This window comes from Thermobia domestica, chromosome 8 (genome assembly GCF_964235325.1).
Source record: "Thermobia domestica chromosome 8, izTheDome1.hap1.1, whole genome shotgun sequence".
Classification (NCBI taxonomy): Eukaryota; Metazoa; Arthropoda; class Insecta; order Zygentoma; family Lepismatidae; genus Thermobia; species Thermobia domestica.
The window spans coordinates 197,780,598-197,923,280 of NC_137461.1; the positions used below are offsets into that span (position 1 = coordinate 197,780,598).

The following is a 142,683-nucleotide window of genomic DNA, read 5'->3' on the forward strand; positions in this document are numbered from 1 at the left end:
ATTATTATTATTATTATTATTCTGAGACACTAAAGCGATTGCTAAATCCAATTTGTTGTTATCTATTACCGTTTTTGTTCTATCATAAACAATATAGAAACTGAAAATAGTGGATTACTACAACCTCCGGTTTAAATAGAAGATTGGCGGAAGAGATGGAATCTATTTTTGGGACGTGATGCACGTAAATCAATTTGATACCGGAATTACTAGTAAATTTCAACCACTTGAGGTTTCGATCAGGGTGTTGCGAGTTGTGACAATACGCTCCCTTTAGACAGTGACTCGATTTTGCAGAACAAAAAACTTGTCACTATATAATACATTTTTTGTTACACAGCGATAAACGTTGAAACTGGAAATGGTTAATTTGTATTACTCCCAGTTTGAATAGAAAGTTAATATAGGAGATGAAACATATTCCTAGGACGCTGAATCGTTTGCAAAGAACCACCTCTTAATATATCCTATTTTTTTTCTCTGATACCTATCGAGAGACGGCCGGACATAACCGTTCTATAAAACTTCCGAAATATATGCAGCGCATAGTTAGGAAGTTTATTAGAAAAAGTTCCAGAACACGAAGTTATGAAAGACCAGAACGCAGCGAAACCAGATAAGATTTAGATTATTATTATTATTATTATTATTATTATTATTATTATTATTATTATTATTATTATTATTATTATTATTATTATTACACTGGACAACAAATTTTAACTTTTTACATGCTTCGGAAATGAAAAGTGCATTTTCTTATATAAATGAGGATGCTGAATACGAAAATAAAAATAAAAACGCTGAATCGGTTCGAGTTTAAGTGTAATCGACAGAAATATGTGTTATGTTGTGTTGACACTTGCATTTTCTACTTGACCTTTCACTTAAGTAGCTATTGATTCATTTTTGTTCATCCGAGTATCGTGGTTTATATGCCATTCATTTCAGAAGAAACGGGATAATAAGGATCTCCTACCTGATTTTAGTTTCAGCAATTTGTGAAAGTTGTCGCAGAACATATTTGAAGAATAGTTTTGATGCGTCTATGAATAGCCGCCATTCATCGGGATTATATTCTATATAAAGTTTACTCATAAGACCAGTTACATTGTTACGAAATACAACGTCACTTTCCACTGAAAACACTGTTCCAGGGGATTCTGACGTGTTTAAAACACGGACTTCAGAATAAACTCCCCAGTTCTTGAGTCTTGATGCCAGTAGTTCTGCGCCACGTTCAGACAATCCCAGGTAATTTAATTCGGGTTGAGTATCATATGACGAGGAGATAATGATATGTTGGTTTTGTGAAGTCAGGATCGGTGGAACACGATGAATCTGGAACAGAATTTAGCAACCTGGGTCGACTTTGTCCGCCTTTTGCTATTCATTGGATGAAACACTGGAGAAAGATACGGGAGGATGTGGAACCTACAGCTCTCCAGAATGTGATAAAATGACGAACATTTCAAGGAATATTTGAATAGGTAGTAGTCCGCTTTTCTCATGGCTCTCTCTATATCATCGTAACTGCAAATGGCATGCATGGCCTTTTTCCATGTAGCCAGTCCCGCAAGTTTGTAGAACAAGTATTAGAAGAAATATGTGATGCCCACTCTTGTCCATATCTCCCACTTTGCAGCCAAAGTACAAGTGATAGGCTTTCTTTATGATAGGCGTGAAATTCCACTTTTCGTGTCACTTTGTTAAATACAATAATTTGCTCTGTACTGTAAACACACTTACGCGACATGTTTTTGCTCAGCACATTCATAGAAAGATAATAATAATAATAATAATAATAATAATAATAATAATAATAATAATAATAATAATAATAATAATAATAAATAACAGCACATACTCACGCAAGACCTCATAATGACCACGTCCGGGGTGGCAAATTGTAACTACAAAAAAACCTTGTACAACACGTTTACTCTGGCGAACTCTTTAATACAAACTAAACCGTGATGTGGTTGATGTTTCTTTGTCAGCGATGAAGTGCGAGCAATAAGGATAACCAGAGACGTACGCAGGAATTTATTACGGGAGGGGTCCTAAGCTTTCTGGGGGGGTCAAAATGCAATGTGATGCTAAATTATATTAAAATTTGTTAAATTGGACCTGAATTAGGCTAAATTTTCAAAAAAAAAAAAACTGGAAATTTCGAGGGTCACGAGTAGCAGACCAACCCGCTGCGTACGTCTCTGAGGATAGCAATGAAACTAACCGTCAAACAATGGAAGTTTATTGAATAAGCAGACATCATCTGTTGCCACGAACCCTTAGTATACCTAATGGAGCACATTCGGTGATAACGTATTTCTTTGCCAATCTTCAAAAAGTAATTTCATATTCGTTATTAGCACCCTAAAATTAGTAAGAATTGGTTACTTTTATCTCCGAAGCATTTTCACAGTTGACCAGTGTCAATAATAATAATAATAATAATAATAATAATAATAATAATAATAATAATAATAATAATAATAATAATAATAATAATAATAATAATAATAATAATAATATTCAGCGAGGTTGCATCTCTGGTCACTAAATAAATATTTGTACTCGTATATTGAAGTACTCTCAATACTGATTGGTGATAGCCATGATTAAACTTCGATGTGACCAATTCTAATTACTTGTTGTTTAATAGTTTTTGGCTAACGGACTGCACTGAAACGTAAGAAATGTAATCCCGCACACATTTGAACTTTGTTGTTTAATTAGGTATAAAATGCGACAAAAAGTAGAAAAAAAGTTTTGGGAAATGTAAAAAAAAAAAGGTGATAACATTGAGAAAAGATGTAAAAAGGTGCCGAAATTGATTTAAAAACAAAAAGTGAAATCAAAACACAGCTATAAATGTTTATTTAATCTCTTGTTAGCAAGACAAGCTAATTTAGGCACTTTAACTCTTTTGGACCCTGGAGGCCAATGTGGCACACACGGGTGTGTCTCGTTTTTAATCCGCTCCTGTGTTGACTTTAATTAAGATATCGGGATAATTTTTGTTGGCTAAATATGGTTGGATCATAGTTTATCACATTAGTTTCATTTTCCTTCTCAAATTTCAGCCCAAATCAAAAAACCGAGAATTTTCGAATTTTGAATTTTCTTTTTTCGTTTATACCAGTAGCTTCCTTCGTTGTAGAGAGATCTCCTTAAGACTTGTCAGGTAGACACTTCAGATTGACACGTAATTATTGACATCAATTGGATCTGCTCGTGCGGAGTGTTTCCAACTAGGGAAATTAAATTTTCCCTATATTTATTTAAAAAATTCGAAAATTTCGAAATGTTTGTTTATAAATCGGTACCTATGCGTACGAGCGAAGGTCAACTTGTGCCAGTCTAACATTGGTCTTTACTGAACAAACGCGGGCACATATCGTTACAATCATGTAATTCTTATTTAGGTTCAAGCCTTCGATTTTTCTAGTTTTTCCCTACTTTTCTGTTTCCCGTAACATATATATATATATATATATATATATATATATATATATATATATATATATATATATATATATATATATATATATATATATATATATATATATATATATATATATATATATTGTAATTAAAAGCTTTGTTTCTTAAATATCGCCATGATACTTGTAGGATATATTAGTGATGTAGCAATGTTTATTTTAAGATAATTCGCGTATGTCGGGTAGTAGTGTTGCCAGCTACAGAAAATTTTCGATTTTAGGGGGAAATATTGGAAATTTCTCTTTTGTCTCTCTTATTTTCCTCTTTTTGGCTACATTCGGACAAGCGTACTACTGTCTGAAAGCCTCGTCCTTATCCTACACAACGTACCATGAAAAGCTTCAATAGGATAATTAGGGAAAGTACAGTTAAGGTTTATAATAAACTATGTTCTGTAAATGGTAAGAAAATGACGAATTTCTGAAGTAGAGTGAGACCTTTTTTTTTTTAATTTCATACTTTGTTAGATATCGCCATGCTACTTGTAGGATATACTAGTGGGAAACCAATGTTTATTTTCATATAGTTTGCGTTTGTCTGGTGGCAGTTTCCAGCCAAAAAATTATTTTCCGATTTTAGGTGAAAAATTCGGAAAATTTCCATTTTAGACCTCTAATATTTCCTTCTTGTTGGCTACATTGGAACAAACGTACCACTTTCTGAAAGCCTCCTCTTTGGCCTACAGAACGCACAATAAAAAGTTTCAATAGGATATTTAGGGAAGCTGTAATCCAGGTATATTTGTTGATTTTTGCCTCTCAGGCGTAAAAAGTGTCAAAATTTCATGTGTATGTTGACAGAGAATTTTTTCTTTGTCTCTTTGGAACGCGGCCTGCGACATCAGATTTTCACTGTATTTTGTAACACACCAAAGATTTTTAGGTGATTTGGACCGATGTGGCAACAGTGGTGGCAGCTACAAAAATTCTTGAAATTCGGTTAGGATTTTTTTGGTAAATTTTTGCCCCTACATTTCCCTCAATAAGTTCCCTTCCGTTGGCAATACTGCAAGGTAACTTACACCAAAACGTAGCCGCATTCCTCTTCTAAAACACAAGGTCATAGTCATATTAATCGACTAAATAGCTTTTGAGCAATAAGCCACTAACTGAAAAATGTAGGAAAACACTAAAAATGACATGGGTCCGAAAGGGTTAATAGAGAAAAGAAGAAAAGAGCAGCACCTGAAATTTGTAACTTAACTAATTCATTTCATTTATTTTACTTGTTTTCTTTCTACCAATATTCTACTTAATCCGACATGAGAGTGATACTAACATTGAAACTTCGAGGACGGTTAAAAATGTCTCGAATCCACGATGAATTGCCCTTCTTGATCCGAAACTGAACGCCTGTGAATAACTACACCAGCGGGGATTGTTGTACTAATAACGTGAAAGTACTCTTAGAACTGATGAAACAAATATATTGATTTTCTTCTTCTTCTAAATATCTATTGGTAGTGTTAGGTGAAATAATGAATCTGATACTGTACAACATTCGTTTGATCGGTCGCTTTTCTTTCTTTCTTTTCTGTCAGAATGTTCCACTTCAGTGAAGAAACTTTTTTTCTCAGCTTCTCCTTATCAGTAATATTGACCTTGAATCAAAATAATATTAGCAAAGTTCAGTAGTTATTTTGTTTTAAAATACTCGTCTTACTCTTATTTAGGATTTCTTTCTAATAACAAGAATGTTTAATTATACCTAAGTATCAAATTAGATTGTCAAGGATGAAATCCACTGTCAATACGGGATAATGGAACCCGAACCAGAGTACTCACATTTTTATCTGATACGCTGCACTCTTAGAAAGACTTGAGTGGACGAATAAGATAAAGAAAATAAGCTTAGTATAGTGTATCTACAAAAAAGCAAAACAGAAATGGTGTGGTATTAAATGGTGACATCACTAAACTTTTAGGTTTTGTTTGTTTTCTCTCTCTCTTTTTCTTTCTTTTTTAACTTACCAGAAACGTCGCTTATAAACTTTAATATTTTCGATAAGAGAAATAGCTATGTTCTAAATTGAAGAAAGCATATAGAAATTGCAATATCATTTTAAAGCATCCCTTTATTTGGCAGTGATGCTCTCAAGCAACATTGCATTCTATTGCCTTATCCACACGAATTATAACTTCAGTGATAATTTAATTGGCATTATTGATTTCATTCAATATTCATATACATTTGCGGGTCAATTGTTTAGATATTTCTAATCTTCGTCAACAGGGGACAGTCAAATTTACTATTGTAGAAGTTCTATCTCCTACATTCCGCGAAAGTTTTATTTATTTATTTATTTATCTTTGTGGATTCTTACTCTGTAGGAAAATATTTCAACGAAACTGCTGCTAATTACTGAGGGTATTCTTATGATATTTTACCACAATAGGACAATGCTGCTCAGTAGCTACACATAAGACCTATTTTATGGCAATGTTGCTTTGAAATAAATCCCCTGTATTTTGGAACCAAAGTACAAAAATACTTTAAAAAAATATGAAATTATGATCAGGAAGATATGGTTCAACCATAAATGCAAACTATATATTTTAATGGTAATACTATCAGTGCTTGCCAATTAAAGGGTTAAATATGGGATTTATGAAATAGAGTGTCATTTGATGCTGTATGGTTAGAAATTGCAAATTCTTTGGATTTAGAATATATATACATTTTAAGGATTATTATAATCATATAGCAAAGAATAACGTGAAATTGTACTTAAATCGGAGAGTTTTGTTTCCCAAGGAAAATTTGAAAATTATCGCTGCTGTTGTAAGGTCTACCATTGTCGATTGACCTGCAGGAGTAGCTTAATGAGCTCAAATATATAGCTTTCAGATTAGAGTATCTTTAGTTTGTTTTCCTTCACTTTACCGTTATAAACCTTTCCACGTTGCACTTCTTATTTTCAGTAGAGTAGGCTTTATATCATTTATTGTTATTCAGTTGTTTTTGTATTGTTTTACAAGAAAAGGATTATTTAACTAGTTTATTGTATAATAGCTTAGGTAGACGTATACTTTTATTAACTCTGATTTTTATCTAAAATAATTAAAACACTTCCTTAAAGCTACCTAAACGATAAGCCTTCTGCAGTGAAAGATAAAAGAAGTTTTAAATTTTAATTTCTTTTAAATACCTTGGTGATGAAGTGGAACATTTTATTCCCGGTGAAGCGTAATCTACTTTCTTTAAAAATAGACTGCATATTACCATATTTAACGCGCTTCAACTGTGTTGATAACATTGGGTGAATTCAGTTTTGAAGGATCGAATTTGACTTAGAAATACTTATATCTTTCTCTAAATTTAACATTGGAGCGCCTTAACATATTCTACATCAGAATGTTCGAAATTGTCTTTGCGCTAAATTTGACTACAGTTGTTACTTAACTAGCTGGACACAAAGAATGTAATAAAGGTTTATTGTTTATTTCATTGACTGAGCAGTTTACGACACATTAGCAGTGAATCATTTTACCATGTCAGGAGCTTGTAATCTCGTTTCAACACAGGAAATATAAATGGATCAGTATTAAAATTTTTATAACCAATGTAGAAAGGAGTAATTGTTTTTGATATATTTTCGTACTAGGTACCCTTTATAGAAAAAGCACTCTTGTCTTCATGACATCATTTTTAGTTTAAAATTCCAATCTATTATTGTCTGAAAGAAACACATTGTATTTAACTTTCCACGTTTATAGCTTTTAGACTAAAGAATATACATATAAACTTGAATGAATATGAAAGAATCAGTAAAATGAGAAAGTGAGCGGAAACGGAACAACTATAACCAGCAGACACGATGTTATCCTCCGCAAACTTATATGGCTTGGGATCGAACACAGTACATCAGATACTGGAGCTAAACTCTCTGCCAGAATCACCGCGGATGACTCGTTAGGATATTATAGATTTTCTGTACTTAATTGGACTTAGGCTATTTCCGGTGTTAGAGACTAAGTTATTGTATATTCATTTTCTTTGCATTAGTGTATTATTATTGTTCAACTAATTTATTTGATATTAACTGTTCTAAATATCTTTACAGAATAGATGGAGAGGACGATGATAATCTTTGTGATTTTCCTATTTAGTTGTGTTTCATATAGGATAGTACACGGAGTGGAGTTACGACCAGACTTGACTTGTAAGTTACTTTCTATTATGTCTTACTACAAAATTAGACAATTTCTACATTAACTTAATATAATGTTAACAGTTTAGCTATAGAGAAATTTTGAGAATAGTGCTGACCAAAGAATGACACCGAATTGTGAAGATATTTCGGGAATTTTGAAGCTCAAAATTTATTACATGTTTTATAATCCCTCCTGCTTATATGGGAAGTGAGTAAAATTTAGTAATTATATTAGGACCAAAATAATAATGGAGAAATCAAAGATATGCATTAGGCGTAACTACCAGTATAATTTATACAGGTAATACCGCTGATACCGTTGGATAATGCCGCGTACTTGGAAAGAATTGTATACACGTCAAATACTAGGTTTCAAATCTATTATTACAAAATAAGTTACTTGAAACTTGAGACCACAATATGTAAATGAAAATATATTCTCCAGATTCAAAACATCAAAAGAACTATTTTCAATTAAGAAAATAATAGCATACATGAGAAACTGAAGCTAAGTTTCTTAGACTAAATGCAACGGAAGACATAATTAAACATACAATTTTATGTAATATATATTATAAAATTGAAAGTGAGTATGTGTGTGACTTAATCTCTTGAAAAACCAGACCGATATCGATCAAATTTTTACCGTAGATCGGGTTCTACCCTGGGAGCGTTTTTATGTTTTCACTTTGACGGTAGAACTTAGGTTTAAGGGAGAAGGGGAGTTATAAAAGAAATAAATAAAACTTAATAGCTATTGAGCCACTCGACCGATCTCGATCAAATTTTCAACATAGATGAGACTTGGGCCAGGGACGATCATTTTACTTTGACGGTGTAACATAGGGGAGGGGGTGACATATGTAAAAATAAATAAAATGAAAATGGCTATCTTTGTGACTTCATCACTCTTGTACCACCAGACTGATCTCAATCAAATTTCCAGCATAGATGAAGTTTGGATCTGGGGTTGTTTCTATCGTATCACCTAGGCTGTAGAGCTTAGGAGAGGGGAAGGACTGGATATATATAAAAATAAATAAAACTTAATTACGCTTGAACAACGCTACCGATCTCAATCAAATTTTCAACATAGATGAGATTCGAATCTCAGATGTTTTCTATAATTTTACTTTGACGATAGAACCTAGGGGAGGGGGAAGGAAGAGGAGATAGATATAGAAAAATGGAAATAAAAGTAACTGTTTTTGTGACGTCATCACTCTTGAATCACCCGACCGATCTTGATCAAATGTCCAATAAATTGAGGTTCGGACCTGGGATGGTTTCTATTATATCACTTTGACGGTACAACTTAGGGGAAGGGGAGGGGAAAGACATTAAAAAATGATCAAAAATGACTGATATTAGTGTCGAATCTATAGTTTTCGGCGTCGCTGAGATGAACAGTGACACTAAAGATCCCATTTATTTCCAAATTCAGCACTAAAACTAGGCGGAGGGTGAGGAAGGGTATACATGTATAAAAGTGATCTAAATGACCAATATCAGTGTCGAATGCATGGTTTTTGGGTTCACTGAGATTAACAGTGACACTTTCGATGTCGTGCACTGCAACATGGGGGAGAAGAGGAGATATATAACAATCATCGATAATGAACGATATTGTGCCGAATCCATAGTTTTCGGTGTCGCTGAGAGAAACAGTGACACTTCTGATGCTGTTTACATCTAAATTCAACCACTCAACATGGGAGAGAAAGAGGAGAGAGAAATATAAAAATGATTTAAAATAACCGATATTAGAGAGCGCTTTAGTAATAGTAAAAAGTGACTGACATTTTCCTATTTTTTTTAATTAACCCAGAGAAGCGGGTAATTGATGCTAGTAATCAAACAATTCATAATAATCCGTTTGTTCCATACAACAATAGCACATATAATTTTCGAGTTGTAGCCACTAGGGATGGTATCGAGACGAGACGATACTTTATAAATCTCGGTCTCGTCTCGGTTAATAAGTAGCGGTCTCGGTCTCGGTCTCGTCTCGTCTCGGTCAACAGATGCTTGTCTCGATCTCGGTCTCGGTCTCGAAGGCCAAGTCTCGGTCTCGTCTCGGGTCTCGTCTCGAAAGTCTCGAAATAAATAGTGTGAAATTAAAATTGGGAAAGTATTATTATCGTACAATCTGTCGTTTCCGCTTCTTATTTTTTGCCTTCATTCTTGACTTAGAATTATGGTATGATGTAACTCTTCGTAGCTAATTTGCTAGCGCTAATGCTTTCCATGTGTGTGTTCCAGGTTCAATCATCAGTGGGTATAATATACCCGGGATAAAACCCTAATAGTAACTCATATTTCACTTTCAGCAATAGACTTTGTCTCAAATAGCTTCAGTACTGCATATACAATTAAACTCTATTAAATTAACCCGAGTACTATAGCCACGAGGAAGTTCGGGGGAAAAACATTTTAAACTCAATAAAGATCCATCTATGAATTAGTTATTATAATTGTTATAATTTTGCAATAATGGTAAAAGTTATGTTGGGATTTACCGTTACTACCTAGAAACTTCTTATGAATTTAGCATTCCAAGAAGAGATGCCATTTCTGCTGTTATTCCTTTACTAAAACCCGATGTGGAAGAAATTTACTACAACCACCGGTTTCAATATTGAGCTCATAAAGCAAAATATTTAAATGATTCTGAGAGAAATGTTTGGATATAAATTTAGAGATACAAGAATAAGTTTCTTCAAGACTCAGAGATCACTAATTAAATTCGAACTGGAAGAAACCTTCTATTATTTCCATTTCCTTTATTGATCCCCAGAGAAGAAAATAGTAAGGATTAGCCAGAAATGATATTTGATATGGGTTCAGTGTCCTAAGATTAGATTGAACCTCTATCTTTTCCCTCGTATTGAAACCGGAGGTAGATAGTTCCAATCTTCCACTTCCTGTTAGTACTCGATTCTGATATAGTAAAATTAAAAAAAAAAAAAAAGCGAATAATGTTGTTGCATAATGAAGTTCAGTGTTACAAGAGTAGATATCCTTTAAGTATCATTATATTGAAAACAAGATTAGCATACCCAACCTCTTCAGATAGGAGTTTTGGATCCTCGTAGTGCAAATACAATAAGAGATAACAATATTCTTTTTCTAAACCATATGAAACTGTCAAGAATAGACTTTTAGCTTCAATATTGGATTCCAATAAACTAAAAGGGACAGTTTCTACAGTATATTCTTATTTCGAAGACTAAACTTTCTCTCAAACATCCGTCTCTTAAAACTGGACGTTTTAATGTTAACAACTTTTGGTTCCACTATCAGCTACCCTTAAAGAAAAGTGGTAACATATAGAACGTTTATTAAACGTTCGAAGAATTGATTTTATCTTCCCGCTTTAGCACTTCTCGTCTTAATAGTGTATCTCAATAACTCAAAAGTAGTAAGAGAGAGCGAGAAATATTATTTTGAACTAGATTCAACGTTCTAAGAACGTATACTTTGCTCTTGCCCCTTTATTAAAACTTGCAGTGATAATGCAAAATTTTCCAAGTAATTGATTCCCAAACGGAAAGATATTAAGCAATAGCAAAGAATAGTTTTTGAGAACAACACAATATCTTGAGAATAGGTTCTGTTTCTACCCTCCTTTTTTTCATTATTGAAGAGGATGTAGGAACCTGCCGCTTCTGGGTTTAACATTGGACGTTTATAGGGCAAAAATACAAAGATATATTGATAAATACTTGGCATTGCATTAACTTAACGTCTCAAAAGTAAAATATGTTATATGTATTCCCTGAACCATAACCCACCAAGTGAACTTTGTGGTGGACAAACACCGTGTGCGTGGGTTTTCTCGGGGTTCTCCCGTTTCCTCCCACTTTCTTCATTCCACCATTTCATTCATTACTCATCATCACCGTCTCCTTTAGCCTAACCGGCATAGCTGTGGGACGTAAAACTCAAAGATTTCCTTTTTCCCTCAACCATAAAATAAGTCCGGAAAGATTTCCGATCGGAATCACTTCTCTTTGTAGTATCGGAAAGCTATATTTTGGAAATCAACTATATCTTCACAATGTGGGGTGAAACCCACTTATTTCACATCATATGGCTATTACTGAAATATTTATGGTGTGAATAATTTTTCTCAAATTGACGAAACATTTCATCCCTAAGACGAACTCACCCTGACATGTACAGTATAGGTTTGAAAGAGAACGTTCTTACAAGATTTGAAGCTCTTAAGGCAATTGATTGCTGAGATTAGGTGATTAGGCAGTCAGTGATTTCATTTTGTATGTACTGACAAAGACTTAAAGGAATATATAACATTCCATGAAGTCATAATTTAAGTGTATAAAAATGCTTATGACATATCCTCATGCTTCTTTTAAACTTTCCAATGAGCAGAGTAATACACATATGTGATTAGCCCACTACTTGACCAAATTTGTGATCCGCTCCTATAACGCTTGATATTCTTGCTAACTTCGCAATATTTACAATTATTAAATCAAGGGTAAACGAGATTTCCCTACAACACGAAATACATTTGCGTGTGTTTTTCTTCTTGTTTCTTCATTCTGTGTTAAATTTTATAAAATTGATATGAATTGAATGAACATTAGAATGATATCTTTGAAAATGGAGAAAAGATTTAAAAATAACTGAAGTTGAAAAACCTTTCGGAATAAAAATTAGTTTAGTAAAAATATGGTTCGTATTTTCATTTGGGTCTTTCAATCATCTACGCTGTTTAAAGTTGAATTTAATAAAGAATTAGCAGTTAATATGACACTATCTATTAGGAAGGACTTTCCACAATAAATTTTGAGAATTTCTTCTATTTTCATGGAAGTTAGGAATTTCTCACATTTGAAGTGCTGTCAAACACCACCTTAACGAAGACACTTATGTGTCGGGTGGGGAGGATTGCGTGCTATGGTGAAATTTAGAGCTGTGTCGGTGGTAGTTCACTACCAGAAGAACCACCCCTACCGAATTGGTCTGAATAAAGTAGCCAGACGAAGAGTGTTCTGGGAGAAGGCAGCAGTTCTCCAGTAGCCAAGTTGGCGGAAATCATAGTGATAGGTACGGCAACTTGGACATTAGTACCAGGTTTGGTCAGAGTGACTTTAACGGCTGGGATACTGCGGGGTGGAAGGCAAAAGGAAACCACCACTCTATTTTCCCTAGTTTGCTGGCAGCAAAAATAGAACATATGAACAATGGTCTTTCTCAGGTCAAAATGTAGTTCCGGAGGTAAAATATCCCTCCATTCGGATCTCCGGGAGTGGGATGGCTTGGGAAGGACTATTGGACGAGAAAGTAATAATTGGGGGAAAACAGACAGAGAAAGAAAGACAAGGAGGAGCAAAAGGTTTAGGATAGGGACATGGAACGTACGTACTATGTTACAGGGAGGAAAATTAGAAAATCTTAAAGAAGAAATGAAACAAAATAATTTAGATTTGGTAGGCATTTGTGAAGTTAGATGGGAAGGTAATGGGGTATTGAACAGCGAAGGATATAGAATGTTTTACTCAGGTAATGAAAAGGGCGGTCATAATGGCGTAGGATTAATTCTTGGAAAGCGCTTAAAGGAGAAGGTAGTGAAAGTAGAATTTATTGATGATAGAGTTATGATGTTAAGACTTAAAGGGATAAAGAAGGATCTAGTGGTGATACAGGTATATGCACCGACGACTTCGAATGCAACTGAAGAAGTAGAGGAAAATTATGAGAAAATAGAAGAAATTATAGATAGGGAGAAGAAGGGTGCATGCATAATTCTAATGAGAGATTTCAGTGCAGTTGTGGAAGAAAAACAGGAAGGTAGTATCGCAGGCAAATATGGTTTAGGCGAAAGAAATGAAAGGGGAGAGAGACTGGTGAATTTCTGTAGACAGAATTCACTAGTAATTGGGAACACTTAGTTCAATCAGCACAAGAGAAGAAGATATACATGGAAATCACCAATAGACGGCGGAAGATATCAGATAGGCTATGTTATGATTCAGGACAGGTATCGGAAAAGCTTAAAGAACGCGAAGACCCTTCCCGGGGTTGATATTTTCTCTGATCATAATCTTGTGCTGGCCGAAGTAGATATTCAACTGAAAAATGTAGGCAGAAGAAAAGTAGGCAACAAAGTGTTGAATACTGAAAAGTTGAAAAACGGGGAAATAAGAAATCTTTTCGCTGAAAAATTCGAAGAAAAATGTTCAAACGAGGAAAGGATAGGCGCAGGGAGTAACGCACGGTGGGAACATATTAAACACGGTAAGAAGCAGTAGGTTACCGCGAACACAAAACTGCTAAGAAACCATGGGTTACAGAGCAGATGTTGCAGAAAATGAGGGAGAAAAAGATGTGGAAACATGTTGATACAGAAGAGGGCAGAAAGATGTACAGGAAGTTAAATAATGAATTACGAAGAGAAACAGACAGAGCGAGGGAAGAGTTTTACAAAAGAAAATGTGAGGACATAGAAGAATTAGAAAGAGTTGGGAAATATGAAGAAATGTACAAGGAGGTGAAATCTATGGAATTTCGGAGGAAACAAGAGGGTATTATGATGGCAGTAGAAAATAAGAATAGGAAGGAAGTCAGCGCGAGAAATGAGGTCATAGGAAGGTGAAAAGAATACGTTAAAGACTTATATGAGAGTAGGGATAGACCGCGTAGCCTAAATATTGAAGTAGAAAATGAAGTAGGCGAGGATGATAAAGGATTTAGTATTCTTAGAGATGAGTTTGAAAAGGCTATATCCGAGATTAGGAATGGAAAGGCAACCGAAATAGATAACATACTAATCAAATTCATTAAAAATATAGGAGACAAGGGAAAGAAAGAATTGTTCCGACTATGCAATGAAATATATGAAACAGGAGAATGGCCAAAAGACTTTGTGAAAACGATCATGATACCGATGGCTAAGAAATCGAACCCAAAGAGATGTGAGGATTATAGAACTATTAGTTTCATATCTCATGCAGCTAAAATTCTGCTCCGAATACTCAACAGAAGGTTATATGAAAGAACAAATAAAGAAGTTGAGGAGGAGCAGTTCGGGTTCAGAAGAGGCAAGGGCACAAGAGATGCAATTGGATTATTAAGGGCGATCGGTGAAAGATATATAGAAAAAGGGGAAGAGGTGTATGTTATATTTATTGATCTAGAAAAGGCTTTTGACCGCGTGAATTGGGAATTGTTGTTGGGAGTTCTAACGAAGATAGGGTTGGAATGGAAAGTACAACGAGATACTTTGTATCAATTGATAATTACCTGTATTTTTGGGCAGAAAGTGCTTCTACATAAGCACTATACCTGATATAATGTTAATTTAAAAATAACAAAAGAAGAATGTTTTTAATATATGTAAGAAATATACATTATTGTATAATTGGTTGCTATGTAGTTGTTTATAGATACATAATTAACATGTTTGATTGCAAAACAGTTTGTATGAATATACGTTAAAAGAGAATCAACGAATAAATTATTTACTACTCATCATCGACTTGTAATTTCAGTATAAAAGGTGAGAATACTAGTGGATATAATTACGGAAGATATTTTAAGGTGTGAACAATTACGGCCACTAAAGATTTACCTATGTTATTAGCCGAACCAGGGTTGGCGACCACCTTTGGTGAGTCGTTGTAAAATTTTGGTTTACCTCACCCGGGAGCTTTGTAAATTCATATCCTGAAGTACAAAGTAAGGGGTGAATTGACTTCAGTAATAAGGTTCATGTCTACGAACTTAACTATACTTAGAAGTGGTAAAATAATCACAAGAAAAATTATGCTCGGTGAGGCAATGGAGAAAGAAACTGGTGACAGTGGTAACGACGAACAAAATACAGCTCCTGTTGTACCTGAAGTGTTGACATTTGAAGACAAAATCTTAATGGCTTTACAGCTACAAGAACAAAAGTTAGCCCAGATGTCGGAAGAATTAAAGCATACGGTTCAGCAGAAATCCGAGGAATTAAGTAAACAGTACGAGGAATTAAGTAGACAATTGGAGCAGAAATCCGAGGAATCCAGTAAACAGTACGAGGAATTAAGTAGACGGTTGGAGCAAATAGACCAAAATTCAGAAGATACGAAACAATCTGTGATCCAGGCGGTGAAAGACCTTACATTACAATTTGATGAAAAGTTAAAAAGAGTATCAGAAGATTGCCAGGATAATTACCACCATGTAATCCAAGAATTCAATTGTGTAAAAAAGGATTTGGAAGTAATAGAATCTTCTGTACGGCAACAAAAGATTCAGGTTACGGATAATTCTAACCAAATACGTGCAAATACTCAGTTGATATCTACATTACAAGAAGAAATTAGGATGTTACAGATTAAGGACAACGCATACCACAACAACATGGTTAATGATCATTTGGAGTTCCCTTGTTCACAAGAGATGACCTCGCATTCACCCGTAACAGATCAACGTGGACCTCATATTATCTCATCTTCAAGTAATCCATCCGATGAGGACATTATTTTGGAAGGAATTCATCCAAGGAATAAAGATGGGCGGAAAAGTGATGGTGGAACCACAGATAATACAGTAGGTAAAAATTGTCACTCAACACGAACACGAAATGGTGAAAGGAAGGTAAAGTTAAGTGTAAAGATGAGTGAAATACGTGCTATGAGTAAGTTTAGTGGTAAATGTAATGAAAATGCTACCTCTTTCTTAGAAAAATTTCAAGATGAATGCAATATAATGTGTATAGATAAATCGCAATATATGAAACTAATCCCTCATTTATTACTCCCACCATGTTCTTTATGGTTTAAAGCAGTACGAGATCACATCAATACATATGAGGAATTCAAAGCAGCGCTGATTGCAAATTACGAAAACGACTTTTTGCTTGCAAACAGAGATGCCACGATTAGAAACCAATCTTTTGATCCTCGTTTGCACAAATCTGTTGTCGATTTTGTCGTAAATACATATAACGAATTAAAAGTCGTAAATACGTTGCAATCGGAATCCAGAGTAATTGCATCAATTCGAAATTTGCTACCGTTTAAACTACAACAGATCCTGTTTTCTACCCAGTGTATGAGTCTTAATCACCTATTAACGCTTGTCCAATGTTATGAAACTCAATACCACGCTCAGAATCATCAAGCAGGATTAGGCAAAATTAAAAACAATTCAGATCACCTTGTACCTGTTCGGAATCTAAATATCCGTAATGCAGACAATACGGAATATAACCTAAGTCGAGCAAATTTCAACAATCAGAACGGACAAAATAGGCGAAGATATGTTGGGAATCCACCTAACCTAATTAATCGTGGCAATCCGTATATTAGACCATATAACCAAAATAGATTTAAAAATAGACGAAATACATGGCGAAATTCCAGGAATACAGTAAACTATATGGATACACGTAATCGTAATTCGAGAGATGGCATTTCGCATCCAAATCAAGATAATGACACAATTCCTGTACAGAACAATAATACGGGACATAATAATGATTGTGCGGTACAGTGTACTTTATTGGAACCATACACGAGTATGAATTTAAACTAACTGCAGCTGATGTGGTAGGGGTTAAACCCATATCAGCTATAGATTCTCATGAACATTTATCTTCAAATTTATGCGATAATGTCAAACTCATATCAGCTATAGATTCTTATCAACATTTATCTTCAAATTTATGTGTTAATGTTAATAATGAAAACAACCCTTATGACTTTTAGATACTTTATCATGTGTGTTTCAACAAATGATAATTTTCAAATGATTTTAATTCTTTCTTGTTAATGTGAAGAATTATAATTCGATTTGTAATTGATTAAAAGCAAAGGTTATTTATATTATATTGATTTGTGTTGAAACTTAATTGTCAAAGATTATGTTAAATATAAGGTTCATTCTATTAAGTTAATTATCCGACGACTGTCTTCATGAGCTACCTTATATGTTATTCGAATAAGATCCTTTTGTATCATGACGCCTTATTGATATAATGTATATTTTAAAATATCATCTAACATAATTACTATATAATGCGCCCTGGAAAGATCAAACATCTTTTTCTTAATATGATCGTTTTTAATAATGATTGAAACTATTGATCATTGTGATTTATGTTTTAAAATGTAATTGACTTTTACAATTTTTGACTTCGCACCCTTCAGTGATTAGATTAATAAGCGACGACGTTTCTATAATAAAAGATAAATATTAATGAAATAAAAGATTTATTATAAATGTATTTCTATAAAGGAAGCTTAATAAAGTTATCTACGAGGGTCGATCAAAATGTAAAAGGACGTAATTAATAGAATATCATTATTATAAACGGACCAGTGGTTCTTAAATATAAAAGCCAAGCTCGCTTGTAACTTTTATATTCAGTCCCGTCGTCGGGCGACATTTTATACAACGAGATACTTTGTATCGATTGATAATTACCTGTATTTTTGGGCAGAAAGTGCTTCTACATAAGCACTATACCTGATATAATGTTAATTTAAAAATAACAAAAGAAGAATGTTTTTAATATATGTAAGAAATATACATTATTGTATAATTGGTTGCTATGTAGTTGTTTATAGATACATAATTAACATGTTTGATTGCAAAACAGTTTGTATGAATATACGTTAAAAGAGAATCAACGAATAAATTATTTACTACTCATCATCGACTTGTAATTTCAGTATAAAAGGTGAGAATACTAGTGGATATAATTACGGAAGATATTTTAAGGTGTGAACAATTACGGCCACTAAAGATTAACCTATGTTATTAGCCGAACCAGGGTTGGCGACCACCTTTGGTGAGTCGTTGTAAAAGATAGAAGACTCATAAGAAACTTATACATGAAGCAACAAGTAAATGTTAGGATAGGGGAAGAACTGACGGAAGACAGTGCAATTGGAAGGGGAGTTCGACAAGGATGCTGCCTCTCGCCAACACTATTTAATGTCTATCTAGAAGAGATAGTGAAAAAGAGCCTATATGATGATGATGGCATTTCGGTAGGAGGTAGAATGATTAGATGCATAAGATTTGGAGACTGTATGGCACTTGTTGCGGAATCTGAAAAGAAAATCAATAAAATGTTAGAAAAAATGAGGAAAGGCTTTGAAGAATATGGGATGAAAATAAATGTTAGAAAGACAAAAGCCATGGTGATTGGAACGAAGGAGTCTGTATCAAATATAAAAGTGGGAGGGGAGAAAATAGAACAAGTGAATAGTTTCGATATCTGGGTAGTATTCTTAGTAATAACATGAAGTGCGAACGTGAAATAAAAGCAAGGATAGCAATGGCGAAAGAATCCTTTAGGAGGAAGAAAAGTCAGTTTTATGGGACCTTGAATAAAGAGTTGAGAAAAAGACTCATAAAATGCTTCGTGTGGAGTGTTGTACTGTATGGGGCGGAAACGTGGACATTACGTAAAGGTGATAGAAATCGACTGGAAGCCTTCGAAATGTGGGTGTGGAGAAGAATGGAAAGAATTAGTTGGGTCGAGCGGAAAACGAATGAGAGAGTATTAGAAATGGTGGGAGAGAAAAGAACACTTTTAGATATTATTAGGAAGAGGAAGAGAAACTGGTTGGGGCATTACCTAAGAAGAGATTGTATCATGAGGGACGTCCTAGAGGGTATGGTGGCGGGAAAGAGAGGGAGAGGGCGAAGGAGATTACAATTAATGGATGATATAAAAACAGAAAGATCATACGCGAAGTCGAAGAAGTTAGCGGAGGACCGTGGAGCATGGAAGCTTCTCAGCTGCGACAAGTGACGTGCCAATAAAGGCAGAATACCTATGATGATGATGAAGTGCTGTCTTTCAGATTTGATAATTGTCTTCACTGCTTGAAGTTTAAATAAGTTGTAACAAAGCGGCAAATTATAACAACATGTTTTACATAAGAACTGGCAAAATATGTTGTAACATGAAGTGAGCTTTCCTTGGAATTTGTTTCCTTGAAATGAAATACTGTCAGGAGAAATAGGTGAACTTATTTCTTCTTTAGAGAAATATGTTTATTGATGCTTTCGCTAGGGATTAATTGATTTTGTGAAATATATACAGTGCTTTTCTTCAAGCTCCTAATGATGTAAGCTTCAAGTTGATTGACCTCAGTTCTAAAACTTTTTTCAAGGTAAATTTTGTAATAAAGAAAAAATGAATTTACGAAAAGTGTCCAATATTGAGACTTAAGAATTACGGACATTGCTTGCGATTGATATCAGTCCAGAATTCATCCCAGCTTTACGAAAGCATGAGGTGTGTTTTCTTCTTCTTCTTTTTTAAAGCAAGTGCCGGTTTGAAATTAGGCCACTGCAGCGCTGTGGTACGCATCCCACACATGCGGCAAGCCACAGACGCCATTCCGGAAACATTCGACCTTGTTTACATTTGTTCGTGAGTAATTAAAATGCTTCCAGCGATTAAGAATCCCACCAACTGTGAAATACGCGCTGTGATTCGTGTTCTTAGTGCTAAATGCGTGAACGTGGCTGAAATTCATCGCCAGATTAGTGAAGTGTTTGGAGAAAACATCAAGTACGATGGAATGGTATGGAACGAGCTAGAGCTCTTAAAGATGGCGGCACGAATATTCATAATGGGGAGCGAAGTGGGCGACCTTCAGTCATCACTGAAAACTTGGTGCAAAAAGTTGACGTAAAAGTGAAAGAGAACAGACGCTTTACGATTTTGTCGTTATCTGGTAAGTTTCCTCAAGTATCAAGAAATGTTGTCTGTGAAATTCTGACTCAACACTTAAATCAGCATCACGACGACGATGATAAGGTCAAAACGGACATGTTGCAGTGGTTGTCAAATCAGGCGGCAGACTTTCATAAGGATGGTATTTAAAAGCTTATAAAATACAATAAATGCCTTAATATGTAGAAAATACATTAAGATACAGACTTTCATGTATTAGTAATAGTAGTAGTAGTAGTAGTAGTAGTAGTAGTAGTATTTCAAAACAGTACTTATGCAAAAAAAAATCACGCTTCGTAATACACATAAGAAAACACAACTCGTAATATTTTAATGTGTACAAGAACAACTAGTTTAAATGTACGTGATTTGAAATCCATCTTTTGTACAAATATAGCTTCATAATATACAAACATTAGACTAGTAGAATTTCTTTTGTCTATTTTATGAAATCTTGTACCAACAGTATTTTTTCAAGAAAAAAAAGAAAAGAAACAAGATATCCTCTGACTGTCACTTTGACCAGGGGTTACCAGCGTTGTCTCTTTATCTTACTATTAAAACGACACGGAAATATCTTGAACACTTTGGAGACGGGTGTGCCATATAAACGCAATCAATCGTTCCGTTTAGGATAGGTATGATATATAAACACATCATCTGGACGGAGAGGAAGAGTGCGGTTTGTAAGCCTCAACTGGGAATATCATAATATGAAATTTAACAATCTAATTCTGAACACGTCTGTACAAGATGTAGTTGGGAACTATATATTAATGGATGCTATGGCATTTGAATTAATTTCCTTGCAATTTTATCCACCGGTTTGCTGTTTTCCAATTTATTTTAAATCATATGACACTTTTCAAAAATAGTGAAATATATCATTATTTTAAACAGTGTCGTACGCAAGAAGAGAATGGGATTTTAATCTCCCATAGAAGAAACATTTAGTGAAATGAAATGAAATCTTTAAGTTTTACGTCCCACGGTTATGCCGGCTAAGCTAAAGGAAACAGTGATGATGAGAAGTGAAGGAACGGTGAAATGAAGAGAGTGGGAGGAAACGGAATAACCCAGAGAAAACCCACGTACATGGTATTGGTCCACCACAAAGTTCACTTGGCTGAGATTGAACCAAGGACCCCATGCATAAGAGGTGAACACTCTACCACTGAACCACCGAGGCCCAATAAACATTTAGTATATTAAGATATGTAGAAATGTACTGAAATCACGAGCATTCTGAAATTATAACATTGAGTTTGAACCTCCTTGCTGAATTTAAGTATACGCCACATATTTCAAAAATCATTAAGTTACGTTATAGAACTGGATTGTGACCCGTTTCAAACAAGTACTACGTTTGTTTTTAGTTGTGCAAATATTTATAATGTTTGTATGACGTAAGTAGCTAGTTACCTAAATGTTTTTACCTTTGCAGCAGAACAAGAAACATTTGCTAAGCAACTCATCAACAAAGGGAAAGCTTTAGGAAGTCACTTTAATGAGGTAAGGCATATTTTACTGTTATAATACATATTTACTTTGTTAGATCATACAACTTAATTTATTTGGGAGATCTCTAGAATCTGCTATGTTCTTTTAACGTAAAACTATTTTCTAAATGTATATGAGATGTCAATTTTTTGTCAGGGAGATTAAAATTTAGGCCCTAATTGATATTACTATTATAAATTTATAAAAATATTGTGGATATGAGTACTTTATTAGGGTCACCCAAAAGTACATTACGATTAATTCTTAGAAACAAAAGAGTATATTACAACCTATTTGATATATATTTCAGTTGATGTTCAGTCTTGTCAAAATAGACTGTCCTTTCCTTTACTCAGAAATGAGGATGTAATATCTTACTAACGTGGCTTCTAACAAATATCTAAAGTAGAATAAGTGCAAGGTCGCGTAAAATTGGACCCCACATCTCGTTCAAGGTTTACCAATACCATCATAGATTAGTGCTTAATTTACGCCGTAAAATTTAGCATTTGTACTCAATTAAAACAAAGGAATTCGAAAACAAAGCGTTTGATAACTTCATAGTATCCCCCAATGATCAAATTCAATTCAAATTTATGCCAATATTTAGTGCTCATTTTGTGATGATTTTTGCCGCATATTTGAGAATTTGTACTACGACTAAAAAAGGATAAATGACTAACAATTGTTTGGTAAGGGGCATGAAATTAGCCGTCGAACCAATTCGGTTTCCAATCCAATATATTCTAATATTTAGTACTCAATTTGTACGAACTCCCTACAAAATATAATTCATACTGCAAGCAGGAGGAAAGGGAAGAATGAATATCTTAATTTGGAGGAACTGTGACGTTAGCTTCCATACGAACTCGGATTCGATTCAAACCTATACCAATATCTAGTACTGATTTTGTGTTTATTTGTGCTGCTGAGAATTTGTGTTATAACGAGAGGGGGAGAAAATAATTAAAGATGGCTTGAAGAGAAGTGAAATTATACCCAATCAACTCGGATTCAATTCAAACCTATGCCAATATTTAGTACTCAATTTGTGCGAATTTGTTTCCGGATATTTGTGTTTGTGGGAGAAAACTCAGAATTTGTGATTAAATTGTTAATTAATTATAAAGTGTTAATCAAAAGTGAAAATTAAAGGATGAGACTTCAACCGGATGAGACTTCTAGACTGAAAATAACGAAACCACTTGTTGCGATAAATCTATCTTTGGATATGTATTGATGCAGGAAAATTTTAGAATTTGTGTCCAAACCGTTAATTAGTTATAAGGGAGGGAAGGGAAAGGGAGGGAAAGGAATAAAATATTAACAACAACGCCTTCTACACTGAAAATATTTTTAAAAAATGCCTTTAGTCACTTTTTTTTTCTCAAAAGCCGAACTTTATATTCAAAACGTTCATTAGTTATAATACATGGCTCTATTGCTAGCCGCACCTCTTTGCATGTATGTTGGTGTTTTGTTCAGAAATATTTCTAATATTGAGGACCTATCAAAACTTTTCATGCGATTCTGCGAAACAGGAATGGGTAAATATGGTAATGTTGTATTGTTTTAAGCCATTCTGCGAAACAGGATTCTGCGAAACAGGAGGTAACAATCAATAATGCTATATTGCAAAAAGTAGATCCGTTACTGTAAATCATGCTCTTGGTAATCATATTCTAGTCATCCCTTATCACTAGCAACTTCCGCAGTCCCTACTAGTTAACAGAACATTGTATGTCTGCATAGAAGGAGTACAAAGTACTGCCGCATTAGATATAAAATATTATTGATGTTGAAAATCAACCTGTCGTGTATGTAAATTTAATAATTAACTTGAATTCATTTCAGATATTTAAGTGTTGATTAAGATTTGGATATTATCACATTAACTAGTTGTTACCGAACTTCGGGCTTACCAGACAGAGCGCCATGTGATGCTCAGGGGCGATTGCTCCCTCCCCGAGTTGCAGATTTGTATGCTATTTTAATCAATAAGGTAATAATATACCTTCAAAAAACTACAAATTTTATTTATATGGAGTGTTTTGCCTTCCTTTCGAGCAAAGACCAAAACGACATTGCTGCTACCAGATTTGTTACATTTTAACATCTGCCGCTAACACCTGCATTGTATTTTAAAAAAAGAGAGAGAGAAAGAGAGAAAAGTAGAAGGAAGTTCAGGCAAAGTCATTAGATTTAAAAGTAAGTAGTACATAGGAAAAAATGGATTATTGTCTCAAAACTAAATAACACATTTTTCTTGTTATCTTTGAAGACACCAGATTCATGTGTGCCAAAAGAATGTGTATTGTAGAGGAGTATTACAGCAGGAGATCAGGTAGATTTTTTAGGTCAAACTGAAAATTTGGTAAGGAAACAAGATACGAACTAGACATTGAAAACCCGGACTTCCCAATCACTTTCCTATAATTCGAGTATGGTGATCACAAAAGGAAACGTTAAATGAAAAAATTTTACATTAATATATATATATATATATATATATATATATATATATATATATATATATATATATATATATATATATACCTTCTAAAGACTTAAATTTGAAATTCTGCTTTTGAATCTGTACAAAGAAAAAGAATTCAGTCTCTTTTTTTTTTAATGCTGAAAGTAGGATTGCCATCTGTCCCGAATCAGGCGGAACACCCCGAATTGTAAGTAAATTTTCAGCATCATGAATTACACATAAGATGGGCATATTATACATTATATATCTATTTTGGGCAAACTATCCAAAATACTTGCAAAGTATGAGACAGAAATGTTTAATGGCATTAGTGAATTTCGGACCCACGATGTGCGGCCATAGTTTTTGAGATATCTATACGGTTCTATTGTTAAATTTCTTCATGATGACAGCGTAACGAATTTTTCCGTGGAGTATTGGTTTAGTGCTTTATAACTTCTGTTCAACTAACCGCCAAAAACGTAGTGTTTTCAGTTTTCTTTTTCGTGTATTTTTGGTTTAAATTTTCATTGCCATTTTTATTTATTAACATATTTGGTCTAGGAATTAATTCGTGCGAGTGGACAAGAGATGGCGCAACGAACGGAGCGTCCCACAGTTCCGTGTATCCACACATGTGTTGCAAACCCCTGTCATCGCGTATCGTTCGTAGTATAGGGCAGTGGATTAAAGCGTCAACAACACCAGTTTGTAGTTAAGTGAACATGGCGCAATTTGTGCCTGATAAAGTGTTTTTGCGGGGTGTCCTGCTGCATTACTTTAACATGCAGAAAAGTGCGACTGAAAGTCATCGTATTTTGGTGGAAGTGTATGGTGACCATGCTCTAGCTGAGCGAACGTGTCAGAAGTGGTTTGCACGGTTTAGAAGTGGTGATTTCGGCTTAGCAGACCAAGAGCGAGCTGGACAGCCAAAAAAATTTCAAGACGAAGAATTGACAGCATTGCTCGAGCAGGATTCGTGTCAAACGCAGGAACAACTTGCAGCAGCATTAGGCGTTGATCAAACAACAGTCTCCAAACGCTTGAAAGCCATGGGAATGATTCAAAAGATGTCACATTGAGTTCCACATGAATTGAAAGACAGAGACGTTGAAACACGAAAAACCATTTGCGAATTGCTGCTTCAACGACAGAGCAGAAAGGGGTTTCTGCATCGAATTATTACGGGTGATGAGAAGTGGATCCATTACGAGAACCCTAAACGAAAAAAGGCCTGGGTGAAACCAGGTGAACCAGGTCCATCACAACCAAAACGAGATATTCACTGTGCAAAGGTTATGCTGTGCATATGGTGGGATATGAAAGGTGTGGTGTACTATGAGCTGCTGCAACCGGGTGAAACTATGAATGGAGAACGTTATCGACGACAATTAATGCGTTTGAAGCAAGCTCTGGCCAGAACACGACCAGAATGGGAGAACAGACATGATAAACTTATTGTTCAACATGATAACGCTCGCCCACATGTCGCAAAACCGGTCAAAACCTATTTAGAAAATGTCGGATGGGAAGTTTTACCCCACCCGCCGTATTCACCAGACGTTGCTCCTTCGGACTACTACTTGTTCGATTGCATGAACAACGATTTGATTGGACAGCGGTTTACTTCTTCAGAAGATATCGAAACATGGGTCTCTGACTGGATCGCTTCCAAGGATGAGGACTTCTTTCGCCACGGAATCCGTACATTGCCTGACAGATGGGCGAAAGTGGTGGCTATCGATGGACAATATTTTTCTTAAGGTATTTTGTGTTTGTACTACAGCTTCAATGTGTGCGTACCAACCGCACGAATTAATTCCTAGACCAAATATGTATTTCTTCATATTATTCTTAATAATCTTTTCCAAGTACAAATTTGGGTATGAGGAACCAACGAACAAGTCATGTATTGTAAATGTGTCCCGTTTTACGAATCCCTCGTTACAAATGCAGAATTTATTTATAAGTAAAACGCTGCTTCTTTTCTACTGCTCATAAGAGAGTTGAAAACAGATAGGTCTAGGTAGGAATGTAATACCTATTTTAATCATTATACTATAATTTACAAGGGAACGAACACATACGTACACACGCAATTAACTAACCACATTAAAATATATATCAACAATGTCTCCAACTCTAGACAAGCATTTTCAAATTATTGTTATGGAAATATACTTGATAAATTACCTTATTTATTTAGTTAGTTAGTTAATTACTGAAAGCGTATTTTCACATTTTAACAGTATTCATCTAGAGCTGCTTCAGTGCCTGGAAGGAACGAGATCTTCACTTTTAATCTTGGAGATTTCTTTATTGAAAGGAAAAGCAAACCTGCAATGTAAGTAGAAATCATGATTTAAATGTTTACTTTCTCGTACTACATATATTTGATAATATAGCTAAGTATTTTAGTTAATTATTATTTTTCTGCCTAGAGTATGTATTTCTTTATTAAAATACATTACGTTATAGAAACTGTTATGAAATAATTTATTATTAATAAAGAAATACATACTCTGGTCAGAAAAATAATAATTATTTAAATAATAATTCCAGGGTGAACATGGAGAAAGTATTTTAGATTTCTAAGCTTCTATGAAAATATTTGTGGCAGATAATAATAATAATAATAATAATAATAATAATAATAATAATAATAATAATAATAATAATAATAATAATAATAATAATAATAATAGGGCTAATATACTGCTGTGCAATACTTGAGCAAAATATACAAGTATTGCACAATAAATTGCATGAAGTATTCAGAAATCACCAATGTGATCTCAAAGGTAAAACACGTCGAAATCTAAACAGTTTCGAAATTTAAAATTATTTTTTTGAATTCTCAAGGGTGTCTGAATAAAACTTGATTCTTATGTAACGTAACTCATAATTATTGAGCAATGCAAACTAAATGCACAGATTAGCTCGGAAAGTAATTGAGAGAAAATCAACAAACTCTGCAAACGCATCTCTTAATCAAAAGAAGAAAAGCGTATATAATTCACTTTCTTGATAGACACATAGTAATGTTGATAAAGGGGTGCAAAAATTAAAGTTAAAAAAAAAAGCAAAAGAATTTCCCTTTTTGTTTTGATGTGACAAATACGTATGGAAGATTCATTGGTTTCCTCCCGGAACGCACTCTGTATATGAACATACTTTATTTTTCTGTGATTGTAAGAGTAGGCCTACGTGTCACTTTGCAATATTAAGGATATAATAAAAGTTCTAAAAAATATCAAGGAAACTACTGAATATAGTGTTTAAGGAAAATAACATAATGACAAATGAAAAAGAAACTAACAGAACTCAGCTCTTGTCATCGAATGCAGTGTAGGTAAGAAAATGAGATTGATAACAGTAAGATTTTCGGGACACGCTCCTTCAGCTAGAAAATACTGTGCATCAGATGCACAGTGTTAATTCGAAAGCATCTGCGAAGCACATAAAAAGGGGGATATAATATCAAGTTTAGTAGTAACCGTAGTTGGACTAGTTTATACAAATATGATCCATTCAAGAGCCTTATTTCTGTGGCAATAAGTCTTCGGAAATCATTCATCTATGAGGCTTTTTTAGCTTGGTTATTTGCTTATTTTAATAGCCACTTGGTTATTTTATTTGTACAAAAAAGGGTATTTTGATCTACACGTGTTAAGAGTACCTTTGTAATAGTACGCTAATATTTAATGTACTGTAATTGTATTTATGTATGTAAGTATGGTAGTTACTAGCTGAATAATTACTGCACTTTTTTGTTCAATGAAATCTCCACCAATATCCTCATTGTAATATCAGAATTTTTGTGGGCTAGAACTATCACGATTTGATTTCATGTAACTAAACAATACCGTTGAAACTAACACAAGACTTGTGAAAACTTGATTACTACCTAGGTATATGGAAAATTATATTACTATTCATCTATGTCTTATGAACCTTTGAACATAAAAACACGAAAATAGCTATAGGGAACCCACTTGCTTCAGATAACATTAGCGTAATATTCCACTTCAACGACTTGAAAGTATGGCGAAGCGAAAGGAATAGTGAAACCTTTTTTTAGTAGCCTAGGGTTGGTCGACAAAATATGATTTTTTCAAATCGAATTCGAATAGTGCGGAAAAGTTGTACCGTCTACCTTATCGTGTAACTGTAATTTTTAAAAGTATCGATAAGTGCGATCGCACCAGTTGCTTTCAGTGTCTTACAAGACTTTCGTTTAATTACAGAATCGGACATTTACTTGGTTATAGATAATAGTAAAATTAGAAGAGAAAGCAGCAAATTAGAAGAGCATTCCAAAATAAATTTCAAATGTTACCTATGCTATAATTATATTTGGATGGTAGAAAAAATGGTACAAGAACGGATGGTACAGGAAATGGTAGGCAATAAAATGTACTGCTGCATAAGAAAAGAAGACCATATATCATATATCATTACTTCTGATAATCAGTTTATTGGTCATGTAAAGCCCAGAAGTTGATCTGTAAACAATATATCTGAGAGTATACTTCCTTATTTAAGTAATAAAGTCTTGTACTTAATGATTTTGTTGCAGTCGGCTGTAATGGCACAGTAACTAACACTTGATTGAAAAGTGGCATTTTCATAACATTGAGGTCAAATTGGAAGACCACTCCAGTGTTCATTTGTTTATTACGTTTTAATGAACTGCCTTTCAGACATTTATTTGAGCATTTAGATGGTAAGGCTTCAGGACCCAAATCCTTTTCTGGATCCGTCGGTAAACAGTAGAAACACTGTGAGCAGCTTCCTGTTGTTGGTTATGAGAAAATTCATTAGAAAATGTTTCCGTTATAAAACATGAAGAAAGCAAAGACTAAATATATCTTCTTGATATTGTGAGAGCTATAAGCAGTGATGAATGCTCAAGATATCTTACAGTAAAGGATACAGTAATATATTTATGGAAGAAAATAATATTTTTGTGGTGCCCTGAACAAAGAGTTTAGAAAAAGTCTCATAAAGTGTGGCGTACTGTATTGTATGGATCATAAGCATGAACATTACGCAAAAGTGATGAAAAACGACTGGAAGCTTTCGAAATGTGAATGTGGTGAAGAATGGAGAGGATTAGCTGGGTCGAGCGGAAAACGAACGAGAGGGTGTTAGAAAAAAAGGGCGACAGAAAAGAAATTTTAGATATGATTAGGAAGAAGAAGAGAAACTGGTTGGGACATTGGCTAAGGCGGAATTGCATCATAAGGGACGTTTTAGAAAGTTATGGCGGCAAGAAAGAGAGGGAGGGGGCGAAGGAGACTACAATTAATGGACGATATCGAAAGAGAGAAATCGTAAATGAAAACATAGAGGTTTTCGGAAGACCGTGCAGCATAGAAGCTTCTGAGTTGCAGGAAGAGATCTGCAAATAATGGCAGAATATGACGACGAATATACGAATACGCTTGAAAAGAACACACTTGCACAAAGTTTATTTGAAATTTGACTTTTTATACGAAGTATCTGAAAAGCATCTAAAACCTTAACAACGACATTTTGAAAAAAAATTGTACCTGTATCTAGATATACAAAGTATTTTACTTCCTACACCCTTACTTAGGTAGTTTCTCTTGTATGGCAACAATTTGATTCAACTCCGTGGTAGAACACTCATACCTTGTTCCCTGGTTCAGCTCAAAATAAAATCAGTTTATGGTAGGTAATATCTTACTTATTATGTTATTGCTTTTCTTTTTCCAGTTCTTCCGTTTCGTCCTATATTCTCATTTCATCAATTTCCTTTAATTAGCTTCAAGGGCATAAATCTGATAGATTAGACTTTATTTTTATTCCATTTCCTTTGTGCGGAATTTTAGACTGAAAATCCAGATATAGACATGATATATAATACAAAATGCGGCAATTAAGAAACGGAACTGATTTGTTGTTGCGTATTACTTTTGACACGGAAGTTTCCTTATAGTAGTAAGTATTACAAGTATATGTAACTTTCGAAGCACGTACAAAATACTTCAGAACGGTCGGTTCCTACTGTGACATGTGATGTGAATAAGTATAGACTGATGTTATATTATCTGTTTGCCGTTTCAAAAGTGGAAAAAAGAGTGAACATAAAGTTCTGCGCAAACTCACAGAAAACTCAAATGGAATCATGTTAGATGTTGAAAATGTTCTATGGGAACAATCAGCTTTCTCGCTCCCATGTTGTATAGCGTCATAAAGAGTTCAGTGCTCGCCATTTTCAAACTCCGTGTCAGTACAACATTCAAAAACACAGCAATGAGAAAGGTAACTATCCCCATAAACCTTTTACATCTCAAATGATCAAAATCTCTTTCCGTTGAACTTTTCCCTAAGCATGCGTAGAACTTGGTATTCACTCTTGGTACCATTGTTGAAACGGTGACGAGATATTACAAAGTCAGTCTATACTTAGCTGCGTCACGCGCCACACTTTTTCTTTTGACACATTTCCAATACTCACCACTATGAAGAACTTCCGTGCTAAAATTAGCTTCCCAATAATATACATGTTGATTAGTAGAGAAGTCAATGGAAAGCTTTAGTAAATGCTGCATTCATTGACTTCTGTCCTTAACACTGCAATGGTCGCGCGTTCTGCTATTGTAGAACAGGTGTTTTATTTTTGAATCCTGAGCAATTGGAAACACGCTCGACCTTAAGCAGTTGTGTACCTTTCTCCGAAAACCTTCTGTACATTCAACTCTCTTGCACCTGCTCAGATTTGTTCCATGATTTTATAAGTGTTCTACCATTGTAGATCGCGCGACTATTGGCGTACAAGTTTCTTTCGTATTAGTGATTTATTTCGTTATATATTTTCACGTTATTTTTGTGGAGTATGCCTTTGTAATATATGAAATGTCAGTGCATGACAGAGAACAAGTGCGTCTTTAGTTAGAAGAGGGAGAAAGTGACTGTGAGAGTGCATTTGGGATTGAAGACATGTAGGAGCTCAAGGAAGATTTTTATGAAGAAAAAGTTGAGTGGAGTGATACCGAAGATGTACGAGGCAATATACCGGAAGAAGAAGAAAACATACCAGTACAAGGCAGTGTTGAAGTCATGGATCTTGCTGCACAACCTTCTCTCGATACACGTGCGTTTTATATCGGTAGAGAGAAGAAAGTAGAACCTTCTCGCTCGTATGTAGATCCCATAATGCCAAGAAACTCACGAACTCGCAATTTTAATATAATACCAGCTTTTCATAGCCTTAGCCAACAAGGCATCTTTTTTATGCCTAATTAAAGATGAACTGATGAAAAACGTAGCTGGTGTTAATACTTTTAATATATGTAGAGGAAATAAGAATAATGAGAATGTCAGACGAAAGAATTTCCTCCATGATCTAGGTTGATAAAACCTAGGTTTTGATCTAGGTTGATAAAACCAGCAATAAGCCAACGTTTAGCGTGGACTCCTTGCCAGACAAGCTTTGACGCAGAGGAAGACATCTGTTTGGGGTCAGTGAAGGTGCTCCATTACCACAAAACGGAGATTCTGGGTTTGGAAAATGTTTCCTTTGTGGCCATTCTCGCAACAAGTCAACAAGTAAAAACTTTTGAAAAATGCCAGAGATGGGTGTGCCCAGACCAGCAGAAAAGCGTGTGTGTCGATTGCTTGGAGTAGGCGGTCATTCAAAAAGAGTACGTACATCAAATCATTCTACCTGTACGATGTATAATAGAAAAAATATTTATGCTGTTATACGAACACTTATACCGAAACACTTGTTCGATTTTCAGTTCAGCATTGTTGTATATTAAATACGATATACCAAATATTTATTTCTGTCAATGTTCTTGTATTAAATAATGTTCTTGTTTAAAACGTGTATAATACTATAACTAACATACCCAAGACCGAATGTCCCTAAAAATCATATCGCTATAGAAAAAAATACTGATCTGCAATAGTAGAACGCGCGACCACTCACGTAAAGGTGAAAGGTGCGACCAACGCAGTGTTAACCAACTGATCCAGCTTTTACTTTCTATTTCTACAAGATTAGTCTCAATCCTGTGCTTTTAGCTGTGGCTAGATTTCCTAATTGTCTTTCTCCGATTCAGTTTACAATTATTTTTCTTACGTTTCTACTTTCTTCCATTGTTACCACATGAACTGCTAACATGCAAATATAAATACCTTCCTAATTGCTGCATTGCGTATAATAATAGTATATTAACATACTCGCATCACGTGCTTAAGCTTGTGTAAAATCTAAACTATAGTTAAATTATATAGGTTGTTCAGTCTACATTTGGCCAATTTCGACTTACCTAAAAATTGAGAAGAATTCATGGCGCCAAATCCGTAAGTGCTCGATCTGTTTCCCTTGGTTCCTAAAAATAGCCCGACAACGTAATTTCCACTGCAATAGGCTTCTCTGAAGAACTGGGAGGGGAATCTTGTCCCATTCTCTTTGCACAGCTTTCCAAAGTCCTTCCACAGTTGTCACATGCCGTTTTCCCAAAGCCAGCTTCAGCAATCCAAATCCACAATAATCCATAGGACTTGCATCTGGAGATTTAACAGGTACGTCATTGAAAGGTATCACCTGTATACCACTTGCCTCCTCCATCTTCCTGTAGAATGCGAGGGACGATCGTGAGGTATGTGATGAGGCCTTGTCCATGTGAATGCACACCAGATTGGTGTCATTTCCATACATTGTTGGAATCTCATGTTCGTGCCGCATGACCTGCTTCTGAAAATACTGCAAATTTATTTTGCAGTTCTTCGCCACCTTACGAATTTTCAGTTTACCTCGGTAACAGTAGCCAGTAATGACACGGTAATGATTCTTTACAGACACGGACCCACCTTCTGAAGTTCTTGGCGCCTTTCTCTCCGTACATGATGGCTCTCGGTTTGCCACAATCGGAAAGGTAAATCCATGCTTCATTGAGCGTTACGACATACATCCACCTTTGTTTTGTCAGATGCCGTTCGTACAGCTTCCGGGCGCTACACTTTCGTTCCTTTTGGTGGGCATCCGTGAGAAGATGGCCGCGAGCTTTTATGACTTTTTCCAATTTGAGTTGATGGTGTAACGTCCGGCTCACAGTCCCCAAAGACGCGTCAAGACGATTAGCCATACACCATTGTGTTGGCGGATTTTCTTGCATTGCCATTTTGCGAAGTTTTCTCTGCATGATGGAGGTGGCCTTGGTGCATTCCCGCTTCCTAGGCAGCTTCATTGGTGATCTAAATGGTAAAGCTTCGTTGCCCTTGTACTTTTCAATAACATTTTTATTCCACTTAAACTGATGTTACAACCATTCTTTTTGCACGGTTTTCTAATGACAAAAACACTAAAGTGCGAGTCATAAAGAGCCGCAACATAGCCTTCCCAAAACCGGCTTAGTTTGGGCGGCATTTTCGTCACAGAGCGGAAACCCACACACTTGGAAACAAATTTAACACAACATTCACAACAATGGTCATGTTTTGTGCCTTATTGTCTTCCGCGCAGAAAAACAACTACGTTCCCAGGAAACCGCTGCACAACACTGCGGGACGCTACGAGCCAGGTCGGGTTAGTCCATTTTGCCCGGGAGGGGGAAGGAACGAAATCGGCCAAACGTAGGCTGAAGAACCTCTGTAATTGTATATTAAACTAGTACGAAAGAATTCCATTAGACTAATTGAGCAGATAAATAAAAGGAAATAAAATAATTATTGTCAATTCTTAACCCATACGGTAAATTATTTTTCTATGTATTGAACTTTATTATTCAAAACTCAATGTAAGTCATTTTCAAATGTAAATTTTATTATATTGATAGCTGAGCAATTATCGTGATAGTATCACGTGTCTTACTTGAAATACAATTATCTTCAGCTATCTACGTTAATGAAGGAGAAACCTAATTTGGCATTTCTTTAATCTTATCCGATCAGACCTCTGACCAGCGGTTACAACATATTAGTTGTTCATGAAGCGCGGCCAAGCAAAATATCTTGATCGGTGAAAATATAGGGAACGTCTTACGAAAAGTAAAACCAAATTCTCGAACAGTAGGAATTTATGGTCAAATTTGTTACTTTAAAACAGTGTTGCCACAGACCTTGCTCTGGAGTGGGCTGAAAAATAGTACCAAATTGAAACAAAAAGGGCTGAATTCATTATTTTATACCGGTATAATACATGACTCTATAATACGAAACTAAAAGAGGAAGAGTTCTAGAACACCTCCCCCCTCCTTCAAGAGTTCAAATAAAGAAAGTACTCTTTCAAAAATTACTTTTTAAAAACATCCAAATAGGAAGGGCCCGAATAACCGTGGAAGTAGATGAAACTTTTCTCGCACTTAGGAAGTACAACAGGGGCCACAAATTAAAACGGAAAACAGTTATCATCTTCGGTATATATTGTATGGAAACCAAACGCGTCTCTATTTCAAAGTGACCAATAAACCAAAACGGTATTATCGCCATATTTGAAAAATATATATAAAACCAGGAACAAATCAAATCACCTCCGAGTTCGTGTGTAAACAGTACGTTATTATAAAATATTAAAATATAAATTATTGCTCCTTATTCTTGCTCATTTCACGACCGAAGAAGGATAATAGACTGTAAGAAGAATATAAGGTAAGTAAACTGATATGTGTAAAAAATAAAATAAAATAAAATAAAATAAAATAAAACAGGCTCAGGGTCCTAGAACCTTCCCTGCATGACAATGTGACAAGTAATTGTTAAATGGTGCTGAAATGGGTAGAATTGTACCAACTTTTTCACAAAGGGGGCTGAAAATGCCAGCGTGGTACCAACGGGCCAATGAATGACAAAAAGGGCTGAATTTGGTACAATTGTACCAAGTGTGGCAACACTGCTTTAAAATCAGTTAAAGATGAGATCCTGTAAAATAAATATTCTCAATTATGAAACAAGGATGTTTTAGATGTCAGTGTGTTAGTTCTACACCGATCCTACAAGTGATAAGTTTAATTATTAATGTACATGAAATGCAATATCTACATTTATTCTCAGTAAACACTGACGTTCATATATATTAATGTAAAACATGGTTTCAGATCTATTTCCCGTTTGAACGGGCAGACAATGGAGGATGTGCATTTGAATCACTTTGACCCCGATCTAGTTCTTCTGAACTCAAGAGTGGACGCAACTATTTCCAAAGTGAGATTGAGTGGAAAGTTAAGTGGCAATGGAGTAGCTTATGGAATATTTCCTACGGAACACACGGGAAGTTTTACGTAAGTATAATATACAATAAATTGAAGGTTATATTGCATAAGAATAAATTGTAGAATTAGCCATGATTTTCTTCTATACAAAATGGTGATTGATAATTTATGCATATGAATCACTAATTCATTTTTATGCCTTATCTTTAACATAATCTTATGAGCGTTTGTAATAAAAATCATAGATGATGTTACTAAAATTAAAAAAAAAAAATTGTTTCTGTTTGTTTCTCAGTTTACCTAACATATTGTTACAATAAGATTATCGTCTGAAACAGTGTGTATAAACGATCTCACTTCATGTCAAAATAATAAGACAAAATCAACTACAAATGAAGGGTAAGGGGAAAAAACAAGGAATGTCCATGTATGTGCTTTTTCGGATGCTTTGTCCCATCTGTTGGTGACTCTTGGTACTATTTGACTGTATATGCCATGCATATGTAGATATAAAAATGTCCATGTAAAAAGGTGCAAAATACGTAACTAATCCTATTCTTCTTACGCGGTTTTCAATATTAAATCGCAGTTTTCTCGAAAATGCACTTTTGTGACATTCCTTCTTTTTTCCCCTTACCCTTCAAATATAGATCTCTGATTACAATTATCCACAAATGTAGATCTTTCTTATTAATAGGAAACGCAACTTTAATGAAAATTTTCATAAATAATTAATATTTGTTTGACCAGAGTATGTATTCTTTTTTAAATTAAAATAAGCCATAACAGTTTCGATAACGTACTGTTATCTTCATCAGACGTTAATTGGTATATATATATATATATATATATATATATATATATATATATATGTTCATATGATTGTACGTAATACAAACATCATAATATTATAATATTGATATACAATTTTAATTGCTGCTTTTTATATACTTTTATTTTTTTAATATATAGCAATAAGATACTGTATAATTTACTGTTTCATTTTAAAATTTTATATTATAACCGTTTTCATTATACATATTCTAGTTCTTCTTCCCAATATCAAATTTAACTGATATTTGGGAAGAAGAAGAAGAAGAAAAAAGAAAAATGATAATAATAGTGATTATATAATTAACGTTTGATGAAGATAACGGAACGTTATTGAAACTGTTACGACTTAATTTAATAAAGAAGCACATACTCTGGTCAGAAAAATATTAATTATTTAAGTAAAAATTTTCAGTTGAAAGCTAACATAAGACAATGTTTAGGTAATGATGATAGGGTTCAGTACACATTTTATAATTATGTGGAAGATCATGTTTAAAGTATGGGAATTTATATTTACGCTTTTCTAATAAGACAAATAAAAATCATTTGCTAATCATTCTAATTAATATCCAATCTTTAAGTCACAAGTCAGTCAACGTTACAAAGAACATTTTTAAATTTATTTTTAAACATGTTACATCGATGGTTTAATTCAGAAAAACACAATATTTTTAATTAAATATTCGACTTATTATTATAGTGTTCATTTAAAAATCCTATTCGTAGTTTGTAATGACTTTGGAACCATTTCAATTTATTTGCAGCCAGGCTTGCTTGGCGAAAATTGTATCCAGGGAAGGGGGTGGGGCAAATAAAATTTAAAGGACTTGTCAGAGACAGTATTTTATAAAAGATATGCCCCGGGCAAGAGTGACATGCAATCGCAATTTTAGTTATCATAGCTCCGCGAGGAGGGTTGACATACTTCGAGAAAATTTATCCCAAAAGTTTGTAAATAAAGTTGTGTCGTTGTGCGAGGCGTCCTTCAATCACGTTGCGCTGTTGTCTAAAGCAGAAGACTGTGCCCTTGTCATCGGCTTATAGTGATTTGTCCTTAAAAGTGTTCGAATGTTGATACGTCTAGTGAAGAAAGTCATATGCTATTAAGCAAATTAAATCCGTAACTATTTGTCGAAGTATAAGAGTGGCAATTGCAACACGTCATAAACTCTACGTGAATCCAAGTCAGCATTGGTAAACCAGTGGGTGGGGTAAGGTCGGGAGTAACAGTGTCGGGACTTCAAACACTAGGGGAACAATAATAGTCCAGTAAAGATAGGATTGAGAAACGAACAAATTAGTAACAAGCTGAAAATTGGTATGGAAGTAGAGGAGTGTGTTAGGAATAACATATTAAAAGTCCCCTAAAATCCCACTGTAGCATTTCCCGCAATTTTGAAAAATGTCCGCCATCTTTAGTCGACGACAAGGAATTTATGGAAATCGTTACCCTTTATGTTTATTCCTCTAGCCATCGTTCTAATTATCACAAAGCCATGAATCATAGATGGTTGGAAAGCTTGAAAGACAGAAAATCTAATTAAATAACATATATGCCCATCATGCTAAATTTCTAGAAGAGGAAGAAGAAAACAACTTTTTTTTATTCAAAAGATATATTTTCAGAAATCATGAAAAGTTTGCAACACTGACAGTTACTGCACACCAACGAAACATCACCAGGAGATGTCCTTGATATTTGACTCAATTATTGCCAACAATGACACAAATAGGTGCAATACAAGCGGAGAAAAAAATATAACTTATGTTACTTTCTGACCTCTTTATACAAAAGTGCATAAGGTGACATACACTTTCACGGTTCTAGTCACCTTCTTTTATCATATAGGACCAAGAGTTATATATCACTGGAAATCTTAAGAAACGTAAATTCAAACGAGGTAACATTCAGTGGCGTAACTAAAGGCTTGGAGGTCCCACCGCAGACAGCGAGGAATGGGGTCCCCTCTCTACATCCTACTTCACGATTTGGGGCCATCTGATGGCTTAGCCCCCCCGCAATGAGCGGTCTGCTGGACAGTTATTTATTCCCCTGGTAACACTTATACTAATCAAGCCCAATTTGTGGAAGAAGCGCAAGACCCCAAATTTCGGGACAAAACGTGATTTTCGCATACAATCTTTAACACTTGCAACACTGACAATTATCGTATGTTAACAAAACTCAATCACCGTTTTCACTATCATCATTATTAATTTACTTTTAAAATGGCCAACGTTTTTCTTTTTCCCAATGGAGTAAGCTTTTATGATACACTAGCAGCGTTCACCCCGCTTCGCTGCGGTCACCCCGGAACGCAATAAACTTTGTTACTTAGATAATTTTTACTTTTTCGCTTTCAAGTGATATGATAAAAACCATAGAAGATTGCAGTAAATGTTAACATTATATCGCCTGTCATTTATGTTAACCCGCCCCGCTTCGCTGCGGTCACCCCGGAACGCAATAAACTTTGTTACTTAGATAATTTTTACTTTTTCGCTTTCAAGTGATATGATAAAAACCATAGTAGATTGCAGTAAATGTTAACATTATATCGCCTGTCATTTATGTTAACCCGCCGAGTGACACGGTCATGCGGGTTGCATATAAATACGTTTATTTTTACCTATGATGAACTAACAAAGGATTTGTACGTTATGGACACTTGAATGGTCAATTATCTCAAGACACTGGTAATTAAAAATTAAAGTGATATGATAAAGACCATCTAGGGTCCAAATCCTAATAACCCCCCAAAAATAAAAGAAATTGGTTCAGCCGTATTAGCGTGATGAGGTAACAAAGGATTTGTGCGTTCTCTTTTATATATAAGATAGTTTTTGATACATCACTTAAATATAACACAAAAATTATTTATTAGGAGCATTAGAAAGTAGCAGAAATTGGTAGTCTCCTATTCATAAGAAAATCATAATTCACACACTTAAAATCACTTTCAACTACAATAGTCATTTGAATGTATTTTTTAAAAATTGTCTTGTTTAAACTAGAATGCAATTTTCCTCCTAGTATTCTTCAAATCAACTTAATATTTACATTAGACTTTACTATGCATTTTAAGAACATTTATGTAACTGGTCCATTCGGACTTATTTTATTATAAATCAATGAGGTTATCATTATCTCGTTCATCTCTATGGTCATCATCATTTTATTTTGCATTCATACATCCAATTCCTCGACATTGACATACATTAGAGCAAACAACTCCTGCTTTCCGACAACCGTACATACGTTCACAGCCCTTTTTACAGTTACAGGATATTACATAAGCGGGTTCCTTGGTCATTCATGCTGTTACGAGAATACCTCCTAATGTTGTCCATTCATATTCAGTCGCTGGCATATCATTGAGTAATACCTGGGCTCAAAAAACGTACACTGTCAAAGAATGAATGGAATATACCACTTTTAACGTACACACTCAAAGGTAATGTCCTTTCGGATTTAACCATTGAAGATATAAGATACCTTGGTGTTGTGGCAGGGGCCGCGGTGGCTCAGTGGTAGAGCGTTCCGGGTTTGGGTTCCTGGCGCTTGGAGTCCCGGGTTCGATCCCAGTCCCCGTCCAGTGTACTTTGTGGTGGACAAACACTGTGTGCGTGGGTTTTCTCGTTTCCCCCACTTTCTTCATTACAATATTTCATTCATTACTCATCATCACGTCTCCTTTAGCCTAACCGGCATAATCGTGGGACGTAAAACTCAAAAATTTTATTTCATTTTCATTTTTCACCTTCGTGTTCTGAATATCCAAACTGAAATCCATCTTCTGTACGATGTAACAAGGGTGATTTTCAAGTGGTTGAAGACACCAACTTGCCCGAATTGGAATGGATTTATGCAACTGGTTTCAAGCAACAACCACAAGTACCTAACATATCAAGTAGTAATTCAACCTTTCATCAATCTTCAGCTAATAAGCATGGATGCTGTATACTCGGCCCTTATGTTTGCCAGCAAAGAATGTGCAGGAAATAAGCAAAAAAGCGTGCTTAGTCACGTTGGATCAACAATTGTACTCTAAAGTATGTGACATTGTAGCAGCATGCAGAAATTCTGGTGAATTACCGTCAGTGTTCGTTAGACTTGGGGGTTTTCCACACGATAATGTCATTTATGGAAACAGTTGCATACACCCTCCATTCCAAAAGAAACCGAACGTTTTTTTTTAAAAAAAGCAATGTACATTTTGGAACAAATCATTTCTATTAATCAATGTATTCCCCTTCTGCATCGATACACATATTTGCACGCTCCAACAAGTTGTCAAACGACTTCTCCATGTCCTTTATTGGAATGGTCTTTAGGACGGCGGTCGTCGCCTTCTCAATGGCATCAATCGATGCGTGCCACTTTCCTTTCATCGCCAAATGCAGTTTCGGGAACAGATAGAAATCGCACGGAGCGAGATCTGGTGAATAGGGCGGATGATGCAACCGAATAATGTGATTTTTGACCAAAAATTCAGTTACAAGTCGCGAACGATGTGATGGTGCATTATCGTCCAAAAGAGTCGAACTGCCGATTTCGCGATATTCGGGCCGAATACGACGAATTCTTGCCAGCAAACGCTTCATGACACCCAAGTAAAACTCTCCAGTGACTGTCTGGCTGGGCTGAACAAATTCTTTGTGGATAATTCCTTTTGAATCATAAAAACAAATCAGCATCACCTTAACTTTTGATTTCACCAAGCGACTTCGTCAATTGCGAGATATTTGTATTCCTCTGATGACTGAAGAAGATATTGATACTGATGTAGTTGTTCAACATTCAAACCTAGTCAATCAAGATTGCAAATGACCTGAAGTTATTCATTGACGCTGCTGTAGAAACAAGCCGTATCTAAGTTATTCGCTCTGTACTTTCAGCTTGTATAAATTATGCGTCTTTTAATACGAAAGAACTGGAGACTTGAATCTTCATCTTCACTGCATGTGAGAAATGTTACCATACTCCTATGCAGCTGGGTATCTTTTGTATGCCAAATACGCACATTTGTACTTACAAGAAATCTTGCGATTAAAGGATGAAATGGATCTTCATGAGTTCCAGCTATTTACAGGAGACGGTTACTTCACTATTCGTAGAAAAGATATATTTTGGAGTGGCACATAGTCTGATATGACGATTGAGCAGGTTTTAGCGAGAGCAATGAAGAGCAGCGGTGAACTGACCCATGGGAGAGGCATGACTGAAAAGATAATATCTAGGTGTGTGCCAAGTATGCCAGCAACGTGCCACTTACGAGAATGTTTTGAAAAATTATTAAACAAAGATAGGCATGAACTTCACACTGGTCGGCATGTGGACCAGTACCAAAGCAGTCAATCGCGTGATATATTACATCTAAGGAAATTCTTGCTTTGGTTTTGCCAGCATTCTCCATTCCCCTTATATCCTGAGCTCGCGTCCCTAAGCACTGGCATGGTAGGTAATGAATGATCAATTGATTAATCTAAGGAAATCGGATTGGCTGCTATGGAAGGAATGTTTGGACAAACTTTTGGAAATGTGAATCTTAAACAAAAAGATGAAGTCATGCCACTATCCGTATTGCACAATGTACTGTGTATCCGTGATGAGTTTATGGCTGTAAACACCATACTTCAACTGAATCATATGAGCAGAAGTCTTAAAAGGAACTCCAGCAGTATTTTGCTTACGAGCTTGCACCCTATTCCCTTTCACTCTTCACAGAAATGTCCATGAGAAAAACGAAAAAGTCCGCTTTGTTCGACATGTTTGAATATCGGACAAATTTTAAAAGTCAAATTGAAAACACTGTGTACATTACATAGATGTTCATTTTACTTCGACCTCACTCACCCTATCCCTCGCAGTAGCAGTTGGCCCTCGCCCTCGTTCACCCTCGCCCTCGCGAATGGAATTGTCCATCGCCCTCGCGCGCCCTCACCCTCGCTGTCGAAACTTGTCCTCACCCTCGCGCACCCTCGCCCTCGCCGTCGAAGCTTGTCCTCGCTCTCGCGCACCCTCGCCCTCGCCATCGAATCTTGTCCTCGCCCTCGCGCACCCTCACCCTCGCCATCGAAGCTTGTCCTCGCCCTCGCGCACCCTCGCCATCGAAGCTTGTCCTCGCCCTCTCGCACCCTCACCCTCGCCATCGAATCTTGTCCTCGCCCTCGCGCACCCTCACCCTCGCTGTCGAAGCTTCTCCTCGCCCTCGCGATAGGAGTTGTCCATTATCCTCGTTCGCTCTCGCCTTCGTGCTCAAAACCTTTTCCTCGCCCTCGCGCACCCTCGCCCTCATATCATTGAGGGCGAGGGTAATTGAGGGTGAGGAGGCCTCGAGAGGGCCTCCTTCGTGAGGATCAGAGCATCAATTATTCAACCTATTTGTTGAATTATTTCCTTATCGTCAGTGGCGGATCCAGGGGGGGGGCGATCGGGGCGATCGCTCCCCCCCAGAAGAGGAAACTTCTTTATTTTATATATACAAATAAAACGCGTCCCAGAGTTTGGAGCTCTTAAAAGTGGCTCTAAGTAGCAGTATTACAACCCACCACCTCCACCAGAAGTCCGTCCTGGATCCGCCCTTGCTTAACATACGTCCTAAAGAAAGGAAACTAAACATATTATCGTATAACTTACTGTGGAACACCTAAAATGGAACAACTGTTACAATGGAGATCTCGGGACGTTTATATCATTTATCAACAGTATCCAACGCCTTTACTTCAAAATGTTCCTTGAAGTACGATGCAAGCATAAGTATTCAGCCACACAAGGGCGGCTCTCATGAGGGTGAGGGTGAAATCAAGGTTTGATGAGTGGCGGTAGAATGACTGCCGCGGATTATCTGTCAGAATTTGACAGTCAACACGTTGGCCATCCCTGATGTATGTAGTGTAACTAAGGAATTTGAACAAATTCAAAGGGAAAGATCTAAAGAGCTTAATTTTGAAACTCCGTCAGCAAACAAATAAAATACTTCAGAACACTATTGTTGAATTATCACTCGGAAATATATACCCACTCTAACCTATAGCATGAATGACTTCATTGATTTGAATGTGAATCTAAGTTAATTGATATTTTAAAATTAAACTGAAATGTGTCAATGTGCTTGTAAGGTTAATTTCGATGCTCACATATTGTTAATATTCACCACTAATAGAGATACATTTGCCCTACCTTAACAAAGTTAAAATTTTTAATTTTTTTCAATAATTGCCATAAATATGAAACTTTGTCTTAAGAAACTACCCTAGGGGCCAATTTGTGCACTTTATCACTTTGGTCTTGGTTCATTTTTGGCAGCTATCATTGTTGAAAAGTTTATTTTCAGTAATTCCTACAATTATGAAATGATATCTTTCAAACGTCTCAAGAATTCCTTACACTACAAATACGTAAAGGCAAATGAAAAATGAAATCTTTAGTTTAAGATACCACGATTATGTAAGCTAAATGCTAAAGGAGACAGAAGTGAATGATGAAAGAAATAGTTGAATGAGAATGTGGTAGGAAACTGGAGAATCCCCAGAAAACCCACGAACACGATATCCTCCACCACGAACTTACTTGGACAGGAATCGAACATGCGACCCTTCGAACAAAGGTAATTTCTCTATCGCTGAGCCACCGTTCCTCCCTAAATGGCACGCTCAGAGCTTAGCGCCACCAGGGGCCTTGGAAAGATTATCGAGCCTAAAATGATTTAGCACTGACTTTTATAAATCCACCAATGCAACAATTAATAATGTCGTGCAAACTTTAATAGTGCAAACTTTAAGATTGTAGTAATGAAAGAAAAGATGAAATCTTTAGTTTAGTGCCCCAGAGTTATGTAACTGCTAAAGGAGATGCCTGAAATTGCAAGTGAATGATGATGAAAGAAATGGTGGAACGGGAAATTAAGAGAACAAACCTTTATTTTCTTTAGCACAAATAATTAAATGTGTAGATTAATTGATTTCCAGAAATTTTATTATAATTAGCAATTAAAAACTGAAAGGGCGATCACAAACTTTTCTTGCCCAGAACCTCGCAACAATTTGTTACACGCTGCCATACATCATTAAAACAGGAGTAGAGTGACTGAGTTATTTTGCTCAGACAATTATTGACTTGAAGAGATAGGATAGTTTAAAAATTCTGACTGGGGAATAAAATCTTCATTTTTACGTCCTACGATTATCGCAGTCTTGTAGCCAACCTGGAACGAAAGAGTTTCAGCCCACTGAAGATTCTTTGCGAATATCATTTCAATGTGAATTTTGAGCAAAGGTCTAAGCTTACCTTCATGCTTACGTTACGTCAAACAACTAACATATAAGGTGGAAATTATTCAACTTATTTCATAAGATGTAATCCAGCTGATCAATTAAAATTTTATAAGCTTTATATGTTATATGTTGATTGATTAAATGTTGCACCTGATAATATGTAGTCGTTACTGCTTGTTACATAGTATTAGCGTGTGTAATGGTTGTATGGGGGAGAGGAGTATTTAAACGCTAATATTCTAAAGTGAAATATTTAAATAAAAATTAGGATAATTAAACATTTTCAATAACTACCTCTTAGACTTCGACTCTGGTTATACGTCGATTACCGGTGATTACTGAAAGTTAATGATATTGAAATATACAAAGGAAGTTAGTATAGTGTCTAGCAAGCATGTCTGCTTTGCAGCAAGTCTCAAGTTCGATTCCCTTGAGTGAAGTTTGAACGCATTATGGTGGTTCGGATCCTACCATAAACTATAGATTCACGTACCATTTAGCATCGGCATCGGTGATGAATTAGAAAGGAACATTAACTCTAATACGTCAGAATGCAAACTGATCGACTGATTCCCAGATATTCACAAGTAAAACGTATATTTTCCAAAACAGCAAATTACGTTAGTAGAGTGCTATTTTTTTCTAAATATAGATCATGAACGGTTTGAAATTATGTTTATTCTGTTGTGTGAGAACGTTTCTCTATAGTTAGAATTGAGGACATCTTCGAAAGTTCCCCTTCGGTAGGATGAACACTAAGAATCATGAAATTATAGGTGTGAACCTGAATGCAGTTTTACCCACTTATCTCAATAGTAATCTATGTAAATGTAAGGTCACTTGACAGGTCCAAATGTAAGGTCACTTGACCAAAGGCTTAGATAATGTCCCCACAACCTCCACGATGCGGGGCACCAACTCCAGGGATGTAAAATATATAGAGAATGTTTAGAAAGTAGAGGCGAATAACTAGAGGCTGCAGCGGGCAGGGGCTGTGTTGCAATAATAGACTATCAAAAACTTCCTGCTCAAGTCCTAAAATTTCACACGGCGTACACCATAGTCTTAAAATTTTCACAGAGTATACGCTAGTCTTAAAAATTTCACAGGTTATATATGCTAGTTTTGAATATAGTACTGCACGCCTTTGAAGCAGAAAGTATGCGCAAATGACTAAGATTGAGCAATACACCTTCGTATACTCTCGACTACACCCCTGAATATATGCTTTTATTTTCTTAGTTTGCTTACATACGTGTGACGAAAATCTGGGAGGAACGCGACCACCCAAACCCCTCGTTACGACGCCCATGATTAGATGAACCATAGCCGAATACTTCAGGTAGTTTTGCTTCTTTATTTCTAAGTTTTCCTATGTTTTGCTGACTAAATATCAGTTGTCAGGGAGCTTTAAAACTTGCGATATAGAACCAAATCATTCTATTTTAATATCCTATTTAGCGGAAAAGAAATAATAATAAAAACGTCGATAATGAAGGGTAACAGATCACAGAAAGAAGCCTACTGGACGCCCAAAATAGTCTCCCTTTTCAAGACTGTGCGCTGCATATTCTTACACTATATTAAACACGCTTTCCAAGATACCAATCTTAAAAATAAATAAATAAATAAAAAATAAATCTTTAGTTTAACATCCAACGGTTATGCCATCGATGGTAAAAGGAGACTGATGGAATTGCAAGTGAATGATGATGAAAGAATAGGTGGAATGAGAAAACGGGAGGAAACGGGAAAATCCCGAGAAAAACCAAGTATACGCTATCGTCCTCCACGAACTCACTTGGCCTGGGATCGAACGAGTGACCCCTGAAACCAGAGATTGGCTGTAGCACTGAGCCAACGTGCTCCCGTTCAATAATACCAATCGTGTTAATCGTTTAATTGCAATAAATATTTTCGTTTTTAGTTTTCAGTATTGACTTAATAGTTTTGTAACTGGGTACTTGGAAAACGGATAGGATTTCAATTAAAAACAGTTTGTGGGCTGGCCTAGATAGTTGCGATCTACACTTAACGTAATTATCTTAGAATGAGATTTTATTTACAAAATTGGCAATTCAATTAAACCATTAACAGTAGTGATTTATAAGATAATCCTAATTTAAGATCAACTAAAATTATTGATCAACTAATAACTGACTTTGATGAAGTGGAATACACTAAGTGTTATCAGTTTACGGTGTCTACATTTAATTCATTTAAAAAGTTCGTTATTGAATTCTTCGCCCTCGCGCCTTCGCTTTTCCTCGCCCTCGCGCACCCTCACCCCCGCCATCGAAGCTTGTCCTCGCCCTCGCGCATCCTCACCCTCGCTGCCGAAACTTGTCCTCGCCCTCGCGCACCCTCGCCCTCTTCTTCGAAGCTTTTCCTCGCCCTCGCTCACCCTCACCCTCGCCATCGAAGCTTGTCCTCGCCCTCGCTCACCCTCGCCCTCCCTGCCGAAACTTGTCCTCGCCCTCGCGCACCATCACCCTCTTCATCGAAGCTTTTCCTCGCCCTCGCGCACCCTCACCCTCGCCATCGAAGCTTGTCCTCGCCTTCGCGCACCCTCGCTCTCGCGGCCAAAACTTGTCCTCGCCCTCGCGCTCCCTCGCTCTCGCGTCACTGTGGGCGAGGGAACTTGAGGGTGAGGATGCCCTCGAGAGGGCCACCCTCGCGAGGGTGAACATCTCTGGTACATTATAGATGGAGGCTGGCTTGTACATCATGTTGTTTGGTGACAACATGGAACATACCTTGACGTGCACAACTCGTATGTGTCCGATGTACTCACAAACTCAGGAACGAAAGCAACAATTATTTGTTTTATGGGTATTGCACTGAAAACTGTACAAAAGCCGCTAAGTGGGAGCAACGTGAGTCAAAGGTTCAATCAGCTTTGGTGTTATTCACAAATGAAACCGCATTATTAACAATAAATAAATAAATAAATAAATTCTTAGGTAATTTCAAAAATAAGGATTGTTTCGTCCTTGAATTGATGGTTCATGTGACACAAGCTGGAATTCAAACCTAGAAAGCAAGAAGTGATGCTGACGCACTTATAGCTAAAACTGCTGTAGCCAAGTCTTTAAATCCTTGTAGGCCCGTCGTAGTAATTGGAAAGGATGTTGACATTTTAATCATTTTCCTTGAACAGGTAATAATCAGTACGACATCACATTTCGAAAGCTTGGACGTGGACAAGACGTGAGTAAAGAATTTAGTACTAAGAAGTTGTAAGATACACAGACAAATATACTGTTTTGCTCAGTTAAAATGCTTTAACTGGATGTGACACATCATGTGGTTTGAATCGACAGGGCAAGAAAAAGCCAATTCGATTACTTCAAAAACGGGGAGATTTATGCCGAACACTTAAAGTTTAGAACCATGATAATGCTAAGGTACAATCTATGAACTTGGCATATCATTTCTACTAACTGTACCGTAACTCAAAAAATTAAAATACTAAAGAAATAAAAATCAAAATATTAAAGAAATAAAAATCAAAATATTAAAGAAATAGTGAATTCTTAAATCAAATAAAGAGTGCAATTAAACAAATGGTTGCAATCTCTTTTTGTCATAAAATGACAATATTTTATTGATGAAACAACTAACTTACAATGGTAGTATAGTGGAAATTTTTGTAACAATATAAATTATTTAACAGTGAACATCCAAGAGTACTGAATACAGATTATAAGATTAGTATGTCAGATTAATTGTATAACAGATCATTATAATTTTACTCAATGCTTAAATAAACGGAAATAAGCTAAATATTTAAACATTCAAATCTGCCTGTCATTTCAGAGACCTCCTAATTTCATGTCACATGCAAAATAGACAGTTAAAGTTCTCTGTAGTCATACATTACCTTATTGCATATTTCGCTTGGTCTTGGCCGGACATTGGTCTTTCTTGCGGCATTTGTAATTTCGTATAGACCATTCCATTGCGATTCTGGATACAGGACCCAGAATGCAGAATGCAGAATGATTTCTTACTTGCAAACTTGGTCATTTTATATGGACTATTGTCCTTGTTTACTTTAATTATTTTTTCTTTTAACTTCGCCAAAAGCCAACATAAAAATTTACAAAATCTTATTAAAGTCCTAATTACATTTCCTGACAAAATATTGTTGTTGTCTAATGATGTACAAATAAATATTTTTGAGCTTTAATTTACCCTGAGGTTTGCTTTCATCTTTTTCATGATTTTATCCGAATTGTTAATTACTACTGACAAGCAATGTTATTTGACTACAGGTGATTCTTGACTATTTTGCTTCTGCTTCCAAAGATTTCTTGATTACAAGTACTGTCCTTGTGAGTTTTAAAAAATAATGTGATGCATGTATCCAAAAGTTAAAATATTACAGAAAACTTAGTGCCATCTTCACCTACCAAATTGCCATTATAATTTTTATGAAAAAATGATTTTTTACATTCTCAGTTCATGGTTTCATTACATTACCCCACCAACTGGAAGAAAAATTCCTGAAGAGTACCTTTAGCGTATGTCATTAATTTTTAAATTCTCAGTTCGAATAAACGTTGAATAAATTGACAAACACTAAACACTGTGAAAAACACTGGGGGGTGAACATAATGTCCACTTGAATGATTGTGGTCTCACTTCAGAACACTGGGAGGTGAAAAACAGGGTCTTCTAATTGTCCTCATCGTGGCCATCGATAAACAAAGAATGTCCCTAGTCACTCCACAGAAATCGAAGTGAAGACTGAATGAAATGGTAAATGATGTGAACTGCAACTGGGCCTCTGTAAATGCAGACGCTGAGAGCTGCGACTGACAGTAGGCAACCGATAGTGGTTCCTATAGATGGTCCTCTTCTTGATATGTACTCGGGACCTAGTGAAGGATGATGAACAGCTACGCATTTGGTGTGGCATTTGGGTGTCACCTTTTGCTGGGAGCTGCGAATTAACGATGTCCTGGCCAAACCAAGGATCCTTGATGACGGATGAAAAACAGCTTGGCGTCTCAGTGTCCGTCGTGTGGACTGGAGGCGAGCTAAAGCTGTGGTGATTGGTTTTGGAATCGAACCCTGGACCTTTATGATGATGGCACAGCTGTGACACTGGAACATTTCAACAACAACTGGAGCCAAGGTGCTGCTGAATGATGAAAGTGACGATGTATCCGTGGTGAAATAGGAATGGGAGGAGATGCTGGTTGTTGTGGTGGTGATTCTGGAACAGCTGACGTAGAAGCTCGGCATAACGGCAAGGACTAGTTGACCATTAGATGTTCTGGCTCTGGAGAAAGATGGCTGGATCTGCATGTGAGAGGTGCTGGAGAAACAGAAGCGGGCAGGCCAATGCTGGTACTGGAACGTCTGGAAGATGACCCTTGTAGAGGCTGGAGGTAGCATCTGGAACTGGACCATCTCGAAGAAGGATGTGCCCATGCTGGTGGACTACATTTTGCTGGAGAAGGAACTGGCCTCCTGCAGTGACATCTCTTTGCAGTTGCACAATGACAAAAGAAAATGCATTAGTTTTTTTTATTTTTTTAAACTTTTCGTGTTTTTGTCGTATTGCAATGTAAGGTAAAGTCGAACAATATCGAAAATGTATGGTAGAGATATGTTTAAAGTTTGTATTAGTATTATTATTGAGAAATATTTTGTTTTTGACAAATATTATATAATAAGAACAAGGGAGTTTTCACAGCAACTGTGTTTGTTTACTTGTGGTCAATGACCCAGAAACGAAAGAATGACACTCCAACCTTTATTAGATGGAATGTTATGATTAGAATTGTAGCGGAAGAAAGTGTGTTTTTCTGAAAAGTGAGAAGTGTCCTGTGATGTTATGTCCTCGTGAGAGAGTGATTGCCTGTGCGTAAATGTTATTGTTAGTGATTTAACTTGTGCTGATGTAGTGATTTCTCATATTGTTGTTTTGCGCCTATAATGATATGATTGTGATGTCTCAGGTAAGTCCTATAATAATGAAAGTAACGTAGATACTGGCTATATCACCTGAGCATAGGAATTGAATATTAGCCTTCCCCCCACAAAGAAGACTAATATAGGGCGGTAAAATATTCCTGCACACCCCAATTCCAGAAATATTTTTACCTCGGTCTATTGTAAAAGCATGATTTACTGACAAAAGAAGAAATTCAAATACAAACCCTCGCGACGCGACTCCCCAAAACGCCACGTTTAGTGAGTATGTTTCAACTCAATTTTGTCAGTACTGTTTATGGTTTGAAACTGAACAAATTACTCGAGCAAGATATACTTGTTATGAAAAATGAATAGGATTCACCTGAGAATGATTAGTGAGTTTTTTTTTTTTTAGTACGAAAACAAATGTTGAGAGTACCAAGGTTAATTATGTTAGTACAATATGAACGAAAACGAGAAACACAGGTGATAGTTTGAGATAAATAAGCAAGTCTATAATTATGTTAGTATTATACGATAGAAAACGAGAGAGACAGGCGGTAGTTTGAGATAAATAATTAAGTCTACTGTGAGCGATTGTGTATAAGAAAACATGTATACTAGCAAACAAACACTATGTAAATTGATAACAAAATTATTACAAAAAATTGAAAATAATTCGATATTGTTTCTATGACACAGAGAAAAACAACATATCTATTTGGCATGTCACATGATAGCATATGTTTGCCTAAGGAGCTATGTACCAAAAGTCAAAAAAAAAAATAAAAAAAATAAAGAAATAAAAATCAAAATACATTGTATTATATCGTAAATTGTGTTATATAAATTACAAAAGGAATAGCGAATTCGTATCTTAATTAAAGAGTGAAATTAAACGAATGGTTGCAATCTCTTTTTGTCATAAAATGACAATATTTTATTGATGAAACAACTAACTTACAATGGTAGTATAGTGGAAATTTTTGTAACAATATAAATTATTTAACAGTGAACATCCAAGAGTACTGAATACAGATTATCAGATTAGTATGTCAGATTAATTGTATAACAGATCATTATAATTTTACTCAATGCTTAACCAAACGGAAATAAGCTAAATATTTAAACATTCAAATCTGCCTGTCACTTTCAGAGACCTCCTAATTTCATGTCACATGCAAAATAGACAGTTAAAGTTCTTTGTAGTCATACATTACCTTATTGCATATTTCGCTTGGTCTTGGCCGGACATTGGTCTTTCTTGCGGCATTTGTAATTTCGTATAGACCAATCCATTGCGATTCTGGATACAGGACCCAGAATGCAGAATGCAGAATGATTTCTTACTTGCAAACTTGGTCATTTTATATGGACTATTGTCCTTGTTTACTTTAATTATTTTTTCTTTTAACTTCGCCAAAAGCCAACATAAAAATTTACAAAATCTTATTAAAGTCCTAATTACATTTCCTGACAAAATATTGTTGTTGTCTAATGATGTACAAATAAATATTTTTGAGCTTTAATTTACCCTGAGGTTTGCTTTCATCTTTTTCATGATTTTATCCGAATTGTTAATTACTACTGACAAGCAATGTTATTTGACTACAGGTGATTCTTGACTATTTTGCTTCTGCTTCCAAAGATTTCTTGATTACAAGTACTGTCCTTGTGAGTTTTAAAAATTATGTGATGCATGTATCCAAAAGTTAAAATATTACAGAAAACTTAGTGCCATCTTCACCTACCAAATTGCCATTATAATTTTTATGAAAAAATGATTTTTTACATTCTCAGTTCATGGTTTCATTACATTACCCCACCAACTGGAAGAAAAATTCCTGAAGAGTACCTTTAGCGTATGTCATTAATTTTTAAATTCTCAGTTCGAATAAACATTGAATAAATTGACAAACACTAAACACTGTGAAAAACACTGGGGGGTGAACATAATGTCCACTTGAATGATTGTGGTCTCACTTCAGAACACTGGGAGGTGAAAAACAGGGTCTTCTAATTGTCCTCATCGTGGCCATCGATAAACAAAGAATGTCCCTAGTCACTCCACAGAAATCGAAGTGAAGACTGAATGAAATGGTAAATGATGTGAACTGCAACTGGGCCTCTGTAAATGCAGACGCTGAGAGCTGCGACTGACAGTAGGCAACCGATAGTGGTTCCTATAGATGGTCCTCTTCTTGATATGTACTCGGGACCTAGTGAAGGATGATGAACAGCTACGCATTTGGTGTGGCATTTGGGTGTCACCTTTTGCTGGGAGCTGCGAATTAACGATGTCCTGGCCAAACCAAGGATCCTTGATGACGGATGAAAAACAGCTTGGCGTCTCAGTGTCCGTTGTGTGGACTGGAGGCGAGCTAAAGCTGTGGTGATTGGTTTTGGAATCGAACCCTGGACCTTTATGATGATGGCACAGCTGTGACACTGGAACATTTCAACAACAACTGGAGCCAAGGTGCTGCTGAATGATGAAAGTGACGATGTATCCGTGGTGAAATAGGAATGGGAGGAGATGCTGGTTGTTGTGGTTGTGATTCAGAAACAGCTGACGTAGAAGCTCGGCATAACGGCAAGGACTAGTTGACCATTAGATGTTCTGGCTCTGGAGAAAGATGGCTGGATCTGCATGTGAGAGGTGCTGGAGAAACAGAAGCGGGCAGGCCAATGCTGGTACTGGAACGTCTGGAAGATGACCCTTGTAGAGGCTGGAGGTAGCATCTGGAACTGGACCATCTCGAAGAAGGATGTGCCCATGCTGGTGGACTACATTTTGCTGGAGAAGGAACTGGCCTCCTGCAGTGACATCTCTTTGCAGTTGCACAATGACAAAAGAAAATGCATTATTTTTTTTTATTTTTTTAAACTTTTCGTGTTTTTGTCGTATTGCAATGTAAGGTAAAGTCGAACAATATCGAAAATGTATGGTAGAGATATGTTTAAAGTTTGTATTAGTATTATTATTGAGAAATATTTTGTTTTTGACAAATATTATATAATAAGAACAAGGGAGTTTTCACAGCAACTGTGTTTGTTTACTTGTGGTCAATGACCCAGAAACGAAAGAATGACACTCCAACCTTTATTAGATGGAATGTTATGATTAGAATTGTAGCGGAAGAAAGTGTGTTTTTCTGAAAAGTGAGAAGTGTCCTGTGATGTTATGTCCTCGTGAGAGTGTGATTGGCTGTGCGTAAATGTTATTGTTAGTGATTTAACTTGTGCTGATGTAGTGATTTCTCATATTGTTGTTTTGCGCCTATAATGATATGATTGTGATGTCTCAGGTAAGTCCTATAATAATGAAAGTAACGTAGATACTGGCTATATCACCTGAGCATAGGAATTGAATATTAGCCTTCCCCCCACAAAGAAGACTAATATAGGGCGGTAAAATATTCCTGCACACCCCAATTCCAGAAATATTTTTACCTCGGTCTATTGTAAAAGCATGATTTACTGACAAAAGAAGAAATTCAAATACAAACCCTCGCGACGCGACTCCCCAAAACGCCACGTTTAGTGAGTATGTTTCAACTCAATTTTGTCAGTACTGTTTATGGTTTGAAACTGAACAAATTACTCGAGCAAGATATACTTGTTATGAAAAATGAATAGGATTCACCTGAGAATGATTAGTGAGTTTTTTTTTTAGTACGAAAACAAATGTTGAGAGTACCAAGGTTAATTATGTTAGTACAATATGAACGAAAACGAGAAACACAGGTGATAGTTTGAGATAAATAAGCAAGTCTATAATTATGTTAGTATTATACGATAGAAAACGAGAGAGACAGGCGGTAGTTTGAGATAAATAATTAAGTCTACTGTGAGCGATTGTGTATAAGAAAACATGTATACTAGCAAACAAACACTATGCTAAATTGATAACAAAATTATTACAAAAAATTGAAAATAATTCGATATTGTTTCTATGACACAGAGAAAAACAACATATCTATTTGGCATGTCACATGATAGCATATGTTTGCCTAAGGAGCTATGTACCAAAAGTCAAAAAAAAAAAAAATAAAAAAATAAAGAAATAAAAATCAAAATACATTGTATTATATCGTAAATTGTGTTATATAAATTACAAAAGGAATAGCGAATTCGTATCTTAATTAAAGAGTGAAATTAAACGAATGGTTGCAATCTCTTTTTGTCATAAAATGACAATATTTTATTGATGAAACAACTAACTTACAATGGTAGTATAGTGGAAATTTTTGTAACAATATAAATTATTTAACAGTGAACATCCAAGAGTACTGAATACAGATTATCAGATTAGTATGTCAGATTAATTGTATAACAGATCATTATAATTTTACTCAATGCTTAACCAAACGGAAATAAGCTAAATATTTAAACATTCAAATCTGCCTGTCACTTTCAGAGACCTCCTAATTTCATGTCACATGCAAAATAGACAGTTAAAGTTCTCTGTAGTCATACATTACCTTATTGCATATTTCGCTTGGTCTTGGCCGGACATTGGTCTTTCTTGCGGCATTTGTAATTTCGTATAGACCATTCCATTGCGATTCTGGATACAGGACCCAGAATGCAGAATGCAGAATGATTTCTTACTTGCAAACTTGGTCATTTTATATGGACTATTGTCCTTGTTTACTTTAATTATTTTTTCTTTTAACTTCGCCAAAAGCCAACATAAAAATTTACAAAATCTTATTAAAGTCCTAATTACATTTCCTGACAAAATATTGTTGTTGTCTAATGATGTACAAATAAATATTTTTGAGCTTTAATTTACCCTGAGGTTTGCTTTCATCTTTTTCATGATTTTATCCGAATTGTTAATTACTACTGACAAGCAATGTTATTTGACTACAGGTGATTCTTGACTATTTTGCTTCTGCTTCCAAAGATTTCTTGATTACAAGTACTGTCCTTGTGAGTTTTAAAAAATAATGTGATGCATGTATCCAAAATTTAAAATATTACAGAAAACTTAGTGCCATCTTCACCTACCAAATTGCCATTATAATTTTTATGAAAAAATGATTTTTTAAATTCTCAGTTCATGGTTTCATTACATTACCCCACCAACTGGAAGAAAAATTCCTGAAGAGTACCTTTAGCGTATGTCATTAATTTTTAAATTCTCAGTTCGAATAAACATTGAATAAATTGACAAACACTAAACACTGTGAAAAACACTGGGGGGTGAACATAATGTCCACTTGAATGATTGTGGTCTCACTTCAGAACACTGGGAGGTGAAAAACAGGGTCTTCTAATTGTCCTCATCGTGGCCATCGATAAACAAAGAATGTCCCTAGTCACTCCACAGAAATCGAAGTGAAGACTGAATGAAATGGTAAATGATGTGAACTGCAACTGGGCCTCTGTAAATGCAGACGCTGAGAGCTGCGACTGACAGTAGGCAACCGATAGTGGTTCCTATAGATGGTCCTCTTCTTGATATGTACTCGGGACCTAGTGAAGGATGATGAACAGCTACGCATTTGGTGTGGCATTTGGGTGTCACCTTTTGCTGGGAGCTGCGAATTAACGATGTCCTGGCCAAACCAAGGATCCTTGATGACGGATGAAAAACAGCTTGGCGTCTCAGTGTCCGTCGTGTGGACTGGAGGCGAGCTAAAACTGTGGTGATTGGTTTTGGAATCGAACCCTGGACCTTTATGATGATGGCACAGCTGTGACACTGGAACATTTCAACAACAACTGGAGCCAAGGTGCTGCTGAATGATGAAAGTGACGATGTATCCGTGGTGAAATAGGAATGGGAGGAGATGCTGGTTGTTGTGGTGGTGATTCTGAAACAGCTGACGTAGAAGCTCGGCATAACGGCAAGGACTAGTTGACCATTAGATGTTCTGGCTCTGGAGAAAGATGGCTGGATCTGCATGTGAGAGGTTCTGGAGAAACAGAAGCGGGCAGGCCAATGCTGGTACTGGAACGTCTGGAAGATGACCCTTGTAGAGGCTGGAGGTAGCATCTGGAACTGGACCATCTCGAAGAAGGATGTGCCCATGCTGGTGGACTACATTTTGCTGGAGAAGGAACTGGCCTCCTGCAGTGACATCTCTTTGCAGTTGCACAATGACAAAAGAAATTGCATTAGTTTTTTTTAATTTTTTTAAACTTTTCGTGTTTTTGTCGTATTGCAATGTAAGGTAAAGTCGAACAATATCGAAAATGTATGGTAGAGATATGTTTAAAGTTTGTATTAGTATTATTATTGAGAAATATTTTGTTTTTGACAAATATTATATAATAAGAACAAGGGAGTTTTCACAGCAACTGTGTTTGTTTACTTGTGGTCAATGACCCAGAAACGAAAGAATGACACTCCAACCGTTATTAGATGGAATGTTATGATTAGAATTGTAGCGGAAGAAAGTGTGTTTTTCTGAAAAGTGAGAAGTGTCCTGTGATGTTATGTCCTCGTGAGAGTGTGATTGGCTGTGCGTAAATGTTATTGTTAGTGATTTAACTTGTGCTGATGTAGTGATTTCTCATATTGTTGTTTTGCGCCTATAATGATATGATTGTGATGTCTCAGGTAAGTCCTATAATAATGAAAGTAACGTAGATACTGGCTATATCACCTGAGCATAGGAATTGAATATTAGCCCTCCCCCCACAAAGAAGACTAATATAGGGCGGTAAAAAAGAAGGTGATATGATAAAATATAAAAGAAGGTGACTAGAACCGTGAAAGTGTATGTCACCTAATGCACTTTTGTACAAAGAGATCAGAAAGTAACATAAATTATATTTTTTCTCGGCTTGTATTGCACCGATTTGTATCATTGTTGGCAATAATTGAGATAAATATCAAGGGCATCTGTTGGCGGTGTTTCGTTGGTGTACTATAATTGCAGTGTTGCAAAGTTCTCAAGATTTTTGAAAATATATTTTTTTAAATAAAAAGTTGTTTTCTTCTTCCTTTTCTTCTAGAAATTTAGCACGATGGGCATATATTTATTTAATTAGATTTTCTGTCTTTCACGCTTTCCAACCTCTATGATTCATGACTTTGTGATAATTAGAACGGTGGCTAAAGGAATATACATAAAGGGTGACGATTTCCATTAATTCCGTTGTCGTCTAAAGATGGCGGACATTTTTCAAAATTGTGGGAAAATCTACAGTGGGATTTTAGGGGACTTTTAGTATGTTATTCCTAACACATCCCCCTACTTCCATACCAATTTTCAGCTTGTTACTAATTTGTTCCTTTCTTGGCAGAAAAATGGGCTATCTTTACTGGACTATAAGGGATAATGAATAGGATATATTGCATCCTGAATGAGGATGCAAACTCGAAATACGAAGTTTTACATCAAAACAGAACAAATTAGTGCAATATACACATTTTCAGTACAAGTGTGTATTGTACTAGTTTGTATACGTATACTATATATAGCACTAGTTTATATGGGTATGTAAATTATTAAGAAATAATATATCAAATTTAAGTTACCCATGAATTCTTTAATTTTGAGCAAGGTTTTATGCATTATTATTTTATAATAAAAATGAAAGTAATCTTATTTGTGATCACATTACAGCAGAACGGCTGCACCTCTTTGACATGAATGTTTGAGTACAGTGAGGTTTAATTGTATACCTACCTCGAGCTGGGTTTCAGCCATATCACTTTGATTAAAAAGCATTTCGGGTCAAAGAGGGTTCAAAAAGAGTGAGGAGGATTCAAACTTTATGCCAAGAATTCAGTATCTCACTAGTCATTCAAGTTAGGGAAATTTTACTCAGAATATAAATTCATCATTAGAATTAATTGTACAAGTATTTCATAGCTTTTGAGATGGAAGAATAATGGGGCAATACGTATTACTTTTCTTCTCCACATTCAAGTCTCACCATTAAAGGCAAACTGCTGAACTGTTTCAAATTAATTTTAGAACTCAGTTAATCTACTTGGTTGTGGTAAGATATTTTCGTATCAGTTTCACTAAAATGCTTTCACCCTAATGGGGAGACATGGTTTGAAACATGAAAAAGAGAGTACCTCACAATCAGCATGTATTAAGAAGTTGAGATCTTTTACATTAAACTCTTTACTAAAACTAATTTGCACACATGCTTCGTTGTTTCTGAAAATTTCATTTGTAAGAGAAATTTTAATAATATTTTTGACATTGTCTTGCTCACTATCACGAAAAAACGGGCAAGCCATTAGATACAAATCGCAACATAGTACTTGGCTTGAGCTTTGCTTTTATCAGGTCGGTTTGATCAAATTATGTACTCTAAGGGAGAGCGGGGTTTCAAAGTTTATGTCAAATATAGTATTTCACGAGATCCAAAAGTTAGGCAGATAAACTATGGTATTTACGGACTACTCTCTGTTAAATGTAAGTTAACACATGCTCAATCGCTACAAGAATTTTGTTTAGAAAGGGCAGGAAGGGAATTTTCCATAATATTTAAATTACTATGTTCTATTCAGAGTACTATAACAATCCAACTAGAGTGCCATAATAATTCGTTGTAATGTGATGCTAAATAGTATAGCAAGCAATGCACGAAGAGGAATATGTAAAGGGTTCTATTTTGTAAAACAGGAAAGAAAGAAAAAATTAAAAAACCTCTAATTTTAGTTTTTAGTACCGTAATTCTAGTTACCGTAAATATCTTAAAAAGGCTCCAATTTTAGAAAGCAAATACCGTAAATATCGTTCTCTCATTTCGAGTAGATAGAGAGTAAACATGTTGTGAATTACCACTCATCGTTCGTAGCGTTTTGGAGTGATATAATATTTCAGTTTAAGCGGCGATAACATCTATACCGCTTATAGGAACTATGTTAAACTAGTATTAGTGAGGATGGGAACATATTTTGCTAAACTGAGTTTAGGAAAAACCTTTTTCAAAATGTACAAACCAATTACCAGGATAACAAAATTTTATATTGATCTATTCTAGTTCTCTAAGAGAAACAGTGGTATTCGAATGTTTGTTTATTCCACTCATAAAGAATGAGAGAATCTGGAATTGCTTGACACTGTATGACGATGAGCAACCTGAACTTATAACTCAATTTTATTATCCTATATAGGTATAATTAAATATGAATGTCGGTAATGACCTATCAAACTTATTAATGAATCCATAAGTGTATCGTAATTTACTTAAAACGTATATATTTTCTAAGAGGAATTTCACCTGATTGAGTTTGAATGCCTAACACACTGATTATATTTTAATATTTCAATATTAACGTTTACTATCTTTACATTTGTTGTCACTTATAATTGTTAATTATATACTTTAATTTGTTTTCTTAGAATTGATATAGATGGTATCCGAGCAATGGGAATATGTGGATTGAAACCTGAAGGAGACACGCTAGTGGCGTACAATCCTGGATTTCAATATAAACCTGGACGAATGCGTATTTCTGTAAGACTTTTTCATAACATTTTCTCCATACTACTTTATATATAGATATAAATTAACTCTAGTGAAACGTGAAATAAGAAACTAAATATTTCAATAAAATTTCAATAGAAGACTAAAGATATTTAACCTGCCAAGACTCGCATAGCGGGGAAAAGACCGAAGGTGTGTTTAAGTTGGTACTACTAATCGGAAATGCACCACATGTTCATGGGCAGCAATGAGTTTGCTCTTTGCACCCTCCCCTGCTACTCCATTATCATGTAAACATTGTTCACTGCCTCTACGACAATTAGAGAGCTGTATTGTTTGTTTTCGGTAATTTCCACCCAGTGCGAGTTCTTCCATCACAACATTGTACAGTCTTTTCCTGCGTGTGTAAAACATTTTACCGGGACCCTTTCATCAAGCTCGAAATGTTGAGACTCCATTGGAATCCTGGAACTTACATTTTCCAGATGTTCTTGCGAAGATAGTACGCTATGCCAATATTTGGAATAACGGGCATAGAAAGAATTTTTCTAGAGAACGAAATGCTAAAGATCTAGGTTTGTCAGAGCTAACTGTTCTCATTGGTCCTCTTTATTTGGTTGGTCTTTTGAAATTTAACCATACCAATCTGAGGGACGTATGGGTTAATGATGGGTCAGGAGTAGAAAGGTTCAAACTGACCATGTTCCTGAGCAGGTTTCAATTTCTGTTGCGAGTCACTTTGATCGCAACGGGGTCACGAGTCATCGTCACGAGTTGTCATCGGTCAGTTGTCACGAGTCATCGTCACTTTGACGATGTCACAAACCGTGAAGGAACGAAGAGTTTGGACAACCTAGCTACCATCAGAGAGTTATTTGATTGATTTGTAGAAAGGTGCAAGGCAAATTACTCACCAAGTGAATGTCTAATATTGACGAAAACTTTTAAGCCTTTCGTGGGAAATGAAAGTTTAGGCAATATATTCCAAACAAGCCAGCCAATATGGCGTGAAATTATTATTGTGCTCACAGACTCCCGTACGTTTTACTCATACAACATGGAATCATACCTTAGTAAGCAGCCAAATGGCCCCTTTGAAGTTGATAATAGTGCCAAGAGTATAGTTGAAAGTCTGATCCAGCCCATTTCTAATAACGGACGTAATATAACAACCGACAACTGGTACATATCCATACCTCTCGCAGAAACACTTCTAACAGATCACAATTTAACTCTTGTGAGTATTCTCAGCAAGAAAAGAAAGTATTGAATACTACTATATCAATATCATAAATGAAAAAAAAACTTATGTGTACTCTTTTAACAAAATATAAGTATTTTCTACGTGTTACAATATTTTTTATTGGAATCGGTCTAAAAGACCTGTGCGAGTTCTCGCGTTATAAAAATAGTGTGAGTTTCCCCGGGTTAAGTCATTGTGCTATTAGCTGTCTATTAATATCTAATTTATCGTTATAATTGTGTATACCGGTAGTTTTTATTTTATGTTACTAACTAGTATAACCGTTTAATTGAAATATTTATGTTGATAGTTAAACAAAGCTAACTTATTACAGTAATTAGTTATTGTTATTTCAAGTTGGTTTATTGATGCTTTTCGTTTCAGTCCATTATTTTCAAATTTTTATTTTCTTTATTCTTTATTTAATAAAGAAGATGTAATAGAAGAAATGTATATCCTAGCAGCTTAAGAGCGAAAACTTAGAATTACTAAACACATAAATATCACTAAAGTGTAAAAACTGCATAAAATGTAACACTGTATATGGTGTTGTATCATAGTTTAACCCAGCGACGTTAAACTGTGGTCAGTAAGGATCCGCAAGTCAAACTAAATTTTATTGAGCTTCATTATGAAAAATGATAACATATTAACCATGTAGAAGCGTCTTTGTTTCTTTTTACTGTTATTGAAGCTGATTTTCGCAACCTTTGTAATAGAAAACTTGAGATAGTAATAGTTTGTATAGTAAAAAAATTATTAAGTAAATATACTTAAAATATAATATGCTGATTTGAAATATAAAACCCTGATTTTTAAATTAACATCTTATTTAACGAATTTTAAACTTAAGCGAATCCTCATTTCGTTCGCTTTTTTGAATAGAGTCGCTAATTTCAATATAATACGAGTAACTAGAAATTACATCAGTTTTACCTTCAAGGGCAATCTTCAAAAGAGCTGTGTTCAGTTACTTAAACGGAAATGATCTGCTGAGTTTGATTTCCGTAACTTCAGGAATTCGTGTGATTTTATTTTATTTGTAATACATTCTATTCTTGTTAAAATATTTGAATCCTTCGTTACTCCTCCTAGGATACATATTTCATAGAATACACTCTTGTATCTTCCTTCCCTACCAAAGAGTGTTTTCAGTCTAATTCCACGCTTTTGGCTGTAGTAATTCGACCTGATCATTTGCAAATGAGCCATTATTACTTCTTTTATAATAATGTATGCTATAGCAAGAGCGGATTTTATTTAATAGCGTTTTAAACTTTCCATTTTTAACCTACATGATTAAAACTCGGAAATATTCAAAATCGAGTTTTGTTAATTAAATAATTATAATCTTCAAACGTTGCAGAAAATAATAGTACATATTAATGACAATTTTTCTCTTGCATTCGTACTAAATGAATAGAAGTTGTTCCAGAACTTATATACTTATGTTTGATTTTCTCGAAAAACTCATTTTAACGCTTAGTTCTATTTTTTATTCTTTTGTTTGGATATTGCTGTAACTTTACTTTTTATGACTTTGTTTCTAGGTTGATTATCCAGAAGGAGACAAATCTATTAAAAAACGAATTGGTAAGTTTTTATATTATTCTATCTACAACTAAAATGCGTATTCACGTTTGGCACTGCTATATATTCAGGTGAAACCATTGTTATATCAAAGTGTTATCACCTGGTATGTGCCATAATGTCTTGTTGTTGCTTGTGAAAAGCCACGGTAAGTGAACTATTATTGTGAAGATATATTATGGCTCTTTCCACGCACATTTATTCTAAAACCAAGTAGTGAAATAGTGTTGAGAAAATAGTTAACACTCCAGTGCTGAACTACCTGCTTCGTAATTACCTTCTGTTCTTCTCACGCTTTCGACCTACCTACGTTGTAGTGACCTTCCATTTTCATACTCGCAAGTTTTCCACCTCCTTATGTGGTAGACACCCTTCCTTCTTCATATGGTTCCGACATTACTATATCGTAGTGAGGAGCTCCTTCGTAGCTAAGCGATTAGCATACGCGCCTTCGGCGTGGGGAGACCCGGGTTCGATTCCTGTCTGGAGCTCATGTGGTTTGGATTCCACGTTAATCAGTAGGTCCCGTCTCATATAGGCTCGCATTCTGAAATTAATGTTAAACTCAAAATTACCTCAGAAATCAACACAACTACATTATAGTGAGTTCCGCTATACAATGTTTGAAATGACGTAATTTGTAAATTATTTAACATGTTCGGAACGGAGTTCTATATCATAAACAGGATGCTTTGGAAATGTGAGCTGAAGGTTCAAAATGTAAGCACCCTTCTGTCCGTAAGGTCAAGCGTCGATTTAAGCCCCCAACTTAGCAAAGGGTTAACCATTGGAGTGAATATAGCTAAAGACAAACGCAAATTAAATCAAATGAGAAATATTCGACCAAAAAAGGGATCCATTTAAGATTACCACAACAAGTATAAGCTGAGGTGATTCCTAGACTTCGTCGACGACAGCCCAGGAAAATCACTACCCAATATGACATGCCCTAAAATTAAATGTTTACGCAGTTCACTGGTACCCACATTTCCAGCGGGTTCGCATCCTCCTCTGGTATCACATTACTAAACATTAAACAAGTGGTCAAAAACTTTAGGAGACACTTGGGCCAAAATGGAAGTCGGTTCACTTTGAACGAAGCTTGTATTTATCTCATGCATAATGGTAGCATTCGGGCACTTACGTACCGTGACACTTCTTGCAAAAAGTGTTGCGAAACTTAGTATAAGTGCATGGAAATATTTTTGTAAGAAATGGTTATTGTCAACAGATAAGATTATGAGGGTAGGTTGAAGGTTCGATAGGTAGATTAAAAAGTTGTTACCAGTAACCTTCAGCAAATCCATCACGACCAAATAAATCGAAACAACCAAAATAAACCTTTGTCGTATGAGCCAACTAACGAACCAGATGCGGATTCACGTGGACAAAGAGTCCACTTTTCCCCTCAAGTTTTAGCATGCATCGAACAGGAAATACGATTGTATGTTTTTCCCTTTCACGATATTAATGTCAAAAGCTCTGACGTCTACCCAATTGATGTCTGCACATTTCGACTGCGAAAACAATGTTTAGAACATTGTCCTTAACACCTATGCATTGGAGAATTTACATGGGGAAAGTAACGCATGCAGATTTTAAGTACGGTGCTAATTGAGGTGTCGGGAGATAGTCCATATTACTATTGGTCCAATAAAATATCGTCAGAAGTTGTCGAACGACTTCTCGTAATGTGGTTATGCTTCAAAATCGGTCTGATATAAACAGAACAACCCTTCGTAGCATGTGAAAACAATATTAGTAAATTTTCAAAAATACAATCCAGATTTCTAGATGTAGCCCAATAGACATAATCCAGAATCTGCGTTGGTTTTCTAATCTCCTTATCCTGTAGTTAGCAACTATTCAGTAGAAGAAAGAAGCAGTCTAATTCCTCATCAGTATTATCAAAATTAACACTATCTGTTTGCAATGATAAGTAATTGTTCTTAGCAAATTATAATCTAACATTGTCTATACCATCATCAAACCGAACTGTGATATCATGAGATACGTGCACGCAAGTATCCACACATAGGTAGCGTATCTAAATTTAACAACAAATGGTTAAAGCATAGAAATATTTCCCTATCTACCTACCCCTATCGCCCTCTGCATCCTTATCTTTCTACTTCTTTATTAAACATGCTTATGATTTGACTGTGGAGAAAAACGGAATTTCATTATTCATTTTTTTTCATTTAGTTTACCTCAATCTTGTTACAAAATCCAAGTATTTTAATGATTTAAGACCATCCCATTTTTGAGGATGATTATTACATTTTTTGGAGGTACACAAATTGTAATGTTATTTTTCTTTGCTTGACTGCTCCAGATTGCTTGATTGCTTCATTTTATCAATTTCGTCCATCTCAACACATAGCAGAGCAAGATTGCAAAGTCCGTCCTGACTCATATATGGCTTTAAATTTAAATCAGTTGAGAGCGTTCGAAAAGCATCGCCAGAACGAACTTGAAAAGAATGGAAATATGGAGCGGAAGGATAACTGTGATTGTTTCTACATGTAAATCTTTTTATCTGCACCTTCTTCTGTTTCTCGCAAAACTCCGGAAAATATCATCTCTCTATGACTTACGAGTCCCGAGATGTGACTCCTTAAATCTCCAGAAATTCGAACTTTTTGGGCCAATATTTGAAAATCGGTGGCCAGTTAGCCAGTAACCACCGGTTACTATTTTGTACCGAAATGTTCACCTTCTCTTAGGTATTGATCAAAATCAATGCGATCTCTCTATTACTTACGGATCCCGAGATATGGCTCCTTAAATCTCTCGAAATCGGAACATTTTTTGAGCAATATCTCGGGAACGGTAAGACATACGTGATATTGGTGTTAATCAATACCTAATAGGATGGTAAACATTTCCGTGGAAATATTAGTTGGTGGTCACTGGCCAATCCAAGAGCCAGTTGGACAGTATCCACTGGTTACTATTTGTACCAAAATGTTCATCAACACTCCTTTTTAATTGTTTCGATCCTTTATAACACTATTCATCAATTTACTATGGAACGCTGCACATGAAATGTCGACAGTTTATCGAATGTTAATCTGCAGTCGCTCCAAAGTATGTGAATGAATTGTGTATAACACTGATTTCTGATATACCCGAAGAAAGAATCTGGTGTAGTGAAGTTGATAGACCGGCATGGCAACCGCATGGAATCCATGCAGCCTGGTAATACCGATTCCAAATACTCACATAAGATTTCATTGCCCACTTAAAAACATATCATCTACTTTTCTTTGTCAATCAGAGTAGCAAAAGATTTCTTGACTAGATGAAAGTAACGTTCACTGTTGATGGCCGTGTGAAAAACATAATGAACATTCTCTTTCAAAGAATTTCTCACATGTACAGTGTAAGTTGACTTCAAATGCAAATTTTGTGGATTCGAGGTGAAACGAACCTCAGTTGACTAATACTAGATATTAAACTCATAATCATCGTGGTTTACAAGCTCCGTGAACTACACACAGTACTCTAGCTGCTTGAGGGAACTACTGTATACCATAAACGAGCCGTAAGTTCAAGTTACTAAAATTCAAATAGCGTTGCCGTACTGAAACATATAACGTTTAAACGCTTACGCCATCTAGTAGAGAAAGGTATAACTACAAGGTTGCAATTTTTTCTTTTATTTTTAGAAATTAGAGATCTAGAACCGTAGGTTAGTTTGAGCTTGTCACTCGGCAACAAGGGAGCTCAAGAGACATGATCTTTTGCAATTATCTTCTACGATTTTATGTATGTTTTAAAGCAGGAGCAGGACCATGCTCATTTAGAAAGTTGTTCTGGGAACTCTGTACCTTCACGCACAACTGTTTGTAATTCCTCATGTGAAATTTAAACGCGGCCGATAAATCCTAACAGATGAGTTTACCTCTGGGATCTCTAGCACCGCTGTTACTGATGAAAATGTCACAGCAATAAGAAATCTTATGAAATAAGATCCTACATCACATACAAAGAAGTTCAGTCAACCTTGAAGATTAGATCAGCTGCAGCCCGATCCATCATGAAAGATGTCTCGGACTTTCCAAGCATTGCCATCGATGGTCCCTCAGTGCGCACGCCAAAGAGAAAAGATGACCACGTGGAATAGTGCCGCTATATGTTTAAATGATTTTGGCAAGGGATAATTAAAGACATTTATAATATCATAACGAAGCATGGATTTAGAACTATTACCCCAAAAGGGGGCGCGGTGGCTCAGTGGTTGAGCGTTCACCTCCGGTGCTTGGGGTCCCTGGTTCGATCCCAGCTCGCTCCGTGTGGAGTTTGTGGTGGACAAGCTCCGTGCTCGTGGGTTTTTCGTGGTTCTGCCGTTTCCTCCATTTCACTCATCTGTCATCATCACCGTCTCCTTTAGCCTAACCGACATAACCATGGGACGTAAAACTTAAAGATTTCATTTTTTTATGACCCCGAAACAAAACAACAGTCCAGTCGACAATATAGTGTCTTAAAATGAAAGTTAAATGAGACACAGAAAGTGGGTAAAGTTATAGTTGCTTGTTTTACTCCCTAATACCGGCCATGTACACACTATAAGGTTAGGTGATTCATGTACATACAGTATAGTGTCAGCAGAGTGATGCGTTACTTCTTGCCTTCCGAGTGTCCTTGAAGCTTGGAGATCTGACCATCGAAAGTCTCCACTGTCTCACTTTATTCATCTGTACAATGAGAGGCCGCATACATCAGCGAAAACTGACATTTTTACACAAAAGTAGAGTCCGTATTCTACTGTACTCAACTTTTCTCCAGATTTAGCTCCATATTGCTTTGTCTTCTTCCAACATTCAAGGAAAGTTTAGAGGATACAGCTTTCAAACAAATGAAGTGACTATCGCAGCTTTAAGTATGAAATTGCTGATCTTCCAAACATATATTTGACTTGTGCGTTTCAAAAGTTAAAAAAAAAAAAATGTGTTGGTGCTTTTTGAGACGATTTTGAGAAATCGTAAGATGTTTTATGTAAATAAATTGATATTTGAAAGAATATTTTAAAACTTACGGTATGACACTCGTACTAAAGCTGGCACAATTTTAATGTTGCACAGAAAGATTTGTAAGGATTTCCTCATGGCAATATGTGCTGTACTGTACCGTAAGACACAATGCTCTGACTAGAGAACCTGCGCAATGACAATTGCATATTATTGTTCCTTGTAGCAGATACGTAAAATTTTCCTCTGTGAGCATGATCAGTATGCAACTTTTAAGAACACCTGACAAGCTTTCAATTTTCTGAATTTATCGTACAAAAGTTTTGGAAGTGTCTTCACGCGATGTGTATCTGCATTGCGTGCCACGATGGTTTCGTAACTTAAGCTTTATATATACTTTCTCAGAATAAAAATTCTTCATTCAGTGCATACAAGGAATTGCTGTGGTACTTTACTATAACTTTATTGCCTCAGTTATCACAACCTTTCAATCTTTTGTTGCAACAAAAGAAGAAAATCATCAAATATTTGCGCAGTTCTTTGTGTGACTATTTGAGTAATTACTATAAGGCACACTGTATTCAAACACTGTATATTCTTCTTATATTTTGATATGAACGATCTTAAGAAAAATAGGTACTTGTATTTGAGCACTGCAATTTGTCCCAAACTTAAAAAATGTTTTCAACTGGAGCAAAATGTTAAAGCAAGTTGAATTTCACTGAAACCATGTCTAAAATTACATGATTCGATACAACATAACAGTTGAAAAGATAATTGTTAAGTTGGAGTATGATTTCCAAAGAAACAAAGTTTTATTTCTTTAGTTTTGTCATACGTTCGTGACGAAATACACGTGTGTTGTTCAATATGCTGAATCCTTCACCAGTAACTGTGAACGAGAAGAATAGTTACTAAGCTTTAAAATATAAAACATTTTCTATTCTATTCTTACGAAATACAAATATTACTTTCACATTGATATTAATATTCCAAATTAATCAAACATTTTAATGCTTATTATATGCTCTTATATACGTATTATTTTCAGAGAAGAAGATGAGGGAGAAAATATGGCGTTATCTGACATTTCATCTTGATCGGCAAATAATTAATCGAGTGAATCGAGTTCTTAAGCAGAAGGATTTGGATGGAATGTTTGGTCGTTCTGAGGACGCAGAGAAACGTTTCAGGTAACTTGAAGTCTGTGTTTAAGGAAACTTTGACTAGTTATGCTGAATAAATTTTAAGTTTATGTGCTACAAATATTTTGATATTATACGGATTAACGTAATAAGGATTAACACGATATTCAAAGTATATTTGTTTTCCTTAAACGTCTTCTTCGCCTATGCTCATTACATTTTATTATTCTAAATTTTAGGCTTTTGGTCTTTCCAAAACTTTTGGTCATCATCTGAGCTCCCTTGTTGCTAACCGGTTAGCATACGCGCCTCTGTCGTGGAAGACCCGGGTTCGATTCCCAGAAGCAATCCATTTGATTCGGATCCCACGTTAAGATGTAGGTCCGAATCTCATATGACCTCGCTGCTGGAAGGGACACTAAATTACTTGCAGTCCGCTTACCTCAAAGTAAGATAATTCCAAGTGTCATGTTCGTCGAAAACCTCTTTGCCTTAACGAAACTATCCATTTTAACCATCTTATAGCCTTTAACCGTCTTGTAACTCAATTTTAACCTTCTTCGAAACTTTTTTACTCTTTTCCAAAGCACCTTCTATTTTTCATGTCTTTCAAGATGGAGTTCCACTTAGATTAGTTTCCTGTTTGAATTACATCCGATACGAGGATCACTATGAAAGTTTTGAGATGTGAAATAACTTACATACTTAAAATGAATTTAACACTTACGTTTTCTCAAAGTATTCACCATTACACTGTACACACTTTTGCATTCTCAGAAACCACTTTTGGAAGCAGTGTTGCCAGTCTTTTTCTTCAAGTGTTGAAAGTTCATTCTCGTAAACCACTACAGCTTCTTCAGGGCTGCAAAATCTCCTCCCACGCATGCGATCTTTGATCCTGGGGAACAGAAAAAAATCGTACGTGGCCAGGTCAGGGCTGCACGGCGGGTGAGTCATAAGTTTGACCTCCGTAGATTCTAAAATCTGAATGGTGATGTTGGCCGTGTGTGCGGACGCGTTGTCATGATGAAGCAGGATCCCACGCAATCCAGTTCTTGGACGCCGTTCCCGAAGCTTCTGGCACACTTTTGTTAGGCAAACAGTAGTGTACCACTGAGCAGTAATAGTCGTTTGTTCTTCAAGTGGAACAGTTGCAACATGGCCGGATTTGGAGAAGAAAGTTGCGACCATCTTCTTCCAAACACTTCGCGGTCACTTCACTTTCGTGGGTGCATTTTCGTCTGGAAAGATCCAAACTGTAGACTGGCGTTTATTTTCAGGGTCAAATTGATAGATCCAAGTAGTATCACCATGCCTTCATCAAATCTTGCAACCATTTCTTCACACCATTCCACACGCATGCGCTTTTGCTGTTCAGTCAAAGTGTGAGGCACCCAACGAGATGAAACCTTTCTGAGCCGAAGATAATCATGACGAATTTTTGTTACTGCTGGCGATCCAATATTCACTGTAGATTCAATGTCCTTGAAAGTTGTTCGAGGATTTTCTCAAATCATTTGTTCCACAGCGGCAATGTTTTCATTTGACACAGCTGTTGCCGAACGTCCAGCTCTCTCTTCATCTTTAAGCGATGTCCGGTCTCTTCTGAATTCACAAAACCACCGAAAAATTGTAGCACGGGAAGGAGCAAGGTCCCCAAACGCCCCCTGCAAACGGTCAAGGCTTTGTGTCTCGTTCAAACCACTTTTGAAATCGTAAAGGATCATTGCCCGAAAATGTTCTCTTTTGAGCAGTATTCTAGACAGCCGAATACTGCTCACATCAACAAACAAGTGAAGGCGATACGGCCACGCCGATAAGCGAGGCGAGTTGAAACATGCTTCACTTCTTCGTTCTGGATACCACTACCGAACGCAATTGTTGGAATTCAAATACTGTGCATAACAATGCGTATCTCAAAACTTTCGTAGTGACTCTCGTATTGTTCTTTCTGTCCTATGTTTCAAGTAGTTAATGGTTTTGCATTCGGAGACACACATTTTTTGATTATTCCCCACACCCACATCTTGAAAGTCTAATCGTTTTCTGTATATTCTGCATAGTGTTCAAATCCTAACTTCGAGACTATAATATGCCACACGCAATCTTTTATGAATTTTTTCTTTCATTTATTTAAAATCTCATGACATATTATTTTCTTTTTCTTAGATGATTCTTACACTTTTGCTTTTACTTCTCATTCGCATTAATGATAATAATTTCTATTTCTTTTCTCGGCTCATCAATCTGTGAATTGGCCTCATTCAACTTTCCATTACCCTTATCCTGAGCTTCAATCTTCTTTCCTTTCAGTTAACTTCGCTGTGTATTGAATTATTTGGAACGTATATTTCAACCTCAGTCTTCCTGTGGATCTTCTATTATTCTCTGAATAACCAATACCATGATTCATCCGTATCTTTTAATGTGTCTAATCATTCTACCTACTCTTTTCTAAATACTCTGCAGTATACCCCTTTTTTCCTACTGCAATTTCCTATTTGACCACTAATTCACACTTCTAATTTTCAACATTCGTTCATAGCACAGAATATCGAAGGATGAAAGTTTTCTTAATCCAGAGTCCAAACCTCACATCCGTATAATGCCACATTCAACGTACAGTGATTTGTTTCCTTCTTCGTCTGAGCTGTAACAGATTTTACATCTTCTTTGTACTAATGCAACTTAGTTCTTTTTTTCTTTTACAGAATGATTAAAACAATTAGTAAGCTTTTGTCACCAGATGATCTATTTTCACTTTATTTATTCTTTTTATTTCTAACTCGGCAATCTAATAACATTTGTTTTGCTCTCATTTGTTTTTTTTTATTATTATTATTTTGCTTTGGTTTTAAAGATACCTACTCTATTCCATATAAAACTGTTTCTAAACTTTTCTCACTTCTACAAAAGCACGATATCATTTGCAGTTCTTAGTGAGTGCATTTTCTCCACAGATAGAACTCGTTGATGCCCATGATTTCACTTATTAATTCTTCAATGGGGAGATTAAACAAAATATGTTTGAATGATTACTCTTGCCTGACTCGTTTCTAAATTGTTGTTTCTCCTTTTTTCCTTGCTATTTGTTACTGTTACTAATTATATATTATATATTATATATTAATTATAATTTTATATTATTCTTCAGCTTTTTCATTATAGTTTCTAATAGTCCCTACAGTTCTTTACTACTTTCCTCAAAGTATTAAGCATTTTGGTACCTTCTTCATTATTGAACTATTTCACAAAACCCACAAATGCTAACTTGAGGTCAACCTATGCTTTTCTACAAAACATCCTTTTAGTACAAGAACTGCTTCCCATGTCACGTCATTCTTTCTTACACTAAACTGATCCTCTACTACTGTTAGTTCTGTTTTAACTTTCCAGATATCTATAAAGTACTTTTCTCAAGATTTTTGAAACATGTAATCGCAAGCTTATTTTCCATGATTCTCGCGTTTCACAACACCTATATGTTTTTTCTGTATTACCATTACTTACTCTTCTCAAAGTCCATTCCTCGTTGCTTGTATCTCCATTAAACCCAGTATTCAATCAACCTAGAATTCCTTTCTTCTTACTTGCTGTTAATTAGTTTATACATCCTATGCTTACCCTCGTTTTGTATGACTTCTATTGGTATTATTCCTGAGAATTTTAAATGATTCTGGTCCTTAAGTATTTGCCAATCTCGAATTTACGTATTGTTCTCACCTATTCTTCTACTTCAACCAGATCTGAGTGTTGTCCACACATATTATTCTACTTCAATTATGTTTTGTAGTTCCTTTTATTTCTTGTCGCTTCTAGAATCTTTCTATCTAGATATTCGTTCTATGTTTTCATTATATCTTTACCTTTGTTTACGAACGTTCCTTTCTTTATTTTGTAGTATCTTATTCTTTGGTCTTCGTGATATGAAGGTCCTTTTAATCTTCTTATAAACCACATGTGGTTTCCGGACGAAATGTCATATTCTACTTCCAAAAATTTTTCCAATAAATATAATTGGGTACAATTAGGTTAGTATTCTATCACCTCTACTATAGTATTAAGAGTTTTGGAATCCACTGAAATTTTCCGACATTATGTTGAACCAAGTTTTTTGCATTTACATTCGCATTGTCCGCTACCAAAATTATAAAGCTATATGGCTATATTGTATTACATGATACTCTGTAAGTAGACGTGGAGAAGTAGATATCACCGTCCGTAATTAGTAATTGTCACATTGTCTACGATATGCTGGTCTCAAGTAACTCGTGTTATTCCGAATGCATATTTTACAAGAGTGAAACCTTAGGGAAATTATAGCACTATAGTTACCATTTTATCCATAGATCCCTAGTCTATCTGACTTTATCTTGCACTAGCTGAAATACCACTTCTTCACACAAGCAAAATAGGTTTACGGAAAGTATTTGAATCTTCCTCTCTTATAATATGCATTCCAATGAAACTGTAATGACAATAGTCCACATGTTAACCATTCCCGCCTCAGCCCTCGGCTCTTCGCTGCTCTCAAGGCAATGAGGCCTGCATTGGCTCTTAATGGGCACCTGTTGTAAAATAATTTATTTGAGACACTTCGAGAACTATGGATTGGACACTAATATATGCTTTTTTTTAACTTCTCATTTCATTCCTGCACATTCTCACGCCTAAACTTATAATGTAATATCAAGATCCTCGGTACTTCTGAGATTGATAATCTTGCCAAATAATATTTTAATTGGTTCAGTAGTTATTTGGTGATGATATCGCTCATGAACTCACATTCGCGTTTTGTATTTCATTTGATTTTTTCTTTTACAAAGTCAATATTAAAAGGACATAATATATCGTACATGATCTATGGAACTCATCCAATTTTGACCAAATTATAAAACGTTACGACCTTAGTGCACACATGCAAAATTTTTGTGTGCAAACCATTGATTATTGAGTTAATGGATTACAAATTTGGGGCACGATTTAGTGAAAATTTATTATATAGTACACTATTAACAATACTAATCGATCTCGTTGAAATTTGGTATGATGATAGACAACCTATAGCTAAGTAACTACATGAAATATTATGGAATACAAATAATTAGTTCTTGAGTTATTGAACTTCAAATCGGTGCTTGGAAGTGAAATTTTGATCGATAAATAACGATCTTGACCAAGTTTGATATGGTGGTAAGCGTCTACGTGATTTCTACAAATTCGAACATAGTATGAAATATTTTGGTGTGCAAGTTATTGGCCATCGAAGTTGGGTTTGAACTCATTGAAATCAAGAGATTTCAGTAAAAGTGATTGAGAAACTTATCTCATCGTGACCAAATTTGGCACGATGCTAAAGCTTCATTGGCTTACTATGCATATGTAATATTATGTTGTGGAGATTGCTGTTCCTCAAGTTATTTACCATCGAATGTGGAGTTTGGATTTACTTGAACCTAAATCCGAACTTTGATAGTTAGTAACTCAAGAACCAAATGTCTACAAAACACATATTTCACACGAATTAAATTCCTTAACGTCAATTCTTCAAATTTGGTCAAGCGGAGACATTTAACTCCCGAGTTATTAGCCATCAAATTTCAGGATTGGAATTAACAAGCCTTTTACTTGAAGTAAGCTCAGTGTGTAATTAATAGCTACTAAAAATCAAGGAAAGACGATATTTCCTCAATATAGAAACTTGATAGTACAATAGAGTCCGCAAACTCGACCTATTGTAGAATAAGAGAGTAACGAGCTACCGAATAGGTAGAGTTTCTTCATATGTCTAATGAAAGTTCTAGCACAATAGAGGACTGTGCGTACAAAAGGGTACATGTTACGAAAGGCGAATTCCAATTGAATATTACTTTTGTTTGGTCACTATCAAATACAATATACAGTTCTAACCAGTAAAATGCTTGGTCATATATTTTACCATGCCTGCAAAAAATTGTAGCTTGCATGTACTCATAGATTAGCTGTTCTGGTCTTTCTTGGTATTGCTTACCAAAAGAAAAAAAAAACTGTTTCGGGTGGGCACATGCCTTTCTGAAACACAGCCTCTCAATATAGGACACAGCAAAATACAATATAATCTGAAATAATTGTTAAAAGTAAATCAAACACTTACATACAGAACTGAAAGAAATTAGTGGCTCTTGTAGAAAAAAAATCTCGCCATGCTAAACTTAGACTATCTCTCACATTCATTTTGTTTACGTACATCTTCACCACGTAGGCGATACAGAGCCAGTTCTTCAGTAAAATGAGGAATGAGTAGACTATAATTTTCATGAAAAAAACAAAGTATGTCATCAAATTGGTTAGACAGGTCGAAGGATTAGTATCACGAAGGAAACGGGATAAAAAACGCAAAATTAATACTGCAACAAATCTTTAAGCAGAAAAACATGCGGACATTACTACTCATAAACATGTAACATAACTGTACCAATACAGTACAGTAGATTCCTTGTGAACTGTACCAATACAGTACACACATATTGTCTGTCCTATTTTCAATCTTGTCCTTTGCACATTGGGCACATCTTTTCCTTCTTGGCGCTTTTACCATCCTATGATCTGGACTTGGAGATGGTAACATATTCCTACTGCTTCGTATTGGACCTGTTGGAAGACTTCGGTTCCTGTTTGTGTAATTCTCAATGACAAATTTTGCTATGATCTGTCTGTGATTTAGCAGAGAAATTTCCTTGTACGCGGGATCCATGTCCGTTTTAGTAGCGTGTAAATACAGTGAGCATTGATATCAAGCAAATAAAAAAAAATCTCAAGTAGTAATTTACCTTGGATTTTCTGTCGACTTCGTAGGTAACCTTTTTTCTGATCCATCAGATCAACACCACCCATATACTCAGAGACTATTTCAGGGCAAGAGACGCATTTTCCTGCACTTGTTCTTTGTTTTCTGAATGCTGTTGTTACCTCATTGGAATGTAAAATGTTTGAAAGCAGAACCACAGATTTGTTGTATATCCATGTAACACATGTTATTCCATTTGATGACAAGATTTGATTTTCCCGTCGTTCCGTGTCTTTGTCTTTATAGATTTTGGCATATACTTTCTATGAGTTCATACCGTTCGGCACAGATATATGTTTCATTTTTGCGTTCACTTGAAGCAAAGGATAATTGAAAAAAATCTATGTAGATCCCACAGCATAAGCTCTCAATAGGTTTCGATACCACCATGACTACACACTCTCCTAGTTCACGGTCCCGGTCAGTTCTCTTCCCCGTGAACAAGTCACATTGGTATAAGTAACCAGTCTTTCAGTCACATCTGCACCACATCTTGAAACTCATTTTATGAGTTTGCCCTTTATGTACTGCTTCATTATATTGTGCCCTTTGAACTTGATGATGTGTTCATCTATGGATTGTTGCTTGCTTGGGTTTCTTGCATTCTGAAAGCAGCGGTTGAAATAATTGATCACAGGTAGTATCTTAAAACTTTGTCATAATCTGGGTCAGCTCTAAAAAAATCTTCTCATTATTTGCAAAATGAATGCACTTCTAATTAATCCGAAACGTCTTCGAGCATCACATATGCTATGTATGGCACTTGAAGGTCAGGATCAGTAGACCAATAATCTCTCAACGACGGTACAACATGATAGCTCATTACCAAATTAATTCCCAAGAACGCATGCATTTCTTCCAATTAATTTGGTAAGGAATGCCCTTTTGCTTCATATATAAGTCACTCTGTTCTACAGCCAATAAGTACAACCAAACCATTAAAATCACAAGTCTTTTCAAACACATCTACAGGATCCGGCTCCATATTACAGTCAACATTTATATTTACTTTTCCATAATCATAACCAAACCATTAAAATCACAAGTCTTTTCAAACACATCTACAGGATCCGGTTCCATATTACAGTCAACATTTATATTTACTTTTCCATAATCATAATGAATAGAATTCTTCTGATACACTGCTCCGCTAAGTTTCCAGTTAAATACGATGTTTTCCTTCTGGGTTCTCACACTGGTACGTTTTGTTTTAGAATTTCCTGATAAATTCTTGATTTCTAGCGATGTTGATGAGAAAAAAACTGGTGACAAGACTGAGTTCTCTGTAGCTATTGACGTTGATGGTACAGAACTATCGCACGTGGGGGCCTGTGAAATGAGTTTTTCAATTACAACTTCCTCGCTTATACGGTCGACATTAACCTTAAGAAATCCCAAAGTCTCATCATCAAATCGTAGTTTGTCTTCCTCACCACTCTTTCACAGATTTTGTATTCAAGTGGAAAAGCGTTGATGGAGAAATAGACCCGTAACAATTAACGTGCAGTATGAACTAGTCTTCTCTTATAAACCAATGTAAAACGTAGTTTTCAATGTTATTATTATTTGTAGCTTAGTTCTTAATAATTGAATCTATTGCTGAATTCGTTCACACTAGTCTTGTAAACAAAGTAACAATGAAAAGTAGCTGAATTAATGTTTTTTATTGTTGAACATTTTTATGATTTTAGGAGTTATTCTGATGGTGTCCGTGGTAACGCCAACAATTACACGGATGGTCTACTTTCTATAGTGCGAAACGTAGTGAAGCAAAATGGCTTGGATCCAATTCCCATTCCTGATGTTCAACAAACATTCTCAAAACAAGTGAGTAATAGTTTTTAGTACTAGATACAACAACAATTAGCTGCTGATACGTATAGCACACATATATGTATGTGCAAAAGTACATATCGTCGCTGCGCCTTGAAGAACCGCTATGAGTTAAAACCACAACTTTACAGGAGAAGCAAAAAACATTCCACTCTTAAAATTTTGCCAAATATACAAAAGAACACTGAAAATATAATAAAATTGGTTCGGTGTATATTATGCACTGGACATTGTTGTAGCTTGCTTCAACAATATTATATTACTATTTTTGTGTTTACGAAGTACATTCGGTTTATCTTTTGTGCCTTTATAAGGCATATATAGAACCGATACATACGTGATTGGAGCTTGAAGCCTATCTATTATTTTTTCATTGTTGTGGCGAAAAGATTGAATATTCACTTATGACTTTACAAGGGACGCTGCATGGCAGCTTTGAGGTTTATTTGCACGGCATAACTCATTTTCAACAAAAATGTCACATAGCGGTTCTCCGAGGCGCAGCGACGATATGAGAACCAGAATGGACAATCTACAATGTTTTTAAAAAAAGAATTAAAAGAGAGGGAAATTAAGGATTTAAAATCACTTATTTACAACAAAATATATATTATATACTCATGGGCGCAACGACGCGGGTTCCACTGTGTCCCGATATTCCCCAAAAATTTCTTCACATACTAACACTTGTAAATTTTCTTAACAGAACTATACGGTACTTGTTTAACAAAGACATGATTGGTGTAGCATTGCTCATCAATTTTCTTTCTTTTCTTACGCAAATAGTCTAGATCTACATTTTTTTTATCTAAAATGAACAATTACTTATGGTATTCGGGTGCAGAACAAAACAGGCTCAATATTACATAGACGTATACTTTGGACCTATTCCAGCAAAAATTTCTTGGTGCGCCCCTATATACACATTTAGCGCTGAAATTTTCGAATAAAATTCCAGAAATATGATACTTTTACATGTAATTGATACATCGGCATTCAGAACTGAAGGAATGCAGTGTTACTTCCTTTCCTGTCTCACGTGTTCAATGTAGGGTTACCAACACTGAGAAAGTAATTTCGACATCTGCTCATAATCCTCATATTAGATGAAGAATAATTGTATTTTAAACGTTAAAATATATAATTGTGCCTGGCAACAATACCTGCCAGCCAGTAAATAATCGGTAAGTGGGCTACCCGAATGCCATGAGTCCCTCTCACATTCAGCTTTCAGCACGCTGAGGTAAACGCAATCTACAAGGCATACCAGTGTTTGAACTCACAATATATGTTTATTTAAAGTTTATACTTTTAGTACTTAAACTAGTGTCTATCGGAAAAGTGCTTTTCTGCGTCACACCATTTGTTCGCAACTCTGAATTAGCTTGTATAAGCCTCCCATATGTCCCTAAAAAACGGGACAGTCCCGATTTTGGATCCGAGTGTCCCGCGTTCCTATGAATTTAGTCGGGACAGGCACGTGTCCCGTATTTTAATCCCGTCCCATTTCTGCTATCGATATCAGCTTATTCGGAAAGTAAAAATTAAAAAAATTCTGTCATTCGCTGATAATCCTGTATTAGTGAATGAACAATAAGCTGTAACATGCAACAGCTTCCAGTAAGTTATCACACAGCCTTCTCCGGTTTGATAGTAACCAAGCCAATAGACTCACAGATATCACACAGCCAATAGACAAGTTAGCACCGAAATCTTTATTCAGCCAGAACTATTGGTCTAACCTAGCAGGAACTCTAGAACTCTTTGAGTGCTACTCAGGAATCTAAAAATATATCGATTTTTTAATCTTTTAGTCGCTAACTTCACGGGGTCTTGAAGTGGGTACTGTTTCTGTTCCTCTTCCTTTGTAATAATATCATTGTACTATTGTGTGAGGGAAACTCCGGGTTCTGTATGGTCATTGACTACTTGCAATTGTTTAAGATCTTCATAACCAGCTAAGTAACCAGTGTTGGATTTCCATGTCTCCAGATTTTGTGCAAGAAATGTTCTTCAGATACTCAGACGCTCGTAATTTTCGTTACGAAATTCTTGATCTTGGCATCCTCTGGTGAAACAAGAGCATCTCGAGATATTTTCAAGCGTTTTGGAGGCTCATCAATGCTGGAATTTGTGTTCAGGTTTTCCACCATTTCTTGCTTTGTTTCTACGGATAGTCCGTCATCTAAGAATGCCAAACCAGTGAATTCTTGGCTCAAGTACCAGAGATGAGTAAGATTTTTTCCTGGGCTTTGTAAACGCTGGGTTGTCTGTTTCATATTTAAGAAGTTTTTCAGGAGTTCGAGATTATTGTTTGAAGAAGATGCTGTAACTGGTGATAGGAACCACGCATTCACATAAATTTTAAGAAGAAACGTACACAAAAATATCAACATCTCTTTTTTCCATAATGAGTAAGGTTGAACTGGTGTCTAAGAAGCTATATTTTGAATGCGTAGAGTGCCTTTGCCATCCATCTGACGTGATGAATAGCTCTGCCTGTCGCGACAAAACGCTGTAACTTGAGTTACATTGTTTTGTTGCTATAAGCTTTTTTGAATTTCCCGCCACCGATATTTATGTTCACCAGGCCCAGCATTGAGCTGAGTCAAATACTTTTGAAAATATACCAAAGAGAATTTCGATGTATGTAGGAAATTAGCCGGTCTGTGGCGACTTTACGGCTCTTTTTCTCAAAACTGCTCCGCCAAAGTTACAGCGTTTTGTCGCGACAGGGCAGCGCAAGTCGCACTCCAAGGGTGGGATTCCTCCAAGAAATATAATAGTCAGTTCCAATAATTCACGATACTTGTCCCTTGGCTAGCTACATTGAAGATGTCTACGTGTGAAATCTGTAAGTTCATCGATAGTTTGACAAATCTATCTTTCCGCAGAATCATAGCGTGTGTTAACCAAGAAGTTAGAGGCTTCTTTAAAACGCTTGAATATTGCTACGACTTGAAGATACATCTGCACGCATCGTGGGTGAAAGTGGATCTGAGAAGATAGGGGACGGATGACGTCACGCTTTCCCCTTTGCTTATCTCTGCCCATTTCGTGCAGTAAATGAAGCTCAAATTTTAATGAAGAAAGAAACAAGTAGTAGTAACAAGCTAAAAATTAGTACAGATGTTGGGAATTATGTTCTAAACAACATACTAAAAGTCCCCTGAAATACCACGTGACCTTCGCCGCCATATTGGAAAATGGCCACCGAAAGTGCCAAATGAACAATACCTAGATAAAAATAGCAATATCTTCGCTATGGTTGAACATAAAGAGATAAATTTAGTGTCATTTTATAGAACGTAGTAACACAATATTTTTTATAGAGAAACAATTTTTCATAAAACACATACTTTTAGAAATATTTACCCTTGAATTCTAAAATTTCTAAGTTTAGCTTCAAACTGATTTACAATTTTATTGAACTTAGGAAGTAAATATTAACTTAGGAAGTTAAAATTTGACGGAGATGTTGGTAAAGATTATTTAAACCACATACTAAAATCTCACAACTTCGTCGTTCGCCATATTGGAAAATATTCAAATGTCCGAAGTAATTGAAAGATAATATTTTGTTAAGTGAAATACAAAATCTGGGCAGGGGTAAATATTTGAGAAACTGTCAATGCAATCGATCCAAAGTCAACTGCGATCAATTCTGCTGAGAGAGACGAAACATTATGATGTGTTTAAGGTTGTCGGCCGCCATATTGAAATCAATTTAAAATAATAACATGGTCGTGCGACATATTGAACAACATCCTCGTTCGAAGGGAAGCCCAACGCTAAGATTGTTTTTCAGAAAATTGCAACAGTTTTCAAGCTGCGAATAGATTTAGGGATATGTTATGTATTATGCTGTGCAATGTGTTGTGTGAAGTTTTGGAATTAAAAGATAAAGTAAAAAACAAGCATTGTAACATCTCACATTACGTATTCTTTAATAACCAGGAAATGAGAGAGCTAACGCATATAAGACAATTACAAACACATAACATGTTCAACATGCCCACCGCCCTTAACCGTGAGACCAGTGCTTGTGCACTCTGGGAAGCATAGATGATGATATTTGTTCACAGGCCATAATGATTCTCCTTTTCAGGTAGCCAATGTCACAGGCACGTAGCCAGGATTTCGTGAAGGGGGGGTCCGTGACATGAAACACTGTGGTCATCACACGAGGGGCTCGATCATTTTAAACTATTTTACTGGAACATATATTGGCTTTTTAGCCAGAATTTCTTAATGTTGTGGGGGTGGGGGGCGAAGACGTGACATGAAATTCTGAAGGCCCAGGAGCTTGATCAATCTAAACTACTTTACTACCAACATATATTGGTTTGTTATGACAATAAAATGAGGATATGTTGGTAAGTATTTTAATAACGAACTATGAAGAAATCTTGAGTAAAAGAATAATGAAAAAAAAGCATTGAAAAAGATTTTACAATATTTACGTTCTTCCTCTGTTCATTCAAATATAACAATTTTCCTTTCATTATGACCTGAACTATTATTAAAAAGTACATATTCAATGATGTCTTGTAAAATATTTTACAATATCTGCGTATCTTTCTCTATTGAATGAAATGTTAATCGAACTTTCTTTCCACATATTTATTATTATTATTATTATTATTATTATTATTATTATTATTATTATTATTATTATTATTATTATTATTATTATTATTATTATTACGTCAACTACTGTCTGTTCCAAATGACAGGTTAATACAGAAGCAGTACAAAATTGTTTTTGAAATAACATGTTTAATACTGCTTTCGGACACTTGAAATCTCCCTGACTAGCAGCAGAAATTTTGAGAATTATGTAAATTTTCTAGAAATTTCAAATTCCCTGATATCTCGCTCACCTCGCTACCATGCATTTCAAGTAATACAAACCTCCTCATAAGGAAGAGTAGCCAAAAGCTTCCTGTTTTAAAATTTTTAACGCTGATCTTTCTTTTTCCCATTTCATTTCGTTTAATCTTTCCTTTTATCATTTCTGGTCTCGAAGGGGGTGGGGGTCCGGACCCCCCGGACACCCCCTTGATTACGTGCCTGAATGTTATTAATTTTACACTGCTATACAATAGCTTTAAAGTGCCGCAAAATAGAAATCCAACTGACTTATTTCGGGGGATCTTGCTGGCAATTCAACTGGTTAATGCCCACCTATCCAGCAACCGAGAAAATCTTCATTGAGCCATGGATTATATTACGGCCATAATTCGGCGGTGCCCCATCTTGTTGTCAATATTGATGAAATTACCTTTCCTTGTTCAACAAAAGTGTCATAAGAGTATTTTCAAACATAGCTCCATATTGTGCAGCATCCAAGGTCCCATCAATGAAAACAGATCCAATAAGTTTTTCGACGCATATTCCACACCACACCATTACCTTAGCTGCACCTTGCATCTTTGATGCATCTATCCAATTAAGATTTTTATTAGACATGTTCCGGATATTTTGGTTGTTAACCTCACCTGCTACATAGAAATTTGCCTCATCAGTAAAGACAATGTTATGAGGAAAGACTATCTGGCGCACGAGCTATCTGGGCCAACGCCTACTCACAAAACTCCACCGGTCTATCAGAATCATTTTTTGACAGTTCTTCATTCAACTGTAATTTTTAAGAGTGCCACTTTTCCCTTTTTCAATATTCTTTGAACACTTTTGAAAATAACATTATGATCACTTAATAGACGCCGCACACTCTTCGTAGGACTTTACACCCAATACGGATGCTGATGTGTCTGGATTAGTTGCATTTCGTGGTCGTCCTGATCGAGATAAATCATCATTTCCCATTGCACTGAATTTGTGGATTAGTTTTCGTACTGGGGCCGCGGTGGCTCAGTGGTAGAGCGTTTACCTCTGGTGCTAGGGGTCCTGGGTTCGATCCCAGCCCCCGCCAAGTGAACTTTGTGGTGGACAAACACCGTGTGCGTTGGTTTTCTCGTGGTTCTCCCGTTTCCTCCCACTTTCTTCATTCCACCATTTCATTCATTACTCATCATCACCGTCTCCTTTAGCCTAACGGCGTAACTGTGGGACGTAAAACTCAAAGATTTCATTTCATTTCTTTTTTTTAGTTTTCGTACAACACTGTCTCTGACCGGCTTGCGATTAGGACGTCGCTCTTTGAAGACGGTTGTTATTATTGCTCAACTGCGTTCTCCAGTCAAAAGGATAATTTCGATTCTTGCCTCTCGAGTTAGCATCCTGTTCTACCTACAAGAAAAAGGAAAGAGACAGTCGGTTTCCGTCTATACAGTGTTCCACACATAACAACATTTAAGTCTAAATGATAACATAATCTATCCTAAATCCATTCACGACTTCAAAACCGTTGCCGATTAAAAAAAAAAACTTTACTATATGATTTCTCGGTACTGGGCTAATAGAAATCTTAATTAAATAAATGCATCAAAGAGGTAAGGTGGAGGATAACGTTATGATGTGGTATGGGATATAGGGCGAAAAACGTATTGGATCTGGTTTCATTGATGGGACCTATTGGACCTATTTTCATTCATGGTATCTTGGATGCTGTACAAAATGGAGATATGTTTGGAAATACTCTTATAACACTTTTGTTGAACGAGGGAGAATGATTTCATCAATATTGGCAACAAGGTGAGGCACGGACGCATTATTGTCGAAGTGTAATCAATGGCTCAATGAACACTTTCCCGGTTGCTGGATAGGTTAGCATGGACCAGTTGAGTTGCCAGCAAGATCCATCGACCTAACTCAGTTGGATTTCTATCTTTGAGGCACTTTAAAGCTATTGTATATCAGTGTAAAATTAATGACATTGACTACCTGAAAAGGAGAATCATTACAGCCTGTGAACAAATATCATCAACTATGCTTCGCATAGTCCACAAGCACTGGTCTCATGGTTAAGGATTTGCATAGAACAGAACGGTGGGCATGCTGAACATGTCATGTGTTTGTAATTGTCTTATGTTGTTAGCTCTCTTTTCCTGGTTATTGAAGAATACGTAATATGAGATGTTACAGAGCTTGTTTCTAATTTATCTTTATCCATTAATTCTAAACTTTGCACTGCACATTTCACAGCATTCCTCACATAACATATCCTAAATGTATTCACAGCTTGAAAACTGTCGCAGTTTTGGAGAAATAACCCTACGTTGGGTTTCTCTTTGAACGAGGATGTTGTTTAATACGTCGCACAACCATGCTGCTATTTAAAAAAAAGTTTATTTCATGATGGCGGCCACAAAGATGTCGAACGATACCCTTAAACATGTCATAATGTTTCGCCTCTCCCACCAGCATTGATTGCAATTCTTAAGTTCAATAAAATTGTAAATCAGTTTGAAGTTAAATTTCGGTATCTTAGAATTTAGAGGTAAATATTTCTAAAAGTATGCGTCTTATAAAAAATTGTTTCTCTATAAAAAATGTTGTGTTATCTATGTTTTATAAAATGACACTAAATTTATCTCTTTATGTTCAACCATAGCGAAGATATTGCTATTTTTGTCTAGGCATTGTTCATTTGGCGCTTTCAGCGGCTATTTTCCAATATGGCGGCGAAGGTCACGTGGTATTTCAGGGGACTTTTAATATGTTGTTTAGAACATAATTCCGAACATCTGTGATAATTTTTAGCTTGTTACTAATTGGTTCCTTACTTTTTGGTAATTTGGCTGCATTAATTGTACTTTTGTAGGAAGTGGGGAACGCCAGAAATATTTTATGGAAGTGGGAGGACGAATTCCCCCCTTCTTTCTCCTCACTTTTATTCCTTCCATGCATACATTTCTTTAAAACTGTAGCCAAAACTATCTCCAGTGTGTGTGGTGATGACAACCTAAATAATAAATGCTTTCCTTAGTTTTCCGCTCTATCATGGCAGAAGCGTCGCTGTAGCGACCAATTTTGCTGGCAACTGTATCGAAGGGCATTGCATTTACCTGTCCCATGACCTCAGTACAGGTAGAATGGCATCGACTTGATCTTGTCCCATTCCAGATCTTAGTTTTGAGACTACGAAAAAATGAGTTTTCCTATACCTATACTATTATAGGTAAGCGATTGATGGTTTCTCTCCTTGTTAATCTTGTTAGAATGAAAAATGAAATTTTTGAGTTTTACGTCCCACGGTTATGCCGGTTAGGCTAAAGGAGACGGTGATGATGAGTAATGAATGAAGAAAGTGGGAGGAAACGGGAAAACCCCGAGAAAACCCACACACACGGTGTTTGTCCACCACAAAGTTCACTTGGCGGGAGCAGGGTTTGAACCCGAGACCCCTAGCACCAGAGGTGAACGCTCTACCACTGAGCCAGCGCAGCCCCATTAATCTTGTTAGAATTTTACTATTCCAAAGGACGAGGACGCTTCTTGCTTAGAACTTGCTCTTTATGATAGCAGCTGACTCAAGACGATTGCGTGCGGGCCGCGGTGGCTCAGTGGTGATCGCCTCCGTGGCGAAGTCAGGGATTTGAGTGCTAGCCGTCTTACTGCGCGGACGTGTGGAAGTGCTCTGCGAGTATATTACTATAGTGTTTTGTTTGTTTAGCGAGCTATTTGCTAAACGTTTAGTTTCTGTTGGTGTTTTGGTTTATTAGTGCAATATGAATACAATACGTAAAAATACCTTCAAATTTGAGTTTGATAAGAGTTTATGCCATTTACGACCGACGCCACTTGAGGTTCATACTTGGCTTACCGAGAAAGTAAAGCTCACCTTGGACCAAGTTGAAGCCATTCAATTGCACAACGAACATTATTGTCTTTATGTTAAGTTCAGTGTCCCTAGTACTTATGATAATTTTTTGCGTACAACACCTGAGAAGTTGATTTTTACTCACTCCACTGGAGTAGAAAGTTTCGTCCATATTTCCAGTGCAAGTGAAGATGTCACACGAGAGCGGGTTTTAGAGTTGCCCATTGAACTTAGTCTCGAAGTGATTCAAGCAACATTAAGTCCTTATGAAACTATTTCTAAAGTAATAAATGAACAAAGCATATTCCGTCTAAAGTGACATTTCAAGGTCATCGTGCTACAGTCATGTATCCTGGTCAGCCCCCTACTTGCTTCTACTGTGGCAACAGTTCCCACGTATATAGTAATTGTAATAAACGCCAACCCCGTAATCTACCTGCTCGACATTCGTCTGGTACTTTACAGATGACTGAGTTGTTCGTAGGACCTCTACCTCAAACTCCTCAGTATTCAAGCTCTACTGCGTCTCGTCCCTCCCCTGCCGCCTCAGAAGCTGTGGAGATGACCGAACTTGAACCAGGTGTTCCTAACATACAAGATGTGCAACTTTTCCCCTCTTTACGAACATCGGATTCACAAGCAGTATCCCCTGTTATTACTAGTGGTATCGCCCCACGTTCCGATATTCATATAAGTGCCTCTCCTCCAGAAGTTCCGGAGAGTTCCCAGTATAATCCTGTGCCTCCCCTCTCTGTTACTTCATCAAGTCTACCCCTCAATAGTGGTGATGTGTCTCCTAACTCAAGTGCTTTACAACCCGAAAACTCTACAAGTGAAAAGTGTGCTGATAAGCTATTGTTGCCTAACGTTAAAGACACAGGTGGTCGGGAAAAAAAACGCAAAGTGTCAACAACCAAACAACCGTCACGTGATTCACGTGTACTTACTCCAGACAGTGTTAAGCCTACTTCAGAAGCACCAAGTGAAGGTCAGTTACCTCCCAAGGTTACTTCTGCAGTTCCCACTCAACTATAGTGTTTACGTTTTTGGTGCTTTGTTTTCGTATTGATACGAGCGCCTTACCTGTCTCTCGTTCACCAAGATGTTGTTTACATATTGGAGTTTGTGCATTCTTATAGTTTTTTTACTCAGTATCTTATGTTTCCCTTCCATTTTGCAACAATTAATTTTAAAAAATCTATCAGCGTTCTTAAATTTACTGCTTTACAGGACCTTTTCCGTTGTCATTCCATTGATGTTTGCTTCTTACAAGAAGTTGGTACTGCATCCTGTTGCGGAGAACCACAACATACATAATTCAGTGCAACATGTAAACCTATACCTCGGTAGACCAACCCTAGCTCCTACTTTCAAAACTTTTTTTTTCAAAGGAGGAACCACTGGACAACTCCACCGAAATACAAGTTTACTTTTGCACTACGGGTAATGGAGCAAATTCTACTTTCCAAAATTATAACTTTAATTCCTTTATCTTATTTCTAAAAATGTTTTTTTTTCAGAATACCAAATCAGTGGGGTAAGGATCTAATCTACTTCTTGAAATTGTGAATTCCCAAAAATTCAATGTAGTTAACAATTTATTTTAACAAATAAATATAGAAAACAACAATAATAAATATAATTATATATAACGATTTAAATTCCGTATTTTGATACTTGTTAACTTGAGTACTTTAATAGAACAAACAAATCCAGCCTTGAACTGGGAACGAATACTTGGTTCAATCAAATCAAACGGTAAATTTCTCACAAATGCATACTTTTTTTCTCAAAAGTTATTTAACAACTTCTTTACCTCTTGTTGTATGAAATCCTCCTTCAAGGTTCCGATTAAGGAGAGGGCAAGCAAGAATTCTTAAAAACACTCTGACTTTTTCCTTTTTTGAAACTATCATAAAGCTTACCTTGAGAGAAACAGTGAACAGAGTCAGTGACTGAATCCTCTATAAATTTTGAATAAAAATAAAAATGCCAAAAGAGATTAACATAGAGGACCCTTTCACTAACTCTCCCACCTCCTCTGTAAGTCACACATAATAATTCAAATAATGAAACTTCCAAAGATACAAATCACTTACTCGCAATGATTAGAACAAAACTTACTATATTAAATTGTCACTATTTTCACCTTTCATTTGCCATATTTTAATCTTCCAAAGCACTAGTTTCAAACAGAAGTAATTAACTTTTAAAAGTCAGTCACTATAACTTTACGTATTACGTTCCCATTCTTATAAATTTAAAGAACCCATTTCGAACTACATTACCCTACCGTGTTTAGCAGTCAACAGGACGCCGCCTCGTGTTTTGCACACAGAGGAAGCCTTCCCGATGACGTCAGCTACACAATCGCGCAGCCTGACTCGGAAGTGAGCCATTACGCAGTAGCTTGACAAAACAGGGTTGCCAGTCTACTTTGACGGAAACATTGAAAGGGGGTTTCATTTACAATTAGATAATAACACAATGATAATAATTAATCGTAACATATATAGTTCCCTGGGGTCAGAGGGATAAATTTTTAAACCATAACAAAGATTAATTATTAGAATTGTACATTACCCCAATTCCATTTTTTTCTTTCTTTTCAAACCCCATGGTCGTTCCTTCTTTACAATTTATTCCCGTTCACAGGAGTACATGCAGTTAACAGTGACGATTACAAAACGAGGACAAACACAAGGATGATGGATGATACTCTTTTCCTGCAGGAATAAAATGAAACATAAACAACAAACACCAAAAGTTCCAACAATCATTGTACAAATACACAAAATATCATCACTTAACATTTTAATTACTTATATTACCTCTATTTTCTACATTTTCAGCTGTGACATATTCTTTACAAAACCTAACATGTCTTTTAATTCTAATTTGTGGGTTCTCAATGTTTTCTAACCAAACAGTATTGGGTGTTGGCTTGCTGAGGACACGGAAAGGCCCACCAGGCGCGATTTTAGGATTAAAATGCTTTTCAGCAGACAATTTTAACATCCGTTTTACCAAAACTAAATCACCGATTTCAAGGTTTACTGGTACATGTTTTTGCGAATAAACCCTATCGCTATGTTTCCAGGATCTTTTGATGTTATTACAGATATTTTCGAATTTCTGGTCTTTATTTTGATCTTCATCTAAAATCGCAAGATCCATCAACCATTTAGCATCCAAAGAATGAAAAAACTTCCGTCCCATAAAAGCTTCACAAGGTGCGACCCCAATACTCTCACTTTGGCTCATGTTGATAGTAAACGCTATCTTTGATAGTACATGGGCCCAATTCCTTTGACTCTTATCAACATATGCCTTGAGCAAATTTTTCACCGAACGCACCGTTCTCTCCGATTGATTCGGAGAAGGGTTATATGGAGAGGTCTTAATCCCCTGAATACCATACGTATATAAGAATTAGCTGAAGTATTCGGAGGCAAAATAAGAAGCGTTGTCGTGAAGAACTTTCCCTGGAAACCCGTAACGCAAAAACAGTTCAAGTAATTTAGAACAAATAATTTTTGATGTTAAACGTCTCAAAGCTTCTAACATAATAAATCTGCTGAAAGAATCAGTTACTACTAAGATATATTCGTAACCTGAGCTTTTAGGAAGACGCCCCGCCGTGTCAATATGCCAAACATAATTTGGATGTTTAATTTTCCTGGAATAATAACTTCCCATTGGTTTTGAACCACTTTCTTTACAGGTTTGACAAATATGGCACTTTTTTATATATTCTTTTATGTGTTCAACCATATTAGGCCATGTATACCGAGAAGATACTTTCGCTATTGTTTTTCTTACACCCATATGACCACCATTAACTAAAGGCTGGTGAGTATACTCAATTATAGAATTTATTAACTTTGGAGGAATAACAACTCGAAAACCATTTCCACCTTTCCCTTTTGTTTTCTTCAACAGGATATTTTGTTGAAGTTTATATTGGTTTACCTCTTCCTTTCGTTCTAGCTTATCAATAATCTCTTTCAGATGTGGATCTTTTCGCTGTTGTTCTGCTAAGGGTTCACTGAAATTAGGATACTTCCAGAAATTGAAAAATGAAACATTTACATTTTTCCCTCGATCTTTTACCACTTCTACTACATTTTCATCTTTGGTATAAAACTCTAAATAATTTCCAAGCCTGTTCAGAAAATCCGCGACTGTATTGATCATACTCCTTATGTGAACAATTCGGAATTTAAAACAAGCTATTTTCTCAAGTAAGGTTCCATAACGTCTCTGGCGCTTATGATTGGTTAAAAGCCAAGTTAAACTTTTAGAGTCCGAATAAACTACAAAAGGATTATGTAAATAGTATTCAAATTTTTTAAAGCAAAGGCATAAAGATTTCATCTCCAATTCGTAAATGTTCTTACTCCAATCTGATGGAGGAATAGCTTTTGAGAACAGGGAAACAGGTCGTAAGTCTCCATTTTCATCATATTGTGAAAGGACCCCAGAAAAATGACGAAGACTAGAATCGCAATGAATTACGAAACTAGAGTTCATATCAGGGACTCTTAAAATCACATGCTCACAAAAAGCTTATTTTAAATTTTGAAGAGCTTGATCATGAATCTTTGTCCATTTAAAAGGATGTTTAGTAGACCTCAGTTCTTGTAATGGTGCTATTAATTCTGAATACTTATAAATAAATTTAGAATAGAAATTAAAGAATGAACAAATTCTATTGACTCCTTTCCGATTCTTTGGCCGCGGTATATCCTTAATCGCATTTACTCTCTCAGGATCTATACTCATATTACCGTTTTCAAAACGGAAGCCCAAATACTTAATACTAGTTTGAAATAAATGCGTTTTCTTGCGAGAAATTGTAATACCCCATTTCCTGAGACGAGATAATACCTCTTCAACCTGTTTTTTATGGCTTTCTACATCCGAACTGAACAATAAAATATCATCAAAAAATATTTCAAGATTTTTACCAACAAGATCATGGAACACCTTATTCATAATATTACTTAGAACGAATGGAGAAACTGTCCAACCCATGAGACAAGCTGTAAAACGATAAACCTTATTCTTGGTTACAAAAGCAGTGTAATTTCTGCATTCCTTAGACAAGGATAACTGATAGAAGCTGCTTCGGATATCGAAAATTGAAAAAATCGAATGATTTGAAATGCTAGAAATCACATTTTCCATATTCGGAGACGGAAAACTTTGTGCAATTATTCTCTTATTTATTTCGCCATACGCCACTACGAGCCTCCTACTCTTATCAGCATTTGTAACCAAGAAACAGGGAGATGTAAAGGGGGAATAATCAATTTCTTCTACAATTCCCTCTTTAACCAAATTCTGAATATATCCCTCAAGTTCCTTTTGTTTATTAGTGGGAATTTGGTACGGCTGTTGACGAATTGGAGTGTTATCTGTCAATTCAATATTATATGTAAAGTTTTTAACTCTTCCTATCTTCGTTGTAATAACATCATTAAATTTCTCTACTAAATTATCAACATAATTTTGTAATTCAGGATATGTCTGTAAAAGTTCTGATGAAACAGTATAATTACCTTTTCTTTCTTCCCTTTCGGACACCTCCGGATGTAAAACTGAATGGTCAAACTGCACCTCCAATTCCGGATCAAAGGAAACTCCAACTGCGGCGTCTCTCCTACAGACACCTGGAGCCACAGAAGTCGGCAGAGTAGACGTTGACATTCCAATCATGTTCGAACAATTTTGAGTAAGCCTAGGGCGAGGTAAAGTTTTCGGCGAACCAAAGGAGCGTGCTGGTTGCTGTCCACTGACCTCTTCCCTAAAAGTAGATGGGGAAGAGCGAGGAGTAACTGCTAATAACGAGGTTTCTCGAATAGGAACAACTAACTTTCGAGATTGGACCTTATACACTCCATTGGAGATGTCAATAACGGCATTAAATTTTGAATGAAAACAGTTCCCTAGCAAAATGTCAAAGTCTGTTGCTTCAACTATGAAAAAGTTTTCTGAGAATTGTTGTCTTCCCATTTTAAAATAAATTCGAACACGTTGATTTACCGATACTTGGGTGTTTCCTAATCCAGTAGTTTGAACACTTACATTTTCCACTTTAATTTTACACTGTTTCTTCAATTGCTCAAAATATCTTTTACTAATGTAATTGCAAGTACTACCAGTATCCACTAAGCAATTTACACACTTCCCTTTTATATAAACCGGTACAGTAATTAGTTTATGCGAAAAGGGGGTATTTTCCAGTAAGTTCTCACTTTCCCTTGACCAGTTACAGGTTTGAACACTATCCTTTACACATGTCTGACTGTTCCCACCATTTTGATCAACATTACAATTTAATAATTGATGGGGGTTATAATAACACCTTTGAGTGGGTTGCCTTGATTGCATAATTACCTGATCTCGAGTATTTTTAACACCGACCATCGCAGACGATTTCCGGGATGGTACCATATCCCGATTTCCCCTAACAGGTGTTCGCAGTTTATAATAATCGGCCTTATACCTATGTAACATATCATACCTAGCTGACAAAGACATTAATTGCTCAAACGTATGAGGCATCCCATGTTCTACCAAAAACATATGGGCTGAAGGACAGACCATGTTACATATTAGATCACACACAGCATTTTCGCAAAAAGGACAGGTCAAGGACGTTAATAATGCTTAATTTAAAATCTGCAAATTCAAAAAGCGTTTGATCTTCACTCTGCATTGTGTAAAAATATTTTGACATGAACTGGGTACGAGCAACAGTAGAGATAAATCTGAGCATAATTCTTCTACAAATAGTTTGCCACGAATAAGAACCACCGATAAGGACCTGTATCATTTCCTGAACTTCACCTCTAGAACGTGTAAGACAGGCAATGAGAATCAAATCTAAGGGTAAATTCTTACTTCTCACAATACTATCCAATTTCAGTAGAAATTTAAATGTTAGTTCCGTATTAGAACCATCTATAATAGGAAGTGAATTTATTTCATTAATTAGAGCTCGATAAACACCATCTGATGCAGTTTACTGAAATTTAAAGTCAAGTTATTTGAAAAGGAAGTATTTTGAGTAGTACTCCTATTTTCATTACAGCCTCCGGCTCCGCCACTGAAATTTTGTTGGGTTAGTGGTTGACTAAATCCACCCCCCACGTTCAAATATTGGGTTTTCAAATTCATATGAGTACCCCAAAAACTCATCACTACTTGTACTAGAGGTTTCTCCCTCATTATTATGTCCCGAAGGAAAATTTAAATCTCTGGCCCTCCTATCGTAATTCTGTGCCATATTGCTAACGTCCTTCACAAGACAAATATATAGTAATAATACTAGAATAGTACAAAATGACCCCAATGTTAGGCACATAAAATAGTTTTGCCTCTAACCAGCTGAATTCCAAACGTTACACAAAATTGGGGGGAGGAGCAATTCTTACAAGATCCTTCCCACATACAAAATTTTTGGAAAGCAGCCTGTTGACTGCTAAACTTTCAAATTATATATGTTGCGGAGAACCACAACATACATAATTCAGTGCAACATGTAAACCTATACCTCGGTAGACCAACCCTAGCTCCTACCTTCAAAACTTTTTTTTTCAAAGGAGGAACCACTGGACAACTCCACCGAAATATAAGTTTACTTTTGCACTACGGGTAATGGAGCAAATTCTACTTTCCAAAATTATAACTTTAATTCCTTTATCTTATTTCAAAAATGTTTTTTTTTCTGAGTACCAAATCAGTGGGGTAAGGATCTAATCTACTTCTTGAAATTGTGAATTCCCAAAAATTCAATGTAGTGAACAATTTATTTTAACAAATAAATATAGAAAACAACAATAATAAATATAATTATATATAACGATTTAAATTCCGTATTTTGATACTTGCTAACTTGAGTACTTTAATAGAACAAACAAATCCAACCTTGAACTGGGAACGAATACTTGGTTCAATCAAATCAAACGGTAAATTTCTCACAAATGCATACTTTTTTTTCACAAAAGTTATTTAACAACTTCTTTACCTGTTGTTGTATGAAATCCTCCTTCAAGGTTCCGATTAAGGAGAGGGCAAGCAAGAATTCTTAAAAACACTCTGACTTTTTCCTTTTTTGAAACTATCATAAAGCTTACCTTGAGAGAAACAGTGAACAGAGTCAGTGACTGAATCCTCTATAAATTTTGAATAAAAATAAAAATGCCAAAAGAGATTAACATAGAGGACCCTTTCACTAACTCTCCCACCTCCTCTGTAAGTCACACATAATAATTCAAATAATGAAACTTCCAAAGATACAAATCACTTACTCGCAATGATTAGAACAAAACTTACTATATTAAATTGTCACTATTTTCACCTTTCATTTGCCATATTTTAATCTTCCAAAGCACTAGTTTCAAACAGAAGTAATTAACTTTTAAAAGTCAGTCACTATAACTTTACGTATTACGTTCCCATTCTTATAAATTTAAAGAACCCATTTCGAACTACATTACCCTACCGTGTTTAGCAGTCAACAGGACGCCGCCTCGTGTTTTGCACACAGAGGAAGCCTTCCCGATGACGTCAGCTACACAATCGCGCAGCCTGACTCGGAAGTGAGCCATTACGCAGTAGCTTGACAAAACAGGGTTGCCAGTCTACTTTGACGGAAACATTGAAAGGGGGTTTCATTTACAATTAGATAATAACACAATGATAATAATTAATCGTAACAATCCTTTGTGAATATTCAAGGTTACAATCTTTATAATAATTTTACTTACAACGCTACCGGTACAGCTATTCTTGTTCGTCAGGGTATACAGTTTGACAATATTTTTTACCATCCATCTGGTCGCTTAATTAGTGGTATGATTGGAGATGTCAAAATTTTGAACTTGTATTCCCCTTCGGGGAATAATCAAAGGGCTGCCCGCAATGAATTTTTCGACACAGTGGTTGCTCCGGAATGTGCCGGAAATTATGCTTGGTCTTATCATTGGGGGTGATTTTAACTGTGTCCTACATCAATCACAGCAAATTCCGGGCTACAATTATTGTGCTACTCTACATAGGTTGGTAACAGGCCTTGGGTTAAAAGACTGTTGGCTTACGTTACATCCGGATTCCCCAGGTTTTACTTTTTTTACGCATACAAGCTCGTCCAGAATAGATTGTTTTTTTGTTTCTCAACCTTTGCTTGGCGGGCTACTTGATATGCAAATTTCTCCCACATGTGCTTCTGATCATTTTGTCCCACATTTAAGTATTATGTTAAATGTTAATAAAATACCGAGAGGCAGAGGTCTCTGGTATCTCAATACATCTATTCTAGTGGATGAACTATATGTGCAAGAGTTTACCGATACCTGGCATCGCCTCGTTCAGCGGCGTTCTCCTCGTAAAACTATTGTTGACTATTGGGAATACAATGTTAAACGCATGATTCGTTATATGTCTATTTCCTATTGCAAAGATAAGGTGCAGGGTTTTAATCAAATGTACAATTTTTATTATGGTGTCCTCCACAATTTATATACTCTGGCTCTTCAAGGGGACAAACGAATAGCATCCATTAAAGAGGTGAAGGCAAAACTATTACAAATCCATCGTCGTCAACGAGCGGGAATTCATATTCGGAGTAAAACTCTATCCATGGATTCCGATGAGTGTCTGTCTGTATATCAAGTATTGCGCGAGCGTCAGCGCTCTAGGTCTCAACTTATTGAAAATATCACTGATGAACATGGAGAATCCGTCACTAAGTTTTCTGATATACAAACTATCATCCTTCGACACTATCAACAATTATTCAATATGCAGGATGTCGTCACAGCACCTCCCATTGACTACTTTGCCCATCTGCCGCATAGATTAAAAGTGGAACAACAACAAGCGCTCACTCAACCATTTTCTCAGGAGGAAGTGAAGCAAGCCGTCCTCACAGCCCAGAATTCTATAACGCCTGGCATAGATGGACTCGGTATAGAGTTATACAAGACATTTTTTTTATTTAATGGGACCCATGCTTACTGAATGGGTGAATTATGTACTGCAAGTAGGCATTTTGGGAGTCGGACTGCTGTCATTGTGTTAATTCCGAAGAAGACTCATCCTCGTACAGTGGCGGACTATAGACCTATATCTTTACTCACCTGCGATTATAAAATAATTAGTCGATGTATTAGTGCCCGATTACAAACTGTTCTTGCCCAACTTGTTGGGCCTCTTCAACATACTGGTCTACCACATAAACGTGCTCAAGATATTCTTGCTGCTATACGTGACGTCATTACCTACCATCAAGATATTGACCAATGTGCTGCGGCCTTAGTTGCCTTGGACTATTCCAATGCTTTTGATCGAGTGAACCATACATACTTATTTTCTTGTCTTCAAGCCTATGGATTTGGCGATGATTTCTGTAATTGGATTAAGCTGTTATATTGTAATTGGACAATCAAACTCAAAATTAATGGATATCTCAGTTCTGCCTTCCGCATTAGTAATGGCATCCAACAGGGCGGTCCCTTGAGCAGTCAACTTTTTATTCTTAGTTTAGGGCCATTTCTATATAATGTCCAACATGCCCTTCATGGTGTCACTATATGTAATACTTCTGTGCGAGTTTACTCATTTATGGACGATGTAACATGTTTCACGACTGGTCACTCTGACTTCGCCGTTTTACTACAGCACATACGGCTCTACGAATCAGTACCCGGAGCCACGCTTAACCCTAATAAACCGTACGTTATGCCTCTGGGTAAGTCAACCACTATTACTACTACTTCCATTGGTCAGTTACAACAGTCAGTTAAAATCTTGGGAGTGACTTTCAGTTCCAGTGTAGTGGACATTATTACTAATAATGTTGGCCTTACAGTGAATCGGCTAACTTATGTTCTTGACCAACATCGCTTTCGGAACCTTAGCCTTTTATCTCGCTTAGAATTTGTGCGTTTGTATGGATTATCTCAATTATATTACATTGCCCATGTCCTGCCTTTTTCTAACTGTCATCTTGAAAAAATTAAGAAAATTGTGGGTAATTTTTTGTGGAAACCTATGATTTTTCGTGTTTCCTACCAAATCTTGTGCAACGATTTCCAACAAGGTGGATTAAATTTGAAAGATGTCGAATTGCAGACCCAAGCCCTATTTCTCCAACGATGTTTACGTTTACTCCACGAGTATCCTGATCATCCTACCACTCAGCTTCTCATGAACTTATTACACCGTGTTCCATTAGAAGCACCTTTCTATCTTGGACACCTCCCGCCTCAATATACATGTCTGAAACCGGTTTTGTATGAGATTTCTTATCGATTGTTAAATCATGATTTAGACGAAGTGCCCACTCTTAAAAGACTGTATTCGGTACTTCGACAACCTTGTACTCTTGTTCCTACCATTGTTACTCAGCATCCCCATCATAATTGGCAACGTATCTGGCGTGTTCTACATGCTCCTTATTTAACTTATCGTGCAAGATCCGTATGGTTTATTGTGGTGCATCAAATTGTTGATACTGTATCCCGACGACATTCCCTTGGATTTAGTGACTCTGACCTTTGTGCTTCTTGCAATGTCAAGGACACTATTGCACATCGTCTTACCGAATGTGGTGAAGCAACAGTGGTGTGGCCTCAGTTCTGTCGCTATATGGCCCACATGTGCCGCACTACCCCCACGGCTATTTAACAGACTTTATACTTTTTCCCGACTTTAATTTTTTTCCGAGAACGTGGTTGATTGGCAACACTGTTTTATACTTGTTCGTAGAATCTCAGAAACTTGTTCATACTACCTATATTATGTTTTTATATGCTCAGCTAAACCAAATTCCTTTTGCTATGCGCAATAGGTTGTTTGCAAATTTTTTAGTGTTCTATCTGCATAATGTACCTATTCTTGTATCTGCCCATTTGTATTACCTTCCTTAGTTTGTTTATTGCCTTGTACTGACATTAAGTTGCAATAAAAAAAATAGTAGAGCGTTCACCTCTGGTGCTTGGGGTCCCGGGTTCGATCCCAGCCCTCGCCAAGTGAACTTTGTGGTGGACAAACACCGTGTGCGTGGGTTTTCTCGGGGTTCTCCCGTTTCCTCCTACTTTCTTCATTCCACCATTTCATTCATCACTCATCATCACAGTCTCCTTTACCCTAACCGGCATAAGCGCGGTACGTAAAACTCAAAGATTTTTTTCAAGACGATTGCGTTCGCAAGTTCGTTTGATGGATGAACGACTAAGGGTAACTTCGTCCAGATTGTGGCCCAAACCTTTGGCGTTGCTGCTATAATGAAAGTTGCTTCTCTCTCAGTTAATTTTGATCGGTCTAACATAGAAGCAAGTTCGGGAGTAATGTGTGTGAGGACTTCTGCAGGGCATGCTGTTGCGTAGATTTCGTCATTTAGATTTTACTTAATTCGAAATTACTGCCACTATCGCAATCGCTCTAAACAAACAGCGTAACTGCGTTGAGTTGAGTTGAATTTCAGTTTAGCGTCTCTTTCAGGAGCGAGGCTATATGAGACGTGGACCTACTGATTAACGTGGAATCCGAACCACATGAGCTCCCGCCGGGAATCGAACCCGGGTCTCCCGCGTCAAAGGCGCGTATGCTAACCGCTTAGCCAGGGAGGAGCTTCAGCGTAACTCTGTTAGTAGCGGTGTGTGGTGTTTCTGGATTATAATCGTTAAATAAATGAAAAACAAGTTCCGTCACCGGAAGCCAAGTGAAGTGCGACTGCAACTCATCAACTGAGACGAAATCAAGTTATTGTTTTGCTAAACTTGTAACGTAGGTGGAATCAAATTCATCATTGCAGTGAATATGGTTTAAAATGTTTAAAGTTTAAATTGTTTCTAATAGCATGATAAATACAAATTGCAGTGGGTGCATCAAAGGGAATGAAATACCAATATAACATGATAAGATAGCCTTAGTGGATCATTGTTGGAACAATATTTCCTACAGTGGAATATTTGATTTGTAATAAATAATGACATGACATGGGTAGAGGAGAACAAATGCACAAAAGCAGGGTGTACCGCATTTTCAATAGCTACAGCGACAATAAAGCACTAATTTTGTTAAATTTTTAAGTTGCTTGCGCAACCTCTAAATATTGAACAATTGACTTAAAATTTTGCGTATATTATTTATTTATAAAGGAGAAGAAATTTAGAGGGTGCCACGGTACAATTTCAAATTTTCGAATTTTTGGACCACCCTAATGTCCCTGTCCGAATCTCACAAGATTAGAGACTTAAAATTCAGTATTTAAACTCTTAATTGAAAATAATAAAACACGTGTTTCAGGTTATTTTACTTCTAAACTTTCGAGCGACGCGACGATAGAAAAGAGAAAAGTATGAATCGAAGAAAAAATTCGAAATCGAGATTCCAATTGATTTAGGCTACACCTTCCATGTTTCATATATATAATAAAGTGTAATATTTTCCATTGTACAAGCTTTGCTTTCAGTAGACTTAAAATCTGATTTAACCTACTCGCTGAATAAAATAATACGTTTATTGTAAAAACAAATACCAACATGTCACAGTTTCGCCCACTATCTACTTGGCTTTGTGGATAGTTGGTAAAACTGTTACACGTTAATTTTTTTTTTTTTACAAGAAACGTATTATTTATCTCAGCGAGTAATTTAAGACAGATTTAAGAGAAAGTGGTTTTCCAATGTCTGTTCTTATTTTCACCTTGACATACAGTCGGCTAGAGGCCATACCGTTAAGCGTGTTTGTGACAAATTTAAAACATAAATTTTTATGAGATTTTTCCAGACATTTTTCTCGAATTTTCTTCCTACACGAACAATTAAATATAGTTTACTGAAGGGAGAAAATAAACAAAATGTAATTTTCTTGAAAACGGCAAAACGATTTTGTTTATTTTTCATATTTTTCAATATTTCATTAACACTCCTATAATATTACATAAACCATTTCTCTGGGGAAAAATCGAAAAGAGGTAGTTTAGGCCTACCGCTCACTGGCAACATTTTGTCGGGCAATCTTATTGCTCTGGCTAAATGCATTAAGTCTTACGGGAGTCCGCTCACTGAGGCAACGGCAACAGAAAAGTTGCCGAGGTACATCCAAGCAGAGAAAGAGAAAAAATAAATGTTTTCTACAAGTTTTTTTCGCATAACAGTTCATCCCGTGTGTTGCGCATGAAAAGAAGTGGTCGCAATGGAAGCTGATATAATTATGTATGTCATTAATTAGTGATGAAGGCAATGAAAAATTGTGAAAATGAACAGCCAGCGTTATATATTTAAAAAAAAGTTTGGAAGAATATTCAGATATAAATTTAAAGAAAAAATTGTGGAAGGAAGTATGTTTCTCTATTGTAAGAAACTGGAATGAACTATCGATCAAGGAAAAATAATACAAGTATCTACACAGGAGTCTATTATATTTTGAAATGAAAATTAAATAACACCTTGGAGTTTTATGCTCGAGGGTTATGCCGGTAGATTAAAGGAGGCAGTGATGATGAGAGTGAATGAGATGGCAGGATGAAGAAAGTGGGAGGAAATGGGAAAACTCATGCACACGGTGTTTGTTGACCACAAACCCCACTTGGCGTGACTTGCGATCGAACCAGCAACCCTATGCACCAGAGGTGAACGCTTTACCTCCGAACCCTATTAGATTTTGACTCCGACATTGCAGTACAACTAAATGGACCAATGTCATTAGGCAGTCTGATTATTATTAACGATTATTTTACAGGTAAATCACTAATACACGCATAGTACATGCTTACCTTAACGTTACTATTAGCCTTTCTTCAGATGGTACAGTTATTCTGAAGTTTGTGATTATCTTTGTTATTGCTGGTCCTACTAGAGACAACAGTTCATCAAAGAGAATCACATTCATTCTACAGTAGCTAAAGAACTTCGAGGGATAATTGAATAAATCACTAGATATATAGCGTGTAAAATTTTCCCTTCATCAATCTCTCACTGTATATAGGATGTACCCAGTACATATTTTTCCTTATTTTCTTCCTTTTTAAATTCAGCATTAGCGCATAAACAATAGCATACTCTTCGAAGTCTATCGACTGTGTCCAATCAAACCAAATTGTGATATCAAATGCCCCGCAACTTTTCTGTTGCCGTCGCCAGTGAGCGAGGGTGTGGCAACAAAAATGTTTTGTCACCGTGAAGTTGCTGACTGTATTTTTTTTAATGCTAGCCATAGGCTAACAACCTCTAAGAGGGCTACACCCTCTTTTAGGGAAGGGAAGTGAGAGTATTACTAGAGGACTGAAGGATTGGTTGTTGGGCTATGGGCTGTATTATTTATTAATTAATGTTTATTATTCTTATCATCAGTTGGAGGAAAGGTCATTATGATCTTTGCGATCATAAACATACTGGAGGTTACACTGGAACATAAACAAGATACAGACATGAGCATAAAGACAACATAGTATATAAGGCAGAAAGAGAGTAGAAAAATAGTCTATATAATGGGTGTGAGAAATCTAATACAAAGTTAAAGAGCAGAGAAACAAATCAGAAGACATGATGAAAATGAGGGATGAGGTTAAGTGCACTTGACGCCACAACACAATAGAGGGTTGTTAGAAAGACGCATGTAGTTATCTTCTGCCTAGGGGTGGCTCTAGGCTAATGGAGACGTGGTGAATCCTGTTAGAAAAATGGAATCACTGTGCATATGATGGGAAGATATGAGGAAGATGTACATGCAAACGGTAGTCTTCGAGGATCTGTAGATCGAGATGGTCTGGAGGGACTGTGTAGCAATATAATGTAAAGAGGAGATGAAGCGGAGTATTATGGTATCGTGCTGGCGAGGAGTGCAGTGCAAGGTGGTGCATAGTTTGGTGGATGGTGATGTGTGTAGCGTTGGGTAATGAATTTTAAGCGAAGAGTTTCGAAATGGTAGCTGAGGATAGGGAATGATATTAAGGAATATAAATCACGTTTTGGGCTGGGGAGAGAAATGCGGAAGGCAATGCGAAAAGCATGTCTCTCTAAAATGGCTAGTTTCGTGTAGTACGAGGGAGGGGCGAAAATCCATGCCGGAAAACCATATGTGAGAATGGGTCGGAGGAAAGCCTTGTAGGTGTTGAGAACAACGGGTGCTTTGAGGCCCCAGGTTGTGCCGGTTAGTCTCTTCAGGAGGTTTAGGCGGTTATAAGCCTTAGTTTTAACATGGTGAAGATGCGGTTTCCATGTTAAATGATGGTCGAAAACGATACCTAAGTATGTAACGATTCGTGTGGGAATAATGGGCGTATTATGGACATGAAGTGACAGACGAGATGGATTCCGGTGGACTCTAGTTCGTTTACGTGGTGGTATGAATACAATAGCTTGAGTTTTTGTGGCGTTAATCTTGAGTTTCCATTTAGAACACCAGTGGGTGAAACGATCGATGGCTATCTGTAACGAAAGATTGATATCCTGAATAGTTTTGCCAAGAGCAAGAAAAGCTGTATCATCTGCATACTGAAACTGGTGGACGTCAGTAGGAAGAGGTGGAAGGTCGGCAACATATAGGATGTACAATAATGGGGAAAGAGCAGAGCCTTGAGGAATACCACACATGAGGAAAATTGGATGTGATAGCTGTTCGTTAATGGCAATGTAAGTGATGCGACAGATGAGAAAATGATAAATGATGCGAATGTATGACAGCGGTAACTGAAATTTAATGAGTTTATAAATTAACACAATATGTCAAACCTTGTCGAAGGCTTTTTCAAGATCAAAAAGGACAAGACATGATGGTAGGATGGAATTGTAATGATTTGTTATGAGTGTTGTTAGACGAAGTAGCTGATCATTAATAGAAAAGGAGGGGCGGAAACCAGCTTGATGACTCGGCAGTAATTGGCGGTCTAGTAAATTTGGGTGGAGACGTTTCACAAGAATGCGCTCGAATATTTTGCTGAAAGTAGATGTTAATTGAATAGGTCGGTAAGAAGAAACAGCAGACGGTGGTTTAGCTGGTTTGGGGAACATGAGAGTCTTGGAAACTTTCCAGTCTGTGGGGAAAAAACCTGTACGTAATATGAATGTATAAATGAGCGCCAGAATGGTGAGTAGTATAGCAGGGCTTTCCTTAATATGGCGATAAGTAATGGAGTCGAAACCTGGTGAGGTATTGCGTTTGTGCTGGACAACAGAGGCGATTTCCGATACTGTGATGGGACTGGTAAGAACATGATTGGGTAGTGGATGAGCGACATGAGGTTGGAGTGATGGACAGTTAAGGTCTACTTGATCTACTAGATGATTGTTGCCTATGTTATCTGATGCTGAGGGTGTGAATATAGTTTGGAGGTAATCAGCAAAGGCATTTGCTTTATCGGTGTCGGAATGTAATGGCGTATCTTGTAGAAGAAGCGGATATGGGGTCTTAGTATGCTTGCCACAAAGAGAATTGAAGCGTTTCCAGTAGCGACTAGGATGAACTGTATCGGATAGGTGATTGCAAGTTTTCACCCACTGGCGTAATTTGTAAGCAGAAATATAGTTACGGACTGTGCGTTGAAGTTGGTGATGAAGTCTTAGGGCGTCGGGATTCCTGGTGCGTAGAAATTCGCGGTAGGCTTGTCGTGATCGACGAACAAAGGCTAGGTATTGGGGTGGTAGTTTTGGACGATATGGAATTGATTCTGATTGCGGAATATAGAGTGCAGATGCCTGTTGAATGGAAGTGGTTAAGTGAGTAACTAGATCTGTAAGTTCGTCCGGCGTAGTGGGAGATGTGGAATCAACTAAGGTGTTTGAGAGATAGGTACGATATTGAGTCCAGTCAGCTTTGTCATAGCGAAGTGAGATGCGTGGCGAAAATGAGGATTGAACAGTAGTCAGGCCTGAATGGTATATGAGCTTGATGGGTGCGTGATCACTGCCAATTAGGTCGAGGACATCAACAGTACAACGATTAATGATTGTGTTTGAGACTATTGCTATATCTGGAGTGGTATTACTGATGGGGCGAGTACAGCGAGGGAGATTAAGAGAAGTTCCTGTGATATGAACTGTGATGAAGTCAGTGAAAGAGGTTTGTTCAGCTGCTGAACGGCTATGAAAGTTTACATCAGCAAGGATAATAAAGTGTTTATAAGTATTGGAAATATGTGAGAAGAAGGCATGAGGTATAGGAAGGCCAGGACGCACGTAGATAGTAGCAAGGGTGAGGGCGATGTTACGGAAATATAATGTGGTGATGATGTGTTCTGGGAGATGTAATAGAGGACAGTTATGAGACCGAAACGGGATTGTATGTCGGAAACCAATTGCAGCTCCACCATTGGCTCTGAGGGCTGGCATATGGCTATCGTGACGGAGTAAAGTGAAACGAGAAAGGGAACAAGATGAAGTGGGTTTGAGAAATGTTTCATTAAGGAGGAAAGCTGTGACTTGTTCTTCGAGTAAGAGTGTTTCGAACAGCACTTTGTTTTTAACAAGGGATCGGATGTTAAGAAACAAAAATACTATATCCATACTGGGTACGATTATACTGAGGTTTCGAGGCGAGTTGTGTGGAAGTGAACATAGTTATTAGAGTAAGTTGCGAACAAAGATACATGAAATGTAGATTTGGCAGCGGCAATAATTTGTTGAAGAACGTGTTGGCGTTGAAAAGGGTGGAAGTTTTGCAAAGTAAGGGCAAGGAATTCTAGTAATTTACTAACTGTAACGGGGTCATCAACGGAATTATCGGTGGAAGTGGATGATTCGGCGGTTTTCAGCGGAACAACAAGTTCGGGATGTGACTCTTGAGCAAAAGGTTTGCCTTTGCACTTATAACTGTAAGCTGGGTGCTGTTCGGTGCAAGTAGAACATTTCGGAGGCTGTGCCATCTTGGGACAAGAACGAGTTTGGTGAGAGCCAGCACAAAAGCCGCAAACTGTAGGATTTGGACAGGCAGATGTGGGATGTGAATTGTATTGTTGGCATTTTTCACACCGTAGTGGGAGAGGCACAGACGACCGGGAGAGCTCTACACGATGTTTACGTTTATAAATATATGCTCCATAAGAGAGCAGGTTGTCAATTGTGCTTTGAGAAGACGTAAGGACAAGCATAATGTAGGTGGCACCAATATTGTTTCGTATGCGAACAACCTTTTGAACAGCATGCCCTTCGTACTGAAGTTCCTCTTGAACCTCCTCTTCGGTATACGAGGGATCAACGCCACGAATAACCACGGAAAGAAGTGGAGGCCGTTTTGGGGGAGGCGCTTGTTTACGTTTAGCGGAGTTAAGTGATGTAATGATAGCCTGCTTTCCAAAGATCTCAAATGAAGCTTTATTCCGAACTAGGATGGCGAAATTAGGATCTGGAGATTTCAGTATCATGCCGTTTCGTGATTTTACGACTTGAGAAAGAGGAGCACTCGGTATATACTTGCGGAGTTGAATTGTTACGAATTTCTCATTACTGTACTTGGTGTCAAAATTTTGAAGCAAAAAAGAGTGAAGTATCGGGACAGACGGTGAAGAAGATGAAAGATGAAATGAGTTATTGATGTTGGTTGGCTGGGCTTCCATGTCTGAAGTATCTGAGGCATTTTCTCGATGTTGTCTCTTTGCCGGTTGGCGAGTCTGCTTAACAGAGTCAGCATAGAGTTGTTGACCGTGTGGAGATCTGGACCTCGTGGACACATTAGAAGTTGTAGAGGCAGTAGAACTGCCTGACTGCGTACGCTGTCTGTTGCTCAAATCCCTCTTCTTGGCCACTTTCGCAGCCGAAGCAGAGGGAACGGCAAACACAGGAGGGAGGCCTTGATGTCGTCCATCTAACGAGGATCCAGTAGAAATAGGAGGATCAGACATAATGGAGAGCCGTGAGCCTAAATAATGATGCAGTAATGCGCGATGAATGAGATGAGCAAGGTGGGACAACCCGTTTGGATAGTTGTCCAGGTGGGGTAACTCCCCTGGCTCGATCTGTAGATCCGGCTGCCCTTGGCTAGATAAGTCTGACAGACGGTACGTGAGAAAGAGACAGAAGGTGAGACCCAGGATAAGGAAAAGGAAGGTTTTTCCAAAATTCGTCACCATACAAGAAGCGACGCTTCAGAGCACAGCTCTGGAAAAGTATGCTGACTGTAGGCGACAGCGACAAGATATTTGTGCAACTTTTTTTGTCGCCAGTGAGTGGTAGGCCTTACTTTTGGGATGAGTTTTTCCTTGGACAATTTTCGTAAAAGTGACTTACATGCTAGACAAATTTGTTTATATTTTATAAACAAATGTTCCAATAACAAACCAACAATATAGTATAAGAATTTCTCATTTAAAAAATTCAAAGTAGTTGTTTGCTGTGGGGGTGAGTTTTTATCAGATGATTTTCTGAAAAACGACTCCAGTAACTTTGTTCATATTCACAAATAAATACTCCATTAGCAAGCCTACAATATGGTAAAAGTCATTTTCATCAACAAAGGTATGATAGGTAGTTTGCTCTTGGAGGTGTTTTTTTTCTTTTCCATGAGAATTTTCGCAAAAAAAAAAAGCAAGAAAAAAGAAAAGAAAAGTTTTTACATATTTCATAAATTGATGCTCCATTAATAACCTATAATATGGCATAAATAATTTCTCGTTTAATACAAAAAATCCACTAGGAGTAGTTTGCTCTTGGAGGTGATCTTGTTTATACTTCCTCACAGAGTCGGTCTATAAATAATAAGAGAACGAATCAAGCTCTAATTATTCATATAATTACCCTGTGTTTCGTCCACGCCTATATCTTGGGAGGTCACCCGGAGTTCACTAGCCTCCCTTTTCTCCTGTAATAAAGTTAAGGGAGTCAATTTCCTTGCACAGCGTGAAACTACTGTAAACTCCCAAACTATAGAAATTCAATATTCAAACTTAAAATAGTTCATCTATATTTACAATCGATTAAAGAGATCATAGGTAGAACCTGTTCCTCGGACGTTGAATCCATATCAGAAAACGATTATCCGTTGTTCTTTACACCTTTTGATGTATGGCGATAAAGGTTGAAACAGAAAATCGTTAATATGATCCACTTTCGGAATAGATGGTTAAGGAAGGAGATAGAACCTACTCTTGGGAAGCTGAATCGTTGCAAAAATAAAATTCATTTTGATATTTCGTGCCGATTTTGTAGATCGGAAATCGATATTGAAACTGGAAGTAGTAGTATTTCAACCTTTCTAATTTTGTTAGTGTTGTGGATTCTGATAGTATGTTCTCTTGAGATCTTGAATTATTTGCAGATAAGAGCTCGTCTTTTAACACTATTTTTTCTATGGCGATAAATGCTGAAAAAATAAATAGTTCACTTGTACAACTTCCGGTTTCAATAGAGAGTTAACGGAAGATACAAAACCTGCTCTTACCATTCTCAATCGACTGAAAAAAATAGCTTCTTGATATAGTTTACTGTTCTTGCCCTATAAAAATCAGTATTGAAATCGGAAGTAGTAGTAAGTTTCAACCACTTCCGGTTTTGATATTGTGTTGCTTGAATGTAATGATATGCTCTCTTGAGACACTCCATCGATTCCCGAAAACCTCTTACCGTTATCTATTACCATTTTTGTCCTATGGAGGTAAGTGTTGAAACAACAATGGCAAATTCGAACCACATCTGGTTTTAATAGAGGGTTAATGAAGAAAATGGAACCTATTCTTGCGCAGAAGACAGCATATTGATATCTCTTATCGATTTTGCTCAGTGCAAACTAGTATTGAAACCGTAATATTAAATTTGAACCACTTCCGGTTTTAATAGATATTTGCAATAGTCATGGTATGTTGCCTGGAGACGCTGAATCGTTTGGAAGAACCCGGTATCTGTTATCGTTTTCATTCTATGATAATAAAGGTTGAAACCTGAAATTACTACTTTCAACCACTTCCAGTTTGAATGGAGAGTTAACAGAGGAGTTAGAATCAAATATTGGGACACTGAATTAACTAAGAAACCGCATATCGATCTTCCTTACCCTTTTCGCTCTAATACTTGTCGACAGATAAACTGGTGGACGAACGGACAATCTATTCTATAAAACTTCCAGTACTTATGCATAGCATAGTTTCTAAATCTAATAAAACTGAAATTATATGTCATTATTGTGTAGGATATTTCCATTAGCAAACATACTCCACTGCAGCCCTGCAGTTCCTTTGAAAAATTTTTAATCTACAAGAACTTTAATTCAGTGAATAGTGTTGTAAATAGAAAAAAAAAAGTTCGTATTTTTTCAGAAATGTATATTTGTTTTAGAAAAAAAGAAAACATTGCCTCTCGTTTTTTTTCTAAATTTCGTTTTTTTTTCAAATAGTCATTTGTAATGCATCTTACATCTATTTAAGTATGAAATATTTTTATGTAGGTGTAATCACCGTAAAATGCAACATAAATCAAACGTTAGATACTGATACGCTACAAATATTTTACAATTTACATGAATACCATACCTGGGTTCGATTCCCGGCGGGAGCTCATGTGGTTCGGATTCCACGTTAATCAGTAGGTCCACGTCTCATATAGCCTCGCTGCTGAAAGGGACGCTAAACTAAAAAATCAACTCAATCAATCAATGAATACCATACCTATTAACAATTCGGGTTTCAGCAGTTTTCGTAGGGTGTTGCAGGTTGTCATGATATATATATACAATTAAGACACTGTGTCGGTTATAAGGAAGAGTTTGTTGCTATCCATTATAATTTCTGCTCTATGGCAGTAAATATTTAAACGAGAAATAATTCATTTGAAACTCTTCGGATTTGCATAGAAGATTAGCGGAGTTCATGAAGCCTATTCTTGGGAAGTTAAATCGATTGTAATAAACAGCATCTCCATATCTGTTACCATTGTTGTTTTATAGAAATTAGTATTGAAACCAGAAACACCATTTAATTTCAACCACTTCACGGTTCCGTGGAGTACTGCGAGTTATAATTACCATATGTTATTTTTAGAAACTGAATCTATTTCAGAAAATTTTATTTCGGTAACAATTACCATTTGTTGCTCAATGGGATAAATACTGAAATCGGAAATGTTTAATTTGAACTATTTTGCATAGAGAGTTAAGGGAGAAGATGGAATCTAGTTTTGGGAAATTGAATCGATAATAGAGCCTCATAGTGATATATCTGACCAATTTTGCTGTATGGAAATCAGAATTTAAACCAGAAGTAATAGCAAATTTCAATCATACCGCCTTTAATGAAGTGTTGTGCGTTACGAGACCGTGAATTGATTGCAAAAAAGCGTTTGTCGTTATGTATTAGCTTTTTTTATCCTATGCGATAAATGTTGAAGCTGAAAGGATTCGTTTAAAAAACTTCCGGTTTGCATACAGAATTAATGGAGGAGATGGAACCTATTGTTGGGAGACTGAATTTATTGCAAAGAAACACATCTCTATAGCTCTTATCGTTTAAGCTCTAAGGGGCCGCGCTGGCTCAGTGGTAGAGCGTTCACCTCTGGTATTTGCGGTCCTGGGTTCGATCCCAGCCCCCGCTAAGTGAACTTTGTGGTGGACAAACACCGTGTGTGTGAGTTTTCTCGGGGTTCTCCCGTTTCCTCCCACTTTCTTCATTCAACCATTTTCATTCATTTCTCATTATCACCGTCTCCTTTAGCCTAACCGGCATAACCATGGGACGTAAAACTCAAAGATTTATATTTCGTTTAAGCTCTAAGCCCTTCCAGTTTCGGTAGATTATTTTGGATTGTGATAGACTATGTTCTCTTGAAACCTGAATCGTCTCCATTCACACTGTTTGTTGCTATCTATTACAATTGTTACTTATGGTGATGAATGTTGAAACTAGAAATAGTTAATTTGAACCACTTCAGGTTTAAATAGAGTTCAGCGGTTCTTAGGACGCTGAATTGATTCAAAAAAACACATTTTGATATCTCTGATCATATTTGGTCTGACATCTGTCTGATAACTGTACTGACGGACGGACGGAAGACATAGCCGTATGAAAGACTTCCGACACCTACGCTTAGCATAGTTTGAAAGTATAAAATTATGCATTTTTTCTCAATCGATGAATTTCGAAAACTTCCATATATACTGATTATATACATTGGCTTGTCCCTATGGATACTTGAATTTAATGTATATGAGCAGGACAACTTGGTATAATATAAAATCAAGAACGGTAAGCGAACAAAGTCTAATGTATTTAAACGCCGACGCCGATATTTTCTTCAAAACAGGGAAAAAGGCAAATTCTGAGGAAGAAACAAGCGAGTTTCGTTTCACAGTGTGGAACTATGATATACCTCCACACTATGCGAATTCAAAATTCAAACTTGAAGTACTACATTTATAACTACTGATTACAATAGAGTTATAAGATCAAAGATACAAGCTTTTCCTCAGACACTGATTTCATATCAAAATGCCATTAGGACTACTTGCTATTGATTACTGTTTATGTTCGATGGAATAAATGCTGAAACAGCAAATCGTAAATCTGAACCAGTTCTGCTTTGAATAGACGGATAAGGGAGAAGATAGAAGGTATTTTTAAGACACTGAATCGATTGTAAACAGCAGCTTCTATTATAGATTCTGTTCTACAGAGATAAATGATGAAACTGAATGTTTAATTTTCAACCATTTCCCGTTTGCATAGAGGATTAATGGAACAGATGGAACCTGTTCTTGTGAAGCTAAGTCGATTGAGGAAAATTTAATCTCGATATCTCTTTCCAGATTTGTTCTATAAAAATCGATGTTATAACCGAAAGTATTAGTAAATATCAAACATTTAGGGTTCCAGTAGAGTCCAACTGGTTGTGATAATATATTCTCTTGGAACACTGAATCGAAAGCACAAAACATGTAGTCGCTTTCTGTTACCGTTTATGTTCCATGTGGGTAAATGTTGAAACCGGAAGTGGTTAATTTGAACTATTTCTGGTTTAGAAAATTGCTAACTGAGGACACGGAATCTATTCTTGGTACGCTGAATAGGTTGCAAAAAATCTGTTCTTTTTACCCTTTCTGCTCTATAGAAATCAGTACCAAAACCGTGAGTACTAGTAAATTTCAAGCGCTTTCGGTTCTAGTAGAGTTCTACGGGTTGTGATAATACATTCCCTTGAGACTCTGAATCGATTCTCTTCTATGGGGATAGTTGATGAAACCGGAAATGATCTGTTTAATCCATTTCCGGTTTAGATAGATGGATAACGGAGGAAATGGAACATATTCTTGGAACGTGAATAAATTTCAGAAACCACATCTCTATATCTCTTATCGTTTTCCCTATATCAAAATAAATCATAGCCGGAAATAATAGTAAATTTGAACCACTTTAAGTCTTGGTAGAGTGTTGTAGATAATCATAGTATGTTACGATGATATGCCGAATCATTTGAAAAAATCAGTTTCTTGCTATATGTTAACATTTTCGATCTATGGCGATAAACGTTGAAACAGGAAATTGCTCATGTGAACCACTTCCGGTTCGAAACAAGGTTAACGGTATATCTTGGCGCTGAATCGATTGCAGAACACTTTTCGGTATCTCATGATGCCGTTTGTGCTCTAATACTTTCAACAGACGGACATACATAACCGTTTTTTTTTTTTTTTTTTTGAGACTTCCGAAACTTAAGTATATAATATTTTGGACGTCAAAAAAAGAAGAAGAAGAAGAAGAAAGAAAAGAAAAGAGAAAATGCAAAAAAATCTAAACATAAGTTGTTTAGTAAGTTGCTTTGATAGATCATTAGACTCTAAATATGAATAACATACACGTAAAGAATTAGCAATATATTCTTGTGTGATTTATTGACAATTTCCTTCTTTCATTTAATTTGCGTTACTTACTAATGTACTAATTATCGACAGAAGATAATTATCTGGATACTAAATAATTATGCAGAACTATCAATGCAGTTGTTATAGAAATTATATTAATTATATCTTTTCAGGGACTAATTACAACGTACAGAGGTTCATTTAAAGCGTGGAATGGAAAATTGTGGGGATTGTCTACGTTGTATAGAACAGGGGATGCTACCCTAGATTATAACGCGTCAACATTATATGTTTCTGCTTCACTTGGATTAAAACATACAAGAGTAAGTGTAGATAATTAAGCTTAAATCTCTCTCTCACTTTTTTTAAAGAAAGTAGAAATTTACGTTAGAAAAGATGGTTTTCTTTTTTAAGTTTTCCTTTCGTATTATCGATAATTTCGGCAACTTTGTACGCATTACAGCACATATCAAAGCCATTAAAAGATTTATGGCTAAATAAGGAAGTGATGGTTAATGTGCACTACTTGTTTTAGATGTAAATTGAATTGGAAAATTGCATACTTAATAATTCAAATCTTTAAAGAGTTCGTTGTTCCTGGAGTACATTTTCACACCAATATCATCCTCCAAATTTTTCTGATACAGCGGGCACAAATTGAAAATGAAATCTATTTCTATTAGCAATAACTTAAACTTTGAGAAACTTTTATCAATCTCTCCAAATAAGCTGACCGCACAGTGCACTTACATCTAGAAAATACCAACCAGTACGACGTCATAATGTATGGTTTCAGAACTCCTGTCACAGTAGATTAACTTGTACTGATAACGAAAATCACGTTATAGATTTTTCTAATAAAATGATGTGATCCATATAACAATGATCTTTAGAGATAATCGCATAAAGAGAAGGAGCGATCAATCAGTCAAAATTGACAATGTCACAAACGATAATGTGACAGTTTGTAAAATAAATATCCACTATATTCAGATCAAGGTCAATTTTTAATAAATTTAATTAGTTTACTTGAAACTTAACAAATTCTTACACACAACCGCTTAGTGACTTATAGGAAATATTTATGTTAAACCTAATATAATACATGTTAAATTGGGACTTTTATTTCTTCTTCAATATTCAGTGGTTACAGTGTTTATTTCATCTGGTGTGCATCTCATATTTAATGGACATATATTTTAAACTTCTGGTTTGTTAATTATAGGAGACCATCCTTTGCATTAGTAATTTTGCCAGTTTAGCAAAAAAATAAGGAAGCTTTATTTCTTTATTTAATGCATCTTTTAAAACCTATCCCAAAGCGTGAAATTATTTCTTTCTTGGTTAAGAAATTTTCTAAAGGAGGTTATTTTGTTCAAATACAGATCGTGATCAGAAAAATGGAAACACCTGTAGTTGGCAACACGTCAGATGTATGGGTTGGCAGTGGTGTCGTGGCGCCCGCGGCGCCGGACCGCTGGTGGTGGTGTGTTAGGTCAGTCTCCATACTACGTCAGGCGCAGTGGAACAGCAATGTCCAGTGGCTGCAGCAGACGGAGGTAGTGTAAAATGGGAGACCTCTCAGATTTTCAAAGAGGGCAAATAGTTGGGGCGCGGTTATGTGGAGTGAGTGTGACGGCACTGGCTACTGTGTTAGGTGTGTCGCGTTGCACATTGTCGAGGTGATGACGGCCTACACAACACACGGGAAAACCACATCGAGGAAGCGGAACAGTGGGCGGAAAAAAATCATGAGTGACAGCTCACGTCAGGTATTAAAGCGCATTGTCACGCAGAACCATCGTGCTACTACGGAGCAAGTGACGAAGGAACTCAATCAGCACCTCCCCCACCCTGTTTCGGCAATCACAATCCGCCGCGAATTACATGACGTAAACTTACGGGGTCGTGTTGCACGGGCCAAACCGCTCATCAGGGACCATAACGCTTTCTCACGCCGCAAATCATGCCACGACCATGCAACTTGGACCGTTGAGGACTGGAAACGTGTGATATGGTCGGATGAGTCATCCTTCACCCTATTCCCAACCACGGGCCGTGTTTATGTGTGGAGAACGCCCAAAGAAGCTTATGATTTGCAGTGTCTCCGCCCAACTGTGAAACATGGCGGCGGCTCGGTGATGCTGTCGGCCACCATATCATGGTTTTCATTGGGTCCTATCGTCATACTTAGCGGACGAATCACTGCCAACGATTATGCCGCAATTTTAGGAGACCACTTGCATCCTTTGGTCCGGATGTTGTTCCCGGACAATGACGCCATCTTTCAGGATGATAATGCACCCATTCACACAGCTGGCGTTGTTGGATCGTGGTTTGAGGAACATCTGGATGAAGTTCAACACCTCCCCTGGCCCGCCCAATCCCTAGATCTCAACATAATTGAACATCTGTGGTCCGTCTTGGAAACACGACTCCGACGATTTCTACCTCCATCCTCTCTCACAGAACTGGCCGATGCCCTGCACGAGGAATGGTATAAAATTCCACTTGTTACCATTCACGACCTCTATGCCTCCATCCCACGTCGCATCAAGGCTGTTCTGAAGGCGAAAGGTGGCCCGAAACCATATTAATATGGTAAGTTGCAATTTTGTTCAGGTGTTTCCATTTTTCTGATCACCATCTGTATATAGATATCGTTCCCTATGTTTCCTTTCTGACTATACGATTGTGTTTTCTTTTATTGATACCAAAACTTACACAATATACATGTGAATTCATGTAGTGTAGTCAATGGATCGTCTAGTCCACTGAAATGATACTTGTCCACTCAATAACAATGGGCATGTGACGCCTTCAATTTTCATATTATGGTGGAAATATCGTAAAGATAGTTTTCTGCAGGGTTTTGATTCTCCTGCAAACATTACGAAATGTGGACATGTTTTTTTTTAGCAATAAGCTGTTCATGTTCCTATATTTTCATGTTGCATCCTATTTTCTTGTAAGTCAGCGAATATATATAAAGGCAAGCACTTAATACGTTAACAAGGATGTCCAAACCAATCCGCCTGCAGCATGTTAAGTTTCCTTTTTCTACCAATACACACTATCTTCTCACTTAACTCGGTTATTTCCACCGAGTATACAATATCTAAATCGTTTAATTCCATAATGTGGAAACCGATATTAAGAATAATATTTCAATGGTGATACGTAATGTCTGGGTAAACATTTATTTTCTAGAAAATATAATTACTAACATAAATAATTAAGCACAACATAGAACAAACACAAACCACATAAATTTAATTAGCATTGCACGCAAGATATAAATATCAACTATGGTTATATAATAGATGATTTTCCACACGAAAATGTAAAAGAACAAACAAACAAACAAATAAAATTAATGTTATTGTTGTTATGGAGAAGCGTGTATATTGGCTAGTGCATTTGCCTTTGGTGCACGTGGTCCCGGGTTTGATTTCCAGAGGAAAACACTAACAAATTTAACAATCATTCACTTTCATTAACCATCCGTCTCCTTTAACCTAAAGACCATAAGTGTGGGACGTTAAACTAAAAGATTTCATTTTGGCTTCATAAAATAATGCAGATCTCAATTCTCCCATGTTATATAAAATATAAACTTAACTGGATTTTTCTTTTGTTCTTCTGGAGCTTACTGTACATGTTGCTTTGTTACAGATGGCATTAGATATGCTTGAAAACAAAGGATTAATTAGAATGTTTGTTAATGCAAAAGGTAGTTTTACTTAGAAATACATAAACATCAAATTGAGAACCGATTAATTTTAATGCCAATTTTATACTAATTACCTTGTTTACAATTTTAAGGTAAAATTCAATAATTACGAAGTTTCTTTTATGGGAATGGGTCCTTCTGGATCAATCGATGCAAATGTTTCCGCAATTTCAATCTATTTGAAAACACATGTGAACATCCTTCAACTTCAAGCAGTATTAGATGCTTTTGAGATACGAAACATTGGGTAAGTAAACGTTTAAAAGAACTAGTTTCAGTGACGAAGATAATGCGATGGATGTATGATTTTCAAGAGAATTAAGTCAAAAAGTGTTACGTTTCTTTAACATAGTTGAAAATCGACAGCATTTGAAGAAAGCTATTAAGTAACGAGCTAACTATAGAATCATTTGGCAGATATTTTGAATATGGTTACCTTTAAAAGAGAATTTTGTGCAAACTGTAAAATGTTTTATTGTTATTTTGCGTTTCTATTATCTGTTAGGCCAATACTACTTCCTGCATGTAGTTATTAATAAAAGTTGTTGCGCCCAAGACTTCAGGCTGCTGTACACAAAAGATTGAAATGTAATTAAAAGATCGATTGTTTATGTTTAAGAATTTATTATTATTACTTACTTTGCCCATTAGTTCAATGCATACGATTACACAAATATTTCTGCTCAAATCAAGATATGGTTATGGTCCATGTTCTAATAATAAATATCATAGGACCTTCATAATCAGTACCATCACTTTGAAATAATTAAATTAAAATAATACAGATTTTAAGTTGCCATTAAACTTATATCGGCAAATTGCCTATACGCTACTTACATAGAGCAGACAAGCAATAGTGCAAGTAGTGATATCCAATAACCTAACTAATATTAAGAATAATGATAACGCATTGAAAAGCTACGGTATTGAAAAAAAAAAAACTTTCTTCCTAAGTCTGAAAATCTAAGCTGTTTTAGAGGAAATTTTAAAGTTCAACACAACAATTCAGTCATTTGTCCTCTACTTGAATGAAAATTTTCTTTTACTTACAATAGAATATTATTATCGTAAGTTAATTATTATGGTTAGCGACAAATATATGGAGTAACACACGTTAAAATGCAAAAAAGGCATACTGTTAAGAGCGTTGTAACAACCCTTTACTATTCCGGTGAAAATAACACACGCTGGTGGAGTTTGACAAAACCGAGTCGTTTGTTTCACGAATGTGAAGTTGCTTTTTTAAAATTCTAACCTAAGGAATCTCCTTGAACGTTAGTCCTTGTTTTAGCATTTTCAACTAATTCCACTACACATTCAAACAGATATTTGTAAAGCTTTATGCACGTATTTTAAAGAATGTAATTTCATTCCTGTTTGAAGACGGGTAACGCTTTCTCTATGGTCAGTGGCATCTCTTGTTATAATTGGAAAGGCTAATATATATATATATATATATATATATATATATATATATATATATATATATATATATATATATATATATTAGGGTGGTTCAAAAATTAGGGAAAATAATTTTTCCGAATTTCACCTGCGGCACCCCTAAAATTTATTACACGACTGAAAATAGGTACACTGGCAAAATTTTAAATTTTTACAACAATTTTTAATGATTGAGCAAGCCACTTGAAATTTTGAATACTACTGGTATATACCCTTTGTTATACATATATATACATATTCTTATATATTTTGTTATGCACATTGTCATATACACATTACACAATTATACATAAAAGCACATTATTGCTGATTGTGGTTACGTTATTAAAAATTTGAAAAGTTTATTTGTCGCTCGAAACAAACAGTGTAACTGCGTTAATGGTAGCATTAGCACTAGTATTTGCCTCCAACAATTCATGTTTTTGTTGCTTCTTCTTTGATGTCTTGGCTTCCTTTTGAGCAAGAGTTCTGTCCACTGACACCGTAAACCCACGTCGTTTCTCTTCTCTCTAAGCAATGAGAAAGTCCTTAATCTTCGTTATTTTTGATCCCGATGTGCTATTCCGATGTGCTATATCAAAAAGATTATTCAAACTTGCAACAGATTTAACTTCTTTCCTTTTCTGTTTGGTAGATTTTACGTTTTTACTTTTCTTTTAATTTGCTCATTGGTTCTTCAATTTTTCGAGTTTCATAGTTGCATGTTTTTAATTACGAATTGGAATACACGCTTTTCCCTAAAATTTTACAGTTTCTCGTATAACATCTCCTTCATTATCATGGATTTTTGAAGCTTCGATGATGGTGAAAGAAACGCAAAATATCGTCATTCGAAGGTCGCTTACTTCAGGTCAGAGTTTCCTAGTAAATAAAATCTAGTCTTCTTTCTAGTGGCTTCTGGCATGATAGTAACGAAGTATATATCAACTTTATTCCAAACTCATCATCACACCACAGTCCAAGGCTACGCTAGGTCTACTTCACCACACTTCTAGCTTTTATTCTGGTAAACAAACGGCAACAATCAGCTGCTACAAATTGGTATTATCAGCTTATTGAAACCAAATGTCTCACCTACTGCGGTGTTTCTGCATTATAATACTTAAATAAGTGAAATGCGAGTACTGCCACCGGAAAACAAAGTGTGGGTAAAACTTACAACATAGATGGGAACAAATTTGTCATTGCAGTGAATATTGTTTAAAATCTGTAAAGTTTACATTGTCTTTAATGGCATGATAAATACAAAACGCAATGGTTGCATCAAAGGGAATGATATACCAATATAACCTGATAAGACAACTTTTGTTCATCACTTCTGGAACAACATCTCTTACAGTAGCATAGTTGATTTGTAATAAGTAATTACATGAACTGGATATAGGAGAATAAATACACCAAACCAGAGTGTATACCATTGTCAAAAAAGTGACAAAAAAAAACACTAATTTTCTTAAAGTTTAAGTCGATTGCGCAACCTCTAAATATTGAGCTAGCGATTCGAAATTGCGCATGTATTATTTATTTGGAAAGAAAAACAAATTTAGGGAGTGCCGCGGTAAAATTTCAAACTTTCGAAAATTTGGACCACCCTAATATATACTTACCCTAATAATACCACCCACCCTAATAATACCACCCATGACTTTTAACAAAAAGTAATAACGTCTAAACTCTGGTGGAATATATCAGACCCAAATAACTCATATTGAAAAAGTCACAGTACTTCTATATTCAAACAATGATAATCAACTCGAAATTTCTCATGGCAAAATATAAAAGTTTTCACGTTTGCATAAAACATGCGTTTATTCTCAACTATCTAAAATTGCGGTTCTTCCCACGGGGAGAATAGGTTTCTGGAACGTATTTGAACTTTCCCTACTTAGGATACCCATTTCAATGTAAGCAAAATGATAAAAGTCCGTAATGTCATCACTTAACTTCCATCTCTCACCCATTCTCACACCCTTGTCAGTGAAGGATGAATTTGAATTTAAATACCATTGGGAAGACTATTTATCTCGGAAACCTCGAAAACTATGAATTCTAATAACTTTCGTTTCGACAATTTTTGCATGCCCTCCTCCAAACCCGTTTCGGGTGAAACGCGCATGTTTCCCTAACAGTACGGCACCAGGAGTGTCAATATTTATTTCTACGACTCAGGAAACTATGTTTTCCACACCAGCATCGGTCGTTTTTATTATTATTATTTTACATGCCAGCTATTTCACACCCGAATAGGTGCTCTAGAAGTATTTTACTTTCATAGTAATTGTTTCCAGATTGTAAGTCATATGTGTAAAAAGATTGAGAAATCGCTCCAGGCGTTTCAGAGTTATGCTGAAACATACACATATGAACATGATATTCATTTATACACAATATAGATGTAAAGTGTTCTCTGTTCCCCCAAGAATCAAAACTTTCAGAAAGGCTCGAACAGGTATCTGTTTATTTTTAATCAAGAGCCTATATGCCGAGTTTTACGTTTCTAGTTTGAGGAATTCGTAAGATACTCAAATTTTCGCATAAATTATAACTCATCCCTTTTAGGATATGTATTTTAACATACAAACGAACAATAAAGATCTGAGAACTCCCTTCCCCTGCTATGTCATATTTCTTATTTTTAGGATAGTACATATTTTTCTTTAGTTTCAAGGTTTTGTGACATCTTACATTACAACTTTTGCCACAGTAAGTATATAATAAATTTCGAAGTATAATAAGTTCAACCGTTTACACGTGATTTTATGACAAACAAGAAGATTGAGTTCATTTTTGTATAATACGTAGATTTAAATAATTTGTCTAAAGTGTTTCTACATTTCCCAAATCATTGTGTCTACTTTCCTTTTATCATCAAATCAGTAATAATTGCATGTAAAAGTACCTAGGTACTTTGTATAGAATCAACAATACTATGTTTCTTTCCTCCTAATTTGTGTTCACTGTATCTTTACCTTCTTTACTGTTCTGCTTTCTTTTGTGAGAAGGTTACATTGTCGTAAGGACCAATCACAATTTTGAAACTGGATTACATTTGTACAATCTACATTAATCTACGATTTATATCATGTTTGTATTTTCTTCAAAAAAATATTTCTGACACTATGCATAACACAAAATATAAGTATGATTATTGTGCTTTGATATAAATGAAAATATATATATAATAAAATTTTTGTTCTTACAGAGATATCAATGTAAAACTCACAGGCTTTTCAATATTTAACTGGTTAGTGTCCAGTGCTACAACATGGTTCATTGGTGCATTCAAAGACCAAATAGCAGAGCAAGTGGAACAACAGGCAGAAAGTGCAATTAACGAAACAATGGTTAACTTTAACCCTCTAGACTATCTCAGTACGGAAAGTACTTTTTACAACATGGGATGATTTAATTATCTTCTGTTACTTGAGAATGTGAAAGTGTACTCAAGCAAAACATAGTAATTACAGTGATTTAGTATAGGTAATAACAATAATTAAGTAATACTGTAACAGAGTATACAGTAATTATGACAAATGTGTCTGTAGTAGCTGCTTGTGTATGAACTGTACATGCAAATGCCATTCATAGTTTATTTTATATTCTCTATATACCTATTAACCTTTGACATTTATCGAATATAACATAGTTTTAAATAATAAAAACTTTATGACTTCAATTCATACATTACTTAATGTTTCAAACATACTGAATTATGGTTTTATTGCAAGGATTTATAGTAACTAATTGAATTAAAATTATAATGTTGTGTTTTACTTCTTTATTATAAGTTAGTTTACTTTTCGAAAGGCTATATGAAAAATTGTGAAGCTGTAAAATCCAAAATTCAAATTTCATTCTATTTTTTTCGCAAGAAAGAAATATCATTTCTAAACCTATGTGGGACTTGCCAGAATGGCTTTGATATTTAAACGAAATTTCATTTTCTCGATTCTAGATAGGTAGAAAAACACTTTTATAATTGATCATGCGCCTTTCTTTTATTTGTTGAGTTTTTGTTATTGTATTGTTTATTTAGAAAAATAATTTTATTTTCAAGTAAAATTATCTTCAATTTGTTAAGTGCACTTAGCTCAGGAGTGATTTTTATTTTATCGCCGATTGCATTTACGGTAGGTCATCTATTTTTAATTAGATCCTCTCTGACATCATAGTAATCTTTGTTTTTTGTCAGTAAACGACACATAGAGGAAAAGAAGAAGACAGCAAACGTAGCCTTAATAGAAGAAATTGGTGCCAAGCAAACAAGGCGTAGACCATAGTTTTGTTGGCGTATTACTCGTAGATTCTTGGTTAATAGTACGATGGGGGACCCAAAAGAAACCGGATTGAAAGAGCGCTGCCATTCCTAGGCGTAGTAGAGAGTTCTCCTGCTAGGTGGGTCTAGTAGAGACCTTTCCAGATCAGTTGGCCAAGCGGCGTCTGCGTAGGAGGTTAACGTTTGATCATATTATTGTTTTTCGCAACTGTTCTCGTTTGCCACCTGCGAAATCGTTACGGCAAATTCAAAGGAACAAGAAGTGTGTTTGCTTCCTACTTGGAACATCGAAAACGAAAGCTTACAAAATGCTTCAACATTCTTTCAGGAAGGACTATGAACCACACACAATTTTTTGAGTGGTTTGGGCACTTTAAGTGTGGTGAGATGAGTATTGAAGATCGTGCTCGTTCTGGGCGCTCTTCATCATTTCGAAAAGACAAAAATGTCGAACAAATCTGTCCCAAAATCAGCGAGGATCGTCGTTTCATGATCAATATTTCAAAACAGGCAGGAGTGATTTGGAACTCGTGTCAGCGTGAGGTTTTGCAAATGAGATATGTTGTCGCTAAGTTTGTTTCTCGCCTGCTCACTCAGCATTAAATCATTCGTCTGAATTTGAGCCAGGACTTGAAAATTCAGATTGAAACAGATTCAACCTTTTTGACCAACATGATGACATTTTACGAGAATTAAACAAAATCTAAAAGGAAAATATTTGTGATGTAGAGGCTGTAAAAAGAACTTCGCAGAGGGCATTGGACGATATAAAAGTTCCAGAGTTCCAGAGGTGCTTCAAACTTTGGGAAAGAAGATGGAAGAAATGAATCGCATTTAATGTACAGTACTTTGAAGGAGACTGAAAGAATTTTGTAAAAAATGTAATATTAATAATAATAAATGTAATTATTTTTCTAGAACGAAAGTCCGCTTTCTTTTGGGTCCTCCCTCGTACACTGTCAGTTCACGTTTCATTCCATTCCATCTATCTCGTGCCCGACCCTGCTTTTACAACACTTTGATTTTAAAAGCCAATTCCTACCGTTGAATTTGAAAATACTAAGATAGACCAATAGTTTAATGTGAAATTTGACCCATAGTGTCTCCCTCACAGAAAACACGTTAGCTAACCAGATTGTGACGTAGAGGTCAGTTTGAATAGAGAAATGTATTTTGTACTAAGTACAGAACCGAAGAAGTAATATTTCCTTCTGTGGTTATTGATGTATCGAGTACAGTAAAGCATAAATAGAAATCCCCTAACTCAACCAGCGTATGTTTAAATTATTAGTTCACGTGTGTAGCAACCATTTAAGTGTTTTTCCTATCCTTACGAAGATAACACTTGGAAAATAAAAAGTGAAATACCACATCAACTCGCATGATGTCGATAATATAGTACTATCCATATATTTACACATTCCCTCATGTTATTTGTCTGTAACCAGTACTAAAAATGATTATTTGTATAGCATGTATGATGCTTTACTTAAGTTTTATTTTGTTAATTGTGTTCAATCTATTTTTGCTGTTGTTGTTGTTTCATTTTGTAAAATAAAACTTATATAGGTTTGGAGAAAAAAGTATAAGTATTATTATCAAATGTGCGTCACAGCGTGATTTTACGTAATAGAAAATACAAAATGAGATTTGTGAAAAGTACTACGTGCAAAAGAATGGGATATAAAGCATTAAATACATTATATATATATATATATATATATATATATATATATATATATATATATATATATATATATATATATATATATATATTGTTAATAGAGTTAATATTGGTGACAATTTCGAAAAACCTCAAGAATGCAACCAGAAATGATCACGTCTTAATTCTTCCTATGAGACAAATTGGAAACACTTAGGTTAAGAATGCTCGTCAGTCCGTACAGAATCTTTTTATAATTTTTAAAATACTAGTTGTTTCTCCGATTAAGCACCAGATAGGACAAACACAGCTAGAGTCTGACTTGGACTATTAGGATAGTGATTGGCAAAGTTAGATCTCGCTTTTTATAATAAGGACAGCGAAGTTCAGAATATAAAGATTCTTTATATAATTATTCATTTTTTAAAAAAATAGCTAATTAGATCGTATGCTTATAGATAAACTATTAAAGAACAAAAATATTATGTTAAAAATATTAGTTAATATACTTTGTAGTATTCTGCACTTAGTAGAAAATTACGATGAAACGTATTATTTTCAGCAATAGTTAGCAACTAAGTAGTCGATATCTGCGATATTTTTAAAATAAGTTAGAAAGTAGGGAAGGAATTGACGAGCATTTTTGCGTTCTTTCTGTATTTTTGGTTTTCTTTCTTTTATTTTCCTTTTCTTTCTTTGGTTTCTTCTTTCCTCTTTTCTTTTTGCTTTTCAAACGTGAATGTAAAATATACATAATCTTCTCAATCTTTACATTTATTGGAAATAATGTAAGTTATTATAGTTTATGATAATATGGTTGATTTTTAGATTGATTTATTCCTGAAATCAAAGTAGAATCAAAGTCATTACTTAACTTATATTTAACTAAACTTTAAACATAAAAGTGAATATTCCAAAGGTATCAGGGAAGCAGCTCTATTCTTCTTTTCTTTCTCTCTTAACCTTAATTAAGGTTTATGCTTTCAGATGCAGACTTACGTTCCAGCCAACTACATTATCGAGTTGCACTATAAATAATGTTTTCAAATAGGCGTATAATTTTCATCTTAAAATGGATGAAAATGATGATTCATGCTGAATGATGGAGGATGAATATCGATTCAATTATTATTGTAACAAAATATATGTAAAACGTGGTAATAATTACAAGTTATTTGTGTGATACTAATATAATATTCCAGATAAAATTAAGTGATATAATGCGTTTACGAGTTGTAGAAAAAATAAATCATATTATACTATCTACTATTCTTCCTCTTATTATTTGTGATTTTCTTTATGAACTATTAATAACAATTTTAAAATAAAGTTAATAAATACTGTTTTGGTCTGAAAATACTCTTATCTTTTTCTCATCAATAAAAGTATGAGTATCAATTGAAGCATGCGCTCATACAGAACAAACTCCATCGCGAAAACTAAACAGGTGAAAAAATGTGAAATATTCACCTTGTGCTGCACCTATCAAGAATGAACAAGGAACTTGTCTCGATGTTCCTCTCGAGTTCACACAAACAAAAATATTCAAGTAATAACAGGAAACCTTTATTTCATCAACATGGTACCCAACTGTAAATCATATCCTTCTCACTTCTCTGATATATAATTCCTCGATAATAATAACAATAATAATAGAAAAAGACAGTGAAAATTATACATCTCTCTGCTTAGTAAATCGTGAAAAAAGTGACTGATAAAATATTATTTCACATGCAGCAAAATGAATTAGTTATTTTTCTTAGAAAAATAATTATTTAATCTTACAAGATTGATCAAAAATCATATTTTTAAATTAGAATCTAAAAGAAGAACATTTTTCTGGTGTCAAATGCCCACCTGGGTCCACTGAGTTTTTCGTATTTTCTTCTGAGACAGAAAAATTGCACATCGATGCCTTCTTATACTAGGAAACGTATGTAAAGAATTGAAGGAATAGGAATTTCAACTCAGAAAACGTAGCCAAATTTGTCGTGATACAATAACGCAAATATGTAACAAACAAAGCGCCGACCATATAAATACGTCTTTGCTGAGACTTTGATAAACACGAACGTACCAAGGACATGTACCCCGAAAATCTGTTGCGTTTTCGTTGCAAATCTGTCCATTGTGCTGCATGGGTTGTCAGAAATACAACACATAATAACCAACTAATCAACTCTATTTCCTAAAAAAAAAAAAAAAAAAAAAAAAAAAAAAAAAAAAAAAAAAAAAAAAAAAAAAACCTCGGAATTTCAATGCCACATTCGCAAAAGCTGTCCATTGACTCTTGTCATGATCTAACTGGATACAGTTTCTACTTTCTGTGCCCATTACTGCGAGTTTCATCTTCATATTGTCTTCCTATCTGTACCTAGGTCTTCCTATTGGTCGTTTCCCGATTGGATTTCCAGCTAAAACTTTGGAAGCGTTACTGCTTTCTTCCATTATGTTTACATGAACTGTCCAATTTAGCCTCCGAGACTTCATGACCCTAACAATGTTTGCTTAACGGTATATATTATTCAGTTTCTTGTTATGAAGCTTCCGTCATTCCTCATTCCTGTTCCTCTTGGATCCGAATATTCGTCTCAGTATCTTATTCCCAAATACTTTTAATCCGCGTTCTTCCATGAGACTAAACGACCATGTTTTGCAACCATAGAGCACAACAGGCATGATTATCGTTTTATATATTTTAAGCTTCAAATTTCTCGACGGAATTCGTGACTACAAAAGAACTGAATAATAATACGAATTCCCTGCTTCTGGACGACAATTAATTTCTTTGTGAATTTGGTTTTGGTTGTTAAAATACAACACGTATAATCTTTATTTCTAGGTAGTATTTTGAGACGATTGCTTATTGGTGGTTCAATTGTTTGCATGTAAAAGCGAACAATAAGTCTATAAAGAGAAGCACCAGTATGTGTCTGAATACTCAAATGATGAATAAGTGTCGAATTGTTTCAGTAAACAGTAACGAATAGATGAATAAACAATACAACCGTAGTCTAATTTGGACCGATATGTTCACAATAGAATAATGCGATCCTCTTCTCAGGTACGGCGGGAAAGTATTTGAAACAAATTCGTAGTTCGGAAAGAAGAGTACTTGAAAATTAGAATGTGTGTTGTCAATGTTAAATAACGATCTAAATGCATTCACAAGAATCGAATTTAATAACAAATTAGAGATAAATGCTACTGAAATCCAAAGAAGCAAGTTCGTTTGTGACAAAAGTTCACACATTTTGTTTTCTAAACCAGAAAATAAAAAGCCCATCTTGTTCGACCTGTGATCAAGACGAATTAACGTAAGTTGAAGATGTCGTGTAATATCACGAAGGAAACTGGAGTGTCAAGAGATACGAACATCGTCAAAGTTTAGCAGATCAGATACAGGATCCTAAATATGCAACAGCACATTGCAGACTTCAAAAGCGATGACTGTCTCATAGTCTGCTCAAATAAGTCTATAGCAGCACACACTGCCATGTCGTCAGGAGGATGAACCTCACTGAGCTCTTGCAATGTTGATCAATTATATCATTTCAAGTTGATTGCAGATAATTTCATGTATTAATAATAGCAAGACCTTCAATGATCACTGAAAAATTATCACAGTCAGAGAGATTTATGATATCTCAATTTGAAGGAAGCCGCAAGGTAAAAGCTACACAGTGAATGGTCAATGCACGAGCAGGTATCCACTACAAACGTAAGTAGGACTACTCTCGTTAAGAATGAGTATTCCATTCCTTTCAAGGATTTTTTTCCTCTAACAGATTCGATCATCAGTTCGAGTGGATGCCTATAGGCGGTGATGCACACTTCGATCCTCGATAATTAATACCTGTGACTCAAGTTCATTATAAAGCTGAATTAGATGAACTGTTGAGAGGACTAATAGAACAGATGATCGTTTGGCAAGGTAAGAAAGAATTCCCACTGCACCTGCTTGCAACCAAAAATTTATGTTAATACATCGGGAATGACACGCGTTCAATGCTCCGTTGGTACGCCACAAAAACAATATCATCTTTGTATTTGCCAGACCTCTACAGTGAGTATTGAGCTAAAATAGAAAACTTTTGACCTAAAATATGTTTCCTACAAACACATAATAATTGGTGACAGCTCGTTTTGATTTCTTAAGTTGGCTGGTGAAGTCGATAAGGTTCCATTAGGAAAGTGCAATACTGAAAAGATAAACGTTTAATTCGATCCTTGCCTGGTGAGCCAATTGTCGTCCACTCGCCATCCATTAGTTAGTCTTCTATAATATCTGATTACAGTGCAATCAACGGTAGGCTTCAAACTAGTCGAGATTTCGTTTGTCTCTGAGGGAGGAAATTGTTGTTAACACGATGACGAATGTGGATTCGGTTTATTCCAGCACTAAGCAGTGAGTGGCGTTTCGAAGGCGTTAGTTTTAGACGATTACTATGAATAACACTCCGAGCCTTTGGTCGTGGCAAGATAAAGCAATGACTGGGCTCTCATTTCCACAATCAGACATTTAATATCCGATGTATAATTAGAAACTCCATTCGTCTTGTCAGTGGTAGAGCATTCACCTCTGGCGCATGGGGTCCCGGGTTCAAACTCTGCTGCCTCTAAGTGAATTTTGTGGTGAACAAACACCATGTGCGTGGGTTTCCTCGGGGTTCTCCCATTTCCTTCCGCTTTCTTCATTCCACTATTTCATTCATCATAATCACCGTCTCCTTTAGCCTAGCCGGCATAAGCGTGGGACGTAATACTCAAAAATTTCATTTCATTTTTTTTTTTTTTCATTCTGCTTAGTAGAAATAGGCATCCGGAAAGTTACGACTAATAATGTAAATGGTCTTCTTCATATGAAGTTTATATCAACTTTTAAACAATCATTAGCTTCTGGATTCGTTTCTCCTACTGAAAGGTTTGATAGTATCTTTACCAAGCAGAATGATCACCCTTATAGTCCACATTGTACGGATTGATTGTTGTGCGGGTTACTCATAATGACTTCCCTGTTCACAATTTGCATAAATAGGAACATGCGTATTATGGAAAGTGCAAATATGTCGGAAATGCTCATTTCAAGTGGAAAAGCAAGCTAGGTCTATAGGGGCTCTTTTAAGCGATAATATCCAGCTTTCGCGAATTTCAGAAGAATGACAAATTGAAAGTAAAAATCATGGACTGCGTTGAAGCTAGTTCATCTAACTTCTTACGTTTATTTGAGCTTCTTTGACTACATGTTGGTGTGGTTACTCAAACTTAATCTCCTTATCTTGTGAATTAAAGAGATCCCAAATGATATTACTCCGACGAACATTCAGCAGCCGGTGAAACTCTACTGAAACGCGAAGTGTTTGAATTTTATCTAAATTGAGCAACTACTCCGTTTGTTTCTTGCCATTCGTTTCCACATGAAACGTGCCACTTCACAATTCTTTAACGTTCTTAACATAGCTAATAGTATATCTAATTACTCTATTTATACAAACAGGGTATATATCTTTAATATCCTCGAATAGTTAGATTCAGTACTTGTATTTCCCTCATTGTGCTCTCTAATAACAAGACACTGGAGTACAAGAGTATTGATATCTGTGTTTTTCATTTTATCTACATTAGATATTGTTTCGTTCTCACCCAAACAAATTTTCCACTTTTACTTTTTATCCATAAAAACTAGATTATTTAAATTTTAGAAATAAAAACCAGTTTTTGTCGCCTCAACACCACACTAGGGCATTCGCACAAAAAAATTAACCTCACTCCTTAGAAGTCTCATGAAAGGATTATCATTAGGCCAACGAGATCCATGAGAATGGATGTTGCATTGATCATCAATGCCGAACGATAAAAACAATAAAATTAGAAAGAAAAGAACAATAAAAGCCAGTATTAACAAAATCACCATCCAAATCAAATGAAAGTAAGAAGAGAAAATTGGTTTAGATATTCAATGTTTTTTGTTTTGTTATTTCTTTACTTTTAAGAAAAATAAACAAGAAAATTGGACTCAGACGTAAGCAAGTGTGGACAATGAATGTCCAACTGAAACAGAAGACATCCATTAGGCATATACAAAATTTCAATTAACCACCTGCGAGTTCTGCAGTGCATTTGCAATTTAGAGGGCGGGCAAGAAACATGGAAATGAACGGATGAAAATGAATCATGAACGAGGCAGTCCTCCCAACAACTAATTTCAATAAACCAACTACAAAAAATCGGCATTCTTAGAATTACTCAGAGTACACCAGAGGAGGTTTGCCCAACTGTCTATAATCTCACGTACTCGTATTGCACAAAACAATATTCTTTTCTCATATTGAAGTAGAAATTTGTTCATTCTCAGTTTGAAGTTTGAGAATGAAAAAATTGGTTAAAATGGTGAGACGGAAGTAGAAAAATCGCAATGTACTACAGTTAACTTTGGTGTAGAAAAGAATAAATTATACGATTCTCTTACTGTTTCATCTACTACGATATTCTTCGAAACCGTTAATTTTAAATTTGATACGATACCTAAATTTTATACGAATACTTTTTACAAAGCAATAGAATTTGGATAAAGTGCTCTTCTTTCGGAAATAGGGCTGCAAAGTAAGAAATATGCTGAAAGACTTTCTCACTATTAGTATATGTTTCTCTTGACTCTCTGAATAGATACCAGTAGAGTGTATATATAGTAAATTGATGGAAGATAACTAATAATGGAAGTTGTGCCATGTTTGGTAATTTTCAAAGATGATGCTGTACAACATATAGTATGTTCTTTCAGGGGAGATTAAAATAATTACATTAAAAAGTGAAGTAAAATATAGCTTTTATACTTTCGAACTATGTTATATATAAATATGGATAATTTTATAGAACGGCTATACCACTCCGTTTAACCATTCGTCTGTTTGCTGTCTCTCGACAGATATCACAACAAAAACGGTAACAGATATCAATATACAGTTTTCAATTTACAAATCGATTTACAGTCCCAAGAATATCTCTCTCTTCCATTAACCTTGCAGAATCAACCATTCTGTATTTCATTATTGATGTAGTACAGAGTAGAATACAGAGTAAGACAGTAGAATACAACTGTAATACAGAGTAGAAAGCAAGATGAATATATTTTAAATAAATTTACCGTCTCTATGAATTCCATCTTTACACTTACTTAATGTTGTCTCCCATCTTAAATGAGACATTACATTCAGAATTTTAAGATATCGTTTGGTGTTACAAATTACGTTTAAGCCAGACGCATTGCATGGCGAGACGACCAATTAAATATTAAACCAGGTATATACAAGTTGAAACAGAGGGTGGCCCAATTACAAAAATTTACTGATGTCGAGGGCAGTACGAGAAAATTATAACATTTTCACGAACATCGAATAGCCATATTCAGTGGAGATATTGGTTTATCGTACAGTAACACCACAGGAACAGAAAAATTACTATAACGATAACCAAAAATGTTTATTTATGAAGAAAATCTATTTACTTACTAATTTACTGGGAAACTTGATTCTTCATGATGAAGATAAATATGGGGAGATCCTCTATTTTATAACATCTTTGTGACAACCCTACTCTTACCTCTCTCTAAAACTGACATTGGAACTCGGAAGAAGTTTGTTAATACTTTCGGGTTTACTGTATTATTCATCTTCAAAGAGAAAAAAGAAGCAGCGAGTAAGAAATAGATATCTGATTTGAACTCAGCGATCCAAAAATAAATTTCATCTCTAATCTTATCTCTGTATTCAAATTGGAATTGGTGGAAATCTACTATTTTCGGCTTCAACACTGATCTCCATAATAGGGAAACAAACGATAATAGATAGCGAGAAACATTTTAAATATCGATGCAATACCACAAGAATAGATTCTAGCTCCTACTTGGTTCCTCTTTTACTTCGGATTTCAGTATTGAGTTCCGGTTTCAGTATAATTTGGAAGTCTGTCTGGTTTCACAATCTGAAAATAAATCCACTTATTTTTAAAATGATTTCTTTGTTTGAAGAAAACATAAAAATAACGTGTGCAATACATGTTACATTTGAAATTCATATAGGCCTAATCGAAATAACCATAATTTGAACTAGCGGCAATACAAGAAAGTACTAAAGAGAATGGAAAATATAATATATTAATTAGTATCTTAACAGAAAAATGGGAATATGTCCTTTTATGAGCGTATTGTTGCTAGTATGAAAACATTTTCTACATTTATATACTAGTAGAAGTACATAGTCGTTTTCGTACGAATAAAATAAGTTTTATTTAATATAAAACATGAAGTATGAAGAGTCTATGTACAGCGATACTTGCATTTCAACATCTTTATTATATCTTTATTTGCATTTGTGGGCAAAATATACTTTCAAATTATGTACAAGCTGTTCAAGAAAGGAAGAAGAAGAATATGAAAAGAGAAATAGAAGTAACTTTTTTTCTGTTGCTATGCGATTATATTTTGTTATAATAGTGATTTGACGATGTGAGTTAGTTGTCATAGCAACGAAAAATAAGTAATGTATAAGAACGGATCCATCTCGTGAAATCTATATGTGCCATTTTCAAAGAGTGTACTTGTTTAACTTGTTTTGTACTACAATAAAAAGGTAATATCTTGATGCAGTGTGTAAAATGGATTTTGATATATCAGTAGCCTTACTTATATAAATATACAAACTGAGGACCTTTGAGTTATATAAATATATATGAACTGTGATTTCGTCTTATATGAGTTGTTTGAATATTATGGCAATTGGAGCTTTAATTGTTTAGAGTACAAGTTTTGAGAACTATGAAAAGTATTTTGTTATTTTTATTGACCAGTTTATATAATAATCTGCATACCTCTGATTAAAATTAAATAAAAGTGTTTTCCCAATAAACAATCAAAGATTGAAATTATTCCTTTCTCAATAGGGGGAGAATTTTTGAAAATGCTGAGTCATGGATTTCCTTATTATTATTTGATAGTGTATATATGAATTTAATATCTCCAACTTAAGCATAATCCACCACATTCTGCTTTTTGCAAATATTGAATAGAAAGTTTGAATATTATAAACTTTACCCTCCTTTCCCTCTTCAAATATGAGACATTTGGAAACCGTCGATGACCTGTCCAGGTATTTTCGATAGGAATTGCGCATATGGATGTTTTAACGTCAAGGATTCATCAGATAATCTGAACTATTTTGAATTCCCTTATTATATCTAAATGATTGTAGGATTCTACCATTTTAGATTTTAGTACATGGCTAAGAACGAAGATCGACTTAGACATGCTGTGGGTTAATGAAAACTTGATCCATGTCCCACTGATCCACCACCGACCGTGACCCACTCTGGCGCACGAATTACCATGACCCACTCTGACGCACGATTTACCATGACCCACCACCCACCAAAGCCCATCGTCGTCTACTTTGACCCACGATACAAGCCATCCTCTCTACTGGCTAAAAACTTTACACTTGTAATAAAACAAGACTGGGAGATTATCACTAATAAGAGTTTGAATTTATACTGTAAATTGTTCAAGCACTGCTCTGATACAATACCGGTGGATCTGACCTTTACTATATAAAATGGTAAATTGTTTGTCATGGACCATATTACGAAGAATTTCAAATTAATTATTATATGTATTTAATTATTTACTTGTTGAATTACATTTTTCAAGGGAAAATAGAATGAAATTTGAAAGTCTTAAATTAAGGTAAAACATGCCAAAGTAAAGGGGGAAAAAAAAGAAAGAAAAACTGTAAAATTAGACTGTGTCTCGAAAGCTAAGTAGTAAGTCCTATTGATGTTATCACAATTACAAATATCAATATCCAAAAGTGCTTGAAGTTCTTTTTCCATTTAGATATACTCATCTCAGGTAAGTAAATAGAATCAAATGGAAAAGGAAGAAAACTGGAGATCTTGAAAGTAAAACGTAGACAAATTCACCAGTATTCAGAAGATACATGAGCAGAGAAGGTCGATGGGTCAGTGGGTCACGATGAGTGGTGAGACGCAGTGGTTCACGGCCTGTTGACGCACGACCCACTAACCCTCTCACAAACATTGACCCATTTGACCTACTTGACCCACGACCCATTGATCACTTCATCTCTGGATCGAGCATATTTTTGCGACGATTAATGAATATGAAGAGAGATTTCTGATTATCTATTGCCTTTTTGCTCTAAGGGGACAATATGGAAACAGTAAGTAGGAGGGATGGAGACCGAATGTATTCTTGGGATGCTGAATCCGTATAAAAATCAATTGCTTATACGTCTTTACGCTTTTGCTCAAATATCTGTCAACAGAGGAGACACATAGAGATCATTCTGTAGAGGAGAGGAGTCATTCTATAAGACCACATATCTAAGTATAAACTATCATTGTCTGAATGTCTAAAAAAAAGTATTAAAACAATATTTGCCAGTAAACTTTACTGTCGAGAATATCTACAAAAAAAAAAAAAAAAGAAAAAGAAAAGAAAAGAAAGAAAAGAAAAGAAAAGAATTTATCAAATAGAAATGAAGAATTACACACCTCTTACGAGTTTTCTCTGTTTCACTAAGGACAAAGTTTAGGTGAACGATTATTCTGAACACTATTAGCATGTACATTGATTTTCGTATGTCGTTCATTTCTGTTGTAAATAAGTTACACAGAAAAAGAAGAGCACATACAGTATAACCATTCAGTATCCCTTTTAAATTTTCAAACAATCTTTAACACCAGCATAAATTATCTATTTTTTAGAACATTAGGAACAATCTTAAACACATACTCATTAGGAACATGTTTGTGTGAAGTAGTTACTTAGGTAATTAAGATTACACTACGTACAGACACAGTATCCTTCTAGTATGTTATAAACCTAGGTATACGAAATTCTGAACGACGTAAATGTGATCTTAATTCTATTCATTAAATGTTTAAACATATATTGTAGATATGTGTTTGATAATATAAAGATAGAAAATATCTCACAATTGCAACGGAATTACACATTCACGTGTTCTCAATCGATCATGTTTGCATGTCTTGACCTTAAAAATAATAGTGATAAAATATGCCAGGTAATAGAGATCTCTTTTATGCTGAAGGTACTTCAAGTCCTTAAGATTGCTGTTGTGGACTTTGTGTTTCCTCAAAGATAAGAACGTGTCTTTCTGTTGAAGCCTTTAAATGTTGTGTATTAGTTATGTAGATTTCAGTGCAACAGATAAAAGATACGGACTCTTCAATATTTTGGCAGGTAAGCTGCACATCACGCCAGCCATAGTTGGTTTTGTTATATTGTTTAATTTGTGAAAATATGTCACAAAGGACAGTTATAGCTATATAGCTTATCGAATGAAATAACAATTGTAAAACATAATTTTGAAGGTACCATAGTATCATCGAAGAAATATATACGTGGTGTATCATTTTAAAATTGTAATACAATGACCAAATTCGAGAAAGATTCTTGGAGATGTAGTTGGACGTTAAAAGAATTGCGAGGTTCCTGATTCCAAGTCTGTTCCTAGGCATCCTTTTTTGATGGTTTGCAGTATTTTCTCCAAATACGAAAAGCGATACTTTAACGTGTGAAAAAAATATCTTAGATAATTTTATTTTATTCGTTTGTTCTTTTCAAAATTGATTGCGGTTGTTGAAGTATATATATATATATATATATATATATATATATATATATATATATATATATATATATATATATATATATATATATATAGGGTGTTAATGAACTAAACTGATAAACTGTAAGAAGTGATTTCTCACATCAAAATAAAAAAAGGTCACAAGAGCTTATGGAGAAAGGTTCATTCCAGAGATAGGGCTGTCCACAATTGCGACAAAGCTTATTTCAACACGCACTATTTCGAATTTAAAAAAAATGATGAGGGGTGGTCCATATTAGGTTAAAAAAAAGTCGCGGAGGTTCTAAGGCTAACTAATCCTGTCGAATATCTATCGTGTTTAATATATATATGTATATGCTACGTGTCAACATATGGTATCTTTCATATAGCCTAGCTGCTGAAAGGGACGTTAAACTCAAAATCAAATCAAAACATATCCTATGGAATACTATATTATTAAGTGATATTTTGTCTAGATATAAGAATTGTAACTAGCAGTATAAAGTTAACATGTTTTTGATTTGGTTATGTATATGGATATGAATAGCTTCCTAAAGAGGGGTAGGTGATTAGACGTTTTTGAATAATACTCTATGTTACAAATTAAATAACGTTAAATATATTCTATATATTCGATATCCCCAGAGAGCCACATATTGAAAGCATTATTTGTTCTGAGCCAAGCATGAACTGCTATAAAGCAATAAAAATAAACGAGAATGTTAGAATGATGGAGAAGATTATGTTGACTTTCTTTGCCTGATGAATTGTTTAAAAGAAACATACATGTGTTTATAATAATTTTCTAATATCAATTTTAATGATATCATTTTACCAGACCCATGAAGTTTTGAAATTTCTTAGGAATTTGAAATTAATATTCTGATATTTGAAGAAACTATTCACAGAAAACACATTATCTTGTTCCTTTCTGCTGCAATATTATATAACATCGTTCATTTATTTGTATTTACAAACTTCCTTCTGAAAAAGTCTAACATGCGTGTGGTCAAACATTACTTTCCCTGCAAAGACAATTATCACTTTTAGCAGCATATTCTGTCTCATGCAGTCTTTGTACTAAAGACAGAACTTAAACTGATAATAGTAAGTAATTCTTTAGTGACAGGGATAAATACGTTTTGCGCTAGTATCCCCATTACAGGTCGCAATCAACTTATCAATTTTTCTATGTCACCTTTGAATTTAAGTGATTTAATTTCGTCTTATATTTCCTTCCTCTTATACTTGTAATATAGTATAATAATAAGTTCTTGAAGCACGAATGGTTTTTCAAATTCTTTTATGAACCTTAATGTTCAAAGCACGGTCCTCGGAGCATTCCAGAATGACCCTTTTTTGTTGTTCTACTGTAACGTTAACAAGTACTTTTCTTGATTTTTGTATGTATCTAACATCAGCTTAAAACAAGAAAATGTAATTAGACTTACACAAAATTTCTACAAGATAAAAAATAAAAGCACCCCATTTGATATAATATGTTACAAATATAGTTTGTTAGCTTTTGCCGTTTTTCCATGTTTCCGATGTTGCAAAATGTTGAACAAGATAAGTGAATTTCGTGTCACAGTGTGAAAGTATGGTATATTTCTAAACTATGGAATTCAAAACTCAAACCGGGAGTAGTACATCAATAACATCTGGTATCAATGGAGAAAACACTAAATATGGAGACTGCTCCTCGAGCCATATCTAAAACATATTACTGGCAACATCTTATTTTTTTTAATCTTTAAAGATTAATATTGAAACCGGCAGTATAAATAAATTTCAACTATTTCTGGTTTTAGTAGAGATCTCCGGGTGAGGGATCATATTTTCTCCAGACTTGCATCTATTCCAAGGAAATGCTTGTCGTTATCTTTTAGAATATTTATTGAATGATTATCAATGCTGAAACTTGAATTTCTTAATTTCTACCATTTGCGATTAGGATAGAAAATTGATGGAAGAAATGGAATCTATTCTTGGAACGCTAAATAAATTCCAAAAGGTATCTTATCGATATATGTTACCGTTTTAGTTCTATGGCGATAAAAGTTGAAACTGGAAATTGTTAGTTTCTGCCATTTCCGTTTTGAATACAGTGTTAGCGGAATAGATGGAACCTATTGTTAGGCCGATGAATCGATTTTAAAAAAATTGTTGTCACTAAGATCATTTCTATTCTATACTGATTAACGTTGAAAATACGAAATGGGCATTTTCCGCCAAGCCAGCTTGAATACATGGTTAACGGATTAATGGAACCCATTCTTGAGACTGAATCGATTCCAAGATACTCCCTCCTCAATATTCGTTATCGTTGTCGCTCCGATATCTGTTAACCTACTCGTCGAACGGACGATACACACAAGCGGATGGACTTAACCATTCTGTAACACTTTCGATACTTATGGATAACATTGTTTGTAAGTCTATGCTAAAATATGACTTCAGAAACCTCTCCCCCCCAAAAGAAAACTATTTCGAGAAACATATCACAAGAAACAATTACGAAAGGAAAAAAGTCAATGGGTCCGAGGCATTAACTATTGATGACCTTGGCTTGGAATGTTAAAAATTAAAAATAAAAAAGAAGACCGATAATACACCATTTTTTTCGAACGCATTTATCTTAAATTTTCTGACATACCACTAGTATTTGTTTATACTACTTCTTGTAATAACCGTGTCTTAAAAAAATTTGTGTAATCCATTAGTTATATATATGATTTCTGTGTTTCCGGGAATATAAATTTCAAAGTAGGCTATCAAAATTGATACTAGCACTACAGTTACTACTACTACTACTACTACTACTAGTAATAATAATAATAATAATAATAATAATAATAATAATAATAATAATAATAACAAAGAAACAATTATGTATTGGTCCAACATCAACTAAATAAAGAACTGGCTGTTGTTTCAGTCACTAAAGCATAGATTAACCAAATAGTACACGCTGAAATTGGTAACCCATGGTCAGTTTATTGACTTCCAACGTCAACATATCTGTTTCTTAGTCTCAGCTCGATACGCTTGAAAATAATTAGCTTTCCACAAAATACCAGTTGAATGCTGGAAATATTTATCTCCTCTTTTTCAAAGAAACTACTGTAAATATTTGCTTGCTCTGATTATTGTTGTGCTAAATAAAGAAGTAAAGAAAAAATTGCTACCTTTGTATGAAAGTGGGTCATTTATAAATATTTGTATCCCATAATAAACGGCTACGAATAAATGGTAGGGGGCACCGCACTAACTTTTCGTGTTATCACTTCTTAAATTCAACCATATCATGCTGTAGTTATTAAGGAACTATTTATTTAGGAAATATAAAGACAATTATAACACTAGTTAACAAAGGTTTTGTTACATAAAAGGAAATACCTGTTCTTAAAGGAACTTTTTGCGCTGAATTCGAATATGCACTCGGTTTTTCTCCATCACGTACGATTTTCCCGTAACAGAGGGATTTTCGGGAAAATCCCTCAAAAATTTCCCTTTTCGTTTATTTTACACCCCAAGATCTTGTCCCCTTGCATATACTAACATAGAAATTATACCTAAGTATACTTTGATTCATATTTAACAAACCCTCCAAGTTTCGTAATAATCGCTTTATTCTTTCTAGAGAAATAAATATGTTTGTATGTATACTGTGTGTACTGTTTATTGCACCTTATAGTAATGCTTTCAGATCTCTTAAGTTGAGGTAAAACGTTTTGCTTTATTACCACAAACACATATATAAAATATAATACAATATAATTTACAAGTGTGACAATTTACAATAAACAATAATACAAATGTACCAAAAGGTCATGAAAAGACAATCAAAACTATCACAATATATGAAACTTCCATTGGGTTACAAAAACGTACACTACTTCCTTCTTTTCTAAGAAATGTTGCATTCTCTAACAAGACCCCAACAATAGTCCCCCATCATTGAAGGATCCCATCGTCCCTGGTACCTTTCCTCCATTGCCATTACATCTTGGTGGAATCTTTCCCCCTGTTCGTCGCTGATAGCACCTAGGTTAGCAGGAAAGAAGCTGAGGTGGGAGTGCAAAAAGTGGATTTTTAAAGACATCCTACAACCCAACTCTTTGTATTTCTGTATCATGTCCTGTACGATTTCTGTGTAACTCTCAGCTTTGTTATTGCCCAGAAAGTTGCGCACAACACACTTAAATGCTGTCCAGGCAGCTAGCTCAGCACTGTTTAACTTGCTGTCAAAGCTATCATCAAGCATTAATTTCCTAATTTGGGGACCAATAAACACTCCCGCTGAAATCTTAGCATCACTCAGGTTAGGGAACTTATCTCGCAAATACTTGAAACCTTCACCAGATGTGTCCATAGCTTTGACAAAGTTTTTCATAAGTCCTAACTTGATATGAAGTGGCGGTAGTAATATCTTATTAGGATCTACCAAAGGAGCGTATTTGACGTTGCATTCTCCAGGTACGTAATTCACTCTAGGTTCCCATTCCTTCACTTCATAATGTTTGTCATCAGCTCGGCTATCCCATAAATATAAAAAACATTGGTACTTCGTGTAACCGCACTGCAGTCCTAATAAAATACCAACTACCTTGAGATCACAACATATTTGCCAACAATGGTCCTTGTAATTTATAAGATTTAGCAAAGTTGACATGGTGTCATAGGATTCCTTAATCTTCACTGAGTGCGCAAGTGGTATAGAAGGTTTTTTATTTCCATTATGTAAAAGGACAGCTTTGTTGTTGACTATTGTAAATATTCATTTTTTGTCTGTGTTTGTAGTAATAAAGCAAATCGTTTTTACCGCAACTCAGGAGATCTGAAAGCATTACTATCAGGTGCAATAAACAGTGCACACAGTATACATACAAATATATTTATTTCTCTAGAAAGAACAAAACGATTTTTACGAAACTTTTAGGGTTTATTAAATATAAATCAAGGTATACTTAGGTATAATTACTATGTTACTATATGTAAGAGGACAGAAGCTAGGGGAATAAAATATCTGAAAAAGGGAAATTTTTGAGGGAATTTCCCGTAAATCCCTCTGTTACGGGAAAACTGTACGTGATGGAGAGAAACCGAGTGCATATTCGAATTCAGCGCAAAAAGTTCCTTTAAGATCAGGTGATTTTTCTCATGTAACAAACAAAAAGTTTAAATTTGTTAACTAGTGTAATAAGCGCTTACCGAAAACTGTATCAAAGAAATCACCTCCAAAAGCAAACTACTCGTTGTAGGCTTTATATGAGAAATTACTCATGCTATCTTGCAGGGCTCTTACCTACTGCAAGTATTTATAAAATATGAACAAAAATGATTGTTGTTCTTGAGAAAACCACTCCTAAATAACATCATCAATAATAAAATTATCTTACTGTATTTTCAATGTAAAGTTTATTTATTAGTGAAAAATGATTTATAATATACTGTAGCTTCTTTAATGTAACATGTACTTACAAAAGATGAACAAAATTGCTTGATACATTTTCGAGAAAATCGGCTAGCAAAGTCTCATCTCTTGAATAAACTACAGCTTTCGAGGGTTTTTTTTTCTTCATAGGAGCGTCATTTACAAAACTATAGGGTTGTTATTTAAATATTCATTTAAGGAAAATGAACAAAAACGTTAGAGTAGTTTTCAAGAAAAGTACATTTTCATTCTTTAGTAACCTATCCTTATTTCTGGGGATAGAAAAAGCTCGAAAAAATAGAAAAAGACAATAGACAGCCTCGTTACATCAAATCATGTGGCCCCTAGGCTAGTGTATATTAGAATGAACATACGAACATACTATGTATAGGTATTCAAATATCATCTTTTCAGTATGTAGGAGCTATGAAACGTGAAAATTCGTTGAAATACCGAATTCAATTTTCTCATGATCACATACTTTTATCTCTCTCTTAATCACTGAAAAATAGAAACGAATTCCTTTATTTCTGCTCATATAGACATTTATAAAATGATCTAGCAATAAGGCTTTTCCTTAAGAATCTTTCCATGCGGTTATTATCCTGAGAACCCACGTGTAAGCATGCTAATCTTTAAAACATTTTATTAAGTATGGAGAAAAATAACAGTTCAAACTAAGTAAAAACGATTCTGGTAGATCTTATAGCTTTTTAAAAATGTCACCTTTTTATTCACTTTTTGAAAATTTATGAAACAAACAAAATTATTTTCTGCTCAATCAGAAACACCTAAGCTGTTATATTTCTTATCTGCAACAATTTTTATTCTCTTTTGAGAACTCTAGGGTCATGATCACGAGAAACAGCAACACACGTGTATGCTGATAAGCCTAAAGTTATCTTGGGGAAGATAAATTAATATTGTAAATAATCAAACATGTTACTACTGAATTATTTTGATACACTATCTTTCCCTACATTTATTTTTTTTAATTATAACTTTATACTTAGTATTTTCTGTTGTTTATACTGTATATACAGGTAACTACGAAAATAATAAAAACACATAATGTGTTATCATGTAAGATGCATAATGTGGTAAAATGAGAGTAAGTGTCTAATGCCAGGCTGATCTTAGTAATGTATTAGGAGATTAGGTATTAGGAGATTAGCACAGCAAGCAGGATAGAATGTTGGTGTGTTGAAGCGGACAGACGCTGGCAAAACAAAATAGACTTCCGAATTTTCAAACATACGTCGTTAGTTGGTGTATGTTTATCTATGATGATCAGTGTGTTAAGTGAACTAAAAAAAAAAACTGTCCAAGACATTCACAATCTATAGAATACACGGCTAAACAATACAGGCGAACACTAACAGCGCATGGAAGACAAATCTTATTAATAAGCTCATTGAGGATTATTGTCACCAAGAATCGTAGATCGAATTCTGCAAAAGTGACTGCCGAACTCAACCAATATCTGACAAAGGGACATCTTATATTGATAGTAGCATTGCCCAATCAAACAATATGCAATCAACACAGGAATGAAGAAAGGTGAGAAATCCAAAGTCTTACGGGCCGACACCCAGAAACACAGGAGATAGAAAGGAAAGAAAAATCTAGAATCATGGAAGATAGCAATGCAAAAGATACATTGACACAGATAGAACTTCAAAATGATTAAAGTAATCAAAATGACATGTACACAACAGTATAGTAAACAACATTGTACCTACAGGCATGCTCAATAACATAACATGTAATTTAGTGTTGCTAACTGAGCACAAAATGAAGTTTTGTTAATGGCACGGAACACAAATTATAACATATAGGAAATCTAATTATGAGTAGAACCATACGTCTTGATGTACAGTGTCGCCAACGTTTGCGGATAGGCCTATATGAATTCATATATGAATCCATCTTTCCTTTGTATCTCCTGTGTTTGTGGGTGTCGGCACGTAAAACTTCGGATTTCTCACTTTTCTTCACTCCTCTATCAATTGCGCATTGTTTGATTGGGCAATGCTACGATCAATATAAAATTCTTCCTTGTAAGACAACTTATTGTGACAATAATAATCAAAATCAGACAATGCACACAATCTAAATATCTACGATCAGGATGTATAAATAATTCCCAATCCGCTAATTACCACGAACATTGTTGCAGTGCGACGGAAACAGTGCTCCCAAAATACCAAGTGTACAACTAGCTGATGATTGTAAATGCGTCGTGTGGTCTGATGATCCTAATTTAATTTCATTACCAACAAAGTTCCGTGTTTCCATATGTGAGACACCAACAGAAACATGTTA

The 142,683-nt window shown here is 35.6% G+C and overlaps 2 protein-coding genes across 2 annotated transcripts; both read left to right on the forward strand.

Moving 5' to 3' along the window:
• The first annotated feature begins 7,568 nt into the window (after window positions 1-7,568).
• LOC145692420 (uncharacterized) lies at window positions 7,569-49,173 on the forward strand. The gene is made up of 5 exons (XM_081767727.1): window positions 7,569-7,669; window positions 21,820-21,887; window positions 26,601-26,695; window positions 35,424-35,606; window positions 49,113-49,173. The coding sequence occupies exons 1-5, from the start codon at window positions 7,576-7,578 to the stop codon at window positions 49,171-49,173; spliced, it is 501 nt and encodes a 166-aa protein (XP_081623853.1). The 5' UTR covers window positions 7,569-7,575.
• Window positions 49,174-59,904: 10,731 nt separating this feature from the next.
• LOC145691915 (mite allergen Lep d 7-like) lies at window positions 59,905-121,036 on the forward strand. The gene is made up of 7 exons (XM_081767222.1): window positions 59,905-60,017; window positions 62,781-62,823; window positions 68,848-68,989; window positions 77,459-77,594; window positions 112,290-112,439; window positions 115,942-116,096; window positions 120,516-121,036. Exons 1-7 carry the CDS (start codon window positions 59,928-59,930, stop codon window positions 120,715-120,717), a joined length of 918 nt encoding a protein of 305 aa, XP_081623348.1. The 5' UTR covers window positions 59,905-59,927; the 3' UTR covers window positions 120,718-121,036.
• The last annotated feature ends 21,647 nt before the right edge of the window (window positions 121,037-142,683 follow it).

Bases quoted from the DNA above. Each gene is read 5' to 3' on its own strand.
- LOC145692420 (XM_081767727.1), top strand. From the start codon at position 7,576: ATGGAGAGGACGATGATAATCTTTGTGATTTTCCTATTTAGTTGTGTT. The intron at 7,670-21,819 runs GTAAGTTACTTT...TTACCTTTGCAG, and splicing joins GTTACGACCAGACTTGACTT to CAGAACAAGAAACATTTGCT. The intron at 26,696-35,423 runs GTAAGTAGAAAT...ACATGGTTTCAG, and splicing joins AGGAAAAGCAAACCTGCAAT to ATCTATTTCCCGTTTGAACG.
- LOC145691915 (XM_081767222.1), top strand. From the start codon at position 59,928: ATGGGAATATGTGGATTGAAACCTGAAGGAGACACGCTAGTGGCGTAC. The intron at 112,440-115,941 runs GTAAGTGTAGAT...TACAATTTTAAG, and splicing joins TTGGATTAAAACATACAAGA to GTAAAATTCAATAATTACGA. The intron at 116,097-120,515 runs GTAAGTAAACGT...TTGTTCTTACAG, and splicing joins TTTGAGATACGAAACATTGG to AGATATCAATGTAAAACTCA.